Genomic DNA, 118,332 nt, shown 5'->3' with positions numbered 1-118,332 from the left:
TACTATGCGTCTCCACCAAATTTTTACCATGTGTCTCCACTGTTTCCCAGTTTAAAAATTTTTTTAACTGTCATTTTTGATTTGGCTGAAACTTTGCATAGACGTTTCTTTAGGCACAAGATGCCGTTTTGTGCTATTGGTTTAATTTTTTGGAACATGACTCAAGAGAAGCTTTAAAAATGCTATTTAAGGAAAGTATTAGATGTAGTATTAGAAAGTAGTAAATGATTACAAATATTTAAAGGGGCAAAACAGTATGTTTGATCGGTGTGACGTCTTCGGCAAAGTTGTAGATTTGAATTATGTCTTTCCAAAAATTTTTTACACCCTAAACATATTTTTTTTTTAAAAGGTAAAATAAAAATTGAAAATTATTTATCCAAAAAAGCTCATTTCTCAAAAAAAAATTTCTATGGAAACTACAAAAGATTACCTAAACAAATCATGAAGAAATCAAGTAAAAAAAGTTAAAATATTTGGAAATAACAAGAGGGTTGTGTGCAAAGCCACGACCACAAGTTTGAAGTAGAAGTAGTAGAAAGATAACCCGGCTGCTTGCGTGTCAGTCATTTTTTCTAGTAAATAAACGTTGACTAATCAGATCAATCGAATTTTATGCTTCAACAAGGATTGACTATTTTCAATAATATAGTAAGTTGCTTGTCAAGGTTGGGGCTTGACAATTTTTAAATTTTGAGATGAATTTTTTTCGGATGTCGTGCTAATGACTGAAAGAAAAGATAATTCAGTACATTTTGAGACACGGAGATGAAGTAAAATTTATAACTTTTACAAATTAAAAAAAGTGAATTAACTCATTAGAAAATAATAACTCTTCAATCAAGTTTTTATTTATTCCTGAAAAGGACAATTTGTTGTTCTTTTTAGTATCAGATAAGATGCCGATCACATCTTTGCGTTATCACTGATAGGGCGAATAAAGTATTTCTTGTGCTAAAGAAAACAATGAAATGCTGATATAACACTCAAAACTAGACGGCTCACGTGTTGTCAAAATGAGTCAACTTTTCATTGAATGCATTTACTAGTGCCCACTATCGCACAGAGACTGCATTTCACTAAAGTGCCTCACTGCATCAGCCGCTATCGATGCTGAGATCCGCTGCAACTAGTTCGCTATCCATAGCCATGCCACAGTTGTTTATACGCTGCCATTGTCCCTGTTCCACTGTCCCTGCATCAGCTGGCCCAGCTGCTATCGTTGCTGGAATCCGCTGCAACTAGTGCGCTATCCATTGATACGCCACAGCTGTGGCCGCCTTCTGCCATCGCTGGTATCCACTGCACTGCTAGTCTGCGGCTAAGGGAGGACGACTGCTGTTGTCGCTATCTAGAACTATTATGAGCGGCTTCGACTGAAACAGGCTCTTATATGGGGATGAAAAACTTATCGATAGGAGCAAGAAATTATCAATAACTTTCGATAGCCATATCAGTCGATATTTCCCATCCTTACTCTTTTACTGACAAAGAGCACATTTCAAATTGCAAGCTCTATGTTTCTGTCGACTGTGCTTGGGAAGCAATCATGTAAACGACCAATCAGATCAATCGAATTTTGCGCTTCAACAAGGATTGATCATTTTCAATAATATAGTAAGTTGCTTGTCATTATTGGGGCTGGTTTTTGAATTTTGATTATGCGAAAAATTGATTTTTTTATGCAGATAATGAAAGTTACGGCTGTCGTGTTCATGACTGAACTAAAAGATAATTCGGTACGTTCTGAGACACGGAGATAAAGTAAAATTTATAGCTCTTACAAATTTAAAAACGTGAATTAACTCATAGAAAATCTTAACTCTTCAATCAAATTTTTATTTCATCCTGAAAAGAACTTTGCATTATCACTGACAGTGTGAATAAAATATTCCTTGTGATAAAATAAACTGTGAAATGCTGATATAACACTCAAGACTAGACGGCTCGCGTGTTGTCAAAATGAGTCAACTTTTCATTGAATGCATTTACTAGTGCCCACTATCGCACAGAGACTTCATTTCACTAAAGTGCCTCACTGCATCACCCGCTATCGATGCTGAGATCCGCTGCAACTAGTTCACTATCCATAGCCATGCCACAGTTGGGGCCGCTATACGCTGCCATTGGTATCCACTGTCCCTGCATCAGCTGGCCCAGCTGCTATCGTTGCTGGAATTCGCTGCAACTAGTGCGCTATCCATAGCTACGCCGCAGCTGTGGCCGCTTTCCGCCATCGCTGGTATCCACTGCACTGCTAGTGCTGCTGCTAAGGGAGGACGACTGCTGTTGTCGCTGTCTAGAACTATTGTGAGCGGCTTCGGCTAAAACATGCTCTTTTATAGGCCAAATAGCATGTTTAAAATTGAAAGGTATATGATTCTGTGGACCGTGCTTGGAAAGCATTCATATAACGACCAATCAGAGGTGCTGCTAAGGGAGGACGACTGCTGTTGTCGCTGTCTAGAACTATTATGAGAGGCGTCGGTTGAAGCAGGCTCTTATATAGACCAAATAGCATGTTTTCAATTGCAAGGTATATGATTCTGTCGACCGTGCTTGGGAAGCAATCATATAACGACCAATCAGAGGTCGAATTTTTTGTTTTGACAAGGCTTGACTATTTTCAATAGAACAATAGTGTGAATAATAAAATTAAAGTTAACTTCTTTTGGGAAGAATCTTAGAAGATTTCCCAATTTATTGCTGCAAGAACGAAGGAAATCCATTGAATACTAACCGATTTATTAGCATTTGAAATTGGACATATTTTTCACTTTTTTCGGTTTCAGATTTTCATTTCACATCCCTATGTAGCCGAACTTCCTGAGAGAAGTATTCTACTTCAAAAAAGTTAAAATATTTGGAATAAAAAATCGATTTAGTCTTCACAGGGTACATTTTTTTATGGAAGAACAAAATTAGTCTCCTCTAAATGTATATGTGTTTCGAATCATATGATATCTAGCAGCGAAAATAACGAATTTAATTTTGAGAAAGCAGATTTTGTTGCACTGAACCAATCATTTCTTGAAATGAATTGCGCTGTACTTGATAATGTTGGAGACGTGGACTAGGGTACTGACTTTTTTAGTGACACGCTCGAACATATTTTTATTAAATCACCTTGATCCAACGCTAGATTCCGATTTTTGAGAACAAGCATTAGATGGTATTCCACTTACATTTAGTCCTTTCCCGTTCTTACCTAAACTTTCTGAACTAGTAGTTTTCCAGTTGACGCAAATACATTCGAGCGTGCGCAAATCTATCGGTCATGTGAAGCAGATTAATTATTTTACATTTGACGTTTCAAAATGGTGAAATTTGTATTAAAATTATACTTATACTTAATTTAACTCAATAATCTAACCTTCATTAATTTCTCTCGAACTGTTAGCTTTCAATTTTTCGATGATTCTTCTTTCATTACTCTTCTATCTACTACTACTTTTTTTGCGCTAAAAAATATACTTTTTCCTCCTATCTATCCTGTTTATTTCTCGAATTGATTATGACGTTGGCTTATAGTCCGCCGCAACGGTGGACCTATCCGCGTGTGCCGGGCGGGATCAGTTAGTGTCGCCAGAACAACACGAGTGGCACGATATTCAGGAGGTCTGTTTAGCTCGTTGGCTTCGCCGATGACATTGATATTGTAGCACGAACCCTAGAGAAGATGACGGAGATGCACATCAGACTGAAGGCTGAAGCCGGACGAATTGGATTGGCCATAAATGCATCGAAGCCCAAGTACATGAGAGGAAGAGGTTCCAAAGAGGACAGTATCAACCTCCCACCACGAATTTATAAAAGCGGTGATGAAATCGAGGTGGTAGACTAGTTTTTGTACTTGGGCTCACTGGTGACTGCTGACAACAACACCAGTGGCGGCAGTGCTGAGAATATTCACTATCATGATATTCAAAAGTAGTGATTTTCAACCTTCTTTATATTGATAATCATATTACCCATGTGAAGTTGATATTCATGATACCAAACAATCAACGAACACAGACGGTATTAATATTAACACTCGTGTTGATATTTTGATCGTCAAATATGAAAATCATTTCCAAATCGTGAGAATCAAATTGCCTCACTCGACAATTTATACTGACATCGCAGGAACAAGGTTTCACTACTTGGATATACTTATTGCCAGAACTTCTCTGAATATCATTTCGAGGCCTTTGATATTCACCCCACTGTTCTATCATTGAATATGGTAAACGAAATTCATACATCGTCGCAATGAGCATAGGTTAATGAGTTCCCCCTATAATCAGGAAAAAAAGTGCTGACACTGAGAAAAAATCAATTCTCCCGTGAATAAACATCGATAATCTAAGGCACTGAGTGGCGGAATTCATCGACGCCTTATGACAGGAAATCGTGCCTATTTTGGACTCCGGAGGACGCTCCGCTCGAATGAAATCCGCCGCCGCACGAAGTTGACCATCTACAAAACACTGATAACTTTCGAAGGTTCTTAAAAAACCTTCGGAGCCCATTCCAGTCCTTACAGATGGTGATTGCATTTTTCTAACGAATGAAAAAATATCTCAAAAACTTGCTTAGCAGTTTGAGAGTGTTCATAACTCCAATTTGAACGTAGTAAGTCCTATTGAAAATGAAGTAAACCAAAAGTATGATCAGATCACCACCCAAGAATTTCTTTCCGAAGAGCTATTGGAAACAAACTTGAATGAGGTGCGAACTATTCTCGAAAAATTCAAAAACATGAAAGTACCAGGAGATGATGTGATTTTCTATATCCTCATCAAAGGACTTCCCGAAAACTCTTTAAATTTCTTGGTAAAAATTTTTAACAGATGCTTTGCACTAGCACATTTTCCTACGAAATGGAAAAATGCCAAAGTCACTCCAATTTTAAAACCCAAAAAGAATCCAGCTGAGGCGTCAAGTTATCGACCAATTAGTTTACTTTCCTCTATTAGCAAAATTCTTGGAAGAATAATTCTTAATAGAATGATAACACATATTAATGAGAACTCAATTTTTGCAAATGAGCAGTTTGGTTTTCGCCATGTGCATTCCACTACTCATCAGTTACTTGGAGTAACAAATATGATTCTGAATCTGAAGGCTATTCGACTGGAGCTGCTCTTCTAGATATAGAAAAGGCATTCGATAGTGTTTGGCATAAAGGTTCAATGGCTAAAATGTCAAATTTCAGTTTTCCGCTTCACAAAAATGATACAAAGTTATTTAACTGACCGCACTCTCCAGGTTAACTATTTAAATGGCAAATCTAATAGATTGCCTGTTAGAGCTGGTGTGCCTCAGGGGAGTATCTTGGGCCCAATCTTAGATAACATTTTTACTTCTGATCTTCCTGATTTACCACCAGGTTGTGAGAAATCTCTGTTTTGTGACGATACAAGCATTTCCGCAAAAGGAAAAAGCCTTCGTGTTATATGCAGTCGGCTTCAAAAAAGTTTAGATATATTTTCTTCATACTTACAAAAATGGAAGATTTCCCCTAATGCTTCAAAAACACAGTTAATTATTTTTCCTCATAAGCCAAGAGTTTCATTTCTCAAACCCACCCATAACCACGTTATTAAGATAAACGGTGTGGTCTTAAATTGGTCTGATCAAGTTAAATACTTAGGGCTAATTTATGATCAGAATCTTACTTTCAAGGAGCACATTGAAAATATCCAGTCGAGGTGCAATAAGTATATCAAATGTTTATATCCTCTCATCAACAGGAATTCTAGACTTTGTCTCAAGATTAAACTGTTAATTTACAAACAAATTTTTAGGCCAGCAATGTTATATGCAGTTCCCATCTGGACAAATTGTTGTGCAACCAGGAAGAAGACGTTTCAAAGGATTCATCATAAACTTTTGAAAATGATTTTGAAGCGTCCTCCCTGGTTTATCACGAACGAACTACATAGGCTCACTAATGTAGAAACATTAGAAAATATGTCAAGCCAAATTATCAACAAATTCCGACAAAAATCGTTGCAATCCTCAATTGCAACGATTAGCTCACTTTATAGTCAGTAAGATAGTTTTAAGTTTATTTTAAGTTTCGTTTTATTCCTTTTTTTTTCTCCTTTACAAGTAGGTTTAATAATTTTCCTACAATTACATTAACTTAACTGCGAAAGCCAATAACATTCAATAATATAAAAAATACAAATATATATAATAGTGTTGTAATGTCACCATTTATAGCAGAACACACAATATTAGTTCTGAATAAATATTTTAGGACATAAATAAATCATTACAAAACACTGATCAGACCGGTAGTTCTCTACGGCCACGAAACCTGGACTATGCTTGTGGAGGCCCTTGGCGGAGGCGAATAAACCACGAGTTGCTGGGAAAACCACTCATCGTTCAAACGGTGAAAATCGGGAGACTACGGTGGGCTGGGCATATCGTAAGATTGTCGGCCGACAACCCGGCAAAAATTGTTCTTGATAACGACCCGACTGGAACGAGAAGACGGGGCGCAGCGAGAAGGGTGACTTCATCAAGTGACCTGCGGAGTCTCCGCAGACGACATGGTTGGCGAGCTGCAGCCATGGACCAAATTGAATTGAGACGGCTTCTCCGATCAGCAAGGGACAGTTCAGCTGATTGGTAAGGTAAGATAGAGTTTGTTCGATAAAAATATTTTTTTCGGGTTGGGAAATGGCTGGACACGAGTAACTTGAGATCCTAATGAGGTCATTCCCTCTGTCCAGCATCTCCTTTCCCAATCTCCACGTGGTGCCGACCGGGATACGAATAACATTAGCGGATCTGAGGATAACAAATCCCGGATGAAAACCTCGGTCGTATGCTGACTGGGAAGATGATGGCGTGGCATAAGAATACGCCAGAGAACTGGAACAACGGATCGCAGAACAATATGCTCAATCTACAAGAAGGACTATCGACTGGATTGCTGCAACTATCGATCGTTGCTCAACTCCGCATACAAAGTGCTCTCCCGTATCCTATTCTTCAGATTGATCGGTTTTCTACAGAAGCGTTTCACGACGGATCATATATTTACCCTGCCATAGATCCTTAATAAGTTCCGGGAGTGAATCTTGCAGACTCGCCATCTGATTGTAGATTTTAAGACAGCATACGACTCAGTGAAAAGAAACGAGTTGTGTGGAGACTATGCGTAAACACGGTTGCCCGATGAAACTAATGAAGCTGAGTCGTATAACGCTGGCGAAATTAAAATCGCGGATAGCTGGTGAGACATCAATCGCCTTTGTTAACGTTGACGATTTAGAAGGATACGCTCTCCAGTTTACTTTTCAACATCGCCTTTGAAGGTGCAGTACGAGGAACAAACGTGCGAAGAAACGGTGCGATCATCACGAAATTTCACAAGCTTCTTGGCTTTGCGGACGACATTCAGGCTTTTTAAGAGGGAAGCGGCGAGGTTGCGAGTCAACATTTACTTTGTCAAAACAAAGTACATGGTAACTGGCAGAGAGTGTGGGAGTTCCGGTGATGTGGGGAACGGAGAGAATGAGGGAAAACGATTTGAAGTGGTTGATGAATTCGTTTATCTTGATAACCTCATAACATGTGACAACGATATAAGCTGTGAAGTGAAACGAAGAGCTGGGATCAGGATCTACTACGGACGTAAACAACTAAGGTCTCGTAGTTTGCAAACTCGCACAAAACTAGTGCTGTATAGGACGCTGATCCTCCCGGTGGCGCTTTACGAACATGAAGCATCACCGCTGAAGGAAGCTGAACGACGAGTGCTCGATGTTATCGAGCGTGAGATCTTGCGATAGGTACTTGGCGGTAAAATGGATGATTGAGTATGGCGCAAGCGCATGAATCACGAGTTGTACCAAGTATACAAACATGCCAATATGGTGAAGGTAATACAGTGTGGCAGGCAGGCTTCGGTGGGCTGTGGCCAGAATGCCTGAAGAGAGAGCCGTCAAAACTATATTCTACAAAGAACTAGGAAGAGGTCGTCAATTCCTTGGTAGACTTCGCACTCGGTGGATATGCGCGGTGGAAGAAGACTATCGATCTGCTGGTGTATGAGGTGACTGGAGAGCGGGTGCCCTAGACAGAAAAAGCTGGACATCTCTATTTCGTAAAATAGGCAATTTTTTTTCTTCATCTATAATTTATTTGACACGGCACAAATACAAAAAAGTAGGCAATGTATGTGATGTTTTCGAGGATGCAAAAAATGATCCCGGGTTGTGGATGTGATTTAGACATGGAAAATTTTTTACCTCATTCAGACGGGACTCGAACCCGCAACCTGCGATGTCTCTGGCATGGTGTTTTGGCCAAGGAGAGGTAGTTTCCCCTAAGACCACAATATCGATCACCCTTCACTATTGCGCTATGCTCCACACATGCCTCGATCAACCACACACACACTGTCTTGTGGAAGTTATTTTTGTAACTGAACTATTGCCTGATCTCACACTTGTATAGCGACTCACTATATCTGATGGAAAGAGAAGAATAAGTGATTCGAAAAAACGTCTAATAGTTCTCTCCCGGGAGTTGCAGCTATGGACGGGAGAAACGAGGTTTCAATGAGACTCCTTCCTCTTACCAAAAGAATTACTACTATAAAGAGTAATTCTATTCTGAATGAATACAGGAAAAAATGTAAGAGAAAACATGAATCGGAACAATCGACATCACAGCGATCACAGCGATCACAGCGATCACAGCGTTGCAGGAACTTTGTTGGACGAGACAGAAGTTATAGAATAACGAGCATCGAGCGGCTACTTTCTACGAAAGTTGTGGCACTACTATCGAGCGGGGAAGCAGCTCCATAGTTCTGGGTAAAAATGCATCATTAGGTAGGTGAAGTACTGAAGTTCGAAGTACTTTGTTCTCAAGCAACAATATTCGCAAAACCATCTGGAGATTACCCGAGCAATAGACAGAGATGCAAATCGACCACGTTCTAATTGATGACAATTTCTTCACTGACGTCATCAACAATAGTACAAACCGCAGTACTCATGGGCGCAACTACGGGGGGGCTAGGGGGGGCTTCAGCCCCTTCTAGAAAGTGTTTAGCCCCCCCTAGAATTTTCCAGAGAATGATTGTATTCAATATAAATACATTCCATACTACATATCAGAGCATCAAAATCAACACAAATTGAAATGTCGTCATTCATTGGCTAAGAACCAGTCATGCCACATTTTCGTCTGTATTTCGGAGCTCAAAAAATCTTGTCACCTTGGTAAAATTTAAAAAAATCTGTATAAAAATCTGCATATGTACTGGAGCTATCCTTCTCGAAAAAAATGACATCATAGCTTGTTTAACATTTATCCCGTGGCTTATTCATGCACACATTTATGCGTAGCATATGAAAATAGTAAAACCTCCGACACGCTGAGCCGCATTTGAGTTAATTTTTGTTTTTCAACTATATCAATAAGTTTAATTGAAGACCCCATGAAAAGCAAAAAAATCTATATAAATCTGTATTTTTTACAGAAAATCTGCAATCTGTATATGCAGATATCTGTATGAAAAATACGTAAAAAATCTGTATAAATACAGATAAATCTGAATATGTGGCATCACTGCTAAAACTAGTTCTGCACCCAGGATCGATTCTCAAACCTAGTTCTCTTACTCATCTCACCAGTCAGACAAGAGCTGTAGTAACTCGTGCTGTATCAAGAAGTTGTCGCCATTTTACTTGGTTTTGGGCTGTGTTTTACCAGTTCCCCAGACGTCTCATCACTCGCAAGTCTCTTTCGATCTGGTCGAGCCATCATGCACGCTGCGCCCCTTACTTTCTGGTGCCGGTAGGGTTTGCTGGAGAGAAGTGATTTCACAGGGTTGTCGTCCGACATCCTTACGACGTGACCGGTCCACCTCAACCTATTGTCTTTCGCCAGGTGCGCAATGGGGTTCTCTGCAAACAGCGTTTTTAGCTAATGGTTCATGCGCTGTCGCGCTGTTATCCGTCGTCCGTTTGTACTCCACCGTAGATAGTCCACAGCACCTTCCGTTCGAAAACACCAAGAGGACTTCCGTAGAGGACTACCAGTTATATGAGGGTTTTGTATTTTTTTGTATTGAAGTGGTCATGTCCGATCTGCACTGTGATTGGGGCGTACGCGTTTATAATGTCTGAAAAGAACGGGCCGTCGATGAGAACGTGGTCAATTGTTTTGCTATACGTTGGTCGAGGAAAGAAGGGACTTTTAACTGCCAGCCCGCGGAAAGCTGCGAAGTTGGTGCATGGCTGGCCGTTGTTGCTCGTCACGGTGTGCAGGCTGTGCGGGCCGATCACCGGCTTATGTAAGTCTTTCCTTCCGTTAATGTCCCCAATGGCGATCTTGATGTCTCTACGCGAGCAACTATCGTAAAGTTTCTCCAGCTGTGCGTAGAACGTTTCTTTCTCTGCATCAGGTCTTCCTTCGTGAGGGCAGTGCACATTGGGAATAGTGTAGTTGTAGAACAACCCTGTTATTCTCAACAAACACAACCTGTCGCTGGTTGCCTGCCACTTCATTACACGACTCTGTATCCTGCCCAGCACTATAAAACCGCTACCAAGCTCATTGATTGTGCCACCGCTTTGGTGGTACTGTGCCTTGCGGTCACAAATCCGAAGTCGAAAGGGCGGGATTCTAGCTGATCCAGCAGCATCCAGTCGACATCCGGGGCGTTGAGCGATCTACTGTTACATGTACCGAGCTTCCAATCGTCGTCCTTATTTCGTCGGTTGGGTCATTGCCTATTGTTCCGGTTCGTTCTGAATTCTTGATTCTTCGTAGTATGTTTAATTTAGTATGCTGCCTTACTAGGGCTGCGATGCCTAGTCTCGCGACGGGACTGCCGCCATAGATGTAGCTGGCGGGACACCGTATTTCATAGTTCAGCCGTTCGGTCCGGATCAGTCGATGTTTGAGCCGCCCCTAGCCTGTGGGGTTCAGATAAGCTGCTCTCTAAGGAGAACAACTACCCCTTTCCTGTCAGCATACGACCAAATTCCCACCGGTTCACTGGTTTTCCCTTGGTTGCTCGTATCCCAGTCGGTAACACGTGGAGGTAGGAATAGGGAATTATGCCTTGAACCACACTGGGGTCTATTTTATTCCCGTACTAGACGGGTGTGTTGTTAAAAAACACTACCCAGCCATTTACCAAACCTGGCTCTCCTCAATATCAAATCAGTGTTGCTGAAAGAGGTTGGCGTTGACGCTGTGTTCAAGATATTTAGTACATCTTCGGAGATTCTATCTTGAAGTGATTTTTTCTGCTGTTACGACACTATTTTAAGCGTTTTTAAATAAGCATAATAAAACTCCTTTTTCTGTTTTTTAAAATTACATGCATGAAAACTAGCCCCCCCTAGAAATTTTCCTTAGTTGCGCCCATGGCAGTACTAATTCAAATTCGGAGCACTAGCTAGTAGCTATATGCTTGAGCTCAGAATTCTCGTCGGTGTTAGAGCAATGGATTTAGAATGATATCACAGAACAGGCGAAACTCAGTTTTTCTAAGGTGTCGATAAGAGAACCGAGATCGAGCAGCGATGGAAGAGCTGTACTATGCGAACGACACTCGAAAGATCTACAAAAGCAAGGCAGTTCCTACGAGGATATGTGCCGCAGGGAGATATGTGCAAAATCATGCACGGCAACCTACTTACAATGTGAGGTGGAAAGATGGTAACAGCATGTCTATGAGCATTTCTAGGAAGCGGAGACGATAGGGCAATCTTGGTGCACGTGCCAAAGGTGACAGAATTGACCAGCTGAAAAAGAACAAATCTGCTAAAGTGGACCTTAGGACGGGTACTGGTGATGTGCGTTGTTTAAGTATCGGGGTCATTCTTCAAACCTTAAAGTCGGTTACGACCTTCATATTTATTCAATTTTTTTTAATATTGCTTTAAAAGTTGTGATTAACAGAGTGAAAACTCGTTTTTTGCAGATCCTGGCAGGAAAAATCGAGAAAAACTAATTATCATTCAAATCAAATGTTTTTTGAGGTTTTGTATTTTACTCAAGAAGATCTTTCATATGAAACGCCAACAAGAAAGATTCAGAAAATATTATGTAAAAAAAAAAAAAATCAAAGTCTTATGGACATTTCAAAATGGGAATGAAATAGTTGAAAATATTCACGCGTGTACTAAGATTAATCTCATCTTGAAATCATCAAATCATCAAGTGATCAAGTCTTCAAATCATGAAATCACCAAATTAACAAATCATCAAATCTACAATTCATTTAATTATCAAGATAACAAACCATCTTTTCATCAAGTTATTAAAATCATCGTGGTTTATTAATCATGGGCATCACACAGGCACATGAGTTAGGCTATGCTGTGTTATCCTATTTCACTCCCATCGCCGGTAAACGGAGACTGCTGCTGCCGTAAAGGCGCACACAAACTTGTTTTCAGTGAATACGTTCTCACGTGGGTTTGCACGTTACATAAACGATACCGAAATACATCAAAAGCTACTTTCTTTTTGCAAAGAGCCCTCTTTGAGACCGTAAATATTTCAACTTTCTTGCAAGAAGGGCTCATTCACAAAAACTGTCGGGAAATTTAACCTCCAACTGTTGAATAAATCCAACGACACTCAATGTTTTCAGATCATTGCAAAACGTTACCGGTGGATAACTTCCGCTGCCAGTTCTCGTCAACGTTTTGTGCTTACAACCACATTTACTGGTCAACCGAATACGAAATGCCACGCTGGTGAGAGCCGCCTGCATGAACAAAAAACGTGCAGAAGCGTGAGCGCCGAGAGCGGATAGCTATCTCCAACATCGTCCTGTCATCCCCCAATGTGGAGCACAGCGGAAATAGCTCTGCTCTGCTTCATCTTGCGAAGGAAAAATCTCAGCCTTTCGCAGCATCAATTTTCAGTTGAGTTTGTACAGTCACGGAGATTACACGGGAACCTCGCCCTAGGATCTCTGTGCTACACAAAGGATCATAAAATCCACTTGGTGAAAAGCCTCCACTTGCTGCATAGGCAATGTGCAGAAATTAGTTTTTCCTTGGGTGTTGTCCTGTGAAATCCGCGTCGCGCTCGGGTAAATCTATTTCCGACGGATAGTGAGTGAAAATTTAGTTCGTTGAATAAATGTGAAATCTCCTATTCCAGCAAAATTTGTTCCAAGTTTTATTGTTCATCAGTCGGTCGCACCTCGTTGGGAAATGTGTGCCCATTTGAATTGGCGGATTCGAGATTAACTTTAACATACGACTAGATCAACCAGACAGGTTCAGAGGAAGAAAACTAGTATTCACGTTTTACGCGTTTGTTAAATTTACCGTCGAAGAGTGTGATTCCGCGAGTGTGCATTTTCTTTCAGGTAAACACCATCTTGTGATAATATAAAGAGGATTTTACCGGACAGAATAAATCATAATGATCAGTAAGTCCAATATTACTTACTTTAACGTGTAACTTTCTCCTAAAAGAAAAGTCTTGACCTCCAAGGACGAAGCCGTCACGTGTTGAAACGCGGATAAAAAATTACTTTATTGACTCTCATGCATAAGAAAATAAAGTCTCTTCGAACACAATTGAATTAATTTAAGAGTGACAGACCTTATGTGCTCGACAGGCTTCGTTTTCGTATGGAGGAACAGAAACCGTCGACGTTCAGCTTTGCCATTTTTCATACATCGTACGACTTCAGTATCCAATTTGGCCGTCTGCCTTTGTAGCGCTCACTCTCTGTCATCCAATTTCACGCTCGCAGCTGCTTGGAGGAAAAAGGATTTTCCAAGATTTACAGAGAAGCAAATAACAGTCGCATGGCTAGGAGGATGTTAGTCTCCCGTAAAGTGAGCAAATCTTGTCACTGCTTCTCACTGGTAGTGGCTGTTGATGCTACTCAGCATCGGCTCCGGATGTTGCGAGCTTAAACTGCGGAGACAGAGCCGCTGAAGCTGAAGGATTGGGAAACGGCAATGACATATTGAGTCTGTGCATTGTCTCGCACCCATTTGCAGGTCGTTTATAGCAAAACAAGGAAAGTTTGGGTCCTCGTCGCACTTTCTGTCGCCCTTCGGATGCTCGTTACGCGACAACAACAAAAATCACAGAATGGGCTGGGTAAACGTTTCTCCGAGAGCGAAAAATGCTATCGGCCAGCCAGCCAGCAATTACGTGTGCATCCAATTTATTGTCTGCACTGAACGGGTCATACTAATTGCAAGGATTACCTCTGGCTAAGCAGAATGTATCGATACTTTAGGTATTAGGCAACAGCTTGACTAGACTGGTAATTTAACAAGTGAAAAAAAATCGAACATTACATATTTTATGTTTGTTACAACATGTTTGTATACTTCCAGTGTAATCTTAGAAAGTGTTCTGTTTGTCGTAGGTTCCATTTCAATAACATGATATGATTGTTCAACTTGAGGTCGAGAGAAACAGCCAAAAGTTTTTTCTTGAAAGGTAGAACAATTGCGATTAAGCGAGCAAATTGGTACGGCTATTGAGCGAAACGTCAAATGACCGAGAAATCAATTGAAAGCCATTCCGGATAAAACGCTAACGTTTTTACCTTACAAAACTTAGTGGATGGAATGTTTTATTTTTGTCTCAAAAGTTATTTCTTTAAAAAGCGTATGCAAGTTATCATACTCTTTTTCCAAGCATTGTAGCTCAGACACGTTTGGTTGTGTTGGAAAACGGTTCAAACAGAAGATAGCGGTTTGAGGGTTAGGCAAGTTAGGGTTTTTCTGTAAAGTCTATTATTCTGATGCACAGTGGTCCAATAAGGCATAAAGTGGGACTTAATTCCATAGCGGCTTATACCTTCATCCTAACTAATTAGTGTCTCTGGAACAATTGTTTGTATGAATGACCCGCATAATCGCAAATTGTCAAAAAATATGAAAAGTTTACTATACCAAAAATAAGAAAAATAACATTTGTGTGTTAAGAGATAGAAGAATAGTTTATTCAGAAAAGTTGTAGAAGGTTAAAAAATATGAAACTTTGTTGAATAAATGAACATCCTATCTTTTTTGGAACAAAGTTATAAAGAATATCACATGGAACTTACTCAAAAGTTTGTTTTGTGTACTTAACTTTTGTTAATTGCAATTTACACGAAAGTGTTATTCGGAGGAATTGTTTTTCTTTCTTCACAGCGGAGGAATTGTTAGTGCATACAAAAAACACATTTTTACCAAAGACTATATATCTCCAGGACATTTCCTTGAAAAGTTACATCTTATTTTAGCTTATTTTTTCGATAACTTCAAGATCGTATAGGTTAAAGAGGGGCAAGTGGAATCTAGATGTCAATACTTTTCCTTAAAGTTTAGCTGAAGTACTATAAACTCCTTCAGGTTCCATTTGTCCCAATCCACCCATATTAGAGTATGGCGAGCATATGTTACAGTAGGTTTTCATATACAAAAAATACCAACTTTTTTGTGTTAAGAGATAGAGGAATGGCAACCTCCTAGATGGTCTCGAGGTACGATGCTGACCTACCAAGCTAGTCGTCGTAGGTTCGAGTCTCGGCTCGGGAGAGACTGTTAGTGTCAGTAGGATCGTAGCGCTAGCCCCGCAATTGTCCTATACACTAAACAGTCGGCTGCGAAGTCTGTGTATAAATAAACAGAAGATCGAGTTTCGAATCGGAATGTAGCACCAAGGCTTTTCTTTGATAGAGGAATGGCTTATTCGGCAAAGTTTTAGAGCGTGCAAAAATATGAGACTTTACTGAACAAATAGAATTCCTATCTTCATTGGGTACAGAGTTAAAAGTTTTTTCAATGAAAGTTATCTTTTGTTAGTTACATTTCACAAGAAAACGTTGTTCTAAAGAAGCATTTGGGCCTACAAAACATACGTTTTTGTAGAAGGTCACACATCTCCAGGACTTTTCCTTACAAAATTATAGCATATTTGAGCTCATTTTTTCGATAACTTTAAGAACGTATAGAAAAGCAGATATATGAATTTATTTGGCGTAAAACGAAGAATTAGATTGAAATGAGGCCTCTGCAATTTCGAAATATAACAATGTAACTGAATATTTCACGCAATCGTTTCGATTCGAACAGTTTCATTTTTGTTTGATTCCTTTTCGGCTACTGTCATTAAATCACGATGAACATTTTCGCTGTCAAACAGATTTGATTACGGACTTCGTTCCCGTCTGGCGCTCATCGGGTCATTCGTAGTGAAACTGATAACTATCTCAATTGACGGAGACATTGACGCATATTATAACACTTTTCTTTCTTCAGCGTGTCATTTGAAATTAGCATCGCATCATGTCGATAGTTTTCTCACACGGCAAGACGTAATTGGAACAGCAATTGCATCCATTAAATACGTTACGCAAGCTCCGGTCAATATTTCGGAATTTTTTTTTGTGTTGGTCACTGACGCTGCGTAGCTGCGTCACTTTTGAGCCAATGAAGCTGGTGTTGTTGCCCCTTTCTCTATTTGCGTAAAGTACTGTTTACGAGCCTTCGTTACCATCAGCGCTCATTTTTATTTTCAATTGATAATTATCATAATCGTCAGGTGATAGTGACGCTGTTAATCTTCGCTTTCAATTGAAATTTATTTCTTCCCTTTCCATGTCCTTCAGCTGTCAATTTGGGTAGTTTTCATTTGACTCACAAGCTGCTCGAAAATGAAACAAATGTTCTTGAATTGAGAGCGACAGAGCATAGCGTCACGATAACCTAAAAATTGTCACTTAAAAATGACAGTCACAATTCCACGTAACGAGTGACAACTGAAATTCTTGAATTTTTTGACGCTTTCTCACTCCACAACAAACACTCTCAGAGAGAAATGAGTATATGTATATGAAAGCTCTCTCTTTCTTCTTTATGCCAGTATTTTTTGTTTTGTTCATGCATGAACAGTTGTGTTAAAAATGGCGTCGAAACAAGGAGCTTTCCGCAAGCGCATTGTAGAGTTCGCTATGAACTGCACAACAATTTTGGCAAAAAATTCTAGTAAACCATTTTGAAAGCGAAAACTTTCTGCTTTCTATTGTGTTTGGTTTCCTGCGAACCTCAACTATAATCCGCCGGAAGACCGAGCCTGAGTAGTGGACAGAAAAGGACTTTTGACATGGGACTACGTCTTTGTTTTCTATATTGGTATGCATTCTGTAAAGTTGGAAATGATACTGGCAAATGTTGCGTCAGATTTCAAACGATAATAACAGCATAACCACATGATGGATAACAATAACCTAAATGTTGTTGGATAGATATAACATTGAACAATTTTTTAATATGCTAGATATTATTATTTTTTCATTGCAAAGTGCTAAAAATCGATAAAAAGTCCAAGGACAAATTTACGCGACTAATGACCCAAGCACATGCGAGAAACCCTAGCACAGACTTGTATGAAGTCGCCGGTAAAATCAACATCAGTTTTTGAATACATGATTTTTACACAGACTCAAGGCTTATTTTCAAAACGGCGTATATGTTTCAAAAGGCGGCATCTTTGAAAAATGGGATCTCGCGAGTTTTTATCTCTATTGTTATGTTATCTAGTTTATCTAATATCTAGTTATCTATGTTTTAAATTATTCTAGTTGTCTAAGACTTAAATTATATTATCAAAAATATATATTGAGTTTATTTAATTTTATTCCAAGCAAAATTCCTGTCATTTTTTTTAATTTTTTGGGAAAAAACAGGTTCAGATATAATTAATAGTTTTTATGTAAACTATACTTTTGACTGTAACTAATGGTTTTTGGTGTAGTCTAAATTAAATGTAGTCGTCGTCAAGATATTACAAAGACACGTCAATGGGATGAAGTATGAAACACAATGCCTGGTTCAGATTTTTCAGATTTCAATATGATAATTGATTGATCGGTCGTGTACGGTGTAAAAAAAGCAAAGCCTTGGTGCTACATTCCGATTCGGAACTTGACCTTCTGTTTACTATACACAGACTTCGCAGCCAACCGTTAAGTGTATAGGACAATTGCGGGGCTAGCGCTACGATCCTACTGACACTAACAGTCTCTCCCGAGTCAGGACTCGAACCTACGACGACTGGCTTGTTAGACCAACATCGTACCTCGAGACCAGCTGGGGAGGCTGGGTGGTGTACGGTGTAAAGAGTTCAAAAATTATGAAAATCTATTCAAATATCTTGACTTTCAAAATGGCGTCGAAATACTCAGATTTGGATATTCTGAGCTATTTTCCACAAAGTCGTCATGTAAAATTTCTAAATGACATTTGCAATCGATTTCTAAACATTATTCCTGTCTCAGAAACACCATTTGAGGCTGCTTCCAGAAAATTAAAGTCGCCGTGGTCGATTCCTAAATGGCGTCTGAGATCGATTTTTGTTCTCTGTACATCATCTCGATCCTGGAATTTAGTATTTTGGATATTTGAACATGAAGTCACCATCTTGGAATATAATACTGAGTTTGGGGCCAATTTGGAAGTCGCCATTTTGGATGTTAGAATGGCGATTAAGGATTATTTACTATTAATTTTGGGTATCATTCCAATTCCGATGTTGAGTGGAATTTGACCATTCTATATTCGAATGCACTTCAGAAACGAGAGGAACACTATCAATAAGATTAATTGCGTTACGAAATATCGCATTCATATATAAAATTGTCTTTAAATTAAACGTGTTGCTAGAGCTAGTTATTTTTAACCGAACTTCTATGAAGCAATCAGGATGACACGTTCTTTGTGATCCGTTCGCAGGTATCTGGTACAACAACAATGATCTAAGGCGTGACTGGATTCGTGTAGCTGGACGATAGTACCCGTTATACCCTAATAAGGGGTTTCGTCCAAAGGTTAGACATCCAACCGAACCAAGCAGTGCTCAGTTGAACTCATCGCTACAACAACAGCAACGTCGCCACAGTCACCATCAGCAACAGCTGCAGCAACAGTTACAACAACAGCAACCAACAGCATCAACATCCACCTCAGCTACATCCGTCTCATCCAACCAAACATCTACAGTCCGTTCATCGTCCGAAGGCTCAAAGGTTATGGGCAAACACGAAATGAAGCGCGGAATATCACAGAGATCGTCGGATGCTGGAGGTAGGCTCAACTGGTTCAGTTTTCATAGGTGTTGTTCTCTTTTTCAACGTGTGTAGCCACCATTTGTGTGTTTCATTAGCATATAACACACAGTTTTGTTTTTGTATAAACACACAAGCCTTCAACAGGACACAGTTTCAATCACTTTCCCATGCTTGAAACGCGAAAATCAGCAGAAACACTCGCATACACAGATTCCAATACATTGTATATTTGAGATGAATTGACGTTATCGGCACTGGCCGATGTCATTTTTCCAAGTAACAAAAAAAAACTAGGGTTAATCACAAATAGCGAGAATATATTACACAATACACACAAAAAAACGTACTCTCACACATACCTACTAACTAACCAATATTTCAAACATATAAAGGATCTGGAACGACACATGAATTATTAATTTGACTCGCCGGCTCCAACGATGGGAATGGTGTGGAAAATTGGGATAGATACATCATCAATCATATTTTTTCCGACGCATGGGCATCTGCATAGCTTACCGTGATGGACATCGAAAGGTTTAAATTTGCTTTACTCTACGGCGTTATGCACGGTTGGCGAATAAATTGTTCGTAGCCATAATTCAGCATATTTGAAGAAATTAGTTGAATACAGTTATTTCTAGCGATGTCAAGGATTGACAACAACAAGTAATGTTCAACCTAAAATCAATGAATCTGCAAAGTTAAACAATTGCCTGAACAGCACCTTCAAGTGTAAACAAGGTTGTAAAAGATTTAAGAGAGGTCCAATTTCTTGGATGCATTACTTCATTTCTTGCTCAAGGTTTACGATGCATATAAAATTTCTAATTTAGGAATCTTTATAATAAACTGATGAATGTTAAACAGCCCGGTCGCCTTCCTACCATAGAAAATGTCCGTTGGTTATAAAACTCATTACCGTCTCTAATTTCATTACCCAATTTCCCAGAGCTTCAACTTTATCGTAACCTCATTACACAGTTCACTTGTTATTTAAGTATCGATTTTTCAATTCTCACTGACTTTAACCAAGCGTAAAAATATCCTGAAAATGGTTTCAACAACTGTACGGTCCCTGTTGTATAGACGATACTCGTAATACGAAAGACTGTGGAACTGTAATGCGATTCGAGTGTCTCAAGTATTGCCGCAATCAAAAAAAATGGAAGCAAACTAAACTCAATCATCTCGATTGAAGAACAATATTATAGGTAGTGGGTGCAAAAGCTCGATCCACCCAGACCTTCGCAAAATTATACAACTTTCCGTGTACTACTCTGTGTCCAGCATCGAGTTACGTACTTTCAGTATGGCCTGTCGCACTCAGCCATATGACAAGATGGGTACGGATAATATTGAACTTGTTGCCTTTGCATTATTTTCGAGTAACGATGCTTCTGGTGCTGTTTGTATATTTTACCCGGGGGTGATTTCTGCTAAATATATGAGCCGTTGAGAGCAAAAGTGGTACATGTGCCATTAAGTAAATTTTTCAGGAGACGCGATAAACGAAAACACTCAAATAGTAAATTATTTTCAACAATTTTTCCAACATAACTGCACTAAATCATTGCTGGAAAGGTTTCAAAAGACAGTACATGAAAACATAACGAGTTCTGGTTGAGAAACTTACCCAAACTTCAATGGAAAAACATGTACCACTTTTGTTCTATAGGAAAAATAATGACAACCAAAAAACGTTGAGAGCAAAAGTGGTACATGTCCAGTGATGCATTATAGCTCTCTAATCTTAGGACATAGAACATTCATGTCTTCTGCAGAGTTGTCTAAGTGATTGAATACTATAGAATGATGATCTGTTTGTTAAGGAATTCTGCCTCTTCGTGGCGCTAGTGTATATGTATTTGGTAACAGCATACGAGTTGATACTGAAATAGGTAAAATGCTCCAAAGCAGACAGATCTTCATCTGAAAGTACTCAATCACTTGACCAACTTTGCTGAAGACATGTTTGTTTTATATCCTAAGATCCTCGACTTACAATTCATCTAACATGCACAGACTGGACATGTACCACTTTTGCTCTCACGAAAATGGTGATTATGTTAATTACTAAAACTTGTGTTGGCTATAACTTTGGTATAGGTTATCAGATCTCGGTTTTTCTTGGATATTCTAGTACATTATTGCGTTCTGCATCAATTAATGCAAAAAACTCAAAAAGTGTAAAAATGGCACATGTACCACTTTTGCTCTCAACGGCTCATATGTCGCTGGTGTCGTGACAAAGAGTACATCGTTTAGTATAGAATCTGTACACCACTGCACAATGCCACACCCATACCCATACCTCGAAGTCGAAAACCTGTTCCGGGTTTCACGAATAGTGCCGCTGCTTTCACGAGCTTTTTCGAGCTGCTTAGCATCATGGGGGTGGAACTACCAACCGAGAACGTTAGCGTAAAATTGTTCAAGCAATTCCTATATAATAATTTGTGATAAGCTAGCGATGACTGGAGTTAACATGCGTATTTCGATGCTTTATCATTGACTAGAATCAAATTCACCAGTGCAACTCCACCGTGAAAATTAACTAATGTTAATTTATTATTATCATAAGATAATGCTGCTTAGGTAATTTTTTGACAGAGACCACGATGTTTATGAGGATGCAAATTAGTGCGCTCCAGACGAGTATTGATCGAATAAATCAGAATATTGCATATACTAGGTCTTTAACAAAACAACGCCACAAATTAAGCAACGTCCGATTCTCGATCAACCGCGCGTACTATTTCAAATAAATTGAAAAAGAATTTCATGCTTTAGTTTTGATTGCAACACAAACAATGTAAGCAGAAAAAATGTAAGCAATTGTTCGATGTATTTTGTTTTAAAATGTAGGTAAGCTATGTATATTGAAATTCTCAACCTGACGCATATGATACAAGATGCCATGTGAAATTTTAACTGGAGTTCTGCAAATTCAGCCACACTGTAGTCCATGACTGGCACAATAAAAAAAATGACAGCATTCACACACGAAAAATAAGTTTAGAAATCTATCCAGCTTTCCACGAGCGGTACTGACCAAGGATGGAGAAAGTCGCATCGCATAACAATCATTCGGGAATCGTGTCTGAAAGTGCTCTTCATAAGCATAAAACCATCGTAATGAAAAATACACATTTCCACGCAAGCAAGCAGCAACTCTAAACGAAGAAATACCTATATGAAGGTTTTCTTTGACGATTTCGTTTTAACGTTACTTGTTTCATGTAGAGCGATTAATGTATAGTAAATGTTTCACGGAAAAATCGCAAACGATTGCACTCGCGCGATCGCAACGATTTTCTCAAATGTTGTTTACAGGTAGGCAGGATTTGTCTACTTCAAATCGTGCTTCGCAATGGTGATTTCAAAAATCATATGCACATGCCACAATTTCCGTAAGCAATTTACTTCGGTAAACAAATAGTTGAACACAATCTTACGTTCATTAGGATTCATAATTTTGTATCATCGGCGCTAATTTTTCGCAGATTCTCGCGATACTATTGAATGCAAGCAAACAGAACAATCAAAAGTGAAAAACAATCAGTATCCTTTCTATGGAGAACTTGTACGCGAGTGATAATGATTGGATGATATGTGTTGAATCAAAGAACACATTTGCATCAAATATTGCGAGCGAGTGAAAACTTCCATGTTTGGCAACGGCGAATAGATTTGGCATTTAATAGAGGCTGTCAATCTTGTAGTTCAATAGATATTTCCAATGAACTAGTAGTTTGACAATCTTTACAAAATGATAAATCTGTCCGTCATTATCGCTTGTGAAAAGCTGGATTTTTAGATCCTGGGAAGAGATACGAAAAAAAAGACTTTCATTTTTGTAACTATCTTAGTTCTGTAATCTAGAATGTGTTAGCTCTGTCGACCTTTCAAAGACTCTTTACAGAATGACTGAGTACTCATACGATGTATAAAAAGGTTTTTTTGGTACTAAATATGCGAAGTGGCTTAAGATAGTAAGGCCTACACACCCACAATGTTTCATTGGATTCTGAGAGGGTGCTACCAGCCCCTCAGTCGAGTTGGCGCGAAACCCTGCCGTTATGTTTTATTTATTGAATATAAGAGTGGCAATAGGAGAAGAAAACCAAGATAAAATAATTGAATGAATAGAATAATGAATAAATCTTCCAAATGCATAAGATAATTAAACCACACACAAACAGACGTGCCTCTTCGAAGAAATATCCTGAGAAATCGTTCGTCCGTTAGACTCATGCGCCACCATGTGAGCTTATTGCCTACTACTACTTATTTTCGTAAAACGGTTTTTGTCTTTGCTAATGGGTGTGCGCGATTGCTTAAATCAACACCAGCGGCATCACTGACGGTTTTTGTCTTTGATAAAGAATGTGCACGCTGGCTTATAGCGACGATAGCGACACAAGTGGCATTATTGCCCACTTAGCAAAATTTCAAAATTATCGTTTTTTTCTGATCGATGATATCGTCATCGAGTGGCACGTCTGTTTGTCTGTGATTAAACTAAATATTATAATAAATTAATTTAAATACAAAAGGAGAAAATATCAATGTTCTCCACCTACCTAATAAATTACCATTGCATCTGAACCTTTTACAGTAGAAACAGCAGCACTGTTTGTCCACTCAGCCATGCATACAAGCATCCATGCAAGTCTTCATATGGGGTTTTTGAAGCTCCACATGAACCTCGTTTTTTACCACTTGACGTTTCTTATGTTTGCTGCTGCCAATAGACTTTTCTATAAACAACACGCTGGTGGGTAACAAAAAATTTCTTCCTGCCCCGAACTTTGATTCAAATTCTAAGCCAATTTTTAGTTTTATTTCATCTGTTTTTCCACTGAAACAATACAGATAACACTAATGAACTAAGACACACAAGTCAATCATTTTTCGAAACCGACTATCAGTTGATTTTTTGGTTGAAAACAAATCGATTTTATACGGTCACACGACCAAAGCTGTAAGGTGAGATCTGGCGTAGAAGGCTCTATGTATGAAGTATAATTCTAAAAGTAACAAAAAGATCACTTTTAAACTGCATGCTGCCTGTGCACTAAACATATCTTTAAAAGCGGCGGTATATTGTTCACTTCCACTATCACACGTGATTCCGTAGTCCTTTTTACATCACTAAAATTTGCTTTATTTATGAGTAGAAAAAGGATTGATGATGCACTCCGAAGAGCAGTGTTCCTGAATTTGCAGTGAAAATAAAAAATGCACTACAAACTTTAAAGGACTTACATTTGAAACAAAAATGTAGTGCGCTGAGCTGTAAGCTATCGTTTTTAAAATTTAGCCTCAAAAGTGAGAATCTAAAAAATAGTGCGCTTAAAAAATGATAACAAATATTTTTAGAAAATTTAGAAAATTAATTATCTAAAAGGTTATCTTTTCAAAAATTTGATTTTTTTGTAAAAACTACATAAGATTACCTAAATAATGTAACCGGTCCGATCAAGAATCAAGAAGTATTCCTTCCTCCATTGACCTGCGTTGAGCGTAGCTAGCTACGTTATTGCTACGTGAAGTGGAAACAATAAAATTAATAAAACCAAATGAATTAATAGAAATTTTTACAAACACATCACTAACAATGGGACACCTGAAAAAATGTCCAACGCCAAGAGGTGGCGCTTTTAAAATCAAAATTTCTTCGAGCGCTTTTATAATCGAAATTTCTTCGAGTATTTTGGACCAATCAATGGACCAAGAAAATAGCTATCAAATGCCTTCTTTATATTTTATTCTAACTTTCTAGTACCTACTTTCATTACACGTAATCCATTTTCATTAAAAACATGTTTTTCTATATAACTCCATTGTGTCTTACTACCATTCGTGGTATTGATTTTGACAACAGCTCAAAATTAGGACAAGTTTCGATTGTCCTTAAAGCGAAAGGAACCACTACTTTTAATACTCTTTGACATGATTTAATTACAGTACTTTTTCGATTTTATGACAGTCAAAAAAACATCAGCCCGTGAATCCAACGGAACTGTGGATTTGTTGATATGACCAAAATCAATGTTTTTTGTTAGATTTCAATGCTATTGAACAAAAAATACTAACTTACATCATTTCCTCGAACCCACAGTCTCGCTAGATTCACCGGAAAGTGTTTTATTGACCGTGCTAAAATCGAAACGGCACTGTATAGCTTTCTTTAAAAATTACAATGTGCGTCAAAAAATTATTTCATATCATTACTTGCACAATCGAAATCCCTGTTGAAAGCTAGGGGCAAGACACCATTGATATATTTCCAATATTCAATATTACAAAGTATTTATCGTTGCATTTTTGGGCACCCCAATATTGTTTGAGGATTGTTAATATCCATAAATAAACGATAAATAAACGATAAATATCAAAATATATCAATCAATATCTCGTAATATTATCGAAATATTTTTCGTTCAAAATAAATGTGTCTAGCCCCTATTTTGAAAAAGATATTTTACGATGATCTGCAAACATGCGCGTAGCCAGAATTTCGATTAGGGGGGGGGGGGGCAAGTTCTACAAAACTTGAGAAGTAAAAAAAGGTATTTTGAAAAATATAAATAAATACTACACAGTACCAAAAAATGAAATCTACAACTAATACAAATGAAAGCACATAACGATTTCTAGCACATAAAGTGAATAATATATACAATTTCACACCGTTAATAATGCACAATACAGAATCGTTTTAAGCCATGTAAATTTGTTTGTTAATTGATATAAACTTAAAGCTTCGAATATAAATATGCATGCAAATTCACAATATATTCATTTACTTTGCATGTGAATATAATACCACACGGAATATTACATGGTTTACAATGCTCCATTTATGTGCATTAAAAGTGATGTAAATTTTTTTTACTGTATAGTAGCTGTATGCTTTTGACATTATCAATTAATCTGAACGAAATACCATAACAAACCCTGAAATGAAGTTATTCTGAACCAAATCTACAAATATTTCGTCTCTATCAAACCATGTTATTAGTAACAATGGTTGTTATCAACCTGTTCTATACGCTATCATATTTTGTTAGAAAGCTGATACGTTACTAACAAAATTTGATATGGGTTTGAAACTAGTAGAATAATTTTTGTTATAACTTCTGTTATTTTAACACCTAACGGGATCAAATTGAAAACACAGCCTGATAAGTTTTTCGCATAACAAACTAACAGCATCTGTTTCATTTTTGTTTTGTCCTTCTGATCGGGTAGTGATCAACACGGATTTTTCCAGTACTTATGCCGCTGCAATGTTCTTAGTGGATCAACTAAAAAACCTGTGTAATTCCACGCAACATAGGCCAAGCATTTCAATCAATTATTCTCGATCTGGCTGATACTTTACACAGATGTTTCAATGGGCTAAAAATGTCGTTTTGTGCTTACGTATGCGCTAAAAAAATGGACTTTTCTCGGATGGTAGTAAAAAAATAACTAAGACAGATTGTTTTCAGTTGAGTTTCATAAAATATCTACTATCTAATCTTGAGTTTCAGTTGAGTTTCATAAAATATCTACTATCTATCTTGAGTTTCATAAAATATCTACTATCTTGCGTGCGGCCTCCCGGCAGTTAACCGGAACATTCGTCATGGCGGACGAAAACATGCGTGTGAGCATGTTTTTTATTCTTTTTTCGTTTTATTTATCAATTCCTCCTGAAATTTCGCGACAAAATTGATCGAAGAGACGCAACTTGGGAACGTAGGGCGGGTTCGCCAGCTTGGGTACCACATCGACATTTAACCGTTCCATCTCCTCAAACGGTCGCCTCGAATAGTGAGCCGACTCTATATCCGACCAAAACACCCTGACTTCGGCCTTATAGTATATTTTGGTGAACGACGCAACTTCCGGCAGGTACTTCGTACTATAATTTCCCCCGTTCACGACCAGTCCGGAGCGAAAGAAGAGCAGCTTTGACATCCCCTTCTTGCTGATTGTCAGCCACAGTAGCACTGTCTTGGGGAACTTGGTGTGTGAAAGAAATTTCATATTAGTGCTCACTTCTTTCGTGGTGGAAGTAAAATACAAAGGGCCTTCCAGTCGTTGCCATCCAGGGTGAGACATGTCTCGTCGTCCATCACCACCGCCACGTCGTGAATTGCCGGGAAAATCGATTTGACCATCTTATTCAGACGCTGCCGCTGCTTCATTGCCTGCAGCTCCGAGACTAGTGAACAGGTATTGGCCGTCCATGTTCGCCTGACATGTATGTCCACGTTCGCCAAGCTTTGGTTGATCAGTTACACAGACTTCCAGGCCAAGCGTACGCAGCGATATAGCCACTTTTCCCTCGGTGTTCCTCTTCAGTATCCTTTGGAGCTTTTTGTCGCTCAGGGTCGTTGGCCGTCCGCTACCGGGCTTTCTTTCAATGCTGTGATTGATGTCCAATAGTGCCAAGATGTTATAGATGCCAGAACGGGCGTATCCGGTGTCCACGAACTGCCGCACGATGTCAGTTTTCGACGCGGTGGGGTACCGTTATTTAAACGCGCAAATCCATTTTTCTTCTGATGACTAATGGGTTAATATGATTGTTGCTGCACGCGTAGTTTCGTCAGTGCGTGCAAAGGTAAAACCATGAAAAATTGGCAATTTTCGTCCATTTTTTTAGCGCAAACGTTATTAGAGCTATTGAAAACAAAATTCTGCACCAATTTCAACAATTAGCCCCCCCCCCCCTGCCTATGTCCCTCGGGCTACGCCTATGTCTGGTCTGCAAACACTGATTACTGGTACTAACAAGGGAAATAATGTTTTGCTCCCTTTTTTCCTATAGAGCATATCAGAAAAAACCGCGACATTCTTTATCAATGATCTTGCCGTTTTGGTGCAATTTGAACCAATTATCAAAACGTTTATTTGAAAGAGAGAAAAAGTTCTAGCGGTCTTATTTCATAACTATTGGGAAGAAAATACTCCGATAGGCATTAGCATCTTAGCGCTCGATAAAGCAATATTCAGGGCAATTTTTTTTTGACTTTGACTATTGAATAAATCCCTAAGTCCAGTTGGCGAGAGTATTTATAATTTACCCATTCGTAGAGCAGAATTAATTTCTACCTCTATAAATATACTCAACTGTTGACTATAGGCGCACCATACCCTAAAAGTCTCTAAACCTATTTGATGCGATAACTTTTTTCACCAACAGAAACGAAAAATAAGAGCAAGCAAAATTAAACTAATTTACATGAACGATTATTCAGCGATAAAGGCTGTCATAAATGGTACATACATACGCGTTGATACCCATGAGTAGGATGATTATAAAATTACAAAATTGCAGATTCAGATTAGGATCAGGTTGAAATGGTGCAGTAGCTACACCACGGTCATGATATGACAATTTTACTAAACGGGTATAAGGCAGACACCAGGCCGTTTAGCGAACCATTACTAACCCTCGTTGTCATCCCAATCATTTTGATAAGAGAGTAATGGCATGCAACGGGTAATTTTTCAATTCGTCATTTCCAGTTTAGAATAATCTTTGACCAGTTTGTTGTGATTAAATGGAGATGTCATTTTGTGATATTTATTCATCATTCAAGATTACGATAGCTTTCCCGACAGAGATAACTAAAACAGTACCTATAAATAGAAATCTTGATAAAAAACCAGTGAGTTTGATTGAAATGGTGTCATAGACAATGTTATAAAAAATAGAAACACCGTTCTGCTAAAAATCCGTACCAAATTTTATTTCAAGATATTATCGTAAACGAAAGCCCCACAGAAAGACAAACAATTAACCCTAAAAACCTATTAGTCATTTCATTACTATATCTCTCAATCTGCCATCAGTTAGTGTAACTATCAGTTCTCCGTCTAAAGCGACTCGGTATTAAAGGGTTGTTACACTGGAAATGATAACTTTGATTATTCCACAGATCTCATGAGAAAATTTTCAACGTAAACGATATGTATTCCATTATCAAATATATCTAACTATTCAGCTCTTCCTATTTTAGGAATCACCAGTTTTATTCTGTATGAACAAAAACTTAAAGAGAAGCTAATTGAAGACATTTATTTTAACTAATAAATTAGTATGTTTATATCAGTTTTGGTCATCAAAATGAAGTGCTCCATTTAATCGAAGCAGCAAAGAACAATGGTGTGATTCGAATTGCATACGAAGAAGGCTTTCTTGATTATGTATTTAGTTTTCTTTCAAATACATCTTTTTGATCGAGCCTTTATTCGTATAAAAGTTTATTGATTTTCACAGCTCAATTCTGTATAGCATAATTCGCAAGAATAAATACTAAATATTCTATCAGCATTGTTGATTGATTTTCATACCCATAACAACATTTATTATATCCCATTAACAGCAATGTACAGATAATATTATTTTCCTCTTTGTCCTGTTGACGAATGAAGCAGCCACGATAATTAAATATCACCTGGGAATTATGGATCACCATGATTTCTTTTCATCGTATATCCGCTGCATGAATTATTCTTCCGAGAGAATGATTGATTTCCCATTTATTCATAACCTAGGCAACCACTCGCAAAGGCGTCCGTGTCCTATAATGAAGCCACCGGCAATATCGTGGGCTGCTAAACGGTGGCCTCTGATAGTCCTGTTCCTAGCAGGCTGTATCCCGATGGTCGCCTCGAGCATCAATTGTTTTCGCTGCTTCGCAATGATCGATTCTAGTGATACTAACCCTGGTCCTTACGAGCTGGTAATAAGCCCGCACAGCGACGAGAGCTTGGCTAATGGTATCATCGCAAGTAGGACAATTCAAATATCATATATTGATGAGTCACGCGCAAATGCATGCGTCTGGAGTCTAGACATTATGGACGAGAGTTTCGGAAGTTACTTCAATAAATCAGGGAATGTTTTCGATGTCGTCAATCATATCCTAAGCGCCTTGGTGAACTATCTACAAATCCATTGCTCGCCCGATAATAATCAATCTTGGACTGATGCTATCAAGTTCAGCTGCCTGGATAAGTTTATCTTGTATCGATTGTGTGAAATCCAACGAGATTTGGAAACACACCATCTGCAGGATATGCTTGGTTCACGGGAAAGACGTACGCCCAGATCCAAACGGTGTAGCCTTAACAATCTTCTTTCAACCAAACGTAAAATATATGAGTTCGGACTGGAAAACGAGGGCCTTACCTCCCACTCGCAGACTATTCTTAGTACCATCTACCTTGTGACCGATGTAATAACCGAGTTTTACAACCGTAAGCTGGCCCATTCACGCAAGAGCTTCTACCGCTCCGATCCGGGACGTGACACTGAGGACACGGTGGTACAGAAGATCGGCTCATCTATTGAGATAATTCTCCTGCAAACTATCAAGTATCACATTCTTCACAAGTTGGGCCTGCGGGAACGACCGAACGTAACGCGTGTTGCCAAGAATGAGTACGTGTTCGAGGCACTAGACCGCGTGTATGGTAACAAGATAAATATTGGAAACACTTATGCTGAGAAGCACTACTACAGCAAATATTTGCAAGCGAATCTATCAAAAGATTTCTCAAATTCCTTCGTCGACACGTTCTTCGAGGCGACTGACATCGGCACTGGCGGTCTGGAAAAGCAGCACAACTTCTTCCCGAAGAAGATGAAGTACAAGATGCCGGTGCACACCGACAGTGAGAAGCAAAGTTTATTCGGCGGCACCAAAATTCTTTCCTTCGCTGAAAAAGGTTCGGTCATAATATTTTTCACCAACTTTTACGTTTAATTCACTTCCTCAATTTACCTGGTTTGATCCACCCCTTCGTCGGGGTAGCATGAAGTGATATCATTTCATTATCCTTAGGGATTGTCTGATTTTCCAGCAACACGGTAGGCTTCATTGTTGGCTTCGAAGTCGTGTCTGGTTCGATGCCGTGCTGATTGAATGGCCCGTTTGGCAGGTAGGATACCCTATTATGTGAGGTTTGGGAATCAGTACGGCAGCGTGCCAAGTCATAGTATTTTTTTTCATCCTGTTTACAATGTTACTGCCGCGAGGCAGTTGACACTATATTTATTTACTGGTTCTATTGAGTTAAATTTACAGGGCATTATAAATCAATGTTGGTATTGATTTTTCAATTCTCTCTTTCAGGGCTCATATTTTACCAAAAAAACTTGTCGTATGACAATAAGTGATATTTAAAGACATAGAATAGTAAATCATTCGTCAGAATTTCATTCAAAACTGTTACATAATTAGATAAAATGAATTCAGATTTTTGTCGCAGTGACAGGAAGGGATTTCATAATGAAGCTGCGTCAAAAATGTGTTACCATATACTACAAACATTACAGTTATCATAATTTCTACAACAGCAAGTACACGGAATCACGAACTTGGTCACACAGCATAAAGTCCACTGTTTTCATGCATCATTTCCAAAGAAGTGAGGCGAGCATCTGCATTTAAACCGACATCAGTCGGGGCGGTGACATGGGACAATTGTGTTGTCGGAAGCACAAGAAGAGTTAAAAGAACCCCCTCTTGACAGTTGTTAATTGAGGATGCCATGGGAAACGGGACGACTGAAAGCTGCTGGGAAGTGAGGAAAAATCGTTTTGTCGTTACGCTACATAAACTGAACAAGATGAGCTTAACTGTACTGTACTGGGCGTGGGCGGACTTTTTTTGCCCAAAGAGGAAACACATTAAATCATGAAAAAGGATTTGGCTCTAGTTTTGGTTGGGAAATTAAAGGAGAGCCCAAAAATAAATTTTCTAAGCATTTTGGGGCAGTTTAAGTCCTTACAAAATACGACCAAATACAATGTTTGTTTCAATCTTTTTTCAGACTGATAGCGATAGTTTTCTTTCTGTAACGATTGTAATCGGCTTAAAGAGTATATTTCTATTTGACGCATTTCTCAGTACTAAGCAGCGCAAATCAAAAAAAATATTGCTGCTAACCAATATACTATTTTTGTATTGTGTTCTAAATTTGTCTCGTTAATAAGCTATTTAAAAAAAACAAATGGACGAACATTATTATTGACCATTTTTGATCTGACTGAAATTTTGTACAGATGTGCCTACGGGTTGAAGGTGTCATGTTAGGTTATTAGTTTTGCTTCTGAACCACGACTAAACATTGAAAAAGTTCATGTAAAAACGGCATTGAAGAATACAAATGTTTTTAGAACCAGAATAGTTTGTTTGATCAGTGTGATAGCGTTGACAATTTAGTCTGCAAAATAAAAATGGTTTTTCTCAAAAATTTACCCTTTTCATATTTATTTCTTCTTTCAAGTCAGATAAAAAACAAAATTACTATCTACAACTCTGTCAAAAAAATGACACCGATCAAACAAACCGTTCTGGTTCTTAATTTATTTGTAATTTTTAATATTATTTTTACATAAACCCTTTTTTTGAAATTTAGTCTTAAATCAAAATAAACCTCACTTGTAGCACAAATGACACCTTTAGACCAGAAGAACATAAAAAAAGCTAAAGCCAAATCGAAAATGACAATTTAAAATTAAAATTGCAACATTTTTTTAATTTCCTCAAATAGTATCATTAAACTTATCAAATTTATTTACTGATTATTATGAATTATAGTCAATTTTAAGCGGTTTTCTGTAAAATGATATTAGAATCAGTTATAATGTTTTCTGAAAATTTTGTTCCGAATATGCATATTTCAAAATTTTCAACCTGCTGAAACAGGTTCAATTACCTGTGGAAAAGTCAGGTGTCCTCTAGTCGAAAACGCACTTATTCGCCATCACAAAAGATAAGCTGTTTAGTAACGATGAAATTGATAAAATTTAAACCCTTTAAATCTTTCACCATACACTACTGTACGACACCAGCTGCCAACATTTGCACTACAAAGATGCTTTTAAGCCATTTGCAATACGTCACTGCTGCATTCTGTTTTGATGGTGGGTTTCGTTGCAAACTAAATAGGCATCTTGATTCTATGCTGCGCAAACTGGTGTTTCCATGAACAGTTTTACTTGAATGCGATGCCAATCAATTTCCATAACCTTGGGATTGTTTTGTCCATCTCATTGAAGTCAAAGTTAGAAGCATCAGTCAATACTATGGAATAAGGATATCCGACTTCAAGGACTTTACCCAAACTTTTACCACGTGAAAGAAAATAATAGTCATAGTCAGGCTTGTCTTTTCTCCCCAGAAAATCACCAGCGTTTAGGAGATTATCTTTCACTGCGGAAACAACTGCTCTAACACTGTTGAGGTGAGCATATCGACGCACTTGCTTTGAAGAGAGCAGCTAAACGAGTGTGTCTAAAGAGCTTTAAAAAACACCCCGGTGGAATCTGTAATATCCCTCCTGAGAGTTAACTAACTGAGGTGAGCTTTCTCACAAGAAAGCACAGTACGCACAACAACTACACAACAGTGCTTGCTGAAGTACTTTTACAAAGAATCTCTTGAGCATATGTCAAATGAGTGGAGCATCTGGGTAGGAAAGTAAATTGCGTTTTTCGTTGAATTTGCTTTGCATCTCGAAACTGTAAAAAAAAAATTCAAGCGCCATTCCACATCACGATCCTCTACGAGAAAACTCAAGTTATCTCTGTTGTATTATCTCAATAGAGCGCATTGCGGTGTACTTCTGTTTATTCTCACTAGAGTGATTCACCAATCTTGTTTTGCTCGACTGTGGTGTAAGCTGTAAGTGAGTTTTTTTGCGAGCGGCAGAAACACATCTCAAAGCAGAAGGAAGAAGTGTGATGCCAAAATTTGCTACACGCAATGCTCATATCGGAGAAGAAGTGCGCGGTGAACTTTAACTCCGCTCTTTCAACACGTTGAGGAGAATAACAAACCTGGTCATAGTACGCAAAGACACATAGATTTTTACGTTTTGTACAGTTCAGGAAATTTCAAGTGATATTAGGATGAACTACTTTTACGGAAGTCTAAGTTTATTTGAAGTGAAAGTGATTATCTAGCGTAAAAGCGTGTATATCCCGGGTTTTAATGCGGGGAATACGTATCTCGTAAAAAATGCCTTGATTTGAGAATCCACGTGGGAAAACCACGGTAATTAAAAAATCTTATAAAAACCTTCATGGTTGAGTAGTCACCTTGGACCTAAAGCTTGCTTCATTTAGAATCGTCATTTCATATTTAAGTCGTATAAATGACGATATTTTATTGTACTTTCAAATAATAATATAAGAAATTACTGCGTTATTCATCGGAACTCGCGTCGCACCTGATCTACTTCGGCGGCTAGTTTGCTCCAACTTCTCTGTGCAGTATCCCACATCACCTTTTCAGTCCTTTTCATTTTTCTCTTGATTATTCCCCGATACTTTTCGATTGGGTGGAATTGCGGGCAATTGGGTTGGTTAATAGAATTAAGCTTACGTTTTCAAGCTCCACCTTGTTGTCACGGTACTACTGAACTGAAACATAACAGGACCTCTGTGTGCCTCAATAAACTTGCCTTTGAGGCACTTTTGCTTGAACATCGTTGAGTTCATGGCCTTTGGTTTTTCTTCCGCAGCTTCCTCGCCAGATCTAATTTTCAGTGCAAATTAATTAATGAAAATAAAAGCGATCTTGATCACCCCGTGCTATGGCGAGGTAAAATTTCGTTCCGTTTAAAGTCCATCTTCACGTATGTTTTGTCGTCCATAAGCAAACACTTCATCGGAACCTTACAATAAAATTTTTGACCGCGTGATTACTTTAGCGTCCTGTTGGGTTGATTATAGCCACGGAAAGAACGGTAGCCTCCTCGTAGATGAATCCTCCGGACAGTACTATTGCTACCACCATAATTTTGACGATATCTTGATACGAGAGTCTTGAGTTTACAGTTCAGTTGCCGATCGTATGTTCCAGTACGATACTTATTCTGATCCTTCCGGCTCCCGGTCATCCGTTCTCGGAAAGGTTTGGGCACATCTTATACAATTGATTTGGCAAATTTCAGCGTTTTTGTGATTTTCAGAACGGACCACGTCGGGTTCTCGTGAGTGCTTATTTTGCTTCTTTAGTCTTCCATTTGACACAACCCTCTTCTTGCTTCATATATCAAGATGAAACTTTCTGCACTACAAGAAGAATAATTTCCAAGCGAAGCTTTCAAGCTTTTAAAATATTCAAAATCAACAACTAACAATAGCTTCAGATTCTAACTGGAGCAAGCTGTAATGTTAGCTAGCGGACAATTTTTCCTATAATTGGTCCGGAATAGTTGAGAACAACACAGGAAGCTTCGAGACGACTCAGACTGACTTTGGTCTCGATCACACAGGTCTATAAGAGTTATCAGCATCAGCTTACTCTTCTGTGTGTGATGAGACATTCCTTTCATCCGTATAAATAACGCTTGCACAGCAGTGTGCGTAGTTAGGGATGAGCAATAGAATAAGTCGACAGTGGAATGTAATACGCATATGGATTGTGGAACAGTACCACCGTCCCCCGTAGTTTAATTGGTCAAAACACCATGCCGGAGACAGGGAGATTGTGGGTTCAAGTCCCGTCGGGATTGCGGTATATTTTTCCAAACCTGTATCATATTTCCAGTTTGCTTATTTTTCGCTTTCCCTACTGCACACATTGTCTGCTTAATGAACTTCAAGACGAATTTTGGAAAATTTTTCTTCTTACAGTCATTCCAGGTTCTTTGTAGGGCCACCCACTGGTCATCCAATCCGAGCACTGGTTGGCGAATTGTTTTTAAGCTAGTCAACCGCCCTGGAATAATTTAGAAAGAAAAACAGGAATTGGAGCATGATAGGAACACACATTCATAATTAGCCATCCTTCATAGGAATTGCAATCCTTATAATTTTTTGGTTCTCAAACCGCATAATTAAAAAAAAAATCGCATAAAAATTATTCCAAAATCAGTGCGAAAGAGCCTCGTAGAAAAATCCGCATAAAAGTATAGCTACAAATCCATTATGTCTAGAACTAAACTGTTTGAAGAAAATTTGTCAAAAAATATAACAATTTTAGGCGGCAGTGTTGCCATATATAATTTCCTTGCGTTTAAAAAATTAAATTGTTTGCTAAAAGAAATTTCAGAGACTGTTCACATCCACGCGAACTCTCATATGAGCAATCACCGCTGAAACCGTCCCACTGATCGCACGCCGCGGTCCTTCAAAAAAGATAACGGGCGAAAACTAAAAATTTGTTATTTTAGAGCTCTTTTACTCCACAACAAACACGCTCTGAGAGAAACGAGAGTATGTATTAGGATGGCAATTTTGTTAATTTTCCCAAAATAATAACATGAATAATATCTTGAACCAGATTTTTTATTGGGGATGTTCATTTTTGGAGGTTTAAAAATTTAAACACTCTGCGGCACCCCCAATCATGTCCGATGAAAAGCGGAAATTATACATGGACTTGTTCGGAATTCATCCCCTCCCCCTTTCAGTGGCTCCCCTTCAGTGGTGGGCACCATTTCGCTAATTCGCTAATCGCTAATTAGCGATGCTAATATTCAGTTAGCGATTTAGCGATTTAGCGATTTCGCTAATTTTTGAGCTGTTTAGCGAAACTGTTAGCGTCGCTAAAATTTTGGCCTTCGAAAAGCTAATCGCTAATTCGCTAAATTTTGTAAAGAAGCGACAATTTTTTTGTATGATTTGGACCAATGCGACCATTATTTTGATCTTTTGTGGTAAAGGAGCGACAATAGAACTATTTAAAAAAACTGTGAATTGCTGATGGCGTACGTAAATTGCTTCGATAGATGAACTTACTTTACTGCGAAAGTTACTTTTGGAACGTATTTTTCATTCCAACAACGTTCAACTGTCTCAATTGTCTAGAGTTCCTCTCTTTACGGTACAAGTGCAAGTCAGTCTTTTTACCCTAGAATGGATCGTAGAAGCCACAGGAGCATTTTGACGAAGAAGCTATAAGAATGAATTTTCGGCACACTAAGAACTTTGACAACTTTTGTTCTCCTTTTTCGATTCGGAAAATAATTGAATTTTTATGAAAACATTCCTAAAAGTATCTACTTCAAATGCAAGTTTGTTACTCCTTGTTTTTACAAAATCAAGTATGAACACCGTTTTGTGAACCTCTTATTGTAAATAGCTCTAGAAAGTAATTGTTGTCGTTTGTTTTACCACAAAAGATCAAAGTGGTCCAAAACATACAAAATATGAGTAATAAATATAGCGATGTGACTATTTACATATTAATAAGTTAGCGATTAGCGATTAGCGAAAGTTTCGCTAATATCGGTTTAGCGTTTAGCGATTATCGGTTAGCGGTGCCCACCACTGCTCCCCTTCTATTTCTCATACGCTTTACCTTGTATATGTAAGGAGCATGTATGTCAAGTTTGGTGAATACCGGTCAAGACGTTCTGGAGATATGGTAGAAGATGTATATGCAGCGATTCTATGACCAAGAAAAAAATTCTTTCAAGTGCTTACATTTTGCTCAAAATTGTAGAGATTGATCATCAGCCAAAATAAAACCTTGATGTTTTCCATTTGACTATTGGGGTGTCCAGTCTAAAAATAGAGTGATATTATTTTTGTTTTTATGATTTTTGAGCGGAATTTTTTTTCAATACGTTCCAAATCGCTTGGACGCAGGTTTTCGCAAACCTTGGAAATAAACAAGGACCCACCACGGGAGCTCATGGGAGTAAAAAGATACTGGCCAACAAAGTTGAATATTATGATTTTTTTCTCATTTTTTTCTTTTTGATATTCTTTATCTTTTTTCTTTCAACCAGAAAACCACATGTTTCTCTGAAAGTACAATCAATAGTATTTAAAAAATGTAATACACTCAATACTTACTCTGTTATCATGGTCAAAAAAATTTTTTGGGTTTTACTTTTTCTCTAAAAAGTGCATCTTTTACCATTTTCGAACGCTAGAGATTGGTCGCCATGTTGGAACTTAATGCCATCTTGGATTTTATTAGTAAAACGTGTTTTTGAGTAAGTGCCGTGGTAGATTTTAAATTTGACACCACCATTGTAAAATTGTCCAAAACTCATTTATACATTACCATTCGGACCACTTTAGGAAATCGGCAACTCTCAGCTGAGATACGAAAATGCAACGACTGACTTGGTAGCCAGCATCGTACCTCGAGACCAAAAACCAAACAAATATCAGCAACACCGTCAACGCGAATTATGAGCAAAGCGCGAGCAGTGATGCCATATATCTTATTTATGCATTTGAAAAGTTAAACAACGTTTTTGGCAAATGAATATATTCTGATTTTAGATTTGACGTTTCGTCCTGCTTTTAGAAAATTTCACATGAATATTGCTAATCCTAAATTCGGTAGGCATTTTTATTTTATATTATTTGGGCCGGCATCGTTTGCAATGTCTAATGTTTTATTATGAAAAGGTTTTTTTTCATCATTTACCACTATTTCTGGCTTTTTTGGGCAAAGAACAGATATCACGTCGGAAAAACTTTTCGTCTTTAGGTTTGATTTTTGATATTATATGTGAAAATTTGATTAACATCCCCCGCAAATAAAAATTCAAAAGTCGACACGTTAGATGATAAAAGAGGAGTTATGAACCAATTAGAAAAATGTCATACGATAAAAAAATTTCGCAATCTTATGTAAACCCATTCTCCAACACATGGAACAATTAAATACATATACCACAGACTAACAGGCGTAACACTGAAACCAAGCGTCACAAATAAACGATCATTTCAAACTTCAACCGAATAACAGTCATCGCGCGACAACACCGTCTGGGGCGCTGTCATGCAATCTTATACATATTTTGTGGTTTCCAATTTGACACATGCACGTACGCTAGCGCTGATGTCGAAACACAAGACGCTGCGCTAACACGGCAGCCGATGGTGCTAGTGTTACTAACGTACAGTACTGGTATTATACGAACGATGATTTTAATAAAAATTTGTTCAAAGTGTAATGTCTGTTGGTCTGAGCATATACTTTTAGTTCTGTTATTCACTTCAAAAAGAGCCATCCAAAAAACTTGCTCAAAAAAATTCACATGAAAAATCACTGACACTGAAATCACACATCATAATACCAATTATGAGCAAAACTCGAGATGCATTTTTGAAGATTAAAGTAAATTTTCTCGAATTTGTCTCTAATTCGTATACATATTTTGCCTTATGGAGCTCTTTTGATTATGAACATTCTGAAAAATGCAATTTAAAGAGATGAATCGAGGAATTCAAAAAATATAAATTTTGACCAAATGTATTGCAAGCAGTGCTGATAAAAGTCATTTTCCCCAGCAAAATTCTTCGAAAATTACAGCCAATCATTTTCAATTTTCACTTCCAATAGTAATGTGCTGTTATTCTCAGATGAAATAGATCGCGCGCATCGTTCACGGTTACGGAATAAAATTTGACGACAAATCCAACCAAATGATCTTCACTTCAAAGCGAAAAAGAAAAACAAACAGTTCATTCAACCAAAATGAACCTCACCGAAACACTTTTTCACTGACACTGACCGATGCCTTGACAATCTTCGTTAACTGATAAACTGATTTTGTTGTCTTGCTTCCATCGCATGAAATATAACGACGTGTTTTGACAGTTCACTCACATACAAAAAGCGGGAAGAGAGAACTCTGAAAGGATTGTAAAAAAATAACGTTTATGGATGCTTTTTTTCACTTTCACTCAAGAGTGTCAACAAATATCAACCCTGAATTGCAAGTTACTTGGATAAACAATAATGAAAAACAGTTTATTTAATAATTTGGTATTTTTGATTCAAGCCTACAGTCGAAAATGAAAAATCGAAAGTTAAAAATACAATATCAACAACCATAAGTCAAAAATTCGAAATTTGATGTGAAAAACCTCTGGTTGAAAGTTGAAGGCTAAAAACTAAAAATCAGAAGACAAAAGTGGAACAAAATATACATAAGCGATCAATTTATCAGTTGATCAGAGTTTATCACTCTGTAATTTAATTAAAATATCCATTCTTATTGACCTACCTTATTCTACTCAATTTGATATGATTCGCATAACCGAATACCGCTTTGGGAATTTCAAACAAAAAAGCCCTTCATTACAATTTTCACCGCCGATTCAAGCATTCTTCTTTCATTCATTATTTTTCTCTCTTTATGAAACTTAACCTATATCCTTACGAAAAAAAACTTTCTCGAGCTACCCGCTCACCGGTAAAAACAAATTCTTCGAATTTTCGCATAGTTGGTATTCTTGGCTATCTTGATGCGGCTACTCCCTCGCTCTATCCATAAATTAAAAGCACAGCCCAATTTTTGATTTCCTAATGCAACCAGAACCCGAATTACCAGAACATAAATTTCGTTGACCGCCCAACTTCCAGTTGCACCACCTCTTCGGTTACGATTTCTAGAATCCTAGCCCAAAAAAAAAAAAAATCGGACGAGCTTGGAATAATTAATCCCAATCGTAATAGCGGATAAAAAGATTAATGTAAACTCTTCGGAACGGTTGGTTGTAGACTGCAGTTGCTGTCAGAGTAAGAAAACGGAAAAATAAGAAACATTTGGGTCAGCATTCAGTTGGCACGGAAACTGAACCCAACAAATTCTGGGTCACTTTTTATAGATGTCGCTATTGGATAGGTGGGCTAAAACAAGACTCCCGTAGCTCAACAGACAGTTTCTTTTGTATTTATGTCACAAGGAAAGTGGATTTACCCCCATTCGAGTCTCGGTTGTATGCACAGCGCTTTCGTGCAGAGCCACGAGAATCTTGCAGAGTAAAAATCAATTGGTCACAAAAGGAAGGCCAGAGAACGCATGCGCAATGCGTGAAATGTTATTGCCCCGATGTCACCGCAACAGAAACGGTGGACCATTTCATCTTCTCGCTCACATGTGCTCGAGAATACCTGGCGATATTAGCAACACGAGACGTAATTAGGTACGATTCGTTGGGAATCTGCGAAGTACATTGTGTGAAATATGTATGACAAACGTGTCGGCTGGGTGCGATGACAACCGTCTGAACTGGAAGCTGTGCTGTGCTACCCGCGGCAACAAGACGAGATAAGACATTTTGATTTTATTTATGAATTGCAAACGAGAAAGCCCGCTGCACTCGGCCCTCTCGGAGCGACCTGTGAAATTGACTTGGGGAGGCAAATTTTATTTATCTTCATTACACCACTCGGAGGGTATACATTTTAACAACCTTGACCCAACGCAACGGATGGCCTGTGGCTGCTTGTTAAACAGCTGAGTACGGAAGGCGCGATTAGAGATAATGCTGACACAGAAAGCTAATTTAGCAAATGATGTTTTTGGTAATGAAAATATGTACGCTTTGATTATATTTTCATACCACGCACGAACACCTTCTCACGCGGAAAGCATGTTGTGAAATCATCAGTTTTTCCAAATGTGCGGTGATTTGCTTACTTACATTTGCTTGGTGGTAACAATGAAGGCAATGTTAGACAATTTTACTGGCAATAAACTGTTGCAAATGATGAACCGCATTGCAGAAGACAGAAGCGAAAACAAGAATTGAAGCTCGAAGAATGTTACCAAAACAAAACACATTTTCTATTCCCAAAGTCGGTAGGTTTCGGTTTTTATTATATTTTAATCGGTTCGGGTCGGTTTTTATTATATTTTAATTGCGCCGGCGTTTTCTATAATATTTAATGATGTTTTTATACGGGAATCACTCGAAGTATTGTTCACCATTTACCATTATTATTTGGCTTCCTTCGGACAAAGATCGGATATCACATCGAAAGAACTTTTCGTCTTTAGATTTGGTTTTTGATGTTCTATGTGAAAACAATAATGTAACATTCTCCGCAAAAACAATTTGAATGTTGGCATGTTTGATGATCAAACAAAACAAAACAAGTTATTAATCAATTGCAAAAATGTCATGCGGTAAAAAAGGTTCGCAATCTTTTGTAAAACGCTACTCATTTTTAACCCATAAATCAATTAACATACTTATTCCACAGACTAACAGACGTAACACTTTGAACAAATTATCAATAAAATCATCGTTTAGATACTTCAATTACTAGCACTTTTCATTAGTAACACTAGCACCATCTGTTGCCGTATTCATCTGCGTCTTGTGTTTCGACATCAGCGCAAGCGTACGTGCATGTGTCAAATTGGGAACTACAAAATATGTATGAGATTGCATGACAGCGCTCCAGACGGTGTTGTTGCACGATGCCTGTTATTCGATAAAAAAATTGAAATGATCATATTTTTTTTTGTAGCAATGGAGTTAGGTTCCAGTGTTACGTCTGTGCTTATACTTTTAGTTCTTTTTGATATTGCAAATCGAGCATTCCAAAAAACTTTAGTTTACTTTTATAACATTGTGATAAATCATACATTCTTTAGTTCGACTTACTCACTGTAAACGTTCATGAACTTAGATTAGGATCAAGCATAATGAATTCTTTCACGAGGTCTACGGGTTATCGTTATTCGAATGGATGATACCTGTCTTGTGAATATTTAAATCTATGACATTCCAGTAAGTATTATGTGAGTCCTTTTTTCGGTGGACCCTTTCTTCTGTGGATTATATCCGACCTGCGCGGACGTTCGAACGAATGTGCAAATGTGTAGTCAGGAATAGATAAGAACAATGCGTAGGCCGTAAACTGGCCATCACTGATGTAACTATTTTAAAACAATTCACGGAACAGAAATTTTACTAGTTTATTCAAAGTTGAAACAATAATCGTTTTAGAAAACATTCGTACAGGGCATGCTTTCTGGTGAAATATCGTACGGATTGAGATTGTTTGCCACGTGTCCAAGTTAATTGTAGTACACCTAGGAGCCCCTAATTCATCTAGTTTAGTTTTGAAATTATTCTCATTTGTGTCTGAGGAATCCAATTAAAACTTTACAACATACAGTGATTTTTTCTACAAATCAAATCCCGCCGCGGTATGAGTTTCATTTCCAACCAGTGCCATGAAATACTTAACGTCAAAGATAGCTCCTGTATGGTAAATGAGGCGAAGTCACAAGTGGAATAGAGTCTGCAGAGTACGAAAGGGAATAAAGAAACTCTTCAAGTGTCATACACGCTCTGCGGATCCGACAACTGCAAATGTGATAAATGTCTGTGCCACGATAGGACATAAGTAGCGTGCTTTTGCAATGTTTGACGCTGGAAGTTATTTTCTGTTCCACGATTGAAAATAAAGTCGACAGAGGTCTTGACAGAAAGGGACGAGCAGTTGAACTCGCGACACTGCAGCAATCCCCTGGAAATTATTTGTCAAATAGTATCATACGAGTTTTGAATGTAATCAATAATCCTGTTTAAATAATTATGTTTTACGCCTCTGATTTTATTACCGAAAACTCTATTTCATGATATTAATCTCAATGCTATACTTCTACAGAAAACTTATTGAATGCAATCCGGAAATAGCCATTGTGATAGTCTAATATGAAGCGACTAAGATGAAAAACTAGACGTTGTAGAAATTCTCTATTTCGCGCAAAGCTTCTTGGTAGTAACGCCGGCAAACATTATCGCCCCAGAACGATCCAAAGCACTGGTTCTGCTCAAAGCAATAGTAACGAATTCTATCTGAATTGTGACTGCAACAGTTGGCAATGGCCCATGTGCACTTGCTAGGTCCATTTCGGTTTGATCCTTGTGGTGTGTTCCCGTTTGTAGCTGTAGGTCTGTTGTCGGGGTTTGAAACTTTGTTATTTTGTCCGTCTGCGTCAGTGCCTGAGGATGAATCAACCGTTAGTTAATTGACTTTCTTTACTTTTCTTTCGTAAAACAGGTCCCATTTTAAGCAAGCATTGTTGCTTCAATTTCTGGGATATGTTCTGCAGTGCATATATTGTTTTACCCATCAACCTGCACCGAATTGCAGTGTGCGGCATCAACCCTGCTATAGTTAATGGTGCGCTCATACAAGCTAGTGCAAAACTATTGCTTTTGATTACCTAATCTATTTCCGACTCCACCTGAGAATATAAATAAAACAACGAAAAAGCAAAGCAATTGATGAGCATTCAAGGCATGCAGCGATTATTGTTCTCAGTTTGTGATCTACATACCACCGACGGAGAGTCCGATACTGGACCAATCAAATTCATCCTCACTATTGTGCTGAATCGATGGCCGAGGTGTGGTAGTGGTACCTTGGGTAGTTTGGGGCATAACTCTCACTGGCCCAGGAGTAAATGGCGGTCTGGTTGTTGTAACTGGTCTATCTGTGAATTTGGATAGAAAAAATGTATGTCGATAACACTGTTTTTTTTTTTTGCAAAAAGCTCTACAATTCTGTCAAAAACCAATGAGATACTTGAAGCAAAACTAGATATACTACGTAGATATTGTATATCAATTTCCAGTAAAGATCTCGAGTGCTCAGCTATAAATTATAGCAGGCTTATGTAAAATTCTATTTAAGCACGAGTAGTGAATAAACTACACACTCTCTTAATTGAAGTAAAACAATCAGTCGGAACACGGAATTAATTTACTGTTCAATAAAAATTTATCTTGAGAAGTAGAAAAACGTAGCATATTGATGAAGAGAGAAAGAGGAAACTAGTCAAGGAATGACTTTCAGGAAACCGTCAAAACTTTTATTTAAACAATAAAAAATGATTTTGAGATCCTAAATTGAAAAAAGGGTTTAAAAACAAAAACTAGTTAAAATTAAAAATAGTCGTCCCAGGATTATTTAAACTTTTGAAAAAAGTTTCTATACAGAAATTTTTGGCCCAACTTCTTCTGAAAAACTTTTTAAAATGAGTGCTATTAAGGAAAAGTAGATTTTCTAACAAAATCTGTTTCATGACTAACACTGTTCCACGTTGAAAAGCTTCAGGTACCTGAAATATTTAAATTTAAAGTAATCTGAGATGACCGTTTTCGAAATCACTTTTTAAGTCTATTTTTTTACAATTTTTCAATACTTTTCGATGAAAATTCAGATAATTCTAAAAGTAATTTCTTGACTACTAGACAAACTTAGAAAAAGGTTGTCTGCCTCAATGAACATGAAAAGGAAGTAAAGTTATTTTACACCCACGAAGTTTAATTGAATTCTAAGATGGTGCTGCCAACATCTTAATCAAGTTGGCGGGAAATCTGTCTCTTAGGTAATTTCGTTCATTTTTTTCTAGTGAATCGACTTGTCAACTTATTGAAAACAATATGCTTACTACGCTCCCAGCTGGTCTCGAGGTACGATGCTGGCCTAACAAGCTAGTCGTCATAGGTGCGATTCTCGACTCAGGAGAGACTGTTAGTGTCAGAAGGATCGTAGCGCTAGCCCCGCAATTGTCCTGTACACTTGACAGTTGGCTTTGAAGTCTGTGTATAACAAAAACAGAAGGTCATGTTCCGAATCGGAATCTAGCACCAAGGCTTTTATGATTACTAGTGAAACAATCAAAAAATGCTTTGAGGGGGTTAAACACCTATATTTGACAAAGTTAACACGAATGATTTTTATACCGCAACTATAGAAACACTCATTCGCAATTGTAGAAACACTACCGCAACTATTGGAATAAAAGCGTGCAACATAGTTTTGTTGGTTTTAAGCCTCAAAGAGTGATCAAAGTCAATATTACGGTGCAAAATTAACAAGTAGAACCCATTTCAACAAAAAATATTAGCAGAACAGATCAGTTACACTTATTCTTGCAAAACTCGTGCTTAGCTTTACTACTATTGGAGCATTACCATTGCACTACAAAAAAAAACTTTAAAACTAATGGGCGATTAAAATGACTGTTCGACTGACAGCTGGCGCTGCAGTAAAAATGATGAAGATGATTTGTTAGCAGAACTTTAACCTATCAAGATTCTATTTGCAATGAGTTTAGACATAACTCTTTGAACAAATTTTCAATAAAATCATCTTTCGGATAATATCAGTACTTTACGATAGTAACACTAGCACCACCTGCTGTCGTGTTCGCGCTGCGTTGTGTATTTCGACACCAGCGCTAGCGTACGTGCATGTGTCAAATTGGGAACTACAAAGTATATATGAGATTACATGACAGTGCCCCAGACGGTGTTGTCGCGCGATGACTATTATTTGATTGGAAATGATCGTTTCTTGTGGCGATGGAGCTAGGTTCCAGTGTTACGTCTGTCAGTCTGTGATTCACTCTTTTGATAGATTTAAGTTTTGAGATTAACTCTAGGATTCTTTAAACTTTCAAAGAAGGTTTCTATACAGAAACCATTCTCCCAAAATTCTTCTGAAAAACTTTTGCAACGAACAAAACTTACAAAATTGTTTAATTTGTGTTAGCAATGTTCGATGTTATCCGAATCATAAGCCTAAACCTTTACTAATATTTGTTAAAAGGTGCATTCGAATGTATAAGAAATCCTCTGTATATATACAAATATTTAGTTGAGTACCATATTTGAAAATAAATGCAAGACAGATCTGTATGAATATACTTTTAGACTTCGATGTACGAAGAAAAAAAAATGTTGCGCCACCAACATGTCAAAAAAAAAATATTCATACTTATAATATGTCAACGCAAACAACACAAACATAAAAAATCCCAAAAATAATGTCAGTGTCATTCATCTTGATTTTGCATTCTTAAGGCTGCATATTTTATGTACCCCTTTAATGTACATTACTAACACTGGTAATTTCAAATAATTTCATCATGGATTTCTCTTTACACACACATTTTGATTTCAACAATTAACGTGTAGGTGAAAAAACTCAAAACAGTTGGGTAACAATACCAGTTCTCCCCAACATCGTCTCATAATCAAAACTTCAAAATATTTTTTAACTAATCAAACTCTCCAGGTTGTCTACCAGAATTCACAAACTGTTAGATTTTTCATCTGAACAGGCATTCCAGTCCTGTACAAATATTCACTTTAGATCTTCCTAATATACCTGATTGTTGCACCAAGTCATTGTTCTGCTGTGAAACATGAAAAAGTGGAAAACTTTTCTAATGCTTTAAAACTCAATTGATCATTTTTCTTCATAAGCCTAGAGGTTCTTCTCCTCAACCAAACAATAATCACGTTACCAAGATGAAAGGGGCTTTTTGGAAATAATCTGACAATTGGGAACAGACTGATAAACAATTCCGTTATCACAGTTGTGGGTTGGAAGTGAAATAAAATTTGATCAACAACGTTAAAAATTCACTTTACTTTTTGGATAATTTCTATGACCTTACCCAGGTTTCCAACTTACCATAAATACTATTCGGAGTGGTTGCGCCTGGCGTCTTCTTGGTAGCTGAAAACCAAAGTAAAAAAGTTCATATTAGCATACCGTATAAAATAAAGCGTCTTACTCCTCATCAGCGTATATGTGCGGTCCCGGCTCTGATCGTACACAATATCAAAGGCGAACGTATTGGGTACGGTATTGGGATTTTCACCGAATCTTGTACCTGGATCGACTTCGAAACCCGGACCAAGGGGCGCATCGGTCGGTTGTTCCGGATATACGGGCCGGGTGACAGGCGGCAGATATTGGTTGTGCAAGTTTGGCCTATAACTCAGATCGTATGGGTCGTATTGTAGCCTCCAGTCGTTCGGATAGACGCGCTGAGGCATTACGAAGGAATAAGCTCCCACCGGTTCTACGTACCAAATACCTATTCGAAAGTCGTGATATCAGTAGATATTGTTGTTATCATTACGCATCTAGCTTGCCGTTTGGTAAAGTCACATACATACCGTTTCTTCTCGTTCGTGTCTGTTGCTTCTGATCAGCATTGCGACGAATTCTGCGGCTGTTAATTCGTTTCGATAAACCCACCGCACCCGTTGAGTCCTTTACTTCCGTTGACAGATAGTCAAAATATTTTTTGTCGTACATTGATTTTGGTGATTTTCCGTGTTCCTGCAACTCTTTTCGGGGGAAAATTTCAGCCTGCTTGAGGGAGCCCTTCCTCTCTCGGGACATAATAGATTCAGCGAAATTTGAGCCTATAAGAGAAATAGGAGTAACGAGTTGTAATTAGACAGAATTTAATGACACACGTATCACCTTGGTTCCCTCGTCGGAGACTCGAGTTTAGCAAAACACAAGCGACCAAAGTAAATAAACATTCTGTGTATATTGAGCGTCTGTTAACGAAATATCAGGCCTTAGACGCGCCTATGCTTTTGCACTGGGTTGTATGTGACTTTTTTTGTGGCTCCATTTCCAATTCGAACCCACTGTGGTTCCAATATTTTGCTTGTTATTTTTAGGTCATAGAAAATGGCGTCTTTTCATAGGCCTGCGAAATATACAACCAATCGCACGAAAATATCGTTCACATGTGTGCAGTTTTGTAACAATTTTCTGCCTGTTCAGTTAGTGACTGGAAAACTTCTCGTTTGTAATAGGCCATTTCGACCAAACGACGATCGTGTTTGCAAATTTTAGCCAGTCATATTTCCGTGAGTTGGAAATTCTAGTTAAGCAGGTTTCCTGCAAAACGACATCCGGTTTGAGTATTTATGAGCCGTTTTTGAAATACATATTATAAAACTCTTTCGTCACAGCGAAATGCGTTATGCGCAGTTTTAGGGCTGGAGTTACAAACAAAACTTCCATACTGTATAATTATCTGCTACAGCTAGAAGCTACAATTCTAAATTGTTTTGAAAACATCGAAAAAATGGGTCAGTGACTGGAACAATGGTAAACCTGCCAGGCAAATGTTAATAATAATATTAATAATAATAAAACAACATGTTCTGCCAAAATTTAAAAAAAAGGGAATAAGAATACTGAATTCGAATTCCCAATAACCATTGTCTTGACAACGAACGCTGAAGCATTCTCAAATCGATTTCAATAGCACACCAAGCTCGTATCGAGATCAAAGTTCCCATCCCCATCCGATTTTGAATCGTTGCAAGCCCGGAATTTCGTTTACGATTGCCCATTTTCGCACTCAACGCAAAGCCGTCTGCCAAAGTTACGGCTATGCGACCCCTCGGATTCCCGTCGCGCCACAGCAACAAATTAATTCGATTTTCTTATCCACGTTTCATCGTCCCAAACATATTAACCAAAAGCATAAGACGGAAGCTGCTTTCCAGGAAACATCAACCGGTGACAAACCGACAGTTTTCCGAGCATGATGACTTGTACATTGGAAGGGAAAACAAAATCCTTCCCTACTTCATTTTGGTTGCCGTCTTACGAATATTACCACAAAGGCTGCGGCAAGTGTTTGCAAGAGATTATGAGCCGCTGGTAAAGTTGCAACAGATTCATCAGCATAATCTGGCGATGGGACTCGAAATTCAACCTGTAAAATCAATTATTTTCTAATTAGAATTAAAACTGCAATGAATTAATTATTTCGACTCGTGCTACAACCATAATCGTGTTCATCGGTCACATTTTGCTCGGAGTGACCCCTGACCCAACATCATTAGTGGCTGGACAAACAGGGGACGATGGAATGGATCAACCAACGGTACGAGGCACGGGGTATAGCACAGCACGACGGGGATACCACTGCTAATGGATACCTTCTGAACATAACCGACCATTCCCGTGGTTTCACACTTACCTTTAGGAACTTTACCGTCAGCCTTTCGAGCATGAGTAGCAACTTTGAGATCGATTTCCGGCTCTTTCGTTCCCTCGGCAAAGGAAAGCAGCAGACCGACGACACACAGGGCAGCAACTAGCCATACTGGAACCGAAGACATCGTGGGTGAGCCCTGTGTAAAAATAGAGAACTTTTAAATACGTTAAAGTGCTCATGTGGGGAGATACTTGTTCCATTATTGCTCGTAGAAGAATTCACCTGGAGCAGAAATGTACAGGGTACATGCAGATAATGGAAATAATTTTTCTGTTGTAATAATGTGTAATAGCAATGCGAACAACTTCATTTTTTTAGGAGGTTGTCTCCTCAATACGGCTGATTGCTTTTACATTCACACCGCTGGAAGTTTTTCTATGGCTCGTGTTTGAAGTATTCAACTGAATAAATTAGCGAAGGCAAACTTAGTTCTGGCTGCCCTGTAACGCAATGCCCATTTGAACTTGTTAACATTTGATTATTTGAAATTACAATTAGGGTAAAGTAAACATAAAATTGCTCTCGAACATTTTGATGCAATATATATCATTACGTGTTGTAAATTACGATTATATTGAGAATTATTATTGAGAAATTTTGTATAAACATTTGTATAAAAATAACCATTTACATGCCTGAAAGCCGTAATTTAACTGTAGAAAGATAGTGTGCGCAATTTGTCTCCTCGCTTTCAGTGACGTTGCCTTCTTCTTTTCAAATAGTGCGAGTTCGTTCTCGTTTTTCAAAAAAAATGAATTCTGGTATTTGTTATGCATTGATGTGTCAACACATTTTAAATAATTTGAAATGCATGCATTAATTTTACGCTAGAATAAGATAATCTTTCCAGGGTTAAGTAACTTCAATAGGCGTTTGTTTTTGCTCGTTGAATTTGTCGTTTTATACAAGGACTATAGAAAACTATCATGAAAGCTACGACGATTGCATGCATTGTTGAATGAAAATGATTTGTGAATCGGTGAAACTTTTAACAGCTTCTGATGAGCTCTTTGAAAATCATTTTTATTATAAGTTTTGTTTACTCTTAATCGGACCGGCATAACCCCAATTCAGCTCGATAAAGTTATTATTGTATGGTTCAGTAGAAGAAGCTCTAGGCTTATAAGGAAAAATGATCAATTAAATTTTAGAAGCATTGAGGGATTTTTAAGCTTTTCTGCAATTGACTGTATGTGACTATTTTCTTTCACGGAAATACTTTCGTTATCACAAAGCTAGAAATAAAACAGGAAAGCCTGCTTGTTAAACAAGAAGGTCTGCTTGATGCTCTGACAAGAAATCTATGAGATTTTGAATTCTGGTAATTAACCTGTGTAGTTCTATCAGCTTTGCAATTTTCACGACTTTTAATGATAAAAATTAAAAAGGCGAGCCTGACTGTGACAGCTTGTTAACGCTTTTGTATAACTTCGAGTTAGGTTGGTTTTGGTTATTGCTGCGATATGAATGAAAAGGTAAAACGAACATAGTTTGAAATCAATGTGAAACGCAAAACAAAATAAATGTTATTGATTTCCTCGATGTTTGATAGAGGCTAGTTTGTATAACTTTAGCAAATACGAACTTAATTAAAACGTGTTTTTTGGCCAGGATCTAACTAGTAATACTCAGAGGAAAAGATAGGTGGAGATAATGTTGTGAGACAAACAAACTGTCAAAACCTGAGCCAAACGAACAAGAAAGCTAACACCACATTGGGTGGTATTGCAATCAGGTACAATAAAGGGCTATTCCCACTGCTTCCGTTCCGGGGCCGGGCCGGATCCGGGCCGTGTCCGTGTCCCGTCCGTTTAATGCATTCACACTGCGCCGTGTACGAACCGTGCCTGCGCTGCGCTCTGGCTGAGAAAACACAACACTTTTTTAACACAACACTTTTCCCGAACTATAATTCAACGTGTGACTGTGACGGCAATATGCATGAATGCAAATGCAAAGCAAAACCGAAAATATGTTATTACTACATACACGCATCTACTCGAATGCCTTCCGTGCACTCTCCCGGCAACACAAAGTATCGTCGGCAACGATAGTTTTTTTCTCGCACGGCGGCAGCACGACGGCAACTCAGCGCTGCTCCGGTCTGGGCACGTCGCGTCGGTGTGAATGCGTTCGTAAGAACGCATGCAATCAATCTCAAACGAGCCCGGATGACACACGGATCAGCCACGGCCCGGTCCCGGCCCGGTCCCGGATCGGAAGCAGTGGGAATAGCCCTTAGAGGGCGAGTTCTTGTTCTATCACTAAACAATGATTTAGGAATGCTCCAAAATTGCATTATGACAGTGAGTTTTAATTGGAGGTTCACAAACTTTTAGTATGGGTAACAAAATAATGGTCAATCGCGGCGAGTGTATAAAATTAAACATAAACGTAGAATTCAACACCTCCGCTTCGCTCGTGTTTTGTCGACATAAATCACTACAAAACGAGAAGTTTGCCAGTAATAGCATCGTGTTACACGATTGTGCTTGTGTAATGGTGAAAGATTGGGAAAACTGTCAAATCTGCTCCAAGTTAGTTTACTGTATTCGCTGGAAATTCATTGCCTTATACTTTTCATTCAATGTTTGTGCAATAATTGTTCTGGCTCGAACTTTTGCGTGTACTTTTTGTGAATCGTAGGTGGACGATGGTTCCTCACCTACCTATATATAAGAGCACGCATACCTATATATTAGAGTTTTGTAAAATTTTCAGTGTTTCCTGATCTAGTTTTACCTTAACGCAGAGTTACCCATGCTTTTTACTTCGAAAAACACTTCCAAACGGAACGTTTTTAAATCTCAATCATGACCGCAACTGCGAACTTGTTTATTGTCAGCAAAAATGAAACAGCACGGTTGTCTGTCCCACGTGATGACAGCTTTCGGTTAGTTCGTGGCGGTTGCAATCAAAGCAAGCTGACTTTTGTGCCAGAATGTTTCGAGTCAAAAAAAAAAAAAAACGAATTTGCTGCGAACGCCGTACCGCAGTGACACCCTTGTGGATTATAATTTGTAGCAGTTCCGCAAAGTTCTGGGAACCGCTTCGGTTTTCCCACTCAAGCAGGTTTAATTTTACTCCCAAAATAAACGTTGTATGAAGAACAGAGAGATAAACCAAACGATTTAATATGGAAATCAAACTGACTGTCAGCATGTTTCCAGGATTGTGCGCGAAAATATGCTTGATTGTGGATTTAGTCTTCTTTGAAAATATTTTAAAAAACTATTCTATAAAATGAGCAAATTAATGAGTGGCAATCCATTCAGTACCAAATTAAACATTGAAGTACACAAAAATTTAATCAAACGTGAAATGATGGAATCATAATTTGACTAAAATACCATCAAACGAGAATGGCATACTATGCTTTTCACTAGATACATGTTATTTTTTGTAACTGCATGAATATTCAATTGGATTTTAGTTCACTGGTTGTGTTGCTGTTATGGCGCTCCTGTGGGACAGCTGCATATACAATCTTGAAAAAAAACAGCAAAAAAAATTGAAAATATCTGAAAAAGTAAGGTTTTTGTTTACTAGAGTAATTTTGTGCAACCAATAGACATTATTGTTCATACAAAATGTAAATAAAATATTGATACTACTAAGACTGATTTTTGACTTCTGTATAATATGGCTAGATTGAAAATGAACATGTAAAACCTATTTTGCAATTACCTGACAATCTACAATCTTAAACAAATGCAAAGAAGAAAAATCTTCGTTATCCACTAATTTAATCAAAAAGTTCTAATAAATCTCTTCGTAACGAATAAAGGCTATGATTTCGCAACAAATTTTTAAGGTGAAACTGGAAGGAATCCAAGCATTATTGTATCATTGTGAACCATGTACACCAATTTTTTTTTTTGATGCCATAAAATTCAACAAATTCAACAATTTGAACTTTTTTATTTACTAGCGTAGCCTGCTGCTGACAGTGCTGACAACACAAGCGCATTATTTGACACACGCAGTTGACTTGAGAATAGAAAAAAAAAATGGGAATTTTGCGAGGGGCTACACTTCAGTGGCAAGTTAAAGTGTAAATAGTGCTGATTTTTCGCGAAAATTAGTTACGATCGCGATGTTTATTAGTGTACAGAGTAAAGTATACTTAATTTGAGTGATTATGCGACTCTTACGGGCCGGTATTTGTCGAAAATGTTGCAGTCGCTAGTGGCGCGGAAATACAAACAATTACGAGAGAGAAAAAATAGTGATGTAAAAATAGTAAGATTAAAATGTTTTGATAGTTTTACGGTAAAACCAAGTGTGTAAATTAATTGAAGTAGGTACTCTGGTGTTGGTTTAGCAGTTTCACAATAAATAATCGCAGGTTAGTCGAAAAACTAACGATATTTTATGACGCATTCCTAAAATGCGGTAGTATGCCATAGGTCCCCCCATGCTTGGATTCTGTCCCGTTTCGCGAGACGCGCAGAGCAATGTCACACACGGAGATTTTATTATACATCGTATAGATTGGTACGAGAGGTTTTAGAAGGTGTTTTCTCATCAAAGAATGAAGTTAATAGACCAATGAATGAAAATAAAATTTAACAAAATCAGGGTCATGAACTTGCCTGTAAAATCCGAACGTGCAGGATTAAGGTTAGTAAACGAATTTGTGGTGAAATATTTCCAGCATATCGCGGCATATGAATTGAGAAATATACCCCTCGAAATCGTTGATGATGAATTAGAAACGGAGTTTTTATTTGTATTAGGTTGAATTCACGTCTTACAGAATAATATGGGTGTGAAATGATAAGTGGTTACGCTTATCGCATTCACGAATTTTGAGTACCAGTCGATCAGAAATGAAGAACGACTGTAGAGAAAATCAATCGATTTTTTAGATACGCTTGGGATAAATTGGTAGAAAACAAGCGTTGTCTAAATAAACGAAACAATCTATCTTTCCCAGCACAGTATATACCTAAGTATATGTACGTAAACCGATTTGGCGACTGGCATATTCCAATCCCATCATTACACTTACCTCGTAACTCTGACTTTCCGAAGCATTTCGCGACACGCGAACGAAAAAAACTCTTATCACGGTGCCGTACTTGCTTTTCGTTTTGTCTGGTAAGATTAGTGTTAGAAGGGGAACTGATGGACCTCAATTTGGATATATTGAGCGGAAGTTCACTCATTCACCAAAAAATGCAAAAAGTGATATTTTTTCGTTTCGTTCTCTTCACATTGTGAATAAATTTTTTTGATAGATAGATTTTTGATTTCACCTATTTTTTTAGTGCCTTGCATTGCATTACATGTGAAAATTTAACTGGTTCAATTCTTTCATTTACACTTTCTGCTGCCGCAAAGAATTTGATTTTCAAGTGATGGGCACGTAAAACATCCAACTTGTAACAATTTCTTCCGAAATTCGATCGTGATTTATTTTAGGAACTAATGAAACAAGTGGAACCAAATTTGACATGTGGAAGTTTTTGAGGACAAAACATGTTTCTATGATGGTGAAGGGGAGGGACATTTCTATGATGGAGAGTTGCATCCATAGTTTAAAAGAGAGAGGGAGGTCTCCCATGCAAATGAAACAAATATTTCAACCAATTTTCCGGAAAACAGTCGAAAATGATCGGAAAGATATACAGCAGCCAAATAACAACTATAGACGGTATTTTGAATACAAGATGGAAACTTCTGCTTTTTGGAAAACCGCTAAAAATGCCCAATATCACCCTATATTTCTGGAATTAGAATAATGCCCAGATGCCAGTAACGGACTCTACATACCATTTCGAAATCTAGGATGACGACTTCTGGCTTCTGGCAAACAGCCGACAATGATCGAATACCTCCCAATATGGGTATTTTCTTAATCGGGATGATGCACAGAAGCCAATTTGAATTCTAAAACGGCAACTTCCAGTTTTTGGAGAACTGCCCAAAACGACTGAATACCACTCAATTTGAACATTTCCGGAATGAAAAAATACCCGAATACTACCCAATATTGGTATTTCCAGAAACAACGTGATGTACGGAAGTCAAAAGGCGAGGATTTTATCATTTCGATCAAACCAATCATTACAAACGATTTGTCTTTTGAGTTTGCTACGTCAGCTAGTGAAAAATAAGAAATCTCGCGTAATTTTTCAAAGGGACCTAAGTAACAATGACAGATTCTCTCATCTCTCACTTTGTTTCGTTAATTACGTCGTCATTATATATATTTTCTAAGCTTTCTTCCCCTTAATCGAGAGATAGTGATACTGTCTTGCTTACTATGCATTGAGTTTTATGAAATATGAAAAAAAAAACAACATTATTATTGATCAAAGAGAAAGTAAACAAAGAGAGTCTCTCAATGTTAGATAGGTCGCTTTGAAAAATTACGCGAGAAATAATTACCTTCAAATTGATCCAAAAATATCGAAAATCAATCTGCTGGTTCGGAAGTTATGAATTTGTCAACATGAAATACATAAAGCCGTTTTTAATTGTTACCCTGTTTTGGCAACTGGTCACCTTAACTAACCAACAAGATAATATAGTCAAATATTTTTGATAAAGATCAATCTTTGCATTTTAGAGCACAATAGTAGCACTTTGGGAGACGACTTTCGAAACAGGGTGACCATGAAAAACGGCTTTATTTGAGGTATTTTGTTTTTAAAACTTCCTCACTTTTAAACCAGTTGATCGATTTTCGATATTTTTGGCGCAAATTAAAGATAATTATTTCTGGTTTAAAAAAAATATCAAGGAATCAAATATGTGAACCGTTGAATTAAAAAATTTGAATTAATATAATCTTTATTACGTTATCAAATGCAATTTACTCACTCATTATAACATACCTATTTTTTTAATTTGCGCCATATGTAGCGACGAATATGCTCTTCAAAATTAGGCTAATAACTTTAAACAAGATTGGAATACTTACGATTTTGTCATTACAGAATGTTTTCTCTTAAAGAGCTTTCTAATTTCATAGAAAATGTTGGTTATTCTAGTTTTTGTTGAAAAAAGTTTTTCTGTAGAGTATTGCTGTCGAGCTCTAGATCCAGACTCCCCCTGAAGTTGGTTTCTGGACCATTGTGATGTCATTTCTTAAGTAGTTAGTCACTAAGTCGAGTGCGTAACGAACGATAGTAAGAAACTAGTTAAAATGTTCGGTCCAGAAAAAAAATAAAAACTAGATATCAGTGAAGGTGCCGGAAAACTCTGATCATCCCGCGAAAATTGCGCTTTTATTTCAAGTATATAGTTACAGTTATCAAAAAAGAGTTCTCTTAAGAACATTTCGTTATACCATCTATTGTCTTCCGTCAAATCTCCGTTTGTGCACTTATGCTAAGGCCCTTCTAATTTTGTTCACTAATAGGTTACTCTTGTATAAAAACTTCTAAAATTATAATTATCTTCTTTGAAGTTGTGAACTCATAAATCATAAACCAAAGATAGAAAATTTGGATTTCTCGGCCCGCAATCCGATTCGAATACTATCTTGCTTTCAGAAACAAATGGGATTTAAAAACTAGTGAAGCAAATGAATAGAGAAGTCAGAAAACTATTGTTAGAAGTATAAAACAATAAAAATTAAAAAAAAAATCTCTATACATTTTAGGGGTAAAATTTACCAAAGAAACTTTTCTGTGTTTTTAGGAACTTACCAAAAGTCACAGGGCATCTTAAAAGAATAATATCTATTGGCTAGTTTTTGTGTACTTGGAATTCAAAGGTAAATTTGAATAAAGACATAAAAAACTAAAACTGCCTTAAGACGCTTTAATGTAAGCCAGTACGGCTATAAAAAACTCAGCAAATGCTTTTGTTACATTTTATTCCTCTTTAATATTCTTCAGAGATTTATTTTGGAAGTTATGAATAAAAATGAGTTTTTTGTTTCTGTTTTTTTTTCTATGGAAAATAAGACAAAGTTTGCGCATGTCTATAATAAAACTGGCTTAGGCTGATACAAATTTTGAATTCTTTTTATGTCCAAGGTTCTCAAAGTTAGCAGGGGGGTGGCAAAAAACAAATAACACCGAGACGAAAAAAAAAGAAATATGATTGATCAAAGTTTGTGTGCAAGTTATGACGTTTGTAACTTGCACTCAAAAACACGTTGAAAAAAAACCCTTTATTATTATTATTATTTATTTCGCTTGCCTTTCAACGACACTCTCGCTGTCACCTGATTTGTTTGTTGCTAAATTAAGCATTTATGCTGTCGGAAAACCAATGAAATTAACAAAACAGTTTGAGCTTTTTTTTCTTCCCTTTCCAATATTCAAAATTTTTGAAGGGGGGGGGGGGTGACATAAAATGAAAATAAAATTTGTAACGGCCTTATCAGAAAATAACAGTTATGCCCAGCAAAGCAAGTCCTCAAAACGCTTGTCAAAAGCGTCGTGGATAGAACTGCAAAAATAGGAAATAAATCAAGAGATATTATTATCAACAAACTAGTTTGAATAAAATACGAGGCTTTGTTCACTCATAGCTCCAGTCTGCCTCACTATTCACAGCTCAGTGTTTAGAAGAGCATGATTCCGAATTAGCAAACACAAACGAAATATCTTTCAAAAATTCTTAGTTTGCATGTATGATAAACGATTCGAACGCTTTTATGTTTTCGAAAGCAAACTTCAATCCCGTTTGGACATACTGGCCGATCATTTGCAAACGAGTTTCTAACCAGTGCAGACAGTATCTCTTGACGTGATCTACTGAATATCAAGCAGCAGATACGAAGATTTCGGAAACCAGATACACAACCCAGTTGATGTGGCGATTATACGCACTCAAAAAAATACGCTTGTAAACTATCAATTAATCAATTTGATTATTTTTAAACTATCAAAGGTTGAATTATTCATAGAATACGTAATTGATTCATATCAACGATTATTATAAAATCAATAGAGCATCGCACGATGACGCTATCAGCGGTAGCTTGCTTTCTAGAGTTCTTTTTTTTCTGTGAAACCGAAACTAGATTTTTTTCTAATACCTTTTGGGATTGAACCACGGCTACAAGAATGTGATCACTGGTTTGTCATGCGCTTTATAAAGGAATAGGTCACAAGTTTATAAGCAACAAAGAAAAACACCTTGTTGACAAGCTCAAATATGAGGTTAGGTCGCTTCGTGCAATGATCTGTATGGTTATTTTCTGAAAATTCTTAAAAGACTTCTCATAGGGGCAACTATGAACAAGAAAAACCTTTTGAGTTGAGCCTACGTATATTTGTTGAACTGTATAGTAGAAAATCATCAGTGAGATCAAAAACATTCACCCTCGTAATCAAAAGCTACTGAAAGCTTTTTCGTTTTGATTACTTGACCGTCAAGTATTTCCGTGCATTCCTGTTTTTTTTTCTGCGTCTGTCCCCATCAGGCAGACTGCAATCAGCATGGGATTATAGTCTCATTACCACAAAGCTCTCCACTTTCACCAAACCCATGAAATTAATTCGGATATGAATTTATATTTAGATGTTTTGCGCTGTTCTTGAAATAATAAAGTGGTCCCATGCTGTGGAATACTATCTCATCGTGTAATTGTTCTAGCTAGCAACAACTGCTGGCGAGTAGCAGTGTAAACCATTCCACAACCAAAGGCAACCGTCATAAGCAGCTGCTGCCTTGTGGTACCTCTTTTATCGGACAGTGTGAAGTCACGATGTGCAGTGAATAATATTTTAATGACACTGACGACACTGGGAGCATGAACCTGAATACTCGTACCTGAGCGAACACCATCAAGCACGTCATCTCACCACAAACCTTCAACATTTATTTTAAACAGTATTTTTTTCTTCTGTTTTGTGGACCATGACCACATGGTTTCGTCTGGCATTTTTAATACTTCATCCTCCATTTGGATAAACATTGTTTTGTTACAAATCTTACCTAATAAAAACTACGAAAACCATGTCACTATTAAATAAATCAGCTCAAGTCACACTTCTATGTTGTATTTGTTATGTATTAACATTTAAAATAATAATTTACATAATTATAGAATCTATATGAAACGTAACACGCATTCTAAATAAATAACATTCTTCAAAACGGTAGATAAACTCTGTCAGTAAAACAAATTAATTCAACCTTCGAACAGTTTCTTGTTTATGTCGGATAAGAAGATATGTAGACGCAGCATCTTCCTAGCAAATCGTGACATTGTGAAAAACTCGTCAATATGCAGAAAGCTGCAAAAAGAGCCGCACGAGTCGGCACCGTTTGCTTTACAGTGTTAATCTGACAATCGGACAAGCCTTAACGGAATTGATCAGTCAGCCTACGGACGAATCATCGTCATCGTTTTCTAGTGTCCCGCCTGCTCATCGATAAAAAGAGACTTCAACGTAAAACATGCTCTTTAGCCGTTCGTGTTAGGAACATATCCACGCTAAATGACTAATCGACAGATTTGAAATATATTTGTGGCATTTAAAAACAGAGTATTTTCCATGGGTGAATAAAAAACGGTGTTTTGATTTCAACATACACTTTATCATAAATAGAGAATATGTTTTCAGAAACTTCTCTACTTCGAAATTTTTACTAAAATATAACAGCTTATGTTGAATTTAAAGTTCATTTTTTCTAACAAAAAAGGTAACTCCAACAACAAAGATGCTTACACCCTTACACAAATTGCTCTACCCGTGAAAAGCACAAAAAATGAATTAAATTTATATTGTATGTTGAGGTAATTTTGGCTGGAAATACCTTTCGATGGTATTGTTTTGCTGGAACGATTCAGGGACGATTAGAGAAGACATGTGCGAGCGGTCGTTAATAAGCCTTTCAACAAACTGACAAGCCATAATGTCCAGTGCTGCAAGATTAGTTAATGTTGGCTCCTCACACTAGATTTATACAACGTTAGAGAAATGGATTATGAAGTATTCTAGCACATTAGCTTATTAGTTGAATAGCACGTAGATAAGTAAACATGTCCACTGTCAGTTTTTCAAAGTTCTGGTACGCATAAAATCAACATTTTCCAGCGGATGGGTGTTTGTCAAATATATGGCGAATATTTTGCAAAAAGAAATCATAGAACTGAGCAAGCAGCACTGTAGTGATGCAAGAGGAAATTTGCTTGAATGAAACAAACAATAGAGAATACTATGCTCAACTATGGTACCGCTTCGCGGCTAGTAGGCAAAGTTGCGGGTTCATTACCATTTTTTTGCGCGCTCGTTGAAGGCCCACCAAAATTTTGCGTTTTTTTCTTCTTCTCGGGTTGACAGTAACTGATGTAAATTTGCATAAAATATCACCTAAAGAGTGATTTTTGTTATTTGAATACCGTCATTCGTAGGTTGCAACATTTTGGATGACTGAACCGTGAGTCAAAACACATTTTACAAAATATCAGTGTATATATCAGTAATAAAACCTCGATAAGACTTTTCAAATTTGCATGCGGAAGCGATGTGCCATGAGCGGAAGTGGTATTTATTTTTGCGAATCTTCTAACGAGGCGCGCATGCTCTAAGTTCCTTCTTATGATACTGCATATAAACAACAATGATATGATTTGATATTTTACATGGAGAGATTTAGTTTATTACACAGTAAATCATAAAATATTTTTTGGGCACCTAAAACTTTTGAGTAAGTGTATCAAGTGAGTAATAAATCCTCAAGAATGTTCTGTCTATGGGACTAGGAGTCATAAGTAAGAATCGTGTAAAGAGAATCCATCAGTGTCGAGATCTTTCACTTTTAAGGATTCGCAGAATGGGGAACGATCAGATTTACTTCAGTTGGTTCTAATACACAAAGAATTCTGAGTGTAAATTTTCGTAATAGAGATCAATGAAAAGAGTTTTCCATAAGCAGGTTGAGAAGACTTTCGTTTAGAATCGCTATTTAAATTTACAGATTTATACACATGCGAGAGACAAATCAAAGCAAAGAATCAGCTTTTTTCCTTTCGTGCGTTCAATCTATCAAGAGGGCTTCACGAAAATATCACTAATGATTAATCCCGCGCGATCGCAATCTGTATCACTTTATTCACTGTCATGAGCAAATAGCTACACGCAATCTCACATTCATTGAATTCATAATTGTGCGTCACATCCGATTCCCACTATTCAGTGGTGGGCACCGCTAACCGAAAATTTAGCGACGGTAATCGCTTAGTCGCTAACCGAAAAATTCAGCTCGATAATCGCTAAACGCTAAACGCTAAACCCACATTAGCGGAACTTTCGCTAATCGCTAATCGCTAACTTTTTAATATGTAAATAGTCATATCGCTATATTTTTTGCCGTGTTTTGTAAGATTTGGACCACTTTGATCTGTTTTGGTTAAACAAACGAAACAATTACTTTTTAAAACTATTTACAGTAAGAGGTTTACGAAACGGTATTCATATTTGATTTTGTAAAAACAAGAATAACAAAAGTTATTTAGCTTGCATTGAAAATAGATACTCTTAGGAATGTTTTCATAAAAATTCAATTATTCAATCTGAATCGAAAAAGTAGAAAAAAGGTTGTCATAATTTCAAGCGCATTGCAATTTACCAAAGTTCTTGGTGTGCCGAAAATTCAATTTAGATTTGTGCTTGTTCTTCAAAATGCTCCTGTGGCTTGCACGATAACTGGAACTCCATTCTAGGGTAAAAAAACTGACCAAAGTAACTTTCGCAGTAAAGTATATTCATCTTTCGAAGCAGTTTACGTACGCCATCAGCAATTCACAGTTTTTCTAAATATTTCTATTGTCGCTTCTCTACAAAATTTAGCGAATTAGCGATTAGCGTTTCGAAGGCCAAAATTTTAGCGACGCTAACAGTTTCGCTAACCAGCTCAAAAATTAGCGAAATCGCTAAATCGCTAATTGAATTTTAGCGTCGCTAATTAGCGAATTAGCGAATTAGCGAAATGGTGCCCACCACTGCCACTATTCAATTGAATACAAGTGAACTTGGATACAACAGGCATCATTTTGTTTGTCATTCAACAGGGTTTTTGTAGAGAACTTGCACGCGAGTGAGAATGATAGAGAGCAATTTGTTGAATCAAGAAACACAGGTACAAATAAGTGTGAAGGAGTGAGTGAAATTTTCTTCGCTTAGTGTGGATCCCATATTGAGCTCGGGCAGGACAAATTTTTATGCTTTTTTAAAAGAGTATTGCTTTATAAAATATTGTTACAGTAATCAGAAATTGATGCTCTTCCAATGAAACACTCAATCGGTTACTCTCAGTGAAACAGAAATGTGTTGCGTCCCACGCTGACCCCGTTGTCTTTGAGTCCAACTTTAAACTTTAAACCAAATTGGCACTCGGAAACCACTGGTTAAAGATATTTAATCATAGTATCGTCGAGGCAAAATATCCACATAACCCTCAAGTGCCCAAGTTAAATTCTAGACGGGCTTCGGTGAAATCACTATGAGATCACTATCACTTTTTAAGTATTTATTGAAGCTTTTCAGAGGTTTGACTGAAGCTTTTCAGAGGTTTGACTGAAGCCGGCCAAAAGGCGGCTTCGGGCACTAGCGGGATAAACATTGTTTACGATCAGTTGAATGAGACGTTAGAAGGTTCTTAGTGTATCGTTATACAAATCCAACTCTGAAAAAAAGGTTGCATAAATTTATTTTACAAGTTTATTTGAATCAACACGAAGAATTCGATTGATGTTTGAACAAAATAAAAACTAAAATGATTATTGAAAAACGTACCAAGACGAGAAACTATTCCAATGTCAAAAAAATGTTTCAACGACGAGAAAAAGCTAATTCATTTTGTTTTCAAACAAAACTAGATCATGATTGGGTTATCATCAGCCCAAAATAGTGTGATTTCAAGATACGAAAATGTATCTTCTGATAAAAAAAAATATTCAAAATAAACGAGCTTTCTAATTTTTTTGGCCTTTACTGAAGCTTTATCATATTTTATGAAACCTGTCGATATATCGAGTAATTCAAAATGTTATCTTGTAAATATGTTATAAATCATGGAATACCAGTACAACATATTTAAATTATCCCTAACATGAGAATTAGATTATCCGTAGCACTGTTCATCAATTATTCCATGTTTTCGTGGATTCAGAAAATGTAAGCAATCATCGTAACGAGCATACGCTCCAATTATCTCAACTTTGTTAACGAACAATTCATAGAATGTAAAACATAACAAACAATGCACTCAAGTAGAATTGAAGATGCTCTGCGTTCGACAAACATAATCATATCGAACACTACATTAGCAGTCAGTAATCGTAACAATGTTGCTAGACATAGAAAAATATCAACAAGAAGTTACTTTATTTCAGCTTGCTTGCTTTCCATTACGAACGCTCACTAAAATAGCTGGCAAATGTAAAACACTCGAGGTGATAGTAAAATTTTAATTATTCCCATTTCAGTTTCCAATTCCATTCTATAAATGAGGGTGTGAACAGTTTAAAATGTTTATTCTCTGGCAACTGAACAACATCTGCAAGACCCAACTTGACTTTGGCATACAGTTTCACGAGTATTGCGTGTACGTAATTTGCTCGTCTGTTTCATTTTTCGAAAGAACAAACTCAATAGTGTTTCACTTCCATTTAGGACGGCCACTAACAGCCGTCAATTCATCAGATACAAACAAATTCATCTTCAATTTTGATACTACAGAATCCATGACAGTGCGCGCGTCTCGCCGTGAACCTATCGGAAGGAGCAGCAGAGCAGTTGGTGAGCTTTTTTTTTCGCAAGACGATGATAATTAATGGATTTATTGCCGCTGCCAAAAAGAATTTCGTTGCACCACTTAAATTCAGTTATACATAAATTCAGTCGGAACAACTGTCTGCGCCGTCATAAATCATCCAGTCAGCGGTTTTATGGTAGCAGTTAAGCATAGCGAGCAGAAATAAACGACACGAAGTTCATGAAACTGTTTTCCCTTGTGGATTAAAAAAAAACTTTGGGATAATTTGCTCACTCAGATTGTTTTCGACGTTGCTATGATCTGTGCTCGAGCTGCCGATTTTGAGTCTGGTTTCCGATATGAATTTTCCAGCTATCCTTCGAGCCAATTAGGCAGCCGGGTGAATATAATTATGGATGATTTCACCGGAGAGTGGAACTAGCCGGTCATAACAATTGTTCAACGATCGAGCCGCACACGCACGACGCAAAGCACACACGCGTATCGAATCAACACTCGCTTTGTACTGGGTGAGTTTGGAACTGAGTGATATCAGTTTTTTTCAGCCGTTAAAAACACCCGCGACACACCGAACACCGTGACATCCGATTTACCGAAATCGTTCGAACTGGGTGGATAGTTCACATCCGATTCGCACCAGAACACGCACAGAAGTACCCCGAAATTGATACGTCTTCTTGCAGCGCCAATTCTTCTGTGACTGAGTTGATCACAGATCCGCAGCATAAACAAGCCGGAATACAACTATAAAGTGTGTTTTCCCAGCCCCACCAGGGTGATCTTTGTGCACGTGACTATGGGCTGTAGCAGCTCGTTTGATGGAGTCGTAAATGAGAGCTGATTGATTTCCTTGCTGTAGCTCGACACTGCGTGTTGCAGAATTGCCGAACGAAACACGAGCACTACTCGCCAATATCAACCGGTTCACCGTTTTATACCGATCTGGCAAAGAACTGTAAAAGTTCGTTTCGCGAAAGGAAAGAATGTCGTGACAGGTGTTCACTTCCATTTTAGTTCCGTTAAACAGGAATAGGCTGGATTGGCACAAATCTGATCTCTTGTTTTTTTTTTTCACAACATTTATTTGACACGGCACTATAGCTGATCTCTTGTTTGTCTTTGACTTGCTTGAAACACTTTTTAAATAAAAAGGCAGGATAAGTAAGTGAACAAAACAAAACAAAACACACAGAAGAGAAGAATTAAGAATTCCTGTGAAATTTTCTGTTTTTCTAAACTTTAATTTAACTGGGAGAGCGCAATGGATGCTGCCTATATGTCCATAAGCGTTCAGGAATCATAAGAAACATGAATTTCTAGATTGCAAATCTATTTGAATCTATCCTCACAACGAACAGAAATTTGTCTGAACCTGTGTTTTCAATACATATTTCTTTTTGCTCTTCTTTCTTTCTTAAAAAAACTGCTTCGAATTCTACCTCATTCTACCCGCTCTAGTGAGTTTGTTTTTTTTTGTTTCAAATAATACTTAGAATTTTAATATTCAAACTCCCCAAAATGATCTAGAGAAAATAAATCTCTGAAAACCAGTTTCTATAACTGTATAGTGTTAGTTATCTTACCAATCAGACGAGAGCCGTGGTGGCTCGGGCTGTATCAAGAAGTTATCGCCATGTTGCTCAGTTTTAGTCTGTGTCTCGGCAGTTCCCCAGGCGTCTCATCACCCGCGAATCTACTTCGATTTGGTCAAGCCATCGTGCACGCTGAACCCATCTATTTCTGGTGCCAGCAGGGTTGCTGAAGAGAAGTGATTTCACACAGTTGTCGTCCGGTACCTTATGACGTGACCATGCCCCTAGTGTGTCGTGATCGTGCCCCTAGTGTCGATGCCCACCCTCCGGATCACACCCTCAAGTGCGATGGTGAACAGCAAACAGGAAAGACCATCACCTTGTCTTAACCCTCTGCGCGATTTGAAGGGTATCGAGAGTATCCCCGAAACACGCACGTAGCACATCTCTTGCCCCATGGTGGCCAGGATCAATCGAGTCAGTTTATCCGGAAATCCGTTGTCGACTGTATCATAGGCCGCCGTGAAATCGATGAAGATGTGATGTGTGGGCACGTCTTACTCGTGACATTTCTGTAACATCTGTCGCATCGAGAAGATCTGGTCCGTGGTGGCACGGGCTTCCATGAAGTCCTCTTGGTACTGGTCCACAAACCTTCTGGTTAAAAGTGATAGACGACGGAACAGGATCAGTGAGAGTATTTTGTAGGCGGCTCGGGTAAACGAGATACTACAGCAGTTGCGGCACTCCAGCTTGTCGCCCTTCTTGTAGATGGGGCAGACGACTCCCTCCGACCACTCGGCTGGCAATTTTTCCTCCTTCCAAATCCTGGAAATGACCCATTGCAGCGCTCTAGCCAGCGCCTCTCTTCCATGTTTGCAGAGCTCACTGGGTAGTCCGTCTTTGCCTGCGACTTTGTTGTTCTTCGGCTTCCCGATCTCTTCATGAACATCGGGGGCTGGTACTCGGTCATCTGTTGCTGGTGCTCCTATGTCAGTTCCTGCTCCACTTCTGTTTACTGTATCAAGTGTCAGATCGATCCGTGAGCAGGTTCCCATCCACGTCGTTGCACATGTCGGTTTGTGGCACATAGCCTCTGCGAGACTGGCTTGCTCTTTCATAGAACTTCCGCGTATCACTGGCACGGTACAGCTGCTCCAGTTCCTCATGCTTACGATCCTCTTGCTGGCGATTCTTTTTTCTGCGTATCGTGGTCATGTCGTTGTATGGCCGTTCGTAATTGGCCTTGTTCTCTCTCGCTGACATGCCTAGGTATCGCCCAGGACCGGTTCTTCTCATTCACCGCGGCCTCGCACTTCCCGTCATACCAGTCGTTTCTGCCACTCGTTGCTTCCACTCCTAATGTCGCCGTTGCGGTCTCCCCGATAGCTGTGCGAATGTTGCACCAGTCATTCTCGAGAGGCGATGCGCCAAGCTCCTCCGCCGTGGGTAGTACCGCTTCGAGCTGTTGTGCGTATTCCTTCGCAGCCTGGAAGTTCCGGAGCTGTTTGATGGTGAGCCGCGAAGTTTGGCGATGTCGCGCATAGTATACGGTCGACAGAATATTCGCACCGCGATTGGTGCGTACGTTTGTAATGTCTGAGAAGAACCGGTCTTCGATGAGAACATGGTCAATTTGGTTTGTTGTACGTTGGTCAGGTGAACTCCAGGTGGTTTTGTGGATGTCCTCACGGGGAAAGAAGATATTTCGGACTGCCAGTCCTCGGGAAGCTGCGAAGTTAATGCATCGCTAGCCGTTGTCATTCGACACGGTGTGCATGCTGTGCAGGCCGATCACCGGTTTGTATATGTCTTCCTTACCGATCTGAGCGTTCATGTCAGTTCATGTGTGATGACGATCTTGATGTCTATACGCGAGCAACTATCGTAAAGTTTCTCCAGCTGTACGTAGAACGCTTCTTTCTCTACATCGGGTCTCTCTTCGTATAGGCAGTGCACATTGAGGAAAGTGTAGTTGTAGAACTGTCGCCTCCGCCTGCCATTTGATCACACGACTTTGCATCCTGGCCAACACTAAGAAGCCGGTACCCAGCTCATTGGTTGTGCCGCCGCTCTGGTAGTACTGCAGCCACAAATCCATCGTACTTTTTCTCCTTTCCGGCAAAGCTCCTGGAGCGCAACGATGTTGAGGTTCTAGCTAATCCAGCAGAATCCGGTCGCCAACAGGGGCGCTCAGCTATCTACAATTTAATGTACCGAGCTTCCAATCGTCGTCTTATTTCGTCGCCTAGGTCCTTGCCGTTTGTTCTGGTTCGTATCCAATTCTTGATTATTCGTAATATTTAATTTTTCGGCATGCTACGAGACACCGCGGTTCCTATTTCAGCCGTCCCAGAGAAAATAAAATCACCTTTGTCGTGCAAAAGTTAGCAGGTGGCATCGGCTTGTGTATGGGAAATGGATAAAATATACCAGTTAGCTACTGTTGTATAAATCAAAGGAAATATAATCAATATCTTCAGTTATCTATTGAAACAGCAAGGCCTTGAGGATACATTCCGCTATCGGTACTTTACCTTTTGTCTGATTTCGTATAAATCATACAAAATATTGGCCATCGCTAGCTACAACTTTGCCCCACCTTTTTGGCAGGGCTCGAATATCGTTTTGATAAAGATTCAAGCCATTTTCCGACTGCTGATCAGTAAGACCAAGAGCCATCGAGCGGAACAAGTAACAATCGTACGGCGCAATATCTGAGGAACATGGCGGGTGAGGTAGGACTTCTTATTTGAGGGTTTCTATGTAAGTTTCAACGACTTTGGCAATATGGGTCGAGCGTTGCCATGCAGCAGAAACACTTTTTCGTGCCTCTGCTCGTATTGGGGCCATTTTTCGCGCAGTACTCTGCCTAAAAGCATCAACTGAAGTCGATACCGTTCCCTAGTGATGATTTGGTATAGTGATCATTTGGTTTAAACAGCCCTAAGGTAATAATACCCACCAAGTCCCACCAAATACATAGTAGAACCTTCCCGAAGTGTATGTTCGGCCGAACTAATGACGTAGAAACATGACTGGATAGTCCCATGACTTTCTTTACTTTGGTTAGCTGTAATGAATCTATGTTTCATCACCCATCACAATACGATGAAGAAAGCACTTTTTTTAGCCGCTGGAGCAGGCGAGAAACGACGTCAATTATTACTGTAGTACGTTCCGGAAGGGCCACGTCTAGTTTCCCCAAGTCCCTGGTAGTTCCTCTGACGGCCTCTTTTGCCAAGGCTAGCTCGATCTCGAGGGAAAAACTCTCCTTCTCGAGGGCAGCTTTCTGACACCGATCAAGCCAAACGCGCAATGTCGTTTGGCTTCGAGTCATAAAGAACGTAAATCTTTTGGTTATGAACCATTCTCAAAGCATAGAAGCGTTTGGAAATGGCTTGGCGGGTAACTCTTAGCGCCGAAACAAACTGTTCCTGCGTTTGGCATGGATCTTTATCGAGCAATTCCGTCAATTCAGTGCCTTCGAAGCCTTTTGCCTTTCCTTCACGCGAACAGTCGTACACTGAAAAAAATCACACGCTTATACCAAATGCTCTTTACACATGAATACCAATAAACCAACCCAATACACGGTATTTTGACGTGTTTTGGCATTTGACGTGTTTGAGCATTGAAATCTGAGTGTAAAAAGATTGATTTTGGTATGCATCTTATGGCAAACCGAAGTGTAAGACACTAAATTTTGTGCTGTGAACTGAAACTCAAGTGTATTCCACGTAGATATGAATTAGCATATAAGTAAGTGGAATCCACTTAACGTGTCGTTTATAGCGTAAATATCTAAATTGTCGCAACGAAACCAATCACAACACGTGGTTTTACTTGGAGCCACATTTCCGTAAACTTTTTTTCAACTCTCATTTTACGCTTCCCGCAAATACGATTATTTTGGCACAAAATTAGACATTTTCGCATAATTAAAAGTACACTAAAAAAAATCACACACGCATACCAAATGCTCTTTACACATGAATACCAATAAACCAACACAATCGTTTTAACAGGTCGACCCATAACGATTTTTAATGGAATTAACGGTATTTTGACGTGTTTCGGCATTTGACGCGTTCTACCATTAAAATCTGAGTGTAAAAGATTGATTTTGGTATGCATGACATGGCGAACCGAAGTGTAAGACACTTGATTTTGTGCTTTGTAGTGAAACGCAAGTGTATTCCACTTAGATATGAAATGTTTCATCTAATAGCACAGAAGTAAGTGGAATCCACTTGGCAGTAACGTGTCGATTTTTTATAGTGTAAATGACGCTTTAATGAAATCACTATTGCAGTTCATCAAACTTTAGCTATAAAGGATTTCGCGCTTATTCAACCAGATATTTTAAGCACCCTCTCAAAACTCAGCAAAACTTCGTGGGTGTGTAGGCCTTACTACCCTAAGCAACTTTGCAAAAACTTCAGGCAACTAAGTTGTTTATTAAAAAACCTTTGTGGAAAATATTTGAGGTGACCGTTTTGAAACAATCGCTTTTTGTTTTTAAAATGCATGTTTTTGTGTAGGAGCCCAATTTCAATTTCTTAAAAGTTGAAAGTTCAGACGATTGCTAGAAGTAGGTCAGGGTCGCATTTGGGTGGCCCTCTTTCCTTGGAACATTTAGAGATAAAATAATTGCAAAAAATGACTTCACGCACCGCTGGACGGTAACGAGCAAAAGAAAGGTCTCCGCTTTGTCTTCCAATCTGTTATACTTTCGAATGGTGGTTGCATGGCTGGCCAAAGACTAGGAAGACCCACGAGTCGGCCCGTTGACACCCCGCCCCTCTAAATCCAGGTCCGCCCTCAGTCAAGGTGGCGTGAAACCCTTTATTTGTCGAAATCGACCAGTACTTACTGCTAGCGCCATCTATTGACAAACGAGGAGGCTAATTGTTTCGCTGACATAGCACTTGAATTACATTGCGCGACGTATATTCAAACAGCTCAATACACTTGCATCAAATTCTCTCGAAAGCATTAGCATTACATGAGACATTTAATCACTCCCGTGCTTTGTGATTCGAAATTTTCAGCAAATCCCTCACCGCGACAGCCCATAGCGCGAAAATCGAACTGAGCGATTTCGTACCCAGACGAAACCGAGCAATAACAATCAAACTCTTCAATTTTGACATGTCTAATCTGGAGAAACTTACTACGTCTTCCGTTATACACATCCACATGTGACAACTGGCTAGCCCCACTCCCTTCTCCCTGTATGCTGCAGATCGCGACCAACGACAGCGTATGTACGCGCAGGAGTGACGCACGTGGTACCCGTTGAAAGTTGGCCCTCTGAGACTAGAAATGTCTGTTTATCCGTGTTTGATCCATGTTAGATAAAATTGCGAACAAGTATTAGAGAAGGGAAAATCCCAAAGGTGCTAATTCAATTCAGATAGCCACAATAACGTAAGATAAAGAATACTTGCGCGGTTTAAAATGCAATTAGTGTGTTTGATGCATTGTGATAAGATTGGCGTTTCGCAGTCCTCACATTGCAAAGTGTGGATTGCCGATGGACGAAGGCAAAACGTGCGGATTGGATTTCTGGCCGTTTTTTTTTTTTGTTTCAAGTTTGATCGAGTAGCTGCACTTCAAAGCATCATTGCTATTATGATTACTTATATATAAGTAAGGTTATTACACCTGCAGAAGTGCCCCTGCTTGACATGCCGTTTTCTGTTCGCTCAAATCCTGAAACTTAAAACAACAGTCAGCGACGTAAATTTTTTCATTCAGCCACTGTAAATCATGAAGGAATTATTGCTGGCGATAATCCAGTATCAACGACTAACTCTGGATTGAGTTGTGCAGTCATAAACGTGATGTCTGTTGATTGAAACGAAAAATTAAAAAAAAAGAAACAACAATGAATGTCAAGCAAAAGTCGTGATACGAACCCGGATCGCGGGAAAATGTTAAAACCCATTTTTTTTGGATAGTGATGTACATATACTGGCTTATGTTCTTATAATGCAAATCTTGGAAGTCAATCTTGACCACCGAACAACACAAATGTTATTAACAGAGCCCACCATGACATACCAAGTCAGTTGTTTTAAGCTGCATCCGATGGTGCTGATCTTCTCAAAGCTAAAAGCGAAACAACAACACCGGCAAACTATTTCGACTCTGACCGTGGGCAAGGTTGTGGATGTCGTGACGTGGTGTGAACGCGGGAAGCTGATTCGAAAATCAAGTTCACCCAACTTGGCTCTTCAATACAGCTTAGTAGCTGAATGCGGTTCACGCTCCGTACAGCTGAGGAAGCAAACATCTTTGTTCGCGCTTCAACTAGAACCGCGAACGCGTAACATAATGAAAAATAAACAAAAATGATATTCGCTAGCAGGGCTTTTCACAGATTAATAACGACGATTCAACGAATTAGCATGTCTATGCTTTGTCTAACGTTTTTACTTCGAATTCAATGACTAAAATTTGTCTACGGCCTCACGTGAAACAAATAGTTATCTTTGGTTAAACATGAACATTGGGTGTTTGTTTTACCCCACTGCCATACAGAACCGAGAAGGTGATGATGCAAAAGCCACTAAGCGAACAATAGCATTATTTATTTGCGTCTTTCCCATACGTGGCGCTCACAGTGATTTATGTGCAGCACCCATAAAATTGGACCAACATCCCCCACAGACTTTTTTTACACGCGTATTTATTATGCGTATCAATACAGTCTGTGACTTACCTGCATTGTAAATTAATTCGAGGTTTACTTTAATTACACGGGAAGGTGCAGCCAGTTTCGGCTACGATCAAACGGATTGCACGTGCAATCCTAAATAATTGCTACTAATCACCTGGATTAACTTGACTGCAATTGTTTGTAAAAATGATGCGAAATAATGCGGAAATAGTGGGATGTCGGCGCTTTAGCTTGCGTCGGCGTTTTGATTGAGATGTGACAATCTTGATGATTATCCTTCATGCATGCACCAAAGTGAGATGTCAAGGCTATTCACAGGAGAATATTTTTTGTTCTGTGCCAGAGTGACATTGGATTCAAAAAGGCCGCGGTGACCGTCTTATTGATTATCTTCTGTGACTAGCTCCAATTGCGGTACACAGATTGCGAGGTACATTCACTCATTGGTGATTGTAATGCTGAACCTCAGCGGCCTTTTTAGGAATAGAGCTTCATTAGAAAAGGAACTACCGAAGAAGTAAGTAGGGTTTCGCAGTGTCAAAGCAGGGGAGCTGACGTTTCAAATGAAAAATCGTAGATTTATCACACTGAAGAATAGATAAGTTGCCGGTTTTAATGTCCATGTAGATGCAAATCCTGTGTGAAAACTGGTGGTTATAAACCAATAGAAATAGCATAGACTAACAAATATAACACATAGGACAAATTTTGAATAAAATCGTCTTTCGGGTTATATCAGTACTTTACGATAGTAACAATAGCACCATCTGCTGCCAAAAGAGAAGAGGGCAATGTCACTAAAAGCGAGGAGTCAAATTGACGCAGGCTATCTTTCTAGGGTTTCTGCCTGTATTGGAGCCTGCTTTTGAAACAATACTTTAACAGAACTGATGCCTTATTCTGCCTAACAGTGCTGATAAAAATTATTTTTACTGCCGAAATTTTCTAAAAATTCAACCAACTGATTTTCACCGCTTTTCCGGTTAAGCGAAAATGAAAATCGAATTTGCAAAATTACAGTTCACACAATGAAATTAGAGAAATGAATTTTCAGACAATCAGAAAAGGTGAAAATTGAACAAACACTTTTTCACTGTGACTGACGGATGGCTTGACTTTCGTTTTTTCACGACTAATGAATAACGAAGGAAGAGAAAATAAACATTGAATGAAAAACAAATACTTCCTTGTGATAGTAAAAAAACATCAACGTTTATGGTGATTATTAATTATGAGAGCTTCGTAGCCGCAAGATTACAGAGTCCGCTTTGACAACCGGGTGTATCCGGGTTAAGTATCGGTTTATTTTCATGCTCCCCACTAACCCTTCCTTCACGTTGAATTTACAAAACATCGACAAATACCTCTTGACAAAAATAAATCCCTCTCACAATAAAATTCGTCAAAGGGCAATTCTGTTGAAACCTCTCCAAGGAATAGTAATTGGTGATAATATTGACCGGAGGCAGCGAGGCTCGGAATAGTGAGCGGCATACATAAGCACGAATTATAATAAACATGTTACTTACTGTCAATAGTGATTGTTATATCACGTACATAAGACATACGTAACACTCAAGAAGAAATCTTCCAAAAAAAGTTGGTACAAAATGAACTACTCGAAAGTACCAACCTCTATAAAAAAAACCTCTGTTTGAGTAGTTCATGGAGGTTGTGTACCTGCGCAGCCCTACATTTTTCTCGTTCCCACTCGAAAAATGCAGCATTGATTTTGTAAACAACTTTTTGACAGTTTCGTAAGGGATTTTGTTGAGGGCTCGAGTAGAGCCGCTATGAAGAAAATACATTCCGTTCATTTTCGTCGAGCAGTTCATACTGGTGTTGGTATCGGGTGATGTGGGGCAAAGACTACCAAAAAAATCGCCAGTGTTACGAATGTCTAAGTATGTGGTTATATTGTTAATAACAGAAGTGCGGAATACAGCAAATAAACAGGCTGTCCACGCTTCATATCGCATGAAATGCCGAAATTGTTCTGTAGCTCAATGTGATCTCTCTTCCGTTGTCGAATAAATCTTTCGCCTTTTTTACCATTAGCGATTTTTTCCATTCCCAGAGCCTACCTAGTTTTGACCTGGAGCCAACCTAACTGCTGTCATAACATTTCTTTATTCGCTCGATTTTGACCCAATATTCACCAGGTAGCATCTCCAAAGTGCACCGTAATTGTTTTCAGTTTTAGCAAATCAACGCTCGCATAGCAAGGCTTGGTTCGTAACAACTATCTGTCATCTTACTTGCATCGTAATTCACAATATCGTTTCTTGATTCCTGGGTAAGCTGGCACGGACCTAATGTTTCGAAAATATTTGCTATATGATTAGTAAGAGTGTAAATTGAAACTATTTAGATTGCGAAGATAACCATATTGCCCAAGACTGTTGCTGTATAGCGTAGGAAATATTATCAAATTTACCTTTAATATCAAGAAGCTGAGCTGCTTGGGGAGCCATCTATCGTCCACACCGCTAAGATAGGCAGGCTGCGGTGGGCTGGGCATGTTGAAAGGATGTCAGACGACAGCCCGGTAAAGATGGTTCTTGAAACCAATCCGTCAGGGACGAGACGGAGAGGTGCACAGCGGGCAAGGTGGATCGATCAAGTGGAAGACGACCTGCGGACCCTACGCAGACTGCAGAGTTGGCGAACTGCAGCCATGGACCGAGTGGAATGGAGACGACTCTTACGTACAGCAAAGGTCACACCACGGCTTGGGACTGTTTGGTAAGGTATCAAGAAATCTGCATAGTGCCGTTTCTTAATACTTTAGCGACTTTTAGCGGAGGGCCTAGCGTGGTTGGTAACATCTCCGCCAACCACGCTGGTGGCCTGGGTTCGAAACCCACCGCCGACATAGGTGTCGATGGTTGTGGGGTGGCGTGATCCACTCACAACCAACCCAACTGGTCTAGAATTAATCCTAGCCGACACCGGGAGAGTTTCTGAGGCGAAAAATCTCTGGGTTCACGCCTTCCATTGCATAAGGAAGTAAAGCCGTTGGCGCCAGTCCGTTAATCAACGGGGGTTGTTGGGGTTCTGGGTGGAGTCGCCTCCCCGGTTAGGGTCCTGGGTGGAGCCGCCTCCCCGGGCGACGGTGATTGTCACAACAACAGTGGCGGAACTAGACCACCGACGGAAAATAAGCCAGAAAAAAAAATTGGCGACTTTTCGACGCGGGTTGCTATGGAATTGAGAACATTTTCCGTCGATTTACCATCTTAGTAAGCGTTCTGTGATTTGATGGTAGGTAGATCATTTTTCCAATTTCCATGAAAAAATTTCTTCACATGTCATCACAAATTAGAGAACAGTAAAAAGACTTTCATTGAAATTTTGACAATTGGTAAACATTCCTGTAGACATGAATGTTAAGCTTCCATACCTTTTATACATTTGAGCCGTGTCACAAAAATGTGTTGTGAAATATCTTCTACACGAGCTTAAAGGTCTTTCAAATGAAAATATTTTTTCACATCTGGCATCCCTGACGATGGTTTTCATGTAATAGTGAGTTAATGAGCCAATAATTGCGAATATAGAGATGAGAGACTTTTCTCCTACACACACTAGTAAACGAGTAAAATCCTTAAAGTTACTTTTGTTTTCTTCAAACTGCAAATCATCGTATCTCGTTATTTCGACTTTTTATCGCTTCTTGTCATTTTTGGTCGATTATGTTCAGCAGCTTCTCTTGATTTCTAGTCACTAATTAAAAATTTATTCAGAATCGAGTGTAAAACATATAATACGTGTTCAACTAAATGCTTGTCCAGCTGCTAAAAATATAGCATTGAAAACAAATCAGCGATTTGTTTATGTTTTCTTCTATGAGTGGCACTAACACATTCGTACGTAAATAGGTCTATAGCACAGAACGGAAGGTCATCTGTGATTCCGAAGCTGTTTACTGTTCAGTGAGTTTTGCAGCGCTCCCTAGTGGTGGAAGGAACGCTTTTCACATGGAAAGTAAACATAATTTGTACTAGTTTTATTGAAATATGTCAAACACCCTGGTATAAATCTGTCATGCGAAAACACTATAAATAACCTCTTATAATGCGGTTATGTGTTTATTCTATATTAATACGTGATCGCCATCACGCCTTCTATTTTGTATGGAGAGGCCGTCATTACGCCGTGTATGTAACTGGGCCTTTAAATGCGTCCATCACGAAAACAGATCAGGATTTGGATGCTTCTAGAATCTACGATCTACATAGTGTCACGGCAAATAACACCTAATCAGAAAGATTGCATTTCCTATTTGCTAAACCCTTTGTACTACCATTGTGGAGAAAAGAGATAGGTTGCATCCGCATAATGTGAAATATCATTCTAAAATTTATTTCAATTTAATATAAAAGTATTCTAAATAAGTTTCGCTTCGACGCATGCTGTTTTTATATGAAGTCTATACCACTGTTAAAGTGGCATAAACGTACACGACAAATATATATTGTTCAGATTAAAGAATATTCATTTGTGATTATTCAGTCCTCTTTGTGTACACTTTCTGTTCGATCATTTACCTGAATTTGACGTTCCGTTCTGTGTCTATAGTTAATTAGTCTATAGTTATTTGCAATATAATTCCACCACTTTAGGAGTTGATTGTAAAGTTAATTTTAGGTTATGATTGTTTTTTCTTACTCTCGGTATAAAAAATTTTAATTAAAAATCACCCTGCCTTTTCACCAGCTATCTGCAACGTATCCAATAGTGAAATTTGCACGGATTAGACCTGAAGACTTTATCGGTTCACAGGATCTTACACAACAATGATCAACTTCGCCAGTTGTTTATTTATAACTGTTAAGTCAGGATAACCTGCAGTGATTCCGCACCAAAATCCATAACACCCGGAGATCAATTGCGACTTTACATGCAACCATACCCTCCTGGTAGTCCTGATGAGTAAGAAAGAGGTAGCCTATTAAAGAATTTTTTTTTTACCCACTAATTTTTTTGTTGCTTATTGGCATAGCCGGATCTAGAGGGAAGGGGGTGCAGGAGAGCCATGGCCCCCATATTTTAGGCCCCCCCCCACAAAAGTGCACTTCCAATGACTCACGACACAAAAAAAACTTTGTGACCCTTTGAAAAAACTTAAATTTAAACAAAACTGACTCAATTCTTCTATAAACCTTATTTAACTTAGATTTGTGAACGGTATGTTCCTTTATTGAAATTTTAACAACTGGAAAGAGCCCCCCACATGTTACTCGGCCAGTCTTTGACTATTCAATGTTAAAATAATTCCCAGAGAATATTCCTGAGCACCAGGAATACGATTCACAAGTTATTGAAAGGTTTCTTAATACTAGATTCTAAACTCTAGCATCTTCTTACTGTTAAAAATTTCGATATCATTTTTTTTAACCATGTTAATTCGATAAAGCACAATACTGTCGAAGCCAAGTACATACTTGTTTTTTTATTAACTGAACTATATTAGTATCCGTGGGCTAGCGTTATATTCCTGCGAATGACTTTGAGCTTAAATTAACCCCTAAACCTAATCTAAAGCTATTATGAATTTTTAATCGTAAATTTCCAGTAAGTCATTCTATAACATTGTATAGCCAGCATATAATGTTATCGATCATTGACGTTTCATTTAAGTTTCAAAATATCCAAGTGACCAGTTCTGTCTCGCTAGAATATTTATTTCCATGTTTTGAATTTAATATCACTTTAATTAGCCATTGATGTTAGCGCTGGCTGACGATTTGTCTGACGGGATGTGGTGATATGTGGATTCGTTTGGGATAATTGAAACAAAGTCAAGGATGTTATGTTACTAGTTCTTTTCAAACGTCCCTGGTACATTTTTTACCAAAAGTTTGGGTAAATCTTCAACTTTTGTTATTAGGAATCGAATGTTTTCGTTTATTTATCGTCCGTCATCTTAGGTTTCAAAATACCGTTAAATATCACATTTTATTGAAGCTCTGTATAAGTCTTTTGCATTTCGGAAATATTCATGTTTAGTATGTTTCTATTTGCTATAATAGTATTTATTATAGAAAAAGAGATATAAACCTTGTAAATTCAAACGAAACAGTTTCCCTTTTCCTTTCACTGTAAAGTCTCTCATGCATAAAGATAAGACTAGAGGTATTGGATATTGAAATGGCGTCGAATATCTATTATTGGCGTGTTCTTTTCGACAATATTTGTTAATGACTTGCGAAAGCCGAACTCTGTATAAATCAAAGCATCGTTATTCAAACAAGTTGCACAGAATGATAAACACATTCAAAATTCTTTATGCAGTCAGGTATATTATAATGTATTCTAAATAAATTATTATGTATTTTGCTAAACAAACGATGACCATATCACGATTAACTTTAAAGTTGCAAGCATTTTCTTAACGTATGAAACATAGAATCACACACTTATTCATTAAATTGCGAATAAATAAAAAAAAAGTCAAGGTTCGCTCTTATTCCAAAAGCGTATCACCTCTTGGAAAAACCTCTCTTTCGTGGCCCTTCAAGTGTTTTCAAAATTGAAACATGCACAGTGGCCCGATTTGTGGAAACCTCAAACAAAAACCACACAAGACTAATCGAGTGACCGTGTTATACGGCTTTCACCTTAGGGTAAAGAATGGTTTTATACAGTCGTTTCCCGGAGGACGGAAAAGTCAATTGAAAAGAAAGTGCCGTTCAACTTTTCTTGAGAGTGATGAATGACCAAATGGTTAAAATCACTCCCTAATAAACAAATAATAATAATAATAATAATAACTTTTCTTGATTCATAAATGGATTGTGAAAGGTGAGTTTGTGTTGATGCTTGAAAATTTACAACAAAGTTTATCGGTTGGCAACATCGTTTCTTGCCTTTCTCCTTGAAAAGTATTGCAATCAATGGAAAAACCAAAGGTATAAAAGTGCTCCAAAGGGTCGAATCTCGTATATCAATCGACTTAGTTTGACGAGCTGAGCATTTTCTGTATGTGTGTGTGTGTGTATGTGTGTGTATATGTGTGTATGTAACGCTCTCCCAATCTCACTCGATTTTCTCAGAGATGGCTGGACCGATCTTCATGAAATTAATTGAAAATAAAAGGTCTAGTTGCCCCATAAGACCCTATTGAATTTCATTGCAATTGGATTTTTAGTTTAGAGTTTATGTTTAAAAATGTAAAAATCACGAAACATCATTATCTCAGAAACTACTCAACCGATTTTAACAAAATTGATTTTAAATGAACAAGCTGCCTAGAAAACCCTTAACTTTCGAGTTTCATGAAGATTGGACGTGTGGTTCGGAAGTTATTTAAAGAAACGTGTTCTGGAGAGTGTTGAATCTCACTCATGTTTCTCAGAGATGGCTGAACCGATTTCCACAAAATCAGTGTCATTTGGAAGGTCTAATTACTCCATAAGACCCTATTGATTTTTTTGTAATCGGACTATTACTTTGCCTGTTATGTTTAAAAATGTGAAATCCAGCTATGAAAAAGAACATATTCCGAAGACTACTTAAACTCACTCACCTTTCTCAGAGATGGCTGAACCGATTTCCACGAAATTAGTGTCAAATGAAAGGTCTAGCTGCCTCATAACACCCTATTGAATTTCAATGTAATCGGTCTGTTACTCTGTCTGTAATGTATCAAAATATGAAAATCACGAAACTTCATTATCTCAGATAGTACACAACCGATTTGAACAATATTGGTATCAAATGAACGGGCTAGTTAAAGGTTAATTGATGAATTTTATAGTGATTAAACACGTGGTTCAAAAATTGTGAAAAGAAAAATGTTCCGATGACTTTTCAAATTCACTCGTTTTCCCAAAAATGGCTGGACTAAATTCAACAATCTTAGTGTCAAATGAAAAATTTGGCTTTCCTATAGGTTCCCATTTTATTTGACTATAATCGTATTGTTATTCCAACCGTTATGTATTAAATTATAAAAACAACGAAAGTCTATTATCTCAAAGATCACACGACTTATTTGAACATATCTAGTGTCATTTGAACGGGTTGTCTCTCAAACTCAAAAGTAAGAAATTTTAAAGCAATTTTATATATGGTTCAAAAGTTATGAAAAGAAACGAAATTCAAAGACTATTTGAAACTGTAACTGCTTTGATCAAAACATATGGCCTCAACAAAATTTAAATTTGGTATTGTGCTATACGTACGTTCCCGGTATTGCTCGTGATTGAAGTGTACGAAATTTAAAGTCATTTCTTTTATTTCGCTATTTCTTCAGCACGAATATTTTACTCCTAAATAATAATTTTTTTTTACTTTTTGCTTTTCTCCTAGAAAAGTATAGAAATCACTAGCAAAACCGAAAATATGAAAGTGCTCCAAAGGGCCAAATGGTATATAGCACTCGACTCAGTTCGACGAACTGAGCATTTTTTGTATGTTTGTATGTATGTATGTGTGTGTGTGTGTGTGGGTGTGTGTGGGTGTGTGTGGGTGTGTGTGTGGGTGTGTGTGTGGGTGTGTGTGTGTGTGTTTGTGTGTGTGTGGGTGTGTGTGGGTGTGTGTATGTGCAGATTTTTATTTTCACCGATTTTAATGAAATTATATGCAAATGAAAGTTCTGGGGCAACATCAGATCCTATTTTTCATTGTAAGTGGATTTTTATTTAAGAGGTTATGTTTAAAAATTTAAAAATCACGAAACATCAATATCTCAGAAACCACAGAACCGATTTCAATAAAATTGGTATCAAACGAACGGGCTATCTTAAAAACCCTTAACTTTTGAATTTCATATAGAATGAACTTGTGGTTCAAAAGTTATGAAAAGAAATTGTGAAAATCACGAAACTTCATTATCTCAGAAAGTACACAACCGATTTGATCAATAGTATTATCAGATGAACGGGCTTGTCAAGGGTTAACTGATGAATTATGATTTGACACATGGTTTCAAAGTTTGGCTGCCCTATACGTTTCCATTTCATTTGATTATAATCGAACTAAGCAACCGTTATGTATTAAATTGTTAATAAAACAACGGAAGTCTATTATCTCAAAGATTACACGACTTATTTGAATATAACTAGTGTCATACGAACGAGTCATCCGTCAAACTTACAAATAACAAACTTCAAAACAATTTGATATGTGGTTCAAAAGTTATGGAAAAAAAAGTAATTCAAAGGCTATTTAAAACTATACCTGCTTTGATCAATATATGTGGCCTCAATATAATTTAAATGTGGTATCGTACCATTTGAATGTTCCCGGTATCGCTCGTAATGGAATTGTTCGAAATTAAGAGTCATTTCTTTTATTTCGCTATTTCTTGAGCATTTACATTACGTCAAATTTCATATTGTATACTTCAATTACAACATCATTATTTTAGAACCCAACAAGTGAATACACATTTATTGGATTGAAGCGTTCATGTAAATCTATTTTTACAAATAATAAGTTTGAATGAGAAAGGCTGGGTCTAACCGCTAGGTGGATTAATTTAGGTTTTCTCATGAGTATTACGATATCAACAAGTTTGTTCTGATTACATTGAAATACCATCATGATGTATCGTTTTGCATTTTATTGCAAGCCGATATCGAAAACCAGTAACAAAATCAGGATTGATCTATTGTATATGCTTGCATATTTTACCTATATGAGCGTAGAAGTTTCAATCATGTATTGTTTTCAAAGCTAACATTTTCGAACTAACAAGACATGGGGTGTACTAATCTCATATATATGGACTAGAAATGCGTTGATGCTAATAAATATCAACCGTGCAATATTCTCGCTATAACACTTTCGACTTTGAAGTCTAAGAATAACATAATCAGGTTTTACAATGGATAGATATAGTCACAACGCAACTGGCTGAAAACAACCAATATCATCTTACCCTCTCGCATATTAGACAAACCTGTTCACAAACATTTAACCATTTCATAAATAACCCAACTAACTAGTTCTCCAGTAAAATTAGAATCACAATCGACCTTAGTCGTTGTAGATGGCAGGTAGTTTTGGTAGCTTGATTTTATGTGGTTGGAGTAGATTTAAGATTTCAGGCAATCAATTTCTACAGTCACGTCTTCTTCTAGTTTCAGGTAATCCAATCAACATTTGTATCTCTAAGAAAATAGTTGGTAAGACCGAGCATTTTCTTATCTTAAAACCACACGTTGCATGGACACGGGCACCCAAATTTGAATCAACATATAAACTATTTTTCATCGTCTGGGTTATTACTAATCAAGGTTCATACAACTCACCTATTCTACATTCGTTTATTCAAACAGGCACTGTTGGGATACCGCTTCTGGAGTTGATTAGGAGCACATGTTTGTATTTTTATGACAATCGAAGATTGACCCGAAAGTTAAACTTATACTTTAAACTTAACTTATACTTTAAACTTAATTTATACTTTAAACGGAATCCATCAACTCCCTGTACATACTGAATTCCACTTGTACAGAATGCTATGATCTGTTCCCTTGAGTTGATCGAAAATCATCGGTCGGATCGTAATACACTCGCTTGTCGAGATTGTGGTGGATGCCATCCAGGACCTTCCGCCAACACTCTTTCTTCTCCTCTACACATCTATGCACTACACACTCAGCTGAACTAGGTATTCTATTTTTTCAAGCAATTTCATATGGAGTGGGTATAACTGCTCCTCCACTTCTGATAGCTTTTTATGTTTACACTTTATTTCCTCAAGAAGCCAAATTTTCTTCGCACTACTTATGGCTCTTTCACTGGCTTCACTTTTGGTAGATGGTAGCATATTGATGAACTTGGGTATAAGCACAGAACGGAAGGTCATCTGTGATACGAAAACTGCTAAGTGCTCAGTGAATTTTGCAGCGCTCCCTAGGGGTGGAAAGAACGCTTTTTACACGGAAAATAAACAAAATTTTTACTACTTTCGTCGAAATCAATCAAACACACTGGTATAAATCTGTCGGCGAAAACACTACAGGTTAACCCTGCTAAGCATCTGTAAGAAGGAAAACACATTATTTCTAGGGGCTTGACAACTTAATTTCATGAAAAATATTTCTGTAATGGTTGATATATATATATATATATATATATATATATATATATATATATATATATATATATATATATATATATATATATATATATATATATATATATATATATATATATATATATATATATTAATATATATCATTTATTTATCACATTAACTTCCCAACCATAGCGTATAGGACATGGTGAAACGGTTTGATCAACAAGTAGGCACGAGCGGGGAAGCGTTTTTTTATTTTGTACGGTTGAAGACGAGGCATCACCAAGCGACAGCAAATAACTTTTTTTACTTGTTAGTAGATTCTTACTAACTAAGCAAATGAAAATCGCAAATTCATGTGTTTCAAGCTGTGAATTGCTTCTAGAATGAATGAATATCAGTAGCAAGGTATGTAGCTTTACCGGATTTATAATTTGAATGCATCGAAATAGTATATTATAAGATGCGATGAATTTTGGTCATCGGTTGTTTTAATAAACAACTTTAGTCTTTGGCATTTTTTTTGCAATATAGCCGGTTGTACTTTTGACATACCGTTTTACTATGTTTCTATACACCAACATCACAACAACGATAATATGACTTCAAAGAGTTTTGATGTAAGTAGAGGAGTGTCTGAAAATGCAACGATAAACACTTAGTAACAATGAATACAATCGAACTTTGCTCGTTGCACTGAATCCGTAGCCCAACTAGTGAAGGACTTTCACGCGTTGGGTTGAGCTATCCAGGTTTTAAGATGACACCGGTTGTTTTTTTTTGTTAGGATTACTAATCACCTATTGGGTTACGCAGTGTCTTGCCCCTAGCATTCTTCAAAACAGCTGACTCAGATACCGGCATAGATGATTGTAGAACTGTTCCTTTATTGTTTTTCAGTATTCTACTCCTTTTAACTGGGAAAATAATCAGATTATTAACACGAGTTACATAAAGTGAGAGTCGCATCTTTTGTTTCAAGTCTCTTATTACCATCTCGTTTAGAGTCCTCTTAAAGAATATTCGTATATTACGTAACGTGAAATTTGGCAATTTTCAAAACCCCCATCAACTAAGTAACGCAAATTTGCATGGTGGTCTTATGCAGTGTAACACTTCGCTGGATACCTTTCCTCCACCTCTCCCCTGAGCGCGTTATGTATTATACAAATGTTTCCATATATGAACGAACGCTAGAGGTAAGGCACTATTGATATACAATGGTGATTCGCTTACCGGTTGCTCCTTAGTCGGGGGTTTGTTAGTTGGGCCCTCATCCATCTAAAAAGCGCTCTTATGTCAAAAGGGAACGACATTCAAATGCATGCAAGAAACCCGAAAAGTGAATAAATAATAAAATAAATTTTTACTACTCGTACTTAAGTTTATTTGTCATTGATTGTTGATGGTTACCTTTGATTACTCGAAAAAAATGACATTGATTACTTCGGAGTATTCTCAGGTTACGACCCATTTCGAAACCCCTTGAAACGAACCTCTTGGGATCCTTTTTTAGTGTTCTGTAAGGTTGTCACTTTCGGTTGTCAGCAAAGATACCAGATTTGTCAGCAAAACGATGATTTGTTTTGAATAGCAGGTATGTGCGGTTTTTTTCAATCTCCATCCCGCATAATCAATAACCATAAACGGATGATAATCCATATGGTTTAACGATACCCCATACAGTCGAAACTATATTCCGAACTAGTTGTTAGGCACGTTTTATGGTTATTGATTATGCGGGAAGGTTAACTACATTTTTTTCCCTATGACTTTCTCAAAATGTGGGCAGATTTTTACTGATTTCTGCCTGCTCGAGTGCATTTTTTCGAATCACGACTAGATTTTTATCAGATTTAAAAAAAAGACTGCACAATGAAACCGGTACCTCTTACAATCGCATTATTCGTTGCTCTAGCAGCTAACCTGATTTCAATTAACCTTATTCAGCTTATTTTTATTTAAATGGCATGTCGCATGTCACATCAATAAGAGGATGAAAATAGTTTATAAATTTCATTTTCGAATAAAAATGTGATTCATTTATTATAAATATTCGGAAAATTTGCGTTGAAAATCCATCTGTGCCATGATTTTTAAAAACCCAAGAGTACTTCTTTAGTTGAAAAAAAAAACTCACGAGCTGCATTTTAAATTTTAACAATTTTCAAAAATAGCCGTCTATGACACATGGTACAATTGTAAAAGGAAGAATTGCAACATTAACGTTTTAAAACGCACGATTTTTCAATAACATTGATTGTTGTTCGTGTTTCAAATCAACATTTGTCGATTACAATACCTTCGTTACACTATTGTAATATGACAAACTCCACAAATGTGAGTAATTGCGAATTTTACCCAAAACGTTTTTGCATCGAACGCAATAGATTGTATTAAACGGGTTAAACTGTTGAAATAACCGTCAATTCAAAACATCGAATAAATTATTCCACATTATACCACTGGCAAAGCGGCATAAACGTACACGACAAATAAATATTGCCCGAGAGCACAGAAAATTCAATTGTCATTTTTCAGTCCTTTTTGTGTGCACTTTCTATTCGATCATATACCTGAAGTTGACCTTCCGTTCTGTGGTATAAGCTTCCTTCTTCTACAGCGGGTTAGAAATTGGATGTGGAGTTGTAGCATTCTCTTTTTTGTAACCAATCGGCCATAAAGGCGAAAGCACTCTGCGGTTGTGACCGACATTTCACTTCAATATTTGGTATTTTCGTGCAACGTAAGAACTAACATCACTCATACGACGCGACGCGGGACAAAACACAACACTTATCGTTCTTACTACATTTAATATTTTAAAAAATTTTACCTTAAAACTCAACCGGTTTCGGGCGTAATACTGCCCATCTTCAGGAGGTGAGTCCGACTGGTTACACTTCTTTATACGTTGTTCGTATACGTTAGAGAGCATCAGCGGTTCTGTCGAATTACTGATGTGAAGCGATTCCCAAGCATTTAAGTGGGACGTTTTTCTTACGTTTTTAATAATTTTCGCGTTTTTCCAGTCTATTTGGTGGTCTAAAGTTACGGTGTGGGCGGCTGTTTTTTATACATAGTCCTCTATTTATGTGCAAATGAAAATTAGGGTGGTCCTAAAATCAACGAAAAAAAAACAAACTAACTTTTTTTTATTTGCATAAATAATTGTAAACATTCTTTGGCAAACTTGTAGATCAACTAATTCTAAGTAACTTTGTAAAAAAAAACTTTTTTGTAGACATTAAATTTGGTTTCCAAAAACAGTCTTTTCGCTCTATTTTTTCAATTCAAATTTAAAAACAAAGTTTTCTTCGGTAACTTTAATCAAAAATACGCCAATTTCGACGAAAAAACATTGTCGATATATTGTACAGATGAAGAGTTTTCACTATTTCTATTTTAAAAATAGGCCCTTTTAAAATATTAATGTCTCCGTTTATGGCAAACATAAATAATATTTTTTGGTATCATTTGAAAGAACAAATATTGTATGAATATTGTGAAGAAATACCGAAAGTTGCTTAAAATTAGTTGATCTACAACTGTGCCGATGAATGTATACATTTATTTCTGCAAATAAAGTTAGTTTTTTTATTTAGTCGGTTTCAGGACTACCCTAATTTTCATTTGCACATAAAAAATAGACTAAATATAAGAAACAAGTTCTTAGAGAAAAATTTTACTCTAAAACCACAAAATCGCATCGAAAAACTCATGTCCGCCTACATTGCCTTACTGTACCACTGTGCATTGTTGTTGAATTTATGTGAGCGTGTGACATTCTCGCACACGAAACAGAATTTACTCAATTTTAGATTTAGTTGACTCAATTTCATACTTCCACAGAAAAAAATATGTTGTAGATTTCGTGCGTATATTGTTTGTATGTAAAACTAACGCCATTCCGGGAGTTAAATATTGATAATATAATAGATGTACACACCAAATTTTCATTGCTGGAAACCAGCAAAATTTTGCTGATTTTTGGTGTGCTGTGTTTCCAGCAATCTGTTCAGCAAAATGAAATTTTCTGATTAGTCAGTAATGCTCAATTGCATAAAAGTGACAGATCGTTTGCTGCATATTCAGTAAAACAAAATACAACTTGCTGGTTGTCAGCTATGACAATTTGCTGTACATTCAGCAAAGCATAAATCAATTTGCTGGTCAACCAGTTAGTTCAAGGGAACCATGTTTCCCTCAGGCACCAGCTTCCATCCGCCCATCGGATCATAGCCAAATTATTGTTGAACTAGAGATGTATGATTATCATTTCAACTTTTAGGTTCATCTAGCCTAACAGTGACTTAGCTATAGTCCCATATCCGCTATCAGGAGCTTAGTGATGATCGCGTACCAGCTGCACAGCGATTTGGCGCGTTTTACTAATGACAGCTAGACGTAAAATTTTTTGAAATATCAATTCTTTCGCTGGATTCCAGCAAACATTCATTTACTGTTTTCGGTTCAGCAAATAGTTTTGCTGATTTTCGCGGATCACTGAATCGATTACTGGTTTTCAGTAAATTTATCAATGAAATACTGGTTTACAGCAAAAATAAAATTACTGAACGAAATTCAGTAAATTGTAGAGCTGAATAGCAGTAAACTTTTGAAAAAAATGCTGTGATTCAGTAAACAAGTGGTTTGCTGATACACTTTCAGCAATGTACTTTGCTGAACCATAAAGAGAAATTTTGGTGTGTAGCTTATCGAGGCACGAAGAAGAAATATTCAAATAATCAGGCCACGACGTGTAAATGTAAACTAATCCCAACCAAAGTTGCCATAGACGTGGTTCCCTGTGTACCTTCACTAACTCAGATCCATCACGGGAAGCAACTACGAAATGTGCGGCCGTCAAGCTCAAGTTCAATAATCAGGCCACGAAATGTACAATTAAATGAATGTTTCAATTACCTCGTGGAAAAGATAAAAGGAGAAACCGCACAATGGTTGTCAATAATCGTATATGGTTGTTGTGCAACTTTTAGCTTAGATAACACTTGAATGTTCTATCAATTTAACAATTTAAGTATGGATACATATAATGTTGTAATTGGTTTAAAAGCTTTATTATATTATATATAAGAGATATTCCACAAAACAAACATAATTACTGATAACAACTGTTACGCAAAAACTATTATTTAATGTTTAGTTTTCTTCGTTTTGAAAGTATTTTTTGTTTTTTTATCCCTCCGATTTTTTTGCTCTCGAGTTCTAATCTTCGTATTCATCACTTGCAGCTTTGCTTTAACCAGCAAATTTATGTATTTACTAGCTGACCAGGCAAATTCGTCCCGCCTATTTTTGTGTTTAATTTAATAATTTTCAACATTCCAAATTCATTGATTTCTTGCGATTTGCTTATATCGATTGAAATTATTGGTTTTATCGGAAAGACAACATCCTCGACTTTTGCCTTTAGTACATCATCTCTATTCCGAAAACACTCATATTGGGTGGTATTCAGTTATTTTCGTTGTTTTCCAGAAACTGAAAGTGGTCATCTTCGAATTCAAGATGGTGTCCAGGGTCAATGCTTGGCTTCTATACATTATTTCGATTACGGCAATATTCATATGCAGTAGTATTCGGCTGTTTCCCAGAAGTTGCCATCTTACAATTCAAAATGGTGTCTGAGGTCAATTTCTAGCTCCATGCATCATTCTGGTTAAAGAAACTCTCATATTGGGTGGTATTTGGTCCCTTTAGGCTATTTTCCAGAAACCGGAAGTCACCACCCTGGATTTTAAAATGGCATTTGGAGACAATTTCTGGCCCCTGAGCGTCATTCTGGTTTAAGAAACACCAATAATAGGTGTTATTTAGTCATTTTCGGCTGTTTTACAGAAACCGTAAGTCACCATCTTAGAATTCAAAATGGTGTCTGTGGTCGATTCTAGCTCCTGTGTATCATTCTGGTATCGCAGCATCTCATATTGGATGGAAATCGGCCGATTGAAGAAATACCCATATTGGGTGATGTTTGGTCATTTTCGGCAGTTTCCCATTCACCGGAAGTCGTCATTTTACAATTCATAATTTTGTCTGAGGTCGATTTGTAGATTTAGTGCATCATAACAATCCCGGAAATACCCATAATGAGTGTTATTTGGTCTTTTGCCACTGTTATTTAGGAACCGGAAGTCGCCATATTGGATTTCAAAATGGCATTCTGAGACAATGTCTGGCCTCTGAGCATCATTATGGTTAAAGAAACACCCATATTTGGTTGTTTTTGGGTAATTTTCGGCAGTTTTCCAGTCACCAGAAGTCGCCATTTTACAACTCAAAATGTTGTCTGAGGTCGATTCATGGCTTCAGTGCATCATAACAATCGCGGACATACCCATATTTGATCATTCGCTGCTGTTTTTCAGAAACCGGAAGTCGCCATTTTGAGTTTCAAACTGGCATTTGGAGACAATTTCTGGCCTCTGAGCGTCATTCTGGTTAAAAAAAAAAAACACCCATATTAGGTGGTATTTGGTCATTTTCGGCAGTTTTCCAGTCACCGGAAGTCGCCATTTTACAACTCAAAATATTGTCGGAGGTCGACAAACGTACAACCCGTGGAACACCACCCATGGATTGCCTCATACATAGGCGAACTTTACTATTATAAAATATTCGGCCGAGTCCACTTCACAATAAAATGTGCATTTTTTTTTCAGTGTACCCACTAGGGTAATATTATTGTCAAAAGTTACTCTTTTTCGCATGTCGTGTAGAACAGAATCAGAAGTGGCGCACCTAGCGGTCGAAAAGGTGACTAACGCTTCTGTCATTTTCAATTTGTCTTCATAATTTCACGTAAGTGAACTATATTGGTATTTAAGATATTTGATTTAGCGCAATTAAAAACAAACGTGCTAACTTTTACAATTTTTTATAACAAAATGATCTCACTGCAACCTGGTGAGGGTGACACATAGGGGGAAAGGGGTTACACCTAAACTTTCCGCCCCGGGTGTCATCTGGTCACGCTACACCACTGTACCTGAGGCAAAATTGTCTGAATCAAATATAAAACGCGGACGCTGAGAATAATATTATAATTTATACACATCCAGGGTTTAGCTTCAAAAGATAAAGTGGTAGTCTTCAACTGACCGACGCCTACCTAATTCTGCTCTAGATAACTATTTGATGGCATAATAGTAACACAAACTTAGGATTTGGTTTGCGTTGTGCGAAGAAATATACGCGGGCAAACACGAAAAAATTGTTGCTATGCCTTAGTGATGCTTTCCCTCCAACCATTTTTTTATCAAAAGGTATCGTCAAATTCTACTGTATATAATAAGTTACTACAGTCCTCGCTCCAAGGCAAAGCTGCCAATGGCAACGAGACACGCATAGTAGAAATAAATAGGTATGGCAATTTAATTGAATTGCAAACGTCGCACAGTGTGTCCAAATCGAGAAGCGACGGCAAAACTATTTTTTCAAGCCCAATGTTATCCATATCTTCTAGAAAGTTGCTTTGTTTACTGCTGTCCTTCATATGCTTTAATGGAATTAGTTACAAATTTCGCCATATAGAGGGCGCCATACCTAACTTTTAAACGTGACATGCTAGACGAATAGTTTCTTCTGCAAAGTTGTGTAAAATTTAATTACAAAACTGTTTGCTGAATATCTCAAACCTCTAGAAATTGAGATTTCAGAGCTACAAGACGTTTTCCAAAAAGGCTTTTAAAAAGCAGTTTTTCATCCATGTGTTCAACTCTAAGGCCTAAAACATGACTGTATATAATTGAGAGTGACGTGGTAAATCAAGATGAACAATTTCTAGTAATATATTGGTTATTATATACAGTATTCATGAATTAAACTGGAAAAAAGTGTTTTCAAAGGCTTTTTTTATTTGAGTTGAAACACGAAAAGGCGCAAACGAATCCAAGCTTCTATGAAACCATCCGATAGAGTACCTTTCTGACTAACAGAAAAACACAAAACTGCAGTGGGTTATTTGTAGTTTTGTATATATGGCGGTAACTTCAGTTACCGATTTTTACATGCATTTGAGCGCTCTACACTACGTTTCCGTTTCTATGCCCAACGAACAGACACCACAATGGGGCTAAATATAGAAAGGACGGAAATAGGAGATTTTGAAGTCCAATGTTATCAGTATCTTCTAGAAAGTTGTTTCGTTTACTGTTGTTCTTTATATGCTCCAATGCAAACCGCTTCAATTTTTACCATATAGAGGGCGCCACACCTAACTTTTGAACGTGACTTGCTAGACGAATAGTTTCTTCTGCAAAGTTGTGCAAAATGTTATTACAAAACTGTTTGCCGAGTAACTTGAACCTCTAAGAATTAAGATTTCAGAGATACAGCATCTCTTACAAAAAAAAAAATAATTTAAAAACAAACCTCAATATTTAGAGGTTCGAGATATTCAGCAAACAGTCGACGCGTCTTACTCTTACGTCGAATCCGTTATTGTGACGGTGCCACACCGTCTCGGACTACACTTTGCAGCTCAAAAACGAACAACCAAACGAAACACTCGGCTGTCATTTTTGTCGTACGACATTTAACAGCATTTGTTTTTTGTTGTTGGTGTTTTTAAACTATGTACATCCTTGTTTTCGGGTGCAATCCGTGACAGAAAAAGTATAGTTTTGGTATAGTCCGGAAAGTGCAAAAACAGCTACAGGGCGAAAATTATGGCGTAGATACGCCACAAAAACGAATTCGATATTAGGAACAACTCGGAAGTCAAATGAAGCTGTGTAAATATGGTCGCTATGATCGCTACACTTTAGTTTAATCGACAATAAAAATTATTACTCTTGTGATCTCAGCAATGGTACTTTAAACCATAACTAATCTCAGTGCAACAACTACCAGTCAACGTAAACCATAGGCCAATATGATTCATGATACTTTTGTCGTTAAAATACGATAGGGCTAATACCAAGTCATAAACGGTTTTATTCGCATAACCATTGGCTTAAATAGCATTTGGAATGGAGGTAAACATGTTTTATTGGTTTGCTTTTGTTTTCATCGGTCAGAGGTGCTTTAAGGAAAAAATGTTCGTGATTTCTTTTCAAGCAAAAAGGGGAAGCATTTGACTGAAAACCGCTTTTCAGTAATTAAACATAATTAAACAATGTCTAATTACGTGTAGCTCCTTATTCCGTGCACTTAATATCAAAATGTGAAATATATGTGAATATCAAGAAGTGTGTTGATTCTATGTAATTTATCCGTAAAAATCATGCCCTCAAATCTAGTACAAAAGCGTTCAAATGCGGAGAAACCGGCTTTTTATTAAAATTTCTCTTCAACCATGTTTCGATTACTATTGTACCCCTCATAGAGCCTAAAATAGGCTCAGTAAATTGATGATTGTGATGTCATACACAGGGTTACACAGGTGATCTCTAGTGCCATAATTTGTAGCATCAGATACACTAAGGTCTTGATTACGCGTTTTCGAACGCATCTTTCTTATGCGGAATCTGATGAGGTTACTCTGATTACTGGATATTCACTGATTTGGCATTAACTCTCTGTATTTTTCTTGATATTCAGCTCGATTATAAAAGTATTTAGCAGAGATGCTTGAAAACCTTTAGCAATTAAAGTTTTTTGTTCATGCGGATTTCGGAATTTACACGGGTTTTGGAATTTACTCGTTTTTTACGCGTTACGGAGGTCGTATTAATAAAAGAGTTTAATCTGTTTCTCCTATAAAGCAAACGCTTTTATTCATACGACTTTCTCCTCTCTAAACTTTTGAATCCATTTTTATGTTTTTCGTCAAGTGTTGCTATCATATTATTCAACATTGTACCGCCACTTTAACGACAATAACAACATTTAACGTTCGAATAAAGATTGAATTCGATCTAGAAGATTCAATATGCTACTATGTCTCATAGCTATTGTAGTTGGAACATGTTTGTTCTGGTTGCTGAATAGTATGGAGCAATTCGGTTTTGTTATGATGTGTTTAAATTTAAAATAGCTTACCCTATTTATTAGTCACATTTCTTAGAAGATTCACCAATCTATTGCTGCAAAAACGAAGGAAATCCATCGAATACTAACCAATTTATTAGCATTTGAAATTGGACATATTTTTAACTTTTTCAGGTTTTGGGTTTTCATTTTCCTTCTGAGAGATGTAGTTCTACGTCAAAATAAATCAACTCTCCCTTCAGAAATTCAAATTAAGCTTTTTTCTAGAATTTTGTTATTTAGAAAAAAGTAGGAGGGTGGTATCCAAGACACGACCGCAAAGTTGACGTAGAACTGCGTTAGTTTTATGTTTCATTTGAAACTACAGGCTATACAGGGTGTTAGGTAGCTCACTTAACATCCTTTAAGAAGTGTTAGAGGACCCTATTTGATGAAAAAAAATCCTTCTACACATATGACCAAAATTTAACTAGTGCAGAGTTATTCACTTTTTCCAGAGTTCTGTTAGTTTGCCTGTAACGATATTTAGCATAACAAGTATGATAGCTAACTCAATTCGGTTGAATTCTTCGGGAAACTTGAGAAAATTTAATAGTGTATTAAAAACGGCGAATTAGAGAGAATTAGAAGCACTTAGAAAGAAACAAATGTGAAAACAAATGTTTTTTGAGAACTAAACTGCAATTTTGTCTTTGAAATGTGTGATAAACATGGGTTTTGTTGTTAACCAAATTAAACATTAAAGTCTACTCTACAAGTTTTTCTTTGACGCCAAGCATCTGACCTTTTTAGTTTAGCTGTTATTTCACTTTAAAAGCAAAAAGCTGCGCCTTCATTTACTGTTGTAAGATTTACAGTTTGCTGCTCCACTGTGTAACGAAACGTTTCAAGCATCAACCAAAACGAGCGATTAGGTTTTATCATATAGGGTATCGAACGTCTTCGTCAGTGGTTTTCTTCGACCCCCTTTTGCATAAGATTGCTGCAGAAAAACTGCCGAAGAAAACCACTGACGAAGACGTTCGATACCCTACTTTAGTTTATTGGTTTTTTTTTTTTTTGAACCAATTTAAGCTCAGCATCGTCCAACAGATAGGTATTTTGATTCTCAGTACTAAAACCGTACTATGTCTCTAATCACTCGGGTGATCAATAGACTGGGACACGGTTTTATGGGAAAAAAGCGATTGTGTTATTTTTCCGCTCCCATGCACTTTTCGAGTTCCTTATGGGTCCTACAACAACTGTGTAAATTTTCAGATCGATCGGTGGAACTATATTTTTGCGCCCGGTTTTTTTAATTTACATACGATTTTATATGGGAAAATCCACTTTTTCACGGCGCTACGATGCTTGTAGATTAAGTTATTTCCCTTAAATTGATTGGATATCTGACGAACGGCTCACCATTAAATTTTTCTCGTAATACTGCTGCAGCATGCAGCTATTGCAAATTCAACCATGTGATAAGAAATGATATCGTGTAAAACTTATCTTGGAGGCTTCTCCGAAGATACTATGAGCAAAAATCATACTTTAAAACTTAATTTCACGCGAAAATATTTCTCATCCTTAAGTCATTTTGCAATAGCAGCATGCTGTTGCAGTGTTGCTGGAAAATTCTATGGTGAGCCGTTCGTCAGACATTCAATCAGTTTGGGGCGAATAAAATTTTCTACAAGCATCGTAGCGCCTTATGGTCTTCAGAAGTGTTTTTGATTGCAGCACTCTATTTTAGAAGAAAAAAAACATTTTCTTTAACAATTATGAATACCTTTCTTCCTATTAAAATCAATTTTCTTCAACGCACGAAAAAAGCAACCTTTTATACAGATGTTAATTGAAAACGATGTAGCAGAAAGTGAACTTTCTTGTATATTTAATTCCAAACCAGCATCTTGTTAGCTTTACCTGTCTGTATCCCACAACTGCCAAGCAAAGATGTCACACAAAATATTTTCCTGCGTTTACAAGTTCGAGGAAAAAGTAACGATTAAAAAGAGAAAGTTTCTAGTCGAAAATGTATATCACAGAAATTTTACAACTGGCATAGAATTTTTTGAACATGTTAACATTTAATTCAGGTTAATTCAAACGGGGACGGGGAGGTTCTGTCCATTTTTTTGCTGCTGATATAGAGGATATCGCAGCAGGCAGTTGGTGTCTACTCATAAAGTCTGTGCTAGGCGTGCCCGCATATGATTGGTATATTGCTCGTGAAAATTCGACCTTGAAATTTTTATTCAATTTTCACTGTTAAGCAAAGAAGAGATAATGATTGATGATAACTAAAATATCAAAAAATTTTCCATCATTTTATCAATCAAACGACATATTGACTATTGTGATCCATCATGTAGAATACAGAATGTATCCTGATATAGTGCGGTAAGACGTAGTCCTACATCAGAATTCTGTTTGCAGTGCAAATTTCTAATGGGCCATTCCCTATAAACCATTCTCAGACAGTTTTTCGGTACAACCAAAGGTTTTTGAGCTATAATATATTGAATGAAGCGCATGCCAAAATGCATACGCCCTTTTAGAAAATTACTTTTGAGTCTGAAAAACTGCCCACCCGTGAAAAATACTCAATTACAAAAAGTCAAATAGGTGTGCAAAGTTTCATTCCAATCAAAAATAGTTTATATTGGACGACACCAGTTTGGCATCGAATTGAATATAGAAGTATAAGTACCGCTCGAAATAGAACGTTTTGTATTATTATGATGTTTTTACTCCGCTATCGCTTGGAATGTCGGCATCACTGATATTTCTCATTCTTCATTAAACTGGTATCTAAGTGTCTATTATAAAGGACAATCTTAGGAGGATTTTTCAAGCAATGTTTTTTCAACAAGAGATGCTTTATTATAAATTGAAAGCATGCAAGAGAAACGTTTAGAAAGTATAACCTATTCAAGCAAAACTTCCACATTACATTAAAGGCATTAACCTGGATTGACACACGTGGTTTAGTGTTACGAAATGGAGATACAACGTGATTATTTTTAAACAGTGTAATTTTATTTCGAAGTGCTGAAGGCATACATGCAAGAGAAATATTTTTAGAATATTAATTGGGGTCACAATTTCAATTTTGCTCAAAAGCCCCCACGTGAATGCGCTTTTATTCCGTACCTGTTTAGGTTGAGTGTTATCGAACAACAACGAATGAGTTTGGAGCGATGCTGTTGGTTATAACCACGGAAATTTTCTTAGAACAATATATATTTTCTTTTATTCAGCATTGGTTGCTGTTATACAGTATTTATTCCACTTTCACTCATTCACACACGGCAGTTTTTAGTTTCAGGGCTAATGAAATGTTTATACAATGTAAATATAATGTACAATATAACATTCATATGTTTTGGCATATGAGGGATTTCTGCTTATGATTTTCATTAGCCCACATTTGTTTCACTTTCTGATTTGGCTAAAAGTGTAAATACAAATGGTTTTATTGGAAAGTTGTGAGACAAGCTGTGTTTTGACCTAATTTGGTTAGTTTCGGGGATTACAATTTATTTATTCAAAAAAAAAAATAAAAAATACAGTAATTCAACAATTAAACAGCATCTAAAAATTGTATACGTGTATTGCTGGAAATCTCTCAACAGTTTTGTATAGCAACTGGAAAAATTGTAGTCGGGCAAATATTCACTCTAAATTTTTACCAGCGAAAAAAGAACGTATTTTGACCAATAAAATAAAATCACTCATGTCTCTAAAACTTCTATGTATATTGTGTTTCTCGATGGATACTGTCAATCAATAATTCAATCTGGTGAGATTGATTGGATATTTATTGGACGCTGTTGCATTCAAGCTTTCCACAGAATTTCCTAATATTAGTGCTCTACCAAACATTGATCCAGAACCAACTCGCAATCTGTGTTACTCGTTTTCGTTTCGTTCAAAACAATTTCTCTAGCCCTTCCACACGTAGTTTGTCACAGGTAACAGCAGCACATATTAACAACACACAACACTGTTACAACAGGAAAAGTGTTACAATTACACCAACTGCATGCCCCATATACACTGATCTCATAGGTAACACCTCCAAGAGCGAGTAGTAAGTGTGACCTAGGCTGCGATACGCACCAAAGTATATACTTTGTCATACGATAGAGTCAAGGTTAATCTTTGCTGCCTTTCGCAGTGTTAGTGCGTAGGCGTTGTACACTGTAACCCGGTCTACGTTTCCGTAATTTAATGTTAATTTATAGTTTGTATGCCTTCCACTCACAAGCTATTAAGCCATTGTTTCCTGAATTCTTCCAGACTCTCCCAAGCATTACGGTGAGTATTCGTAAAATGCCGACAGATGACAACAGACTACCAGAGGAGTAGTGTCATAAACGCGTCATGACGTGAGTAAGCCTATACCGGGTAATTTTCGATAGAATGGTATTTAGGATAATCGCTGCAAAACTGTTGCAACGTACATTCACTTCTAAACTGACGCAATAACGATTATAACAAAATAAAATAAATAATTAATCAATTGGTGTCAACCCAACGGAAGCGCAATGAACTGAACGCAAAAGGGAGCATGAAATGAGAGCAACGACACGAAGCGTGGGTATCACTGTCCAATCTGTACGGCAATAACTTATTTTTAAATTGCCAGAATTCTAACGCGCCACATTTTATTATCCGGCGGATCTCGTTAACTTTACCACTGGTTCAGCAATGAAGTGTAAGATGCACGGAGGAGATCTGGACGCATGGGCTATGAATCGTGAACCGTGTAAAAGCATGATACCGAGCTGGGTTGCACAATTTAACCTTCGCCATTGCTCCTCCGGGTATCCGCTTCCGTCGATGAAAAGCAAATTGCATTTCTGCGGAATGAAAAATGTTACAACTTCATTCTATCAAATTGCACAATTGATTTATGATACGCGCCGTATAAAATTTGCTCATTTAATTATTTTAATTTTTTGTTCCTTTCCGCGCCCATCGTATGCTGGGGGTGGTGGGTGGAAAATCCAATACGGCCCCGATAGGCTCAGCATCGTCCAATTTAGTCGGAAAGTTCACCCAGAGCGTGCGGCGGATCGTGCAAGATGTCAAAGATGAAGGATCGCCAAGTGAGTCCCCTTCTTTTTTTTTGCTTTTATATCTCTAATGACGGACTGACGACGGCCAAACAAAGGGTGTGTTCATCTATAATTATTAACCGTCTATTTTTTGTTCTTCATGGCATGTACATTCATTCGCCCAGGTGGTATGAGCCGGGAGGAACTGATTGAAACCAACGAGCGACTGAGAGCGGTTCGCATACGTTTGGAAGAGTCATACGATACTGCGAAAAAAGCGTTAGTGACCCTGATGAACAAGTACGGAGACTCCAAGAGCCAGCGAAACGTATTCAATCGTTATCCGATGCTGAAGTTGATGATAAAGGTATTTTTTCTCTCCCCAAAAAAATACACAAACAAAATTTATCGCTCCCAAACACTGCTATGTAGATTACTTGTTGTAACTCAGCACGGTTGCCTTGCCTTAAGCACTTCCATTGAGAATCGGAATCGTTCCGTCTAAGTGGTCTGCAGAACCAATCGTTTGTTCAAATTGAACGGATTTTCGTGGTTTGTACACTAATCGAATCATTTTTTTAATGAATTTGGATTCATTGCCGTGATAGGCAAATGATTAACAAGACTATTTGCCGCAACAAATAATTCAAGGAAATTATGCTTTTATTAATTAAAACATTTGTAAGAGAAAAGTTTTTTTAATACAAGTTGGTTTCATGAAAGAGGCATTTCTTGTTCAAGTAGTTATTCCAGAAAGTTTTAGTTATTTGTTGATTTTTTTTTTCAAACGTATACATTGGTTGTTTTTAATTTGTAGTGAGCAAGCTATTTACCCAGAAGAGCATAAATTGCGCCAAAGCAGCAATGTCAACAACATTGAAATTGCAATATTGAAAGAGTTGAAACTGTTTTTTATCAATCTGAAAGCAGTCTAATTATTGTCACCAATCGTAGTCCTACGTCAAACACGCGGACAACCTTGTTTGATTTGAAATTTGTGTGTTCAAATTAGGTTGAAATATTGCAACGCCCTCAAAATGTTATAATTGTTAACACTGCGTCCAATCGCTGCTTACAATCTATTCAGCTAGGTTGAAAAGCACCGTGCGAAGCAACAACAATATCGATATTGACAATTAAATTGAAACCTGAGCTTTCGTTACCCTCGTGTCTCATAGGACGTTATTCGGCTGGAAACACAATACTGGACGCTGGTGGAAATCCCCAAGCAAGAAAAGCTCGAAACTGTCCCTGCCTTCGTGCTGCGCGCCTGCAGCATAATGGAAAAGTCGCAAAAGTCGGGCGAAGGTGTCAAAACGTCGGCCAAGCTAGCGGAGGAGGCGGCCGAGAAGCGGGAACGGATGGAGCGTCTGGAAAGTAAGTCCAATCGTTAAATCGCTCAGGCGATGATAATGTCAATTTTTTACAAGTACCTCACGATGTCAGCTTGATTTTATTGTTATTTTTTCTATCTTTCTCTTTCTCTAAGTGATGACGACCGCACAGATAGAGCAGGAAAATACGCAAATGATCAATGATTTGTACCGCTTGCTGAAAAAATATACCGGCTTGAGAAACCTTATCCGCGAACTGAAGGTAAATTGAATTCGTGACTGCCTGGTAAGCAAGCTTGAAATGTTCTATCCTCTTTGCAGTCTGAGTATGGGAACTCTAAAATCTACCCAATTTTTCCACGATACACGATGCTAAAGGATATGATCAAGGATATTATGCACGACCCTGACTACATGGAGGTTTGCCACGAGGTGAATACCTAATACAAGCTTATCCGTTTTGCCATTAGACGCTTCTACCGATTACCCCTTCCAGCTTTGTCAGTCCTAAATGTCCTAAATGCTTGGCTCATCATTGCCATCAGCTTCTGCTTTTCCTTCCCCTTATCGTTTGCACACGTACAATATAGTTTCCAGGCTTATCGTTTACATTCTGCCGTACCATCCTTGTTTCCAGTCGAATATCTTGCTGGCATCAACATTGCTGCCGGGAAAATCTGTCTAAAATATCTAGATAAAATTTATTTTAACTGCATATCGATTGAAACATATTCATGGGTGGGTGGTAGTAGGGAAAAAGGCATTCAATTGCAATAGAATTTTTCTCCTACAATGTCTTACTATCTACTAAAGGAGAGAATTTAAATGCAATTCCATTTAATTTTTATGTAAAGCGTTCACTTTAGTTTTCGAAAAACTCAAATGTTAGAAATTTTATGGTGCTGAACCCTAATTCAAAGTAAAACATGAAAAACCAAGAAATTATTTAGAGGTTACATGGACCAGGACGGTAGCAGTTCTCTGGAGACATTTGACCGTTGTTTAGCAGCACGTAATTATATCCTAAGATTTATGCCGCTGCTAAGAAACAGGGATATTTTTTGCTCGTTACCAGAGCATTTTTGCTAGCACCAAATTCGACTTTATTTAAAGGTAGCATAAACTGTTGCGATATCACAAAGTAGAATGTTTATTTCAATCTAATTTTATTCGAAATTTTTGATATAGATATCCAACAAAATGAGGGGTGAAATAATGGTTTTTGATATCACAGGTTTTATAATACAGAAAATGCTAAGATAGCACTATTACTTGTAATTTTTGAGAAAAAAATTATCAAACACATGGAGAAAAAATTGAATCAATAATGGAGAGCCAGAAAGAATAACTAAACAATAAGTACTAGGAGTAAAAAATAGGTATAATAATGTGGAATCATCGATCATCTATTATCTCTGGGTCTTATAGACCGCATTGAACAAAACAAATTTTTAAATGATCGGACGCTTAGAATCACTTGACAAATGGAGTTCATAACACAGTGCAACAAAAATTTACTTTTTTTTTGCCTTGGCTTCTATGTATAACTTTTTCATGTATTTTGACGCAAAACCGAATTTTCCCGAGTTCGAACACAATTCACCTTAAGGGGCAACAGTGGCGCCATTTTAAATTTCTGAGAAATCGGAAATTTTCGATGTTGGTTATGGTGTTGGCTTACAATGGTGTAAGTCAAATCTGTCTTATATTGAGTGGAAATATCTCAGGATCTGATCCACGTAAAATGTCAGCATTATGTTAATTTTGCCCCAATTCCCTACAATACTAAAATAGGTTTATCTCGATGTTAGATTAATTTATTTGAAATCTGTTTAATGTAACATCAAGAGTGTAAGAGATACACAAAGTTACAATAGGAATTTGTCTTTACAAGATCCTCCCCTTTTCGTGGGGAAATGTGTAAAACAATGAAAAAACAAGGTATTCTTTCCTAAGACAATTTTGAGGCAATTTTTATAGATAACCTTTGCAACATATTAGCTGGGCGCACTTAAATCTCCCAGCTGGTTTTAAGGTACGATGCTGGCCTAACAAGCCAGTCGTCGAAGGTTCAAGTCTCGGCTCGGAACAAGACTACTATAGACTGTTCCAGATATGATAGACACACTTTCGAAATAATAAAAATGTATTCTTGTTTTGATTTTTAATTGTTTTATTTGGCACACTGTATCATTGTTTGTGTCTTAAGCGTGGTACGCAGTTGAAAAGAAAAGAGGTTCACGAAGTTTTGCCCTTTTTACCAAACGGAATTTCGACAGCTGAGAATGCTTCACAGTAACGATATCTGACGCCAGTGAGCGCATGATTTTTGCTTGAGTGAGTCGCGATGTATCGCGTGAATTCTGTGTGCAAAAATAACCAGAAATCAAAATGGCGAAGCTGTTGTCTGATTCTGAACATAAAACAGAATTTCTGGATGGCTTGTAAATAAGTGAATTTTCGAAAAATCCTAATAAACTCGAGCCTTGAGCTTACAGGTTTCACACAGCTTCAGTTCAAAGGAGGAAGAGTTACCTGAACAAAACAGCTGCAGCGGACAATAACAATCCCCGGAAATGTCGTAATACTTATCAGTTTTTATGTTGTTTTATTCATCTACGAATTGACGAATTTGCATGCCTGAGTGATATCTGATAGCAATCACGTTTTACGAAATGTACAATTTTCATTTATTTCTCTAATTTTTATGAGCTAGGAAACGGGTTTCAGAAATTATCAAAATATGTTACGTAATAATTCACTTAGGTATGCAAATTCGTCGTTTACCAGTAGTTTAATTCTACGTGAAACTCATATGAAATGCATGCATCTACTGAATAAGTTTCAAAAGATAATTTATCTTACCAGGTCATGATGAACTCAAATGACAATCACGTAGAATTTACTAGAAAACGATAGTGGAAAATATTCACGTAACTCTTCCGGTAACTATAACGTGAAAAATATTTTGAATGTAGGCTAAATGTCTTCCAATCTGGCATCGCAGGGTGTGAGACAACCAAGGGGATGGCAGCCCTATCTAAACTCTATACGTTTGACAGTAGGCAATCATAAGCGAAACTTCTCACTTTTCCCCGAACATGACTCATAAGCTTCAGCACAGTTGTAAATCCCACCATTTTCACCACTTTTGGCCAATCTTTCTAAATTTTTCGATGCTATCAGCTGGTTTTATGTGTTTTCGAAGCTTTGCTTTGGTCAAAGCTCAAAAAGTTTCGATAAGCCGTGCATCCGGACAATTTGGCGGATTCATGTCTTTCGGCACGAAACAGACGTTTTGGCTTTTGTATCAACGTAGTGTTTTTTTTTGACAAACGGGCTAGATATTTTGCCGCACTCGCAAATTGCCTGCCACACCATCACCTTCTTGCCAAATTTTTCGGTGAAAATGGCTTTCTCCGTTTCGGGGATATTCTTATTCTCGCTTACAGTGAAATATTGTGGCCCAGGAAGATTTTTCTAGTCCAAATCCACATACCTTTCATCGTCCATGATAATGCACCTAGAACTTTTGCAAAATACTGAATCATACAGTTTCCGGGCTCTTGGTTTGACAGAAGCGGCTTGATTTGGATTCCTTTTAGGTTTTTCTCTGCTTCTGGTACGTTTTTTAGCCCAAGTCGCTCTTTAGCACGCATCACATTAGGCGTCGAGGTCCCAATTTTTCTCGCCACATCCCGGACGGAAGCTGATGGTTTCTGCTTGTTGATATCCCTGATTTTTTTGTCGGTAGCAGGACTTTCAGCAGACTTTGGCCAATTTTCGCAATGGCATTCCACTCACATTGCACCACTTGTGCACAATACTTTTTCTCTTCTGCGGAGTAAGACCACGCATTTTGAGAGTAATCAGAAACTAAACCGTTTTTTGATGTTATGACGTACAGAAATGTGTAAACAAAAGCACGCAGCCAGTAGAATTCGAAACATTTCAATCGATTTAAAATGACCGTTAACATTTGGTGTGCTTATAATGTCTGGAACAGACTATAGTGTCGTAGCGCTAGCCCCGCAGTTGTCCCGTACACTAAACGAAATCTGTGTATGGTAAACAGAAGGTCGCGTTCCGAACCGGAATGTAGCACCCAAGGCTTTGTTAATTGGAAGCATATAAATCCCCCCCCCCCCCCTCATACGTGATCTATGACGAGCTTGAGACGTTTCTCGAAAAATCGCACGCTATACACAGCTGGTCCATCGATATCTCGTCTATCGATATCTAGTCCAAGATCTTGGAAATGAGCTTCTTAAATTGGTCCATAGTGTTCATTTTATGTTCGCTCTGCTAGGGCAGTATATACGATGATATTCGCCCGGTGCACCGTTCTTTTGAAATACGTAATGATCCTTCCCGTTGAGGTCCTCAAGTCCGGGCCATAACCTTCTCCAGATCCTCGGCCTTTTAGTACGCGCCCTTGATTTTTTTCACGTTTCCTCGATAAACACCACGCCTGCGTGCCGCGAAAGTATCAGTTTGGCTTTGCCCAGCCTCTTCTTCGTTGTAGCCACCGATACTTCGTGAATCTTGCGTTTCCTTGTACCGTGCTGGATCGAAATCCGTACACCTAAGCACATGATAATCTTCGACGGTCAATATAAAATCAAGAAATCACATATTGCTTTGAACTGACATGTTTACTTATAGGTCTACTTATATTTTATGACTATTTTCAAGCAAAATGATTAAAATCACTCCGGAACTCGAAAAAATCATGTTTAAATAGAACATGTTTTGAATCGAAATCCGTACAGTTTTTTGTCTGAATCAAACCCGTACACTTTTGAATCGAAATCCGCACACACGCGATATAGACTGGATCAAAGTCCATACAGCAATGAATCAAAATCCGTATAGATATAGAAGTATAGATATAGAAGTACAAAAATGAACATCTTTTATTTATAATTTATCTTTAAATTTACGAATTAATATATTTTGAGGATCAATTGGTTCCTAAGCACGGTTTTCTAATGTTGTATATCAGCTGAAATAGTGCAATTTTCGTAGCGTTTCGTTGCGGCACCGCTTATCGTAGTAACCGGAACCTCTCGAAGCTTCCCGGTACGACTTTCCCTTGCGCACCTCAGTCACAGCTCCTTCGAAATTGTTTGCCGTATATTTATACTTGTTTTCTTCCATTGTATGCTGAAAATAAGAGGAAAATTCAACAATTTATGCATGATACACTTGAAAAACGTTTTCATCTGAAGAACGTTTTCTTAGTAAATTCTCTAACGATACAACGAAATGACAACTGAAACCGATACACGATTGATTTTTTATTTTTAATATTTTCATTTCATGGCCTACTGACGCATAGTTTAATTTAACAGAAGGCCAACAGCTCAACGGACATGTACATGTAACTATCATATGAATTTTCATTTTTATAATGCTTAAAACTGAAGAAAAACGTCAAGGTGTACGGATTTCGATACTGTACGGGTTTCGATCCAGCACGGTATTACAGGTCCTTCCTCATGATGGTTTGGGCGGTCTCGATAGACACATCTAGGTCAACATCGGTCTTCCAGATCGAGAGGTTCATTTTTCGACGAACCCGCTCCCTCACCACCTTGATGAATGTCTGCATCATCGCGGAAAGCAGCCGCCTGGGTCATTGGCCCAGCCACTGCAAACTACCGCGTAATGTCACGTTTACTATGTCAGTTGATTTATACACTTTGTACAGCTCTTGATTCATGTGTCTGCGTCACACTCTATCTTTTAACCTTTAGAATCCATGATTCATGCCCGCAAAGCACAACCGGAAAGATGCCGATTGTATCTATGTCATCCAACAAGCATGTGAGGTTTTGTGGTGACGGAGCCAGTTATACCTAGTGTCTCTCTTCATAAAGTATCTTACAAACTAAGCGCCAAGTTCAAAAGTAATACAGGTTTAAAATCAGTAAATTGTTGTTGGGGGCGGCTTGATGTTCTTCAAACAGCCATAATCAATGAGCAACATATGTGGTATGTTCTGCTGATCCAGGACCTGAACTGGGAAATAGGGTTCCTCGGGCCCATGCGGAGTCTAGTGGCAGGTTCTGCATGCGAGGTTTAAACGTGTTCTTGCCATTAAGTTAGATGTAGGCCGAAGAGACTAGACAAGGCCATGGATGGATTTAGGGGAAACGCAACATGGTCACTTTGCGAGAGGTGTCAGCGAGCTCGACCACCGTTCGCAGATCTTATACACGAGGAGATGGTGATCAAAGCTCCCGAAAAAAACCTCACACCCGTAACGTCCGTAAAGTGTTGACTATTAAACAAAACGTTATCGATTCGGGAGCAGATATCTCCATTTGGGTACTTCTAGGTGTGCTTCTAAATATTCAAACATGGAAAGTGAATACCACAGATGGCCATTCTTCTGGCTGCGGCAAACTTTATTAACCGCATCAAACAGTTCGTAGTCATGGTCGTGGCTTGTACGTTAGTGTCGTCTCTATTCCACTCGGTCAATGGCTGAAGTTCGCCAGCTCTGCAGTCTGCGTAGGGTCCGTAGGTCGTCTTTCACCGGATCGATCCACCTTGCCCGCTTTGCACCTTTCTTTTTTGTTTCTGAAGGATTTGTTCCCAGAACCATTTTTACCGGGCTATCGTCCAACATCCTTACGACATGCCCAGACCACCGCAGCCTTCCAATCTTAGCTGTGTGGACGATAGATGGCTCCCCAAGGAGCTCTTTAAGTTTGTGGTTCATTCGCCTTCTTCACGTTCCTTTCTCCATCACCTGCCGCATGAAGACCGCACGGGCGCGTTGGTTCTTCTCAAGCATAGTCCATGTCTCAATCCCATACAGGACTGCCGTTCTGATCAGCGTCTTGTAGATGGTTAACTTGGCGACAAATTCTACTCTACTACTCGGAGAGTCCTCCGGAGACCAAAGTATGCACGATTTCCTGCCATAATGGGCCGATGGATGAACCTTGATTTTATTACACCCAGTTTGAACTGGAGGTGGAAGGTTAGCACTGTCTTCTCGAGGACATCTTTCTTTCATGTACTTTGTCTTCGATGCATTGATAACCAGTCCATTCCCTTTGGATTCGGCCTTTAGTTCGATGCCGCCATCTTCACAAAGGTCCAACCAACAATGTCGATATCGTCGGCGGAGCCAAACAGTTAAACCGGCTTTTGAAATATCGTACCACTCGTGTCAATCCCTGAATGGAGACTTTGTTTATCAATGATTGGTCGGAAGAAATTATCATTAGTCGGTGCTTAAGTGCAGTTGAGGATTTGCCTTTAATCTTCAATAGTCATTTGAGTTCAATCAATTTGAGTCATTTGAGGGACTACATCGGATGAGTTTCATCTTCCGGTTACCCAACACTTAGACAATGATGTCTAATTTTGCTACCCTGCCGCCGCTGCAGTAGATGTGGTACCTCAATGAAGTGTATATGTGGAATGCACTGAACTCCCTTTCGCTGGAATTTGACCACCAAATCTCCTGGATATCCGCGATTTCCACTCCCAGTCGCTCAAACTCTCGAACATTCAAGGCAGCCCGTGCCGGTTCGTAGAGCATTCGATTGTTCCAAGAACCAAGTTTCCAATCGTCTATCCTTGCTCGTGTCCGTGTTCGCTTGTCAAAGCGGGTCCTGACACTAAGTCCAGAAGTAGAACAGTTTTTTTTACTGAACATGCCCTATATAACAAGCTTTAAATCAATATTATTAAGGCTCAATCGTGAAATTTAAAGTTCAGCGCCTCACGTGTCACATCGACCGCTTCGATGTTGAGATATCGCGAAGGGATTTTTAGAACTGAAACATCTTCGATAATCCCATCCGGATCGCCTTCACAACTTGTTCAAAACCAGTCTTCGTCCAAAACGAACTGTCGATTTTTCTAGCACAATTACAATCCATTTAACTGGTTCTTCCGGAGCAGCATCAAATCAACGCTGTGCGTTTCACATACGTTTTGACATTTTGACTACAAGCGCATGGACAAATGTATCACTTACACAGTGTTGCTAATTCGACGATCACGTTTATCAGTAGCAATTTTAATTAATATTTATAAATTCTATCTTGATGATAAAAAAATATTCAAGTTTTCAAAACATACTGTTTTCAAAAAACTTGCTGTTGTTTTTTACGTTGCTTGATTAACGGAGATCGCCTAAGCGACATTGGAATGTGCTATTATCGGCTTTGAATGGGTACCACTGGAACGAGTAGTTTAATTTGATAAAACACCATCCCGGAGACAAGGATATTGTGGGTTCGAGTCACATCTGAATACGGTATTTTTTCCAAGTCTGTATTATTTTTTATTTAAAGCAGCTTATGCAGCCTCCTGTGTATTGAGACGAAATACTCAAAATGAGTAAGGTAAAATACAAACAAAAATATATCAATGTGGTCGCTATCTTTTTCTCTGTTGAAACTTGTTGAAAAAAATCTCAATAAGCAAACGTTAACAGTAATTAATTGATGTTCCCAATCGAGGGACACTATTTCAATCACCTCGAACATATTTTGAGCAGCTTGCGTCTGTTATGCAGGAGATTTTCTTCAGCACCCAAATGGCGTCTGAACAGCTATAATTTTGGTTGATTTTTTTCAAGCGGTATTTTATACATTCGTGAGACAACTGTTTATCCACATACATTGTGTTTAAAGACTTGCTGTGAATTTTCGATCTGAGCAACAGAAGCTTGTTGAAGTTCTGAAGCACACTTCGGAATTTCGAAGTGTCGCTAAACATTGCAAAAACCGTTTGCCTCTAGACGTTAAATAGGACAAACAATGCCTTTCGAACAAACTTGCATTCCTGCCTTTGAGTACGATGCACCTTTGAGACTCCCCGCTTATTGTTCGAACGACAGTTTTTCCTTTCCGGACTCGTTTTCATGCAACCGCCATTGTTCTTATCTTTGCTGTACGCTTTTTTTGTCGGCCAGTAAAAACTGGAACACCGCAGTGGCATGGTTTTCTCGAACAAAGTTTGTCTACACTCAAAATATTTTTCACGTTATTGTTACGTGAAATTTTCTGTACTTATTCATTTTCTGTCAGTTTTCATGATTTATGTGACAAACATAACATCTACGTGAAAATCACATGCATACTATGTTTTATCACGTAGTATCTACGTGAACTTGGCAACGTCAAACAGAATGAACTCTCCGTGCGAAAATATACAAGAATCAAAATGGCGAAGCTGTTGTGTAATTCGGTCTCTGAACATAAAATTGATTTCATCGATGGCTTGCCAATGAGTGAGATTTAGGAAAAACCATAATTCGACATGGAATCTTTAGCTTACAGATTTTGTACAGATTCAGTTCAAAGATCCAGGAGTTACCTGAACATAAACAGTAGCAGCTGACAGTAGTTATAGACGGTGAATGTCTTAATATTTGTCAGTTTTTATGTCGTTCAATCTATTTTCGAATTGGAAATTTTGCATGCCCGTGCGATTTATCTAGCAACATATTTCAAAAAATTCTGAAATCTATTTTCTCTCTTAAGAATTTGGGAAACCACAATCGAAATTATTACGTTTTATAAAACGTAGTAGCTATCCGTTAATCAAATGCTTTTCACTTTGCCGGTAGTTAAATTCTACGTGAAAATCACATGAAACGCATATGTCTACTGAATAATATTCACAGGATAAATCATCTCACCAGATCATGATGAACTCAAATGACAACCACGTAAAATCTACGTAAAATGACAGTGGAAAATATTCACATAACTTTTTCGGTAATCATAACGTGAAAAATATTTTGAGTGTACGTTGAAAACTTTACCAGCGGGGCAGCAGTTTCTCAACTAAGATGCATGTAAATTAACAGCAAACCGTCCTGGTTTCAGTGAAAACAAATAAAAAATTTAGTTAAATAATAAATTAATAAAAATAACGAGTTTTGTCTGGAATAACGCAATATTGATACAAAAATGATTTTAAACGTAAGTTCAAGATTTAGCGTAGATGTTCTGATATAGTTTTACTTCTCTTTTATCAACAGCGCACATGAAGGCGAGTAAGGCAAAGCTGCCCGCTTCATTTTCGTATGATGTTCAAGCGATGGTACACAGTAGGCTGTGAAATACTACTAATTTTCCAGTATAGATCCTTTAAATAACGCAATAGTCCCAAGCAAAGCTTGGACTCTGGACTTTTTCCCGACGCGTCAAAAGTTTTTGATTGTGCCAGTTTCATCCAGCGTACGTTCAAGTAACAATGGTTTACAGAATAACCAAATCGAATGACAACACAAGCTTAGCTCATTTTAATGCGAAATGCGATGACTAATCACAACAAAAACGCAAGACATCCCACCCCATCAAAACTATCTTTACCTATACACTGTAAAAGTTTACTATGTAATAACAAAGCAACTGAAAGAATCATCGCGATAACAAAATTCTGAAACATCCCACCTTTCGATGTGACATGAGTAAGCAAATATAATGAAATAATATTTACACATGATACCGACTCAAGAAAAAAAAAGTATAATTTTTCGTTTTCAAGCTCACTATTTTGTATACTTCAGCCAAACCAAATTAAACGCAAACTTAAAATAATACAACACTACTACTGACTTTTTAATAGATGAGGAAAAAAATACTACTGACTTTGCCACATTTCTGGAGGAGTCATCATAACTATCAAGAGTAACACGAAAAAGACCAATATTAGCTACGACTAGACAAAGAAAAATGGAGCAAAATAAATAAACAAATTCGTAATGGTAGAACGTACTACAGCAGTTGGCTCTTTAACTAAAGATCGCTTTCCTCGTACCAGGATAGAAAAGTGACATTGAAAACCATACTAGGCATTATCGTAATGAAACAGACACGCCTGACCAAACAGGTCACACTTTGATTTGCAGCAATGAAAGTGCAAAGTTGCAAAAACGTATAACATACTACAAAGTACATAGCAGAATTAGGTTAACCAAACAGGACATTCTTTCGGAATTTTACATTTACGTTAACACAAAGTGAAAGTGGCGGCTTAATCGAGATGGCGTTCGTTTTTGTGGAGCAGTAGATTTGACGGGAAAACGTAAAAAAAAAAACAAAGTAGTTAGTGATACATAATGAAATTGAAACAAAACGCGACAAATTTACAACAAATAGTAATCTTAGAAAGCAAGTCTCCATTCAGAACCTACACCTCACTCTCTGTTCCACGAGATGCGCGATCCAGCCGTTGAAATCGTTCGAACCTTATTAAACAATTATTCAAAATAAACCACTAATACTGTGTTAATTTAAACCAAAGATGAGGTATTTAGTTTACAACTGCGTTTACTGTCAGTTGCCAAATTAAATGAAAATGGAAGCTTATTGGCTGCTACCGAATAACAAACTATAATAAATATTAGGTATATAAAAGCGATAAAATAAATTGTACCGTAGAATAGACTGGAACCCACTTCTAGGAGGTTTTCAGAAATAAAAAAACGCATTTGATTGGCAGAGCTAATCAGATACAAATAAGCAAGTTACATTAGTTACTGTTACAAGTTGATTCGATTCCAGGTTCTCATCTTAGAAATATGTGAACCAAATTCTTCTTGTCCGCATTAAATTTAACCTGACATACTCGCAGCACACGCTATAGAATTAAATACGGTTAGCGAACAATTCTCGCGTAATTTCTCAAAGCAACCTATCTAACAATGAGAGACTCTCTTTGTTTACTTTCTCTTTGATCAATAATTATGTTATTTTTCCATATTTCATGACACTCAATGCAAAGTAAGCAAGATAGTATAACTATCTCTCGATTAAGGGGAAGAAAGCTTAGAAAATATATTTATTTAATGACGACGTAATTAACGAAACAAAGTGAGAGAGGAGAGAATCTGTCATTGTTACTTAGGTCCCTTTGAAAAATTACGCGAGAATTGTTCTTTTGAGTCAGGAGCCGCACCGGCAAAAAAGTAGAAAAATCGCAGAATAGGACAGTCATAGCTTCATCCTATTTGATATATTCTTCAAATCGCAGACCGCCTGCATTCCTGATGTCAGCATAACCTCATTGTTGTTTTTTTTTTTGCGCGGAAGGCTCACACCAATGTAACAAGTTTACACAGATTACATTCGTTACTGGTTTTTGGACTACGCCAAAACTAAACTTTTTCAGCACCGCTCGGGGTACCCACGGGTTACCAACAACAACATTCTACGAAGACCGCACACGCCTTTCTGCCATTTGAACTGCGATAAAAATTATCACGTTGATTTCATATGAATTTTAATTACCCAACATTGATTTTTACATTTCGTACAGTTGTATAGAACCAACCATTGTTTGGAATCTGCCTCATTAGCGTAGTCAAGGTCTGATGTAGAATCATCTCATGCAAATCATCCAAAGTCCGATATGCCCTCAACATCTCTGTTCGTCATCTGGAATCAGTGACGTTTTTTTTTTTTGAAGTAGAATACTTCTCTCAGGAAATTCGGCTGCATAGGGATGTGAAATGAAAATCTAAAACCGAAAAAAGTGAAAAAAATGTCCAATTTCAAATGCTAATAAATCGGTTAGTATTCTATGGATTTCCTTCGTTCTTGCAGCAAAGATTGGAAAATCTTCTAAGATTCTTCCCAAAAGAAGATAATTGTAATTTTATTATTCACACTATTGTACTATTGAAAATAATCGAAATGAAAAATTCGACCTCTGATTGGTCGTTATATGATTGCTTCCCAAGCACGGTCCACAGAATCATATACCTTTTAATTTTAAACATGCTATTTGGCCTATAAAAGAGCATGTTTTAGCCGAAGCCGCTCACAATAGTTCTAGACAGCGACAACAGCAGTCGTCCTCCCTTAGCAGCAGCACTAGCAGTGCAGTGGATACCAGCGATGGCGGAAAGCGGCCACAGCTGCGGCGTAGCTATGGATAGCGCACTAGTTGCAGCGAATTCCAGCAACGATAGCAGTTGGGCCAGCTGATGCAGGGACAGTGGATACCAACGGCAGCGTATAGCGGCCACAACTGTAGCATGGCTATGGATAGCGCACTAGTTGCAGCGGATCTCAGCATCGATAGCGGCTGATGCAGTGAGGCGATGCAGTCTCCGTGCGATAGTGGGCACTAGTAAAAGCATTCAATGAAAAGTTGACTCATTTTGACAACACGTGAGCCGTCTAGTTTTGAGTGTTAAATCAGCTTTTCACTGTTTATTTTATCACAACGAATACTTTGTTCGCACTGTCAGTGATAACGCAAAGATGTGATCGGTATCTTATCCGAACAAAAAACTTGTCCTTTTCAGGATGAAATAAAAACTTGATTGAAAAGGTAATATTTTCTAATGAGTTAATTCACATTTTTAAATTTGTAAATGTTATAAATTTTACTTTATCTCCGTGTCTCAGAACGTATTGAATTATCTTTTCGTTCAGTCATGAACACGACAGCCGAAGTTTCATTATCTGCATAAAAATCAATTTTTTGCATAATCAAAATTCAAAATCAAGCCCCAATCATGACAAGCAACTTACTATTTTTATTGAAAATGATCAATCCTTGTTAAAGCGTAAAATTCGATTGATCTGATTAGTCAACGTTTATTTATTAGAAAAAATGACTGACACGCAAGCAGCCGGGTTATCTTTCTTGTAAAACTATTCTACTTCAACCTTGCGGTCGTGGCTTTGCACGCAACCCTCCTGATTTCTTGGTTTTTTATTTTCAGAAGAACCATTGTTTCAATCAATTTATCCCTCCTCTTGATCTTTAGTCTTCCTGGCTGATCGTGCTATACTTATGTCTCAGATCTGTTCGATGTTTAACTTGACTCAGCATTCTCCTTTTTCAAGTGCCTAATTATAAAATACTTAGATTAGCGAGAAACTGTTACTTTAATGATTCTAAACTACCCCAACGGAAAATTTGTTGTAAGCACTCTGTTCACGAAACTCTTTCTGTACCTTTATGTTAGTAGTTAACAGCTTTTTCTAGGCTATCACATCTCCTGTTATTCGATTTCTACTGCACTTGCTTTTTGTTGTGCCGCTGGACCAAATAATTTATTGTATGCATATTTATATACCTCCAGGTATAATCTAATATGAAGATTTCGTTAGTACGATATTTCACAATCATTAAGCTTAAAACACACACGCAACAACCGAAAGTAGTCGTAAATACGCAAGCGAATTGGACTTTCAACTGAGGGCCGATTTATTTCGACGTTTATACTGAGCATACTGAGCGCACTACACGCTGCTCATAAAATTACCTAATTTGAGTTTGAGTTTTTAGGTTTTGTAAGTTTTTGTTATTTTAATTTTTAAATCTTACAGAAGATTGTATCGAAGCATTTATAACATTTTACAATAATTGTAATGATTAAAATACCCAACCGAAAAACGCGCAAATTAGCACGAAATCGAAAATAATCGATCCGAATCTTCTACAACATTAACATGGAATCAAAGCAGGCGGTCTCATACCTTATCTTTTTATCGATTCTCTGATCTAGATGTTCAGCTGTTGGGAAAAAGTGTTAACAAAAATGGTAGGTCATATATTTTGTTACTTCATTCTTGCAATACAGTAAGATCCAAGCAGTGCTGAAATAGATACACACAAAACGAAAATCAATCAATTGAGTAACACATGATGTCTAGCAGGTGCAAGCAGGAAGTAGGATGGGAATATAATTCGTCAACAGTAGCAATCGAACATTGAATAGCAATGTTAATATTGTTTATATTAGGAGCTCAATGTGGCGTTTAAACAATAGAACGAACGTTAGGTACTAGGTTGCAGATAAAGTTATAACCGTGCCGGAAAAGGTTTGATTTAGAAACATTTAGATTGTTAAGCATGTCGATACTCCCAAATCATAGAGGTGTTGAACTTACTTTGCTGGATATTTCCGTGAGTTTCGCACATTCCAACATTAGAACACTTAGTTAGCTTAGTTGATGATTAAGACAAGTTCAATAGGATGAGGTGCTCAAATTTTTGCATATCACAGCGTGCATTTGATACAATACCTTTAAACACGTCTTGATTCAACAAACATCGTTCTAAAGTTAGAATGCACATCATCAACACACTGCTGGAGAAATATAGTATTATAAATTATAACTTGCGTTACCTTTTCAAATCATATGCATGATATGCACTTATTTTCGCACTATATTTTATGCAATGGTTCATCAAAATTCACAAGAGGGGATAGATGGCCGGGCAGGATTCACAAGCAGCCTTTTCTTATAAAAGTCATTTTGCCTGAAAGCGACAGTGGGTTACGTGAAACCAATATTTACAGTATTGACCTTTTTACGACACATTTATGACAATACACTGTCGTTGGAGAATTATATTGCAGTTCGCTCTGTTTTCGAAAGCTGTCTACTAACACATATCATATTTATTTGTTATCATATATATATATATATTCGATTAAACCCGCCGATGAGATTGAAATATTCGAACGAATCGGCTGGTCGAATCAATTCTAAAAAATTGACTTTATTCATCTATTATATGAGTAAGCTGGCCGCATAGGGTTTTATTACACTTTTTTAGGATTTAGAAAAACTTTAACCTAAATTTCCTATAGAACCAATCTCAACCGATTTCGTTTAATTCCTAAGGTAATTTTGCAAAACAGAGCTTATATCACGTACTCACTTATCGAAATCATTTTAGCACTCAGAAACATTTCTTCCAGTGTTTTTCATTCCACTGAATTTTAATCCTAATCCAACATTGAATATTTGCATAGAAAATGTATTTGTTCATCATATATTTGCGAAATCACAGATCTTTAGGAATGATTTTAAACGAAACGCCATTGTTCGGTGCTAATTACATCATTTTTGTCGAAATATAACAGAAAAACATAATATACAATTTACAAATGTTTTCAAGCTGCGGTCGTTGTCATATAAAAGAAATGTCACAGAATATTCTAATTTTGAATCGCTTTGCATTTGAGCATCTTATTCTACATCCGAGATCTGTGACTTTTTCTATTTTGATTGTTATTCTTGTTGATAATTTTCTCGAATACATTTTTTGCAAACATTCGACATTATTATTGAATGCGATATTCCAGTGCACGTACACTCTCGTAAAGATTTCAAATGCTTTATAAATGCAGTACTCTGAAAAACACGCTATAACAAACCATGTCCTTAAACACAAATGCTTATGTGTCTAGAATAACCATGATCCACGGAATATCCCTAAAACATAAAATTTATTAATTAATCCCAAACAAAAATAAACACAGAAAGCTTTATCTTACAAATAATACTAACAATATTAATAACAAACAAATCCAATTGAAAGTGTCCAACAACCTCGACCCAAAACAATAAATGTGTTTTCATTTTAAGCGAAATGAAACGATCGGTTCAAAATGAGGAATCAACCCAAAGCATACCCCTGACCCCTCCGTATTTCAAGTAAAGAAAAAAAGACAAAACACAAACTCTTACAAAACATATACACACAACAGCAAAGCACCCATCATTACCACCGGAAGGATATCTCCTTCAACGCGAAGATCTACTTCTCACAGAAAAGAAGTCGAGAAGTCAACATCAATTGTATTACACTGTTAAAAAAGCACTTTGACACGCAAGTTCAAGTAAACACCCAAGTCAATAGTAAAGAGGAGGTTAGCACCAAAAATTTCACATAGTAACATCAAAACGGTTGAAAAGCTACATGAATCATGCACAAATGAGGCAAAACATTTGCAGCAGCACACAAACATGCAGAAAAAAAATCAAACTGGCTGGAGCTTCTACGCGAGTATGACGCTACATGAAAAAATTTGAAACAGCTACCGAAAGGGGGCTAGAAACGGCATATAACAAACCGAAATAATGGTTGAGCATAATGAAACATTGTGTAAGTGTATGCTAAACGTATTTTTGATTATTATTTATATGGAAGTGGAAATATAAGTTATTTACAAATTGTGAAACATTGGAGTCAACAGTTGCCGAGATATCACATTTCCGAAGAGTTTCTCATATTGTGCTTCTACCCGGGTGTTAGCTCTATTCTACACTTGATATTGATTCCAATATCACAATTAGGAGAACATTGGTATATTACGTATCGCAGCATTTGGCAATTTTCGATACCTCTCCCCTTCTACGTAACATAATTTTGCATGGTGATTTTACACAGTGTAACACTTCGCACAGACTAACAGACGTAACACTGGACCTAGCTCCATCGCCACAAAAAACGTTCATTTCAAATTTTCAATCGAATAACAGTCATCGCGCGAAATCGTCGTCTGGGGTGCTGTCATGAAATCTCATACATATTTTGTAGTTCTCCATTTGACACATGCAGTAACGCTGGCGCTGATGTCGAAATACATGACGCAGCGCGAACACGACAGCAGATGGTGCTAGTGTTACTAACGTAAAGTACTGGAATCATCCAAACGATGATTTTCTTGAAAATTTGTTCGACGTGTTATGTCTGTTAGTCTGTGGTTAAAGCCTCGTTGAAGAAATAAATAAATAATAAAAACCCCTTCCCTCAGGGCAGGCCCTGAGCGCGGTATGTGATATAGGAATGTTTCCTAAGAAGATTAGATTTTAAAATTATAAACAAATATCATAGGATTTATCTAAACGCCAACAGTAATAAAACATATTTTGCGAATCAAGCATCCTTTTTTACACGAAGGATAAACTATGTGTAGAAGCATATGCATATATTTTTAAATAATTGTGTGTTATGTTGCGAAAAACCGGGTTACGGAGTTTCTTATTTCTCACTAACGTAGGTATGTATGTCTACAGTTTACATCAAAAAGCGTTCGTTCTCTTCAGGTAGCAGTAGCAAGAAGTAAAAAAATGCCAAAAATATAGTGCAAAGAAAGCTAACCCACTACGTCAAATTAGTTATCCAGTGAAGGCATACGTGTAATATTAATCATGGATTTTCAAGCTTATTTAGCTTACTCCATCTGTAGTCCACCACTACAATATAGTGTCGAAGCTGCAAGCGTTACGTGCAGATTCACGTTACTTTCGGTGCTTTTGTGATGGTAGACATCATCAGGGTTGCCAGCCTTCAGTTCGGTTGAATACTTCCGTTACGTCGAGCGTCTACAAAGCAGTTCAGTAGAATCAAAAGCAAAAGATTAACCACATTTTTGAAAACAAAAACAAGGGTAGTATTTGAAACTGTAAAAGCGATATATAATTTGTAAATCTTATAAATATATTTGACCCTCTTGAAAAGCATTCTAGAATTTTCGGTTTTTTAGTTGAAAAACTCGATTCTCGGGCAAGTACCTACGTTGCAACCGTTGCAACATTCTTAAACAGTAAATATCAATGACATAAAAATTGCTTTCATAAAGTGCAATGTTCG

General features: G+C 37.7%; 2 protein-coding genes across 5 annotated transcripts; one reads left to right on the top strand and one right to left on the bottom strand.

Annotated features, from left to right (window-relative positions):
* The first annotated feature begins 12,891 nt into the window (after nt 1–12,891).
* LOC129718168 (uncharacterized) lies at nt 12,892–116,917 on the top strand. Its single transcript, XM_055668623.1, has 9 exons — nt 12,892–13,420; nt 18,738–19,088; nt 97,848–97,865; nt 98,576–98,659; nt 98,794–98,975; nt 99,787–99,985; nt 100,098–100,204; nt 100,264–100,374; nt 109,961–116,917. The coding sequence occupies exons 2-9, from the start codon at nt 19,034–19,036 to the stop codon at nt 109,967–109,969; spliced, it is 765 nt and encodes a 254-aa protein (XP_055524598.1). The 5' UTR covers nt 12,892–13,420; nt 18,738–19,033; the 3' UTR covers nt 109,970–116,917.
* LOC129718166 (uncharacterized) lies at nt 43,405–65,234 on the bottom strand. Of its 4 annotated transcripts, none has more exons than XM_055668620.1 (8): nt 64,619–65,234; nt 49,634–49,787; nt 47,796–48,047; nt 47,408–47,713; nt 47,305–47,349; nt 44,156–44,311; nt 44,042–44,062; nt 43,405–43,817 (listed from the first exon to the last, which is right to left on the bottom strand). In XM_055668620.1, the coding sequence occupies exons 2-8, from the start codon at nt 49,773–49,775 to the stop codon at nt 43,549–43,551; spliced, it is 1,191 nt and encodes a 396-aa protein (XP_055524595.1). In that variant the 5' UTR covers nt 49,776–49,787; nt 64,619–65,234; the 3' UTR covers nt 43,405–43,548. The 4 variants fall into 4 exon arrangements, 3 of the variants coding, with proteins under 3 accessions (XP_055524595.1, XP_055524597.1, XP_055524596.1); XM_055668622.1 differs by having other exon boundaries at nt 47,507–47,713; XR_008726818.1 differs by having other exon boundaries at nt 43,677–43,817; nt 43,945–44,062.
* Nucleotides 116,918–118,332: the final 1,415 nt, after the last annotated feature.

Source organism: Wyeomyia smithii, chromosome 1 (assembly GCF_029784165.1).
Source record: "Wyeomyia smithii strain HCP4-BCI-WySm-NY-G18 chromosome 1, ASM2978416v1, whole genome shotgun sequence".
Classification (NCBI taxonomy): Eukaryota; Metazoa; Arthropoda; class Insecta; order Diptera; family Culicidae; genus Wyeomyia; species Wyeomyia smithii.
Note: the sequence above shows the minus strand (reverse complement) of the source record. Positions and strands in the feature narration are given on the sequence as shown.

Bases quoted from the DNA above. Each gene is read 5' to 3' on its own strand.
- LOC129718168 (XM_055668623.1), top strand. From the start codon at position 19,034: ATGGGCAAACACGAAATGAAGCGCGGAATATCACAGAGATCGTCGGAT. The intron at 99,986-100,097 runs GTAAGTCCAATC...TCTTTCTCTAAG, and splicing joins ACGGATGGAGCGTCTGGAAA to TGATGACGACCGCACAGATA. The intron at 100,205-100,263 runs GTAAATTGAATT...TCCTCTTTGCAG, and splicing joins ACCTTATCCGCGAACTGAAG to TCTGAGTATGGGAACTCTAA.
- LOC129718166 (XM_055668620.1), bottom strand. From the start codon at position 49,775: ATGTCTTCGGTTCCAGTATGGCTAGTTGCTGCCCTGTGTGTCGTCGGT. The intron at 47,350-47,407 runs GTAAGACGCTTT...TTTGGTTTTCAG, and splicing joins CACATATACGCTGATGAGGA to CTACCAAGAAGACGCCAGGC. The intron at 43,818-44,041 runs GTAATCAAAAGC...ATTCATCCTCAG, and splicing joins TGGAGTCGGAAATAGATTAG to GCACTGACGCAGACGGACAA.